Source organism: Cibotium barometz, chromosome 26 (assembly GCF_041138505.1).
Source record: "Cibotium barometz isolate CiBa-2024 chromosome 26, ASM4113850v1, whole genome shotgun sequence".
NCBI lineage: Eukaryota > Viridiplantae > Streptophyta > Polypodiopsida > Cyatheales > Cibotiaceae > Cibotium > Cibotium barometz.
Window position 1 is genome coordinate 2,340,962 of NC_141071.1, and position 144,179 is coordinate 2,485,140.

General features: G+C 44.6%; 1 protein-coding gene across 5 annotated transcripts; it reads right to left on the reverse strand.

Annotated features, from left to right (window-relative positions):
• Positions 1-27,923: 27,923 nt before the first annotated feature.
• On the reverse strand, positions 27,924-95,561 carry LOC147623571 (G-protein coupled receptor). 5 transcript variants are annotated; one of them, XM_086820141.1, is made up of 19 exons: positions 95,535-95,558; positions 95,367-95,453; positions 79,688-79,798; positions 79,343-79,381; positions 78,887-78,940; positions 78,620-78,694; positions 54,182-54,250; positions 54,017-54,062; positions 39,934-39,982; positions 32,953-33,046; positions 32,822-32,874; positions 32,601-32,685; positions 32,339-32,441; positions 32,121-32,213; positions 29,659-29,719; positions 29,498-29,564; positions 29,372-29,425; positions 28,427-28,512; positions 27,924-28,351 (listed from the first exon to the last, which is right to left on the reverse strand). In XM_086820141.1, exons 1-18 carry the CDS (start codon positions 95,541-95,543, stop codon positions 28,459-28,461), a joined length of 1,203 nt encoding a protein of 400 aa, XP_086676267.1. In that variant the 5' UTR covers positions 95,544-95,558; the 3' UTR covers positions 27,924-28,351; positions 28,427-28,458. The 5 variants fall into 5 exon arrangements, with proteins under 5 accessions (XP_086676267.1, XP_086676269.1, XP_086676266.1 ...); XM_086820143.1 differs by having other exon boundaries at positions 27,924-28,512; positions 79,688-79,782; positions 95,535-95,561; XM_086820140.1 differs by having other exon boundaries at positions 27,924-28,512.
• Between the last annotated feature and the right edge of the window lie 48,618 nt (positions 95,562-144,179).

The window sequence follows — 144,179 nt, forward strand, 5'->3', positions numbered from 1 at the left end:
TGAACTACACCACTACGGAGCGAGAAGGGTTGGCAATGATATATGCAGTAAGGAAATTTCGTTATTACCTCCTTGCTACCAAGCTTGTTTTCTATGTGGATCATCAAGCATTGTTGTATCTGGTAAACAAACCATGCTCCACAGGAAGAATCACACGATGGCTATTGATTCTTCTTGAGTTTGATTTCACGGTTGTTGTGAGACCTGGCAAGAAACATGTTATGGCTGATCATTTGTCTCGCATACCCAATGGTGAGGCTCCTACAGGGGTTGATGATGACTTACCTGACACTTCCCTGTTCATGGTGGAGACAATGCCTGAATGGAGTGAGAAGATTGTTAACTTTTTGGTTAATGGCTTTCCACCCAAGGAGCTTCGTAAAGATCTAGCTCGAAAGCTGATCAAAGAATGCGAACCCTATTGCCTGGTAGCCGGGACTCTTTATAAAAGAGGAAAGGATGACGTTCTTAGGCGTTGTGCCCGAGAGGATGAGTATCTATACATTTTGCAAGAGGCACATATGGGTGTAGCCGGTGGTCACTTCTCAGGAGACTTAACTGCGCGAAAGATCTTACAATCAGGGTATTGGTGGCCCACTATGTTCCAAGATGCATCACTCTTTGTGAAGGGTTGCGATGAATGCCAACGATATAAGAAACCCCAGAGGAAAGATCAGATGCCCCTACATCCGATCAAAGTAAACCAACCATTTGAAAAGTGGGGTTTAGACTTTGTAGGTCCGATTAGTCCAGCGGCCCGAAACACACAATCTCGCTATATTATTGTGGCCACTGACTATATGACCAAATGGGCTGAAGCGAAAGCGACACGTAAGGCAGATGCGAGGACAACAGCCAAGTTCCTCTTTGAAAATATAATCACACGATTCAGTTGTCCTTTTGAACTTGTGAGCGACAATGGTACGCATTTTATAAATGAAGTGATTAAGGAGCTCACAACAAATTTCATGATATCCCATCATAAATCTACTCCTTACTATCCGCAAGCGAATGGCCAAGCCGAGAGTACCAACAAGACTTTAATCTCTATTTTGACAAAGACAGTTGAAGCTCATCGCACGGATTGGGATCTAAAGCTTACGACAGCTTTATGGGCCTATCGTACTGCGTACAAAGTGGCTATTAATTGCACACCATGCAAAATGGTATATGGCCAAGAAGCAATCATGCCGTGGGAATTTGTCATTCCTAGTCTTCGTGTTGCTACTCAAGAGGGTTGGGATGGTAATCCCTTAGCAGAGCGTCTGTATATCCTTGAGCGGCTAAATGAAGAAAGACAATTGGCTGTGTACAATGCCCTTGTGGAGAAGGATAGAAGGAAAAAATGGTTTGATCGCCACCTAAAGGACAAGGACATCAAGGTTGGGGATAAAGTCTTGATGTATGGAGTGCGTAACGAACAGAAGAAGCTCAAATATGCTGGTAAGGGACCATATAGAGTATGTGAAATTACCCCGCAAGGTACCATCAGAGTGGAGACTCTCGACGGAGTTGAAACCATTGGATTCCTTAATGGGAGTAAATTCAAAAGATACTATGACCCCCTGAGCCAGGAGGAGTTACATGCAATCCATCAAAAGAAGGCAGCTAAAGAACAAGCTGAGCTTAAAAAGATACAAGCGAGAGTCGAAGCCAAAGAACGTCAACATGGGAATTACGCAAGTATTTTTCGAGGAAGCAGAGGAGGATGCACTGGAATCTGACCCACCTCTAAGATACCCAATTGAGTTACAGAGTCCTTACGGGAAGGTGCTGTATAATGCATTATTGGATACAGGAGCTCAACACAATTTGCTATCATATAGCGTGTGGTGTCAACTGGGAAAACCACCTTTATCCAAGAGTTCTATCCAAGTTCAAGGAATCAACAAGAAGAAAACCCCTGTCTCAGGAATTTTGCACACTCCGATTGCTTATGACAAGGGAACCATAATTCAAAGCTTTTTGGTTATGCCTGCTGGTACCATGGAAGGAACTGTAATCTTAGGGCGCAAATGGATGATGGCCACCAAGTGCAATATCGATTGGGCAACCAGATAAGTCACAACGCAAGAACCAACACTAGGTCTGACCGCTCAAAATCCCGCACCTAAGTCATCCACTCAAATATTAGATAACGAAAAATCACAAAGTCCAGTGGCACAACCATCTTCGATTGTTAGCCACCCCTCTAACGCTTCAATGCCAAGAGTGGAAACAGGCAAGGTGGTCTCTAAAGCTCCGCTTACTATGCCAAAAAACACATACAAATGGGTCCCAAAAGCTTCATTAACAGCTACTTTCCCTGCTCAATCTCGTTCAGCCACCAAGAAGCCTCGTAAAAGGAAAGCAACTACCCACCCGAAAAAGGGCAATGTAACATCGCGATGGATCCCTAAAAAATTATTAGTAGCCCAAGGGTACTATGAGGGAAATGACCAGATTTGGGTCCCTAAACATAAGTTGATGAATCCCTCTACATCACCTGTAAAAAAACCAATTGTTGCCACCCCAACGATAATTCAAGATCGTGGTAAGGGAAAGGTAACAGAGTGCTCCACACCACTTCTTCCAGAGTTAGTTTGGATTCCCAAACGATATCGATCATTACCACCTAGGAAGGGGGGAGCCACATGAAGCTTCTAGCTCCTCATGCCAGGCACACACTGATATAGAAGTTTCTACATGCTCTACACCTACTCTTGCCAACACCCAACAAAAAACCGATGAGTCTACGTCTCCCCTTGTAATAGTATCATCGGAAACCATTTCCTCCATTCGTCAATGGGAGCGTACACTACCATCTCTGCAATTGGATGTGGCCACAAGGGTCATAAAAAGCTATCTGCCCACATCACAACCTATGACCCGGCCGCTGGACAAATTGGTTCCAAGAGGCTGCAACATCATTGCAAATAATATGATCTACCCAAGGAAAGAGGGAGCATGTACTCACGCTCGACATTCTAATACTTCCTCCTTAACCTTCTTCCCTGACCATGTAATTGCCAAATTCAAGGGGATGTATATATATAGCTTCATACATTAAAAAAAAAAAACAAAGAAAAGAAAAACAAAAATTGGTAAAAAGAGCAAGAGCACAAAAACAAGAGAAATATCCGTATACAATCAAGAACTAGATTGACCTGTCATAAACCTACTGATGCTATATCTGTGTTTGCAGATATGGCAGATGCCCGATCATCATACACTTCATCCACTCCTACCTTTGGTGAGAGGTATTATCTGTACCTTTCTCAGATATTCCACATGTGCCATCCTGTAATTGAAACTGAATGGGATCATATAGATGTACTAGCCAGAGAGGAAAATGTTGAGGAATTAGAATGGCTAATTCGCCTATTGACCATGACTGACCCCTACTCCGTAGAGGACATATCCCCGATAGCCCAATGCTTTCCTTTTCCACAAGATGACTATCCTCGCATGGTTACATTTTTGATGAGTTTATGTGGATGGGAAAATGAAAAGGAATTATCTGACAATGATGAATGGACGGATGAAACTCATGGCACTACTGAGGTTGACTTTATTTGTTTGGATGATGCGGATAGAGGCTTAGCCTTAGGGCTAGAGCCAGGACTCTACAACATCCTCTTACCGTACCCTCAGTAGTGTTTTCAAGTTTTTTCTAGTTTAGATTCCTTAAACAAGTCTTGAAATTTTCACACTGATGTGCCTCTCGAGGTATAGTGCTTGTTAGTTGATTGTACAGGTTGAAAAGTTTGAGGTGGGTTCGCTTTCAAGTCCTGAGACTGCCGCAACGTTCATCAAAATATATCTACATCAAATTGCAAGCTGTCTCGTCAAATCAAGGAGATCTCCAATTACAGGTGTAATTCTTCCATACCCACTCTCTTTCGTTTTTACTGTTCAATCAATTGCATAAACTATAATGCATGACCACATGGAAATTGTCAATGTACTACTTAGTTTTTGAAGTTGCTTGCATGCTAGTGTAAATCATTAATGAGCTTAACTTTATTGGAAATATTCCTAGGCAGCATGACGTCTTTAGTTAACCTTGGAATACGATTGTCTTAGGTCTAGGGTCAAACCATCTTAATGTTTGACACCTGGCCATGTGTGTGTTGACCTCTAGGACATAGCTATTACCCCTTTGTCGAAAGGATGCAAGACAAATTATAGTTCAGGAGCGAAGATCAAAAGAAATAGATTATTAAAAAAAAAAAGCCTACAATAAATGGCAATACAAGTCTATGATGTGCTTTAATGTTGGCCTATCGCCTTATTGATACTTGGTAGGCGAGGAGTATTCTACTCCAGACCGATGCCTTGGTTGGTAGGGGGTAGCCTTGCCTAAAGTGAGCTAATAGATTCCTGGATAATGCCTTGTGTTAAACATGGTACCAGGATCGATGTTAGTTTTGCCTTAGGAAGGTCGCCATTGTGTGTAAAAATTGTCACGTGCATAAAAAAAAATAAAGGCAAAAGGCTCCTGTAACTCTGATGTTTCTTGTGTCCCTAGACGCGTGGTATTAACTTGTTCTTAGAGTAGACACAGTGTGGTCATCTGTTTATTTATTAGGCTTGGTTATTTTCCTTGACTTAGGCCAGTTATAAACCTTGATTAACCTTTGATACCTTGCTAACTCTTGAATTCCTTTCAATAATTTTAAACTCCTATTAATTTGCTACACTAGCTCACTCATGTGACCCTTAAAACTAAGTTCTCATAGCAACATCCATTGTGGTCTAACATGCTTGAATTTATACACTTTATATCTTTTGAATTCCAGCATACCTTCACTCTACTTCCCTGTTTTGCAGACGGTCTACCACAACAACCCTCTCGAGCTTACCATACCATAGCTTCCGAGGACGGAATCTACATCAGGAAGGGGGCATGTTAACCTATGACGGGGACATTGAGACGTATTATGTTTTACGTCATTAATTTAAATATTCTGAGTCATGGGCTGGGCTTGTCGGCACCATATGTTAAGGATGAAGGGATTGGGTGATCGCCGATGAGAGGCGCACCTTGAATATCAGTAGGATAAGGGTTAGGATCGACCGGCCATGTATGGGCGCCCAAGTGTGAACGGCCAAGTCACCTATAAGAGTCAAATGTAACCCTAAAATCCTCATTCTCATGTGTTGTGAATACAAGAGTGCTCTTGCCTTATCTCTTTGGTTTCCTTCTCCTGTGTGTGTGTGAGAGAGAGAGAGAGAGAGAGTGAGAGAGCGATCGAGCATTGTGTAGCGGCACGGCGGGGCGGAGAGGCGGTAGAGTGGCGACGGCGGCTCCTTCTTCATGGCTGCGACGACGAGGGAATCCTTCAAGGCGACGGTTGAGCGATGAGTGACACACCCTTTGCATTCTGTTTGAGCTCCCTTCCCTGGTTGTATGCTTGTAGCCATTCGTGGCTCGCATACGGTGTCCGGCAAGTCCCCAGCTACGACCTGTGCAGCAAAAGCGCACAATGTGCCCCTGACTTTGATAGTTCTTTCCTATCCACATGAAGGGTGCCCAAAGGAGGGGGGTGGGTTCTTGTAGAAGAGAGGACTCAAGAAGGGCGGATTATCTAAACTAAGGGGTAGTGGGGGGGAAGAGGGCGAAGGGAGAGGAAGTGGAAGAGGAGGAGCAAGGCTTGGATCATCGCCAAACGGAAGGTGTTGCTCGTTGACGTGCTCTCCACTCTCTCTTTCTCTCACGAGCTACCCTTCTCCTCTCCTCCTCTTGAACTTGGTGGATGGGGGGGAGTCTAGTCCTATCACGTTTCCGACTCCTACGACTTTGAGAACCCATTCTCAAGGAAGCTAAGAGAGAAAATATTATAAAGGCTCAATGATGGGATAGTACTAGAGATAAGTGTGGGATAGTACTAGAGATGTGATTATATAGGAAAAATAGGTTATCCACTTCAAATCTCATTGGATTTCCTATCTAAGATTGATTGGATAACTAAGGTAAACATAAAGATAATTAAAGATAAACTATTATCCACTTAAAAATTAATATTATTTATAATATTTATTAACAAGTCTAAATATTTATCATTACTAGATATATAAATATATCTTTAAAGATATCTTTTATTTTATAATTATATAACTGCTTTTTTTAATAAAATATTTTTTTCAAATTTTATTCAAAGGTTTATTCTACATAATTTTTTTAAAGAAATATTAAATTAAAAAAATTATTATTTTTAAATTAATAATATGATCTTTAATAATATTATTATTGATCTAATCTCAAAATATAATCCTTTAAAATTAGTGATTTTAAATTCTTTTATTTTATAAGTTACATATATTTTATTATTTAAATTTCTATATTCTATTTCTCTAAATTACTAAATTAACTTTTTCAAAAATATGTTTTTGAAAAAAGAGGGGAGGTGGGAAGGAGATGCCACGTGTCACAAGCGTGCACGTGGCATTCTCTTGACATGTGGCACTATTATGGTTGATGTGGCAATTCCATGATGTGGCATGCCATGTCACCAAGTGCGAGGTGGCATGCAAAGGTGGCAAGATGATGTGGCATTAATGATGACTAGGATGATAAGGTGGGGAGTCAACTAGGTTGACCATGTTAACATGGAGGGTAGAGGTTCCATACTCTACCTGAGTATAAAGGTAAGCCATTTAAGCTTTTTATTGATTCACGCGATACTCATTCATTTATTTCCCCAGGATGCTTGTGTAAGCTAGTCTTAGAACAGAAATCAGTGAAACCTATGCAAGTTGAATTGGCCAGTGGGAAGATTCTTTTCACTCACCATGAGACAGATCATATTCAGTTTAATGTAGATGGGAATGTAACTGACTGCCAGTTCAGAGTCTTACCTTTGGGAGTTTTCAATGGAATCCTTGGAATGGATTGGCTCCACAAAAATCAAGCTGACATTCACTGTCACAATGGAACCATTTTGAAGACTACAGTTGAGTGAGTGTGTGTGTGACAAATTGCTGCTTGACAATGCAAATTTGAGATTTCTCCCAAAAATTTTGGCACCAAGATTGAGCGGCTATTGCGTGTAATTTTTGATGAGATTGCTTGATTGCTTGAATGTGCTTGGTTTCCCTAAGGTCCTCTAGCTTGAGCTAGAAGAATTTTTGAAATGGTTGCATATGAAATAGGAGAGCCAAAGCTTCCAATGATAGTTACTCATTCTGTGCATATGATAAGGTTATAATAAAAAGTCTAATTACAACTAATGCAGCTCTTAATTAGTGCTACTAAATTGTTAGGATGGAATAAACTCACATAATGCTATCCTTCCAAAAGAAAACTCTACACAACAAGCCATGTCTTGTTAGAAGTTTGTAAGCATAGGAATTATCACTTGAAGAATGTTTATAAATATATAATAATTACTTATGTAAGTTTGTATCACTAGCAATAGTAGAAATTGGGGGTCAAATAGTTACATTATTTTCCAACACAATGATAATTGGAACAACGGTGGGATTTCTATGATGCAAGGGAGGGGTAGCTCCCATAAGCTGTTTGTCTACAACATTGTTCCTCTTTGTATCATTATTTCTCTCATTGTTGTTAATAGTGACCTCTGTTAGATTTTGCACGACATTGCTAACCTGTGTAAAATTTTACATTTGACCCAAGGTCAACCATTAGAGGATAATGCACATTTCAAAAGAGATATAATACATGAGTTTCAATGATGCTTGCAGCTTGTGCAAGGTCTAAAGGGGGTGGCATGATGTGTCTAGTCCTCATTGTAGCTCTCCTCCCCTGTGTTATACTTCTTTGCCCTTGCAGCTAGCTACTCTACTAATTGGACCTCCTTTCTAGCCTCAAGGGTCGTTCTCTCCACCAACTCCAATTCTCTCTCCCTCTTCTTTTTGCAAGCATCAACATAAAAATTTTGTTCATCATCTAGCCCAATGGGTAATCTAGGAAAATAGGACACCCTATGTAGACATTGTCATCCCACCTTGCTTCTTTTTGGGCTTGCAAAGGACATATACTTCAGACCTTCAAACTCTACCTACTAAAAATCACCATACCTATTGAAATATACAAGTGAATAGGGTGTGTGTGGGAACAAGCCCTTGGTGTGGCAAGAGGCTGTAAAAGAGAATATGTAAATGTGAGAGAACCTGTGAAAAGGTGAGAAGAATCTACTAGGAGAGAATAAAGGTAGCATGAGAAGATTTAGGAAGTGTGGAGATATTCTGGGAGAGGTGGAGAGAATCAAGCAAAAGAGGTGGAGTGAATCAAGGAGAAATCAGTGGGATTAGATGCTTGGATGTAAACACTATAAATTGAGGCATTGGCCTAATGAGAATTTGCTGGTTTTTGATTATCCATGCCTACATTAAGCTATTTGTTAATTACTCACTAATTACATCTTAATTATTTACTAATCACTTTGTTAATAATGTTGATTCTAGTATTTGATCCACCATAGCTCATCGCATTGCTGTAATTTTAACATGGTATCAGAGCCTAGCCTAGAATCCATCAATTTGTTAGCCCATTATCTTGCTAATTATTTTGCTAATTAGGATTAGAAGATAATTATAAATTTTTCCTCTTTTTTCAACTAGTCTCTGTACCCCCAGCCAGTGGAGGAGCTCCCTCTCCTTGCACACTTAAAATTAGCCCAAACCCTTCTAGCCCAACATAGCCAGCATCTCCATGATCCAGCCCATCAAGAAAGAAGCACAAACCGCCAACGCAACTGTAGAAATTGCGATTTTCTCAGGCGCCTATTTTTGGGAGAAAAACTGAGATCTTCACTTCCACAAATCAAATGGGTCTAATTCCTCTTAGCCCCAGGTGTTTTCAAGCATGCTCTATAAGCTGGTGAAGTCAGATTTCAATTTGATCAAGTCTACAGTGAGATCCAAGCTCTTCATCAAATCTGCACAGCAGGTGACTTTGGTAAAACAGAGATTAAGCATTCAATGTTTGGTTAAATCTTGTGTTTCTTGGCTTAATCCTCTACTAGACTAATTGCGATTGATGGCCTTGAAAGCATTTGAACTCATTTGAAGTCTAAGACCCCAGATCTGGACTCCTCGCATACTCTGTTTTTTGCACACAAAATAGAGGATTAATTTGCTAATCAGTGATTAATCATTGCTAATCACTGTATTTTGGTGCAATTGAGGGTTCAAATTAACCATTAGGTATCTGATACAGATCCTTATAACTTCAGATTGCAATTCAGAGTTGGCTTGATACTCCAACCATTCCGTACAAATTGGTTACCCTTGATTTAATGTAATTTCTAGTAAAATTATGCTGATAAATTTGTGTAATCATTTAACCCTTGGTTAATGCTTACAAATCACACTCAAATTCAAGATTATTCACAGTCAGAGTTGCATTTGGGAATGTGCATAAGAATGAATGCTATATGCATTATGTATTGGGCACATTACATCAGTGTAAAAATGGGATCAGACACTGTCCTTGTCCAGAATAAGGCAAGAGGTAAGACCTCCCGCATAAATTTGGGTTTGCATTGCATACTGATACAAGATAAACATCAAAAGCCCAAAAGAACTGTCAACAAAACATTCAAACATGTTGCTCACATGGAGCAAGAAGACCTGACGGACAAGCTCATGGCCCCAGCCACCCATGAAAGAAGAAGAACATCTCTTTCCAAGAGGAAGATCCACACCAAGAAGATCTAGAGGAAGCATTGAAGGAAGACACGGACGCCTGCCACAAGAAGACTTAGAGAAGAGGAAGACATGGATGTGTGAAGAGAAGCTGCCACCACGACAAGAAGATTGAAGACAAGAGAAGATGTGAGGCTCCAAAGAGTGAGGAGCCATGTGAAAATCTCAGAGAGAGAGAGAGAGAGAGAGAGAGAGAGAGAGAGAGAGAGAGAGAGAGAGAGAGAGACCCCACAACCCAATGTAACCTGCCCCCCAAAAAAGTAAAACCACCTCTGAGCCACCGATGATGTAGGCCACGTGGTAGATGTATGTGTGAGCACTTTAGTCAAGGTCGCGGGCACTTGTAGTAAGCCTTGGACACATAGAGAGAGAGAGTGTCAAGGACTATGAGTTTAGGGACTTGAGGCACTGGTCGCGGGCTATCAAGTAAGAGAGAAACTTGGTATAGGGTCCAGGTGTGCTAAGTTAACTTGAGGGGAGGTGTGCTAGACACTGGTCGCGGACTATCAAGTAAGAGGGAAACTTGGTATAGGGTCTAGGTGTACTAGGAGTATTCACTTGCGGGGAGCTGTTGAAATATACAAGTGAATAGGGTGTGTGCGGGAACAAGCCCTTGGCAAGGCTGTAAAAGAGAATATGTAAATGTGAGAGAGCCTGTGAAAAGGTGAGAAGAATCTACTAGGAGAGAATAAAGGGTAGCACGAGAAGATTTAGGAAGTGTGGAGATATTCTGGGATAGGTGGAGAGAATCAAGCAAAAGAGGTGGAGTGAATCAAGGAGAAATCAGTGGGATTAGATGCTTGGATGTAAACACTATAAATTGAGGCATTGGCCTAATGAGAATTCACTGGTTTTTGATTATCCATGCCTACATTAAGCTATCTGTTAATTACTCACTAATCACATCTTAATTGTTTGTTAATCACTTTGTTAATGATGTTGATTCTAGTATTTGATCCACCATAGCTCATCGCATTGCTGTAATTTTAATAATACCCATCTTCTTGATCAAGAAAATCAAGAAAACTCAACAATTTTTAGAAAAAATCCAAGAAAGTGGATCAAAATCAAAGCTCTAATACCAATGCAAGAAACTAGGGTTGGCCACTCAAGGCATTTAGTGAAAACATGGGTGTGGGTCACCATCCTAACATCTTAAGAGGGAGAAGTTCACCATGGAAGCAGAGCTCCAAAGAGTAAATGTGCTCATGAAAATGTATATGATCAAAAAGGTACAATGCCCATGAGCCCTATGTCTACTATAGCCCATGGCCCCCAAAAGTACACATGTAAATGACCCTAGGCCCCATCCCCCATGTGTATGTGCAAGCAAATCTACTTCATTACACCCATACGCACATTCTCTTTCTTTCATGCACACACACACACTCTCTATACCACTGGGTGGAATTAGTAGTATACCATTGGGTGGAATTAGTAGTATACCACTTATCATGATTATACATCTATAGCATGCTAGACAATGACTGACTACATATTACGCTACATATGACTAGGATTAGCTTTTCATTTCAAGTTTTCTTTCCATGATACTCAGGACATGGACTTGTATAGATTTGTCTCATAGGCCAATTTGGCCTTCCGTAGACATTAATATATCTTAACTTTATTTTTTTTTCTTCTCTCTCTCTTTCTCTTTCACACAAACACACTCTTTTCCCATACACACATTCTCTCTTTTTTTCACACACACATTCTGTCTCTTTCACATGCACACTCTCTCTCTTTTTTCATGCACACATTCTCTCTCTTTTACGTGCACACACTCTTTTTTCACACATACATTCTCTCTCTTTCTCGCATAAACACACACACACACTCTCTCTATGTATACCCATTCCTAGGGTTAACAAGAGCTACTACCATTATATTATATCAAGAAGTCAGGTAGATACACCAAAAGGTCATACATTCAAGGTATGAAAAGCAATGGTGTCCCAATCTACAACTTGGACAGGCCATAATGGTCCTATAAACTTATTGAAATTTCTTCTTTAAGAGCAAGTAAGCTAGGCTAAAGCCCCAAGTGATATTCTTCATGGATGTATTATGAGATGAGTCATTGTAATAGCATTAGGCCTCTTATGAGCCTAAAGTGCCTGGCCGGCCCATAGTTTAAGTGAGTGAACACTTATGGCAATGTATATAAGTGAATATCTCTCATAATACAAGGACTCTCCCATTGTGCAATAGAGTCTTTCTCTTGCTAATCCTCTTGCTAGTATCTCTATCTAATGTATGCTAGTGAGTGTGTGTGAGCGAAGTGACGTGACAGGAGGGACGAGTACACGTAGTGCAATGCGGCAGTGACAACACCTGCAGGTGAGAGGCGTGGTGAAATTGCTTCTCAAGGAGTTGTAGAGCTTGGAGACCTCAAGGGTTATGAGCTTGGCCATTGGAAAGATCCTCACGAGAGTTGCGGTTCACCAAGTAATCTCTTGTTGGATGTGTTTCAAGTGGGGTTTGGGTGAGTCATAACATTTTTGACGCTGATGTCGGGGAATCATCCCTTGGAGTTTTCCATCGTTTTCTACGCATTACCCATTGCCTATTATCTTGATTAGTGATTTTCCATGAAAAATATGTGATTTTGATGGTGATTTGTGTGTGATTTGGTGGAGAATAGCTCTCTTTTTTGTTTTATAAACACCTTTTGCTTAATTTTTAGCTTAAATAGTTGTTTTTGTTTTTGTTAATTTAGTTTTTAATGTTCCTAGGACTTGTACATAGAGTGTAATAGGATTTTTTTGAACTCCATTGCATCAAAAAATGCAATAGAATGCAAATTTTAGAGATTTTTTATCTTTCTTTAAAGCTAAACATAGAGCTAGAATCATTAATTTTTGTTTGATTTGTGTGTTTTTTATTTGATTTATATGTATTAGAGTATTAGCAAATATTAGGAGTAGCTTAATCCTTTACAAAATTTGACAGAAACTCTTAAAAACCCTTGAAATCAACTAATCTTTCTTAATTGATTGGTTTTTCTCATTAAGGGTGATTAATCTAGCTCAAAAGACAAAAAGACTTAAAAATGTGTATTTTTGGGATCAAAATTAATCTTGTAAGAGATCATGATTAGTGTTGTTGTGTGTTTTAAGAGCATCTAGATGCATGCATCAAAACACCTAATAAAATCAATTTCGTGATCAACTGGAGGAATTTTCCTCTCTTTTGCTTAATTTGCATAAAGAGAAGAGACCAAAATTAAGACTTTAATTAATCTTTAATTATAAATTAATTTACACATTAGTTGATGCACATAGCTTAGCACTTTCATGCTCTATCCAATGGTGTGCGCAATGGTGTGAGTTAATTTAGTGATTAGTGGTTAATTAGAGCCCTTAATTAGTCCAGAAGAAGAAAGGATTAGTGAAAGGAGTAATATTTGATTAATTCCTAAGAACTTTTTTCCATAACTCATTAAGGCTAATGAGCATTGAATGAAAAGATGCAAATGAGTTGTTAAATTATCCACTTTGGGGGTCATTTATGAAGGGTGTACGGGTGTGTCATTAAAGTGTTGACTTTTTCAATTCCCACTTGCCTTATTTAAAATTCAAAAAATATTCCCTCCACACAAGGAAATTTGAATTTTTCACTAGAATCCAAAAAAAATTGACGTTTCATAGGTGAAAGATCCCTGTCCCCTCAGCACAACGAATTTTAGGGTGTTAGCAGCGAAAGTAGCACTTCTTGCGCGGGACAGGGTCCCTCACTCGGGGCCTCACCCACATATATCCAGACAAGAGACTAATCCCTCAGTTCTTCCAAAACCGAACCCAAAAAAACTTCCCTTGCTCGGAAAGCACGAGCGATTCCTCTAGGATATTTTTACTCTGACGTAGTCAAGAGCCTTAACTAACTGAGCTGATTTGACCGAACCTGTAAGTCCCATAGTTAGATCAAGGAAAAGACTTGCACTTGGATCATAGAGACCAACGCTTTTTTCCTCATTGAGAGGCACAGCCGTTGATTCTTTTCCAATGAAACTATAGTATCACTGATCATAATCCTCCACAAAAAATTGTAGAGGAGTTTTGGGTTCTTGGCTTGCTCCTCATGGAAAAGATTCCATGCCCATCGGCGAGACAGATCGAAAAATATCCAGGGTTGATTTGGAGTTGGCGTGAGACGCCTTACAGTATTGGTCCCAAATGTAAGGTTTGAGTAGGAATGCTCGCCCATGAGATCGAACGTGATGGGATGAGCAGTGTAGTAGGTGGCTTGTGGTAGCCGCCTTATTAAGGAGAGTGCTCATGCTTCTAATTGTGATGCTTGGCATCGAGGTAGGGTCGCAAGACATGGATGTCCATGTGATCCGTGACTTTGGTGATGTGCACCGCGCCTAGAGTTATCGATCGACGAGCAGGATTCGTATGTCCTGTGCAATCGAGTGACTCGAGCCAATTGAGGGGGTTGAGCGAAGGGTCAATCCTTCCTACTCATGGTGGTGGCAGTGGGATTTTTCCTTCTTGCAAGGGTGGAAGGGAGGGAATTTTGGGTGGCGGTGGTGACGAGGGTGGAGGGGTGGCTAATGTTGAGGCAATGGTGGTGAGGCTTGCTGTAAATAATGGGGGAGGCTTGGCCGATGTTGAGGGTAAATCGGTGCTGGCTTTGGGCAAGCCTAAGTTGAGGGTTAAAGTGGTATGTGAGGGAGGAGTTTGTGAGGGAGGTGGAGTGTGGAAATGGGGGGTGTAGAGGATTGTGAGGGGAAGAGTTAGTGTTGTGGTGCCGGGTGGGGGTGGGGGTGGCTTTGTGTTGGTGCTGGTGCTAGGGTGAGAGGAGCCAGGAGGAGGAGGTTGATGTGGGGGAGATGAGGGTGGTGGTTGTTGAGGGGGTTGGGAACCTGGTGCACCTTCTCTGTAGTTGTCATTGTTGTCCTGATCTGAGTAGTCGGGGCCATGGGAGGGGAAGAATGCTTTCGCCTCCATGGGTTCTTTAGAGGTGAAGTCCATGGGGAATGCCACATGTGAGTCGTTGAATTGCATGATGCATGATCCATTTGTAGATGGCATCGTCGGTAGAGTATGAGGAGGCCTGCTCTGCTGAGTATAGTGCGAGCTCATCGTGCCGGAAGGATATGTAGGTAGCATTTACAATCTCCCAGCCTGTGCGGTGGAGGTGGCAGAGGGCGTCAGCTATTCGGTGGGGGGTAGGGGTAAAAGGGCATAGCCCATCCGGGATGCAAAGGTCGATGGTGTCGTTTTGGTCAGTGAGTTGCCCAAAGCAGAGGAGATGGGACCAGTTGATGAGATTAGCTTGGAGGGGATGGGAAGGGAACTCGAAGAAGATGGTGGGAAGGGTAAATGAAATCTGGACCTGAAAAAAGAAGGAAGCTAGGAGGGAGATGCTGTGAAGTGGTAGCTTGGTTAGGATATAGGAGTATGTGGTGCGGGAGATGCTATGAAGTGGTAGCTTGGTTAGGATATAGGAGTATGTGGTGCGGGAGAGGGGTTCGTCGAGGCATATATCGTGTTGGAGTAGATTAAGGCGGACGGTTTGGTAATGGAGCACGAGGAGTTGGTATGGGCTTTGGGAGGTATCGTGAGGAGAGGAAGCTCTATGGTGGTGTCCATCAGTGTGTCGACCTTTTTCTTGATCGTGCTGGAGACAGGGCCAAATGGTGTGGGTGGTGGTTGGGTAGCTCATGCTTTAGCGGCTTCCAGTTGCGCTTCTTTGTGATGGAGTGCCTCCTCTGTGACCTCGTGATAACATTGGAAGTCAAGGGTGGTTTGGTTGAGGGCCTCTTGCAGCTCTTTGTTGAAAGTCATGTGCTATGGATTGGGCAAGGGAGAGGTCATTGTGGGCCCATCGTGCTGCCTCTCCTGTGCTGCCTGTAGCTAGTTTTGGAGCTCGGAAAGGGAATTTTCCAGTATCTTCTCTTTTTCATCTAGGGCCTGCTAGAGATGGATATTTTTTAGGGTGGCCGTATGGATATCCTCTCCATTTTTTCTCTCTTGTGCCTTCGCAAGCAACATCTGTTTGCTGCGCCACTGTAGCTATCTCCTGCTACCTATAGATACAGTTCATCAACTGAGATGAGTTCATGGGCCATGTGTGAGAAGCCTTGGGCGAAGTTTGGCACTTCCCCAAGTGATGCATGGACACTCTTCGAGTAGGCTTCTCATGATCTAAAGCTTCCAGTTTGTGCCCATCAGAGGGTTTCCACGGTATTTCTATGTGACAAAAGGCACGAGATGAGGGGCCACCTTTTGAGTGATGAGGAGGGTATGGTGAAGATCTTGCAGGTGGTGGGGTTTCAAAGAGGTTCTGATGATAAAATGCTTGGCGTTGGGCCTCCTCCTCAGCAGTCTTGTGTTGGGCTTTAGCAACGTCCAACTCCTTTGTGGTTGGGGCCTTGGGTAGATTTGGGTGGAAGTTTCTCATGTTGCTTGGGTTCTAGGTGATGGCACTTTGGTGGTGGTGGAAAGGTGGGAGAGGAATGGGGGGAAGGAGAGATATAGGCACTACGTCTGGCCCTATTAGCTATACTGCCTTAGGGAGCTCCTCCCATCCAACCATGTGGTAGAGAACCTTGGTGAGGAGGGATGCTGCTGTGAGCTTTCCTTAAGGGTTGGCACATACTGAGTGCAGTTCCTTATGTAGGTATTTGGCCCAATTTATAGGCGTGCCCTAGTGGACCCTGGCCAGTGTTGAAAGGCTGCACATGCTAAAGCGATTCATCCACCTGGTTGTTAGTAAAAATGAGAGGGCCCTGGCTGGCATCACAAGCTCCTCTTGGGTTATGTTGCCCCACTCTATTGCATCCTTGGTGGTGCTGCCCTCTCGGAAGGTGCCGTGAGTCAAACGTGGGGCGTTGGTGAGGTGAGGGCTTCTTGGACCAGGTCGACACTAAGATGGATCCAGCACTTAACCTATGGCCTCATTGTCATCATATGTTTTTGTAAAGTAGAGGCAATTGTAAAGGTCGAGGCCCTAAGGTTCCAAAGTTGGCAGCCCGCTGAGCCCAAGTTGCTCGGGTTGCAATGGCTAGATCGTCCCAACAACAACAGCTCGATAGTAGGGCCTGATGTAGTATAAGAGACTATGATCCACCTTATGATTATTATTCATAAGGGAGTGGTCCGTGCGCAAGTCATATTGCACAAGTCCGTCGGCCATCTGGAAGGTTTTGTAGTGTTTAGGCACTTAGTCTCTTCTGCCCTAACACTTTCCTCTTCTATCAATTCTTTGGCTTCTTTTTCCACCAACCCTAACTTCTTATTGCATGCTTTGCACGTGAGCAGCAAAGCTTTTGGGGTTTGGGTTGGAGGTCAATGAGGAGGGAGTTATTTGTGAACTCCTTTTGCCATATTTGGTTGAAGTGTTCATGTGCTTCAACTGCCCCTACATATTTTAGCTAGTGGGTGTTGGAATCGGTAGGGAAAACATAGTGCTCTTGCCTAGGAAATCCATCGGGTTTGCGAGTTACATGTGAGCGTGCTCCCCGTGATGGTTCCGCCTTTTCGGCCTTTCAAGTTCATGAGTGGTGACATCAGGCAAGTATGCAATGCTAAGCATATAGAGAGATGTGATCTCCTGCCCATCGACTATCGCAAACCTGGTTCCCGTGCACCTTGAAAGTATGTCCAAGGTAGCAAGGATATGCATCCAATTCTCAGAGTCTTGTGGCTTTGGAACAGGTGGACATTCCTCACTATCCTTTTCCTCATCTATTGTCTTATGGCACATTTGACACAGGTGGACTGCAGTGGATCGGGTAGTTGTTATTGAGTCCTTTGCGAAGGGTTGGTCGCTCATGGGATGTATCTTCCACATGTGTAGGTTGATCTTAACTGTCTGATCTTTCCTCCGAATGTAGATATGGTCGGTATCCTAGTGAATCATTTTAGTTTCTCTCATGAAGGGTTGTCCAAGGATGCAGTCATATGAAACTGGCTGTCGGTTGAAGTTCGTCACCAGAAAGGTGTGGCAGAAGGTGGTTCCAAGGATCTTTATTTTCAAATCCTTCAATAGACCAAGGGTCTAGCAGTGGCTCCATCTGCGAGTTTTACCAGTAATGTCATGTCATCCATGGTGGGTGCGCCTCCCATTTCTCCTAGCATTGCTTGGTGACAATGCTCACTCCTACCCCCCCATCCAAGATTGCAGTGACTTCTTGGAGGCCGTTGAACGCTATTGGCAATGCAACGTTGAGTTCATCACCTTCAAAATATTGTCCGAGTTTATTGACTCGAACTGTGGGGGTGCCAGTGATCATGTGGGGTTCAATGAGTTCATCTTCCTTTGTCTCATTGGAGCTATCTAGCTCCACGGATTCTTGCAGGCCTTCCTCGAGAGATTCCTCCATCCAATCTTTAAGATCCTTCCATAAGCTTGGGCTACCTTGAAGCAAGGTGCCAATAGGAATCTGGATCTGAGAAGAGAGGGAAGGAAGAGAGACCTGTAATGTCTCTAGGAGCAGAGGCTGTTCCTTGAGGAAGGTTACCTTGGCTTGTCCTCAAGCTCTTATTTATATAGGTTATTTGGATTAGGACCTTTGTGTCTGTTCGTTTAAGATGGTCATCCCCCAAGTTTTTGAGATATTCATCTACTCGGTTTCCCTAGTGGTGGGGGGTGGCTATCACAGTGGGTGTTGTTGCTTGTGTTGGCCCCTATGAGGGGATGACTGCACTGGGAGCTCTTTATTATATACCTGAGCCTCTTTTGGTAGGTCGCATATTGGAGACTGAGGGCATGGCTCTAGGTAAGTTGTTGGAGGCTCATCTTCTATCTGAGCTTGGTAGCCCCTAACCAATTCTTGGGCTACCAAGAGCCTTTCCTTTTCCTCGATGGGATTAGGGTATGTGGCTAGCTTTTTAGGGAGCTAGTTAGTATCAATCGGTTCCCTAGCTCGGGTGGCTGAAGGAAGCAGATGTTCCTCTTTTGATGAAGAGGTTGATGCATGGGTGGTTGTGCCATCTTCCGAGCCACTTTTAATAACTACCCGGCTATCCCCTTTGCCAATTTTCGTGGTTTTCTTTCTCGAGCGTCTAGTTGATCATGCTTGTTCCGAGACAATGTTTGAAGATAATACCTTTGCATGTCCTTGGTCTCGTGAGCTCGATGCCTCTACTGCTGCATGAGTTGCAGCCCTTTGTCTATTCTACAATTTGGTCATGGCATTGAGAGGGACCGTATGGATGAAGCCGTCTCTTACACTCAGCCAGTTAATGTTGGTGCTGGGACATTAGGAAACGTTTGAGCTCATTTTGGGACCCTCTAAGGATTTCACATGAGAATATTCCTTTAAAAATAGGGGCATGAAAAATTTTCAACAAATCAGATCCAAATCTATCGGAGTTTGCATTTTCAGAAGCTACTCTCTCTGAGAGTATCCAATGATATTAGCATGATGGGGGTTGGACATGGGAAGGGAAAGATACCGAGAAGATTCCTTTCTTGTTAACGTGGGTAAATCTTTTGGGAGAAGAAAGGAATGTTCTCGGTATCTTTCCCTTCCCATGTCCAACCCCCATCATGCTATATATCATTGGAAAGCTCTCAGAGAGTAGGTTCTAAAAATGCAAACTTCGACAGATTTGGAGCTGATTTACTGAAAATTTTCCATGCCCTCATGTGAAATCCTCAGAGGGCCCCAAAATGAGCTCAAACTTTCTCTAATGTTAGCTTCACGAGCTTTTCCTATTGTCCTTGCTCTCAACAGACAATCCTTATACATGTGGTCTATCCCACACCCAACGCATAAAGGGATTAATGCGGAAGTGCCTACAGAGGTACTTGCTATTCTTTTTTTGATTGGACACTCAGCTACTTGGTGAGGTCTTGTGCAATGGTAGCATTGCATGGGTGGTCATTTAGTCCTAGTATTCATGTCCTGGACCCGTGGAATCGGGGCAGCTAAGTATATAGGGAACATTTGGTCGCCTTCCATCACGTAATGGCTTAAAATTTGGGAGGGTGGACTGTTTGGCTCTAGAGGCTCATAAGTGGGACCTTCAGCAACTTCCCCCTCATCCCCTTCTTCAAAAAATTTCGTCAAGGTTAGCTGACAGGTGTGACTTGTGGCAATGGGGGTTGAGGTGGGAGTCCTAGGGGTGGTAAGGGCATCTCTGGTATTCGAAGGATTCCTCTTTGGGCTACTTCTTGGCCTAGTTGAGGTATGTTGTGAAGCACAAAGGCCAGCAATTGCCTTGGGTTTGCTGGTAGGGCTTGAGGTAGAGCACGGGCTTCCCTCTATTGAGAGTAGTTTGTGATTTCATGATTGCCCCATCTTTGGTAGTATGTGTTAGAGAGTGGGACAAGGTCGCAGATGTGAACACTCCGGTGTTAGTATGGTTGGATCAACAAATCGGGCATCATACTAGCTCCCTCTCTTAGGGTAGAGATGGGGTTGACCTATCCGATCCTGGCCTTGGCCAGGATCAGTTCTCCAATGTTGGGTCATTTGTTGTATTAATGCATCGGCCAACTGCTTGACCTATTGTCTCGAGGTGGACTCCTTACTTTTTTCTTCAGAATTGGTGCTGGTGATCTTGAATGAGGCTTCAGATGTACGCTTATGGAGTTCTTGGGAACGTGTTCCCTTGAAGTTATCCTCGAAGTCCATAGCACTCCTACAACATTGCTCAAAGGAGGTATGGGCCAAGGCATACAAAGAATTGTGTAGGGGTACGCCATATAGGCCTTCCAGAAATCTCCCTATTAGCTTTTCATCAAAGAACTTGGCTCTAGCACTACAACGGGAGTGGAGATATCTGACCGTGTTAATGTAATCTCGGATGTTTTCTCTATTCTTTTGTTTGTTGACATTATGTAACTGCTCAATAGGACTCCATTTGGTTCCTTGACAAGAATATCCAACCTTTAAGGCCTCTTTTTCAAGGCTTTGAAGGTGGCCTTATCTTTTGTTTTCAAAGATCTAAACCATTGGCCAGTCTCGCCATCTAGGGTGAGGCCAAAGGAACTCACCTTAACTTGGTCATCCACATGGCCGAATGCTACACAGATCCGATTAAACATCTCTAAGTGCGGTATGGGGTCTCCACTCCCATCAAACTTGGTGATTAGTTTAGAGATGTTTGCGGGTTTGTTCTGCTCCTGTCTAGGTCCTTGTACTGGTTGAGCTGGTGCTAGGGACGTGACGCCAATAGCATGGCTCCTTAACATTTCCTCACGGGTTAGCCGTGCCATGGCTGGAGCGGGTGCTGGTTGGGAAACAATAGGTGGAGGAGCTGCGCTAGGTGGATAGTAGACCATCGGGGGTCCTTATCTCATGGGAGGATTGGATTGTGCCTCATGTGGCTCCATGTGGTACCCTGGATATGCTCCCCGAGGTGGGTATTGTTGGTATACTGGTGTCCCAGGTTGATATGATGGGGCTGGGTAGGCCCTTTCTCTCTGATATGATGTCTCGGGCCCTTGGAGAACTGGTTCTTGCCTTGGGTTAAGTATTGGTGTGTGGGCTCGGTATGAATCGGCCACCCTTGATGCAAGCATGGCCCTCTAGATTGGTGGATGAGTCTGGGTTTGATGACTCTGACTTTGCCTGGTTTTTCTCTCTAGGATCTAGAGGTGGCATGGGCTCTCTTTCTTGTTGGTTTTCCATACCTCTCTCCCTAGGATGTGGCTTGTCTGACTGTGTGTTTCCTAGGATAAAATTACGAAGCCTCCAAGCAAGTCTTCTCTGTGAATGGGTAGGGGAGGTAGGGTCTTGCTCTAGGATAGGTGGTATGTCCATACACTGAGCCTCTAGTTCTCCTACGTGAAGGTCAGGAGTAACTCGTCTTGTGCTGGGATGATCTTCACTCTCATTGGTGCTGTCAAAGACTAGCACCGTTTGACTCCAGATGTGTTGACCTACGATGGGTGTGACCTTATGAGTGAGGGAGCGTCAAGAGAGTTTATATCGTAAAAAAGAGAGTTGTTTTGCATCAATTTTCCCGAGCATAGGTGCATGAATGTGTGGAATTGCAGTGCTAGATCCCCCTTGTGAGAACAGTCTATTTTTCTATGTTTTTTTTAAAAGAAATGGTATGGCCGTACGCTTTCAAGATGGCACGAACGTACGCTTTGTTAGGGACACGGGAGTACGCTTCAAAAGGAACGGGCGTGGCAAAGATGACATGGGCGTATGCTTCCCGAAAGACACGAATGTGGCTTCAAAGAGAAGGAACGGACGTGCACTTGTGAAAGATGATGGTACGAGTGTACGCTTCTCTAGCAAGAAAGAAGGAACGGGCATGGCAGAGTTGCCACACGGGCGTGGCTTCAGAGACGGAACGACCGTGCGCTTTAGATGGTACGGGCATTCACTTCGAGTTTTCAGAGATTTTTAATGGTGCAGGTTCTGACAGCCACCTACAAATATTTACTGATAGTGAAGCTGTATCCATTTTTAATGCTATTTATGCTCGATCAATGTAATTTATTCCCATTTAAATGCCCTTTGCCAAATTAAAGGCTGTAAGTGTAGCACGTGAGTTCATCAGAAGAGGTATATTAATTCAAAAAAGTTACAGAATTACATTTATAGAAGGAGTTTTTTAAACCAATTTTGAGAAAAAAAACGTAAGTTTATGAAGAAAAAGGGATCATTTTATTTATAAAACTATGTAAGGATTTTTTAAAATACCCAAATGCACGTGATACATAAAATTTCTTGGAGGTGAATCCTATGAGGAGATTTTCAGCAGATATGCACAGGAGAATGGAATGGGTATGGCAAACTTGCCAATGGCCATGGCACTGAAAATGGAACGAGCGTACGCTTCTCAGAAACTCATCCAAAGTGCAAATTTTGCCTACTCTCCTCCTTTGATTTGTGCTGATTCAAATGTTTCCCAATTGTTTTTTTGAGTTTTTGTTTTTAGATATTTAATGATACCTAGAATGCATAAGGAAACCTAATTAATTGAGATTAACTAGATGATTAAGCTATTTGTGCAAACTTAACAAAAGTTAAACAAAAATCAGAAATTGTATGAATCTCAAGAGCAAAAATCAAGCACCTACTTGTGTCTCCTGCATTTGATGAAGATTTTGACACTCCAATACTCCATTGATCTCCATAGCTCCATAAACAAAATCAACAAACAAGCAACATGATCATACAACATGCAATAACTGATAGATTTGCACTCCAGCTGGGGCAGAGTGAAGACTCTAGCAAATGAAATGTGTGGAGGGCCGTAAGCTAAGTGCTTATCCTCGACAACGACACCAAAGATGTTAACCTAAACATACTACCTTACACAAGAGAGGAAAAGAAGAAGAGATACAAACTATGCAAGGGTTGATTTGGAGAATAGCACTTAGCCAACCCTAATAGGGTTAACTCCCCTATGTGAGGCCACTAGGGGCTCACTCCACCACCACTTGTGTCACCCAAGTGGAGATTCACAAGCTAGGTGAAAAGCAAAGAAGGGAGCTATGGAAAGCTCTACCTTCACTTAATGTCAAAATGCATGCAAGAGGGATCTTGATGGAAAGACAACAGAAGGGAGAGGAGAAGAGAAGCTATATTAAACCCATCCCTACCATGCATACACAACAATCAATCAAGCAAGAATATACAACACAAGCATGCAACCACAAGCTTAAGAGAGTGTGTGTGAGAGAGAGAGAGAGAGAGAGAGAGAGAGAGAGAGAGAGAGAGCAAGACTTAATTGAGACGAATGGGATTGTCCCTTTTCATATTCCATAAAATGGCTTATATGCATGAGCTCATTGGTCATCCCATATCTCTTTTATCAATAAGCGCTTTGCGCGGTTATAAAAGGATAAGTTACAAGAAGTGTGACCACTCTTGAAAAATGATGTTAACCGGAGTGGTCAAGAGAGAGAGAGAGAGAGAGAGAGAGAGAGAGAGAGAGAGAGAGAGAGAAAGAAAGAAAGATTTTATTAACGTCTTCCAAAAGACCGAACTCAGCCTATGAGACAAATCGAAGTACCTGTATGGGGTATCCTCTGTCATCCCAACAAAATGAAAAAGTACTGAACAAAAAAGCTGAATCTGGGTGTGCAGGGGATGGAGCTCTACTACTAGGAGAATGCAAAGCTATATGCATGGAGTATACAATCATGATATGCAACCTAGCTAGCTCCATCCTGTACCATACTGGGGGTATAAAATGGTATACATCAGTGAAGGAGGTGTCCACAGCTCCCTGAAGAACATGCCTGGGTGTGCTCTGAAGCGAGCCAGTCGCTCCGCACCCTCTCTGTGAAACTGAGCTCTGATCTCTGTCATCTCTCTCTGGTATAGGCGTGGTGTCCGAAAGCCAGATGTCCTCTGTCTCTTGCGGGCTCTAAGTGTCTCTGCTCTTCTTTGGAGAGTAATTCCCTGCCGTGTAGGGGCTGGGAGGGGGATGGATCTCTGAAAAAATGTAGTAATCTGTGTCTGTCGCCCCCCCTCTGGAGCTGTCTGAGCCTGTAATAATTTCTCTGTGGCGCTGTATGTCTAGAATGTATCTCCCCAGTATGCACTAGTCTGCTACCTCAAAGATCTGACGTAGGGAATGTGGCTCTCTGAATAAAATGGGATATCTCTCTCTGATGGCTGTATATGCTTTGCATCTGCATACATAATGCTCCTCACTCTCCACCTCCTCTCTGCACAATCTGCATACCGTCTCCTCTCGTCGGGGGATCTGTGCTGCTTTGCCAGTCTCAATCTCCAATCGGTGTGATGAAACTCTGAGCTGACCAATAGCTACTCGGGAGCCGTGTGGTAAAAATCCCTCCATGTATCTAGGCCTCTCTATAAATCCATCATCAGTGATACTCATGAAGTGATCTCTGTAGTATAGCATCTTCGGTGGAAGAGACTGTGTAGGCGATATCCATGTCTCTCGTGTATAGAGCTGCCATAGATCCTGTCTCAATACTCTGTTCCTCTCACTATGAGAGACGGATATGTGGTGCATCCCTGTCATACTGGAATGGTGGTAGATGATCCATGTCTAGGCCATGCTGTGAGAGCCAATGTGTGACCTGTGCATACCATGATCCTCTGTCTCCTGCCTCAGCCAGCTGTCTAGATGCCTCAAAAGCTCTCTATGACAATCTGTCCTGTGGCATCTCTCTGAATCTGTCTAGCAAGCATATAGTCTGAAATATGGCCTCTACCATCATAGGAGGCGCAACAAACTCTGCTCGGATAATGTCATGAGGTACTGACGGTTGCTGCGCATCATGCGTGCCATCATGAGGGCCTGTGGTCTCTCTATTTGTGTCCACCAATGGGTAGCAAGGCCTGGCGCCCATACTGCTGCTCCATACATCAATGCCGGTGTGACTAATGTGTCAAATAGCCACCCCTTCGTTCGGGGCTCCTGAAAATGCACCTCGTGGCACTGTCTCTCTAGCATAGCCAATGTTGCATATCCCCGTGTGAATCTAGCTCTGGCTGCTGAACCCATGGTGAAGCGTGTGGCTGCTGCAGAGAAGGTAACCCCTAGGTACACGTATGATGTCACTACCTCCACCTGGCATCCTACGAGAGTGAATGTCAGCTGACTCCTGCCCTGTCTCGATGTATGAAAGACCATAACCTTGGTTTTCCCAAGGTTCACAGTAAGACCCCTCTGTGTGCAGAAATCATCGAGTGCATGTAGATGCTGCTGTAGACCACCTGGAGACTCAGACACTAATACAATATCATCAGCATAGAGCATAATATGTACTGAGGTACCTGCTAAATCAACTCCATCTCCGCCTCCCAGTGTAATGAAGTCAGCCACCTCATCAATGTATAACCCAAATAGCGTGGGGGAAAGTGGGCATCCTTGCTTCACACCAATGGTGCTAGCAATAGTCTCGGACATACCTCCTGGACATCTAACTCGCCCAAAAACCTGCTCATATAATGCATAGATGCCCCATGTCATATCTGCTGGTATGCCAAGAGACTGCAGGCGGCGCTGAAAGAGCCTCTCTCGTGGTACTGTGTCAAATGCCTTGCGGAAATCCACAAAGCAGAAATAGAGCTTTCTCTTCCTCTAGGCCTGATCAATCATACATCTCAAAGTGAATACATGGTCAGTGGTAGAGAAAGCTCTCCTGAAGCCTGCCTGCCCTGATGAGCGCAAACCTGCTCGCTCAACATATAAGCTAAGCTCTTGCTCCAGCACTGCACCATAGAGTTTGGCCAGCACGTGGCCAACCATAACCGTCCTGTAGTTGCTCGGATCGAGCATATCCCCTGTTTTGTGAATCGGCACAATGGTGTGCCTTGTTAAATAGGTGTGCAAGAAAAGGAGCTAAAGAATCTACTGCATATATGAGATGCTCACCCTGCAGGCCCATATGGTCGGCGGCCCGTCCATGCTGTAGGCGGCGGATAGCTTCCTGTACCATCGAGTGGGTAAAGAAGCTAGCTGTGGTAGGTCGAGGCTCTTGTGGTGGCTGAGGTATAGGTGGCTGCTGTGGGGCATGGTATAGACCCTCTGCATATGTGTGCCATGTCTGTGGGTCTGCAATAGGTGTCGGGGTCCGGGGCTCTCTGAAGTGCCGCCATGAGACAGGGCTATCTCTACTCATGAAGAAATGAAAGATCTCTAGCTTCTGTATCTCTGCGAAGGCCCGCCTTTTGCGGAGCGAGTAAGTCTCCTCATCTCTCTCCTCGACTCCTGCTGAGAGAGAGAGAGAGAGAGAGAGAGAGAGAGAGAGATGAAATGATATATTAACGTCTTCAGAAGGCCAAAATGACCTATGAGACCAAAAAGGTTACAATATACACATATGTATACATATAAATATGTCTATCTATATATGTATATTGTAGATATTTCAGAGTCTAGTAAGAATGTCCATTGGTGTAAACACTATAGGTGTGAATACCCTATAAAAGCAATGTACATGGTGGAAGTATTATCATAATTCATTCATCATTGTGTTGTGCAATCTCTCTCCATTGCTCTCTCTCTCTCTCTCTCTCTCTCTCTCTCTTTTTATGAACCATTGTCATGGCTTGAGGTTCCATCTCATCTATGTTCTTGCATCCTCTCTATGCACCATTGTCATGCCTTGATGCCTATAAAAGCAATGTACATGGTGGAAGTATTATCATAATTCATTCATCATTCTGTTGTGCAATCTCTCTCTTTCTCTCTCTCTCTATGCACAATTGTCACAACTTGAGCTCGCATCTGATCTCTTTTCTATGCACAATTGTATGACTTGAGCTTCCATCTGATATCTCTTCTTGCACTCTACTCCTACACACCTATCATGGATATCTTTCATCCCTCATAGTTGCATGTGTGTGATCCTAGATGCTAATATGTTATCAAAGCTAGGCTCAACCACATTTGCATTTTTTAAGGGTTTCTATGTTTTCAAGATTTCTACATTTTCAGGGCATATGCAAATTTTGTTGGACTGCCCCACCATCAAACTTGCATTTTTTTTCTTCCATTCAACGTTTGTTTTTTTTCAAAAGTGAGCCACCATCATCACCATTAAGTGTGCCTTTGTACTATTTTTAGAACTGAGCTGCTTAAGGGTGCGTTTTCGCTATTTTGGTCACTGTTGAAGCTGATGATTTCACCAAATTGCCACCAGTTCTGATTCTCATGCTACCACGTTGGGTTAACTCTCGACCCACCCTACCAAAGAAGTTTCTTCACGTGTGCTCATACACCCATACCACTAAGTGTCTCTCACAATGACAAGATCTTGCTGGAGTAGTTAACCCTTGACCCAACCTACCAAAGAAGAAGTAAGTTCGAAAAAATTACTCCATGCGTGCACATACAAGCAACAAAACAGTGCAACATTGTCTACTCGACAAACCCATACCCTACAAGCATTATTTGTATCCTATAATCATATCTAGACAACTTTTTGTTCTATGTTTAGGGTGCATTTGTTGGACCTTTTGATCTTATTGCCTTACCGAATCCTACAATATTATATTTTGAACTCCAAAGTTAGCTTGATGATCAAGTGTTCCTGAGTGAAAAGAGGTAACAACTGTTGATATGCCCCCTCTAAAGAAGCGTTGCCTCCAAGGGCCGGTAGGGTCTATCAAACTACAGCTTCCCTACCTTTTGTACTAGCTTTAAGATGTATATTATTTCACAAAGTCTACTACTATCAAACATCCTTGAGAACATAATAGACTGACAAGATGTTACTTTGTGAGAGATTGTAACCCACCTATGACAAGCACTCCCCCCCACTCTCCCCCCAAAAAACAGCCAATTAAAGTTACAAGCTATTTAAGGGTTTAGAAGGATGTTCACAATTTAGTTTGTGGTTACAATCAAGATACTACTAAGAAAGCCAATATACCATAGATTTATATTTTGAACTCCAAAGTTAGCTTGATGATTTAAGTATTCCTGAGCCAAAAGGGGTTGATATGCCGCGCCAAGACAACATCCAAACATATGAAACCATAAACATGTTTGCTTGTTTTAAAGTGACAAAAGCCTTGGCTCCAAGGGCCTGTAGACTATCCAACCTTTTGTATCAGCTTTAAGATTATATTATTTGCCGAAGTCTACGACCTTGAGAACATACAGGATTGACAACATGTTATTTTGTGAGAGAGACTATGACCTTAACAACAACAACAACAACAACAACCCTTCCCCCCCCCCTCCCCCCCCCCAAAAAAAAAAAAAAACCCCAAAAACACACACACACACATCTTCCGAACTTATCCACCACTTCGACTACACAACGGGAGTCAAATTGACGTGTTAAATGGGATGCCAGTAAAGCAAGGCTGTGCACAACACAATGACTAATGCTCCTAAAACCTTGTCCTTCATTTGGGATCAGTTTCTCCATCCCATGTCGAAGGGAGTTTCATGTCATTGGGACCTCAATGATAGGTTGATAAGATTCCTCAACATCCTGAACCTGCATGGTAGCAATGCTGAATAATTTTCTGAATGAAATCAATCTAAAAGCTTGTCTAGAAACTACAGGTACGTGAATGCATGTGTGCACGTGTGCAAACTAGTTTACATCCATCTTTATACATGTTTGCATATCAGCTAGACGTAAGCCTCTGCATACGTGTGGCAAGCATGCCTCAGGACTAAATGCCACGGGGTCTTAAAGACCCTTGTCAGGTGGCATCAATGGATGGCATTGATCGAAATCGTGATGCCTTTTTTGGACCATTAAACTAGGCTAAGTACACATGGTTTCATTGCTTGAAGGTATAGTGTAGTGGTAAGATATTTCCAATGGTGACCCAAGGTCTCGAGTTCAAATCCTCTTTTGCACATAACATCTTGCTCCAAAATTTTCTAAATCCCAAACCCAAATTCACCCTCATTCCATGATGTAAACAATGAAGTAAACTATGATTTGTTGAGTAAACTAGGAAGTAAACTATGCCCGCTTAGTAAACTAGGAAGTAAACTATGCCCATTTAGTAAACTAAGAAGTAAACTATGATCGCTTAGTAACCTAGTTTACTCGGCCTAGTTTACTCAACCTAGTTTACTTTATCTAATGGCCCAAAAAAGGCGTCGCCATTTTGATCAATGCCATCCTGACAAGGGTCTTTAAGACCCCGTGGCACTTAGTCCTGAGGGCAAGCATGTGCACGTGTGCGCTTTTGTGAACGTGCACACAAACACTTGTTTCTGACATGAGCGCCTCTACATGTGCATGCATGTGTGCATGTTGGCTGGTGGGGGGTATGTGTCTGTGTGTTGAGAGAGAGAGAGAGAGAGAGGGGGGATGGATTTGAACTGTATCAACTTACTTTTTCAAGAGTCTCACTTAGAAGGGGCACAGCAGGTAGTGCCACCAACCCATGCTGCCAATAGAAAATCCATTCTTTAAATCTTATAATGTTACATTCTTTTAAATGCCTGGAAATTTCTAGTACCTTTTGTTGAACCTTGCCTTTGTATGCAACCCCTGCACAGCCAAAGATGGTGACTACAACTAGGACCCTGCAAAAAGGATAGAACCATATATGAGAGCAGATAAAAGCTATGCATGCATGCATACTTTTTACACATGTAAATCTACATCATTGATACTTACATACAAGTGACTGGCCCGAAATTTCCAAGGATTCCAGATTCCTTGTGAGTTTCTTGATTTTCTGCAAGCAAATATTCAATTCTAAATAAGTGTAAGTAGAATACACAAAGATATGTGGGATCTGAAGTATTTGGAAGCAACAAAACAATTGCATCAAGGGTCAAGGGTAAACATGGACAAGGCTCTTTACAGACAAACCCCTGCCCATTGGACATGCGGAGGCTGGATCACTCCTGTCCACTTCCATCCCACACACGTTCAGTCCTCTGTTACAGATGTGGCGAATGCCCCCTACCTGAAGGATCACCACATTTCTCAAGCTCTAAGGATCGCTATACCCGTAACTGCCCCACACAGAGGGCAAGCACTTCCGCTTCTCCATCCATGGACTTCACCTTTCCAACCACACACCTCATCTCGATGGGAGGAGGAGCACACCCCTTGTCCCAAAATCCAATGCCAATCACCTCCCCTCCCTCCTTAGGAGTCTCTCACTGCCCACTCGACCAGCCAATGATCAACCCCCCACATGCACAATGATCACCCGTGCCCAAAAGAAGGCTCTAGGAGCCACCTCAACTAAAGAAGATGCATCTCCCTTCCCCGCAATCTAGTGGATAATGCATTCTTACAAGCCTACAAGGATCTTGTGAACACACCACCATAGGAGGCTGCCATCCCTCCTAGCTCACCATCTACACCATCCTCATTCCCAGAGATATTGACCCATCAATCCATTGCCTTGTTCAAAGCTGCGGACTCGATGTGTCCCTTCATGATCTACTTCATTGGTACTTCGAGGTCCGCCAACAACTTGCAGCATTGCTCACTCAATGGGAAGGACAGAGTCCATCAACTTCTCTTCGTGGCGGGTGACCTTGGCTTGGGGAATGGGACATTGCCACATGCATGGCATTAGGAATTTTTTGAGGTCATTTAGAGGGCCTTGTAAGGAAGTTTGACCAGAATATTCCCTCCAAAAAGGGGCACCGGATAAATTTTTTTGCAAACGAACTCCAAATTTGTCGGACTTCACATATTTAGATTCTACTCTTCAAAAGCTATCCATTGATATATAACACGATAGGGTTCGGAGAAGGGACAAGATCGATATGGAGGCAAAAAGGAATCTTCTAGGTATCTATCTTGTCCCTTCTCTAAACCCTATCGTGTTATATATCAATGGATAGCTTTTGAAGAGTAGAAGAGTAGAATCTAAATATGTGAAGTCCGACAAATTTGGAGTTCGTTTGCAAAAAATTTATCCGGTGCTCCTTTTTGGAGGGAATATTCTGATCAAACTTCCTTACAAGGCCCTCTAAATGACCTCAAAAAATTCCTAATGGGATAGGCCCATCAACTGCCGCCCTCACAGACTACCGGAGCCCTCATAATTACCCCAGTTGGGGTCGAGCACAATCTGGACACACTTATTAATGCTCGTAAACAAAATGAAATGGCACAAAACCAAACAAGATAGCAATGCTGAAATTTAAATGACACTGCAATACGGCTGGAAAGGGTTGAACACTAAGAAAAAAATTCCGATGCTGAGGCGAAACGGGAAAATGAGGGGGAAGGCTCAAAACCAAGGTTGGGCAGTGGGCTGAGGTAGGGCAGCAAGAAAAAGAAGAGACGGGCAGGGGGAAGAAGGTGTAGCAAAGAGGGGCAATGGTGGGCAGAGGAGGGGGAAAGCGTGGAGTTGAGGGGGAAGGTAGGTGGGGTGCACAAAGGAGGGCGAGGAGAGGGTGCAGCCTCAACAGCCGGGGAGTTCACGACCTGGGGAGTACTTGGATTTACAATACCGTAATCTAGACCATAATCCCCAGCCTCTCATATCCAACCTATTGGCCCTTGGTGTAGACATTTGTCCCCTATCATGAGGTGCCAGTCTACATGACCCTTGGCATAGACGTAAGTCTCTTGCCATGAGGTGTCATGTCCACACTATGGAGCCTGTCCATAGGTTTGGAAGTGTAGAGAATGCCCAAATAGCGACAGCCCCCGCCTGTTGACAGTCCACATTAATGGCACATCACATTCTGGTACAATCATAGATGGTGGATCTGGTGTCAACTTGATGCCTCGGTTCACCCTACATGCCATTGGCACCTGGCCTGCAACCTTCTGTGTACGGATGGCTAATCAGCGGTCACTCCCTTGGGGCCTGGTGGAGGGAGTACCAGTGCAGATGGTCGGTTTATTCTTGACTTTGTTGTAATCTGCCTTCCAGAGGTTAACAGAGCATAATGCCCAAGGCAAACAAATTTGTAGTATAGCTCAGGTCCTTTAACTTCACTAGCTAGATTATGATGCTTGACTCTTGAGTGGCTTTCGCATCGCGCTATCCATAAGGGGGTTTGAGTTTGAAGCCCAACACCTAAGATTTAACATCTGATTGCTTTTTGCAACAAAAGGCCTCACAAGGGTTGTTTTCATTGAAACCAAGGGTGCTCACTTACCACACAGCTTAGAGAGGAAAAATTCGACCGGATCGTAACCCTTCACAGGCACCGTTACCTTCACTTCATATGGCTGCTCTCTGGGAATCTCACCTACAATATCAACAAAACTCACTTCTTCATCACCTTAATGATTTGCCTCAAACAAACCCCAATTGGAGTCAAAAGCTTATGGAAAGATGAAATCATTTTTTGAAAGCATTGATTGAGGCAAGTACATTGCCAGTTCACTTCTAAAAGAGTGGGTGATTTCATTGTTGACACACCACCAATAGCAGCTGTGCCTGAAAGTTTGACTGAGAGCCCATTGGCTGGTTGTACCTACGCATTCAAAAACCAAAAAGAAAAAAAACATTTTAAAATTTTAAATCATCTTCTGAGAGAATGAGTGACTGCGTGTCAATGAGCCCTTGCCAATTGCACCATGTTGCCCAGCTGGGGGAAAGAAATAGAGGCATAAGGTTAATTATTTCTACTTACTTGAATCAGCGGTTTCTCAACATTGCTTGCGAAGCCAGCAGTGACAGTCAGATAAAGAGAGACACTCCTTTGATTTGTGTCATAGCTGCATTACAACACATTTGCTAGAGATAATGCTACCCAGCAGGGCATGTGAGTTGGAACCCCGACATCTGAATATAATACATTCACAACAAACGATAAAGAAATAACATTTCAGATTTCACAACATTGAAAATAACCTGTAGTTATGATAGGGTTTACGGAATGCCCATTGTGTTATACCATTCTTTACCTGCATTGCAATAATCCAGAGTTGTATATCTTAGCACATTACTCTACACGATTTATCAAGCCTTAAGTAGACACGTACCACCTCCCATCCTCTTGGTTTGAACCCAACAGAGAAACCTGGAGATATCCGGGGGCCACGTCCACTGCAATTTACTGCGACTAACACCTCTGCCCTACATCAGGTTTAAAAAAGAAAGTAAAACACCAGAGGCGGATCACCTCACTAAGCAGATGCGTAGGTTAACACTGGGAAATGATGCATGTTATGATGTGTTGTTGTGTGTCGCTGGTGAATAAAACCAAACGCTTGGGACCTACTAGACGCAGAATTTATAGCTGACACCCTTGGAGCCGTTTTTGCCCTAATTTGACATCCTGCTAATCAATTGGAATTGCAGCCTCTCCCCGATTTCGACCCCTATTTCAGAGGGCTAGAAGCAGCGAAGAGTCGTAAGACCGCCCATACACACGATACAATCTTCACAAATTCATTCAGGGAGGAGGGAGACTGCTACTATCTGAAGGGGTTTCGTCAACGTCATTAGCAACAAACCCCTCACCCCACCTCAACTTAATTAGTAGCGAACTCCTCACCCCGCCTCGACAGCCCCCAACCTAGCCCATTACGCCACAACCGTCCTTGCCGTTCCACAAACCTTCCACATTGCTACACCTTCCCCTTGCCAACCTATTCCTCAGATGACCTACCTCCCACCACTCATTCCTAATCCTCCTACACTAACCACCATGGCAATAGTCCCCACCATGAACCGTCCTCCTCGCCCTCCCCAACCCCGCAATCGCCCCTTCCTTTGCTACAAATGTGGGGAATATGGTCATTACCAAAGCCGATGCTCCCTTCCTGAAGGTGCTCCACCCTGCAAGCATTGTCCAGAATGGAAGGATCATTATACTTGGGATTGCCCCAAGTAAAGGGCATCCACTTCCTCCGACTTCACATTCCCAGCCCCTACCACCCTCTTAGTCTCAGTAGGATCCACCGTCCACTTGCCACCCTTCCTGTCCCACCCTTGGTGTGTCCGTCACACCCACACCGAGGATCCACCATCTGCCATAGTGGTCATTTGATCACAAAGAAAGGCCATGCCTAAAGAGCAAATGGGGGATGAGCCCAATGATAACACTCCTCCACTCCCCCACATAGTCATAGATCAGTCCTTCTTGCAAGCCTTTAAGGACCTCCACAACCACCCCTCCGTGTCGGACAAACTACCTACACCCTCCCCCCCCACATTCCAAACCACTGCTCTTCCACATTTTTCTATGGAGGATCTACTTAGGGAAAATACAATGATAGTGAACCACTTTGATCTTCTCCAGATTAGCCCTTTTGTCCGACAATGTCTCAGTGCACTATTGGAGCAACTCAATGGTACGTCAAATAATTCTAGTGCTGGGTAGTATGGTGGATTTCCACTCCCTTCAGGCGTTGCCGGTTGCATGGGTATCAATTGTACCAGTCCTTCCCTTATTGACTACCGGAGCCCCCGCCTCTCTGTGGAGAGGCTGTCGATGGTGGCTCTAGGGTAAACCTCATGCCAAAATTCACACTCCATGTAGTTGGTCTCAAGGTAACACAACCAGCCCACTTTTTGGGGCAATTGTCAATGGTGGCTCTGGGGTAAACCTCATGCTAGAATTCACACTCCATGCGGTCGGTCTCAAGGTAACACGACCATCCAACTTCTGTGTTTGGATGGCCGACCAATGGGAAGTGACCTCCATCGGCTTGGTAGAAGGTGTCATTGTAGTTATCCAGGGGATCCCATTCCTACTAGATTTTGTGGTGATCCGGCTTTTTGAAGTCCGAGGTGCCTACTCATTACTCATTGGTTGACCATGGCTTAGAAGTATAGGTGTCCTGCACGATTGGGTTCTGACCTATTCTGGATTCCTCAAAAGTTAAAATTGGAGGAAGGTTTGGACCAAGGGCTCCGTGCTGCCACAGTAGCCCCCACTTCATCTTCCAACTCTCAGAAGATCACCTCTTGGAGAAGAAGGCCTTTTTCCCCATGGTGATGAGTCGGAACTACTTGACTGGCTCCAAGCAGTGGAAGACCTGACATCCTGCATGGTGGACATCATGGAGGTACCAAGCGACTCCCCCAACCCTTCCTCTGAGCACTATGAGGCTGTAGGGCTAGGAGAACCCATCACAGGTTGCCACGGAGGGCGCAAGACGGTCAAATCCATCTCCCACAAGGCCGACACCCCAAGACAGCTTTCGTCACACAATGGGGTACCTACACACACAACAAGATGCCCTTTGGTCTGTGCAACGCTTTGGTCACCTTCCAACGGATCTTCACAAATATCTTCAGGGAGTACCTCCTCATCTTTCTCCGTTTTCATCGACGATTTTTCGAACTTCGCAGGCACTCATCTTGTCTCCCGGATCGAGGCCTTCCCAGAACATCTTTCTCAATTAGCTCTAGTTTTCGCCAAGTGTCGCTCCTCTCGGCTACGCCTCAACCCCTTTAAGTGTTATTTCTTGGTGGTCTAGAGACTAGGGCACCCTCCTAGGTCACATCATCTCTTCCGAAGGTTTGGCTCCCGGCCCTGATAAAATAATTGCCATCCTTCGCCTTCCTCCTCCAATCAGCCCCAAAGGAACCCAAGTTTTTGTTGGACACAATGGCTATCATCGTCGTTTTATCGATATGTATGCTGATGTGGTCCTTCCATTGACTCACCTAGTCAAGCCATCCACAATCTTCCAGTGGTTTGACCCAGCCTCTACCGCCTTCTCCTACCTTTAAAAAGCGCCTCACCAAAGCTCCCATTCTCATCCCACCCGACTGGACGACCATCTTCCATGTCCACACAGATGCAAGCCTCACTGATGTGGGCACGGTCCTTACTCAACTTAGTGATGAGTGGGAAGGCTTGGCTATAGTCTATGCTTGCCAAAAGTTCTGACACACTCTCTTGCGTTCCCACTTAATCATCATCTCGGTGCTCTCAAGTATCTTCTCAACAAACCCCACGTGGCGGGTTGTGTCTGGCAATGGTTGTTGCTCTTCCAAGAATTCGAAGAGGCAAGGGTCTGTTGAGGTGAGCCGACTGAGAAAAAAATCTGGGAAGGAGGCGGTGAGTTGGGTCGATAAGAAGTGGGTAGGCGGGAGTTGACAAGAGGGTGCGGATAATTGTCAAAGGGGGGGGTGAATTAAGCGGATGGTTGACAGGTTGGGGTCGGTAGTCGACCCGGGAGGGGGGGCGATAGTCAACAAAGTGTGGGCGGCGGATAATCGACAAAGTGGCGGACAATCAACAAAGTGGGGGGGCGGGGGGGGGGGGGGGGGGGTTGTGGGCGGATAACCGATGAAGTGAGGGGAGGGCGGACAGTCGACAAAAGGGAGGGGGGTGGATAAACGACTAAGTGAGGGGAGGGCGGACAGTCGACAAAAGGGAGGGGGTGGATAACCGACAAGAGGGGGTGGGGCGGTTAGACGAAGGGAGGGTGGCCATGAGACAAGGGGGAGGGGGTGGCTAGGTACCCGACGAGGGGGGTGGGGTGGGTAGACGACAAGAGGGGCCGGGGTTAGGCGGATGGCATGAGGTGAGGTGGGGTTGGGTGGTTGAAACAAGGGTGGGGGGATAGTCGAGGGGGGCCACGGAGGGTCGAAGCGGAGAGCCCCTGGCAGACATCCGAAAAGTGGAGGGGATGTCGCCCCAGTCCCATCCTAAAAGTGTAGGGGGGATGTTGCCCCGGCCCCATCCGAAAAGTGGAGGGGGGGATGCCCCGGCAAACGGCATGTGTGGCGAAAGGAGCCGGCGGATGGCACAAAAAGAAGGGGGGGGGTAGCGGATGGTACGAGTGCAGAGGGGGGTTGACGGATGGTCCCAAGGGAGAAGGTTAGTGGATGATTCAGAGGAATGGAACTAGAGAGAGAAGGGAGATGAACTAGGAGGATAGAACGAGAGGGAGAAGGGGGATGAACCAGGACACAGTGGAGAGATTTTCTTTTCTTTTTTTTTAAAATATGGAAGGGGGTGGGCTATGGTAAAAGAAAGGCTGCAAAAGGGAGTCTTCGGGGAAATAATTCTTGATCCTAGAGCCGTTGACTAGTGGGAGAAGCAGATCGTCCAAGGTGCAGAGTTGCGCGGCTCTGTGAGGGAGAATTTGGTGGATGAGGAATGGTCCTTCCTATGATAGAACGAGCTTCTTTGCCCGTTTCAAATAACGAGCTTGGTACACCAAGACCAACTCGCCGTCTTGAAATTGGGGCCTCCTGAGATGGCGGTCATGCCATGCTTTCCTTCTGTTTTGTTCCACCTCCAAAGCTTGGCTGGCCACCTCCGTCGTCCAAAATGGTCAGACGGAGCAGTGAAGCATTGTGGGTGGAGTCATCTTGGCAAGAGGTCCCTACCCTATATGACCCTTGGTTGAATTCGAAGGGTAAAACGGCCTCCAAGCCGTGGACCAGCTGAAAGGGGCTGTGGCGTGTAGTGGCTTTGAAAGCAGCTCTGTAAGTCCACAAGGTGCTGAGAAGGGTCCCTGACCAGTGACTGGGATGTTGATGGCACATCTTAGAGTGTAAGTGACATAGCACCTTGTTGGTGCTTTCCGCTTGCCCATTAGCCTGGGGGTAATAAGCACATGACTTGCATGGAAGATCTTATAGCTGTTTAGTAAGGTGGTGATGATTACATTGATGAAGTGGGAACCTATGTCACTGGTGATTTCTAAGGGGCAACTAAAGCAAACAAGGATGTGCTCATATAAGAAACGAGCCACCGTGTTGGCCGTGCAATCCTTGGTGTGGACTTCTGCCCACTTGGTCGCGTGATCAGTGGCGATAAGAATGTATCTGCATCTCCTCGGGTGTGCCACTGGGTCGATGGGCCCAATGAAATCAAGACCTCATTTCTCAAATGGAGACCAAGCGAGGGAAATCTGGAGGGGCCGGTGATTTTGACAGGTGGGTTTGGGCCCACACCGTGGGCAAGTGTCACAAGATTTTGCAAATTGAATAGAATCTTTGAACATGGTGGGCCACTACACGCCCCAGATGTGGCCAGGATAGTGACTACCAGCAGGGCCAGAGTGTGCATGGCACTTCATGAGGACTAACGCACCTGCGTAAAACAACGTCATGACCAGCTTTGTAGAGTTGACCAGCTATTATTTGGAAGAGACGGCTTTTTAAGCCGGCGCTTGTCCTTGGGGCTAGCACCCATTGGAAAGTGTCTTGTGGAAAGCAAAGCAAGGTTATCCCCGTACCAGTCCGGGGCAGCATCAACTTTGAAAAGAACACTATCAAGAAGGTCATCCTCAATACCTGTTTGCAGGCTCCCCCGCGTCGATGTAGGAAAGGTGGTCCACCATGACGTGATGTTTTCCTGGTCGGAGGAGGATCTCCAAGTAGAATTCTTGGAAGAGCAGCAGCCATCACCAATGAGGTGATAGCTCAAGTGGTGAAGGTGTTTGCCTTGGACTAAGAGGTCCTAGGTTCAAAACTCCTCTTGGTGCTTACTCAGCGGCATCGCCTATGGGTAGATAATTAATCGCCTACAGGCCGGCACATATGGGCAATGAAAAATTGGTAGCTATGGAAGCCAAAGGCCAGTCGAAAAAAAAAAAGCAGCAGCCACCGCCAAACAGGACTAGCCACCTGTGGTTAATTGAGAAGATACTTTAGAGCATGGTGGTCCAAGATGACTATGAAGTGGCAGCCCAAGAGATAGTGGCGGAACTTTTGGCAAGAATACACAATAGCCAAGCCTTCCCTCTCAGTGGTGGTGTAGTTTTGTTCAGCGGGGTTGTGAGGAGGTGGCTAGCATAATAGATGGGTCTGTCCATCTTATATTTGTCACTGGGCTGAGTAAGGACCGCGCCCACAATAGTGAGGCTTGCATATGTATGGACATGGAAGATGATCGTCCAATCGGGTCGGTGCTTTTTAAGGTAGGAGAATGCAGTAGAGGCTCCTCTCAGTGGTGGTGTAGTTTTGTTCAGCAGGGGTGTGAGGAGGCGGCTAGGGGTCTGTCCATTTTATATTTCTCACTGGGCTGAGTAAGGACCACTCCCACAACAGTGAGGCTTGCATCTATATGGACATGGAAGATGATTGTCCAATCGGGTGGGATGAGAATGGGAGCTTCGGTCAGGCGCTTTTTAAGGTAGGAGAATGCAGTAGAGGCTGGGTCAGACGATTGGAAGATGGTGAATGGCTTGACTAGGTAAGTTAGGGGAAGGGCCACGTCGGCATACGTGTCGATGAAATGACGATGGTAGCCTATGTGTTCGACGAAAACCCGAGTGCCTTTGGGACTGATTGGAGGAGGAAGGCGAAGGATGGCAAATATTTTGTCAGGGTCAGGAGCCAAGCCTTCAGAAGAGATGATGTGACCTAGGAGGGTGCCCTGGACCACTAAGAAATGACACTTAAAGGGGTTAAGATGGAGCCGAGAGGAGCGACACTTGGCAAAGACCAGAGCTAACTGAGAGAGATGTTCTAACCAGAGCTCCACTTCAAACTTTGACTTTTCCCACCTTGCAGGCGGATCTTCAAAGCACAATGTTAGATACTTCTTTTGCATACCTTCTATTTTTAGAGCATTCCTTTCTCTTTCTATGCTGAAGAAAGCCTTTGATGAATCCTCTTTATTATCAAGGAGATTAATCATCTTTTTGATTGGGTTGCCGGCGAGGGTGGTCATTCCCTTGATCATCAAATCTTCATAATGGCCTTTCCTAATTTTAATCCTGAAAATATTTCTTTTATGATAGACACTACATTTCAAAGGTGTGCAAGAAGTTTGTTCCAATTAGAACATCACAATCATTTTTTATAAACAAGCAACCTCCACAACGACAAAGTGCCAACCAAGCAGGTTCAATATTAGTGTCCATGCATCCAAAGGGACACCACAGCTGACGTGGGCACTCTTCAAGTGTGTTTTAGTGACTGTGAAATTTGAGAAAGCAAAAGAAGAAGCAAATTAAGCTTAGTTGGTCCAGGAATGAACCTTTTGCCAATAAACCATGGTTATCATGCCACAAAGTGTACTAACTTCGTACATAAAAGATACTTACTTGCATATGTCGTGATCATATGTAACGTTGCAGATGCATCCGAAATCATCTGATTATGCCAACGACATTGAATATCAAACAAAAAATTCGGACGAGGAAGAAAATGTTGAAAAAAAAGGAAAAACTTGTCACACAAGGCCTAAAAATGTGTCTTTAAAGAAACTCGACTAAAACAAACCATTCATGTTATAGAGCAACCAAAAAAAAAAAAAAAACTAATACATAATAATGTTGTACTCCAGGGATTTTGGTTTGGTTTTATGTTTATCTTTTAGGTTGAATGTAAGACTCAAATTCTAGGATTTTGAGAGTTCAGCATACATGCTAGTGGTTAGAGACTAAATTAATCATGTAAAATCAGATGCCAACTACACAAACTTCCAAGCAACTACACAGACTTAAAAGGAAAAGGGACACAACCGTAAGGGTAAATTATGGGTCAAACTCATTCAATACATATGAATTTGTAATGCCAAATAAAACATGTGAACTCGATGCTGATAGAGGAAACATTTCAATGACCCAAGGAAAATGCCTAAAAGTATTATTGGTGCAAAGTATAGACGACAACTATTTTTTTTTCAACAAGAGACTTTGGACAACAACTAATTTTTTTTAACAGAGACTTCTATTAAGTATGACAAAATACACCAAATTTTGGGTTGAAACCTTGTGAGACAGTGCTAAAAGTACAATCTACCTAGTACACACTGCTGACAAAGCCAGTTAGAAAGCTAATAACACCATGATAAACCACTAGGAGAGGTAGTAAAAAACAACTCATGATCCCACTCTTTCATAAAAGCAGATCTCATGGATATAGCTATTGTTGTTGGGAGCGCATGCCACAAATGATGTGTGCCTGTTTGGATGCCTCCTTTTTGAAAGACGAGCTAAGACATGCTCTGCACGCCCTCTCGAAAGGCAAATGCCCAGGGGATAATGGCCTCTCTCCATCCTTATTCTTGCAGTTTGGGGATTACATTGGTGATGATGTTACTACTGCTCTACAGAAGATGTGGTGTACTAGTATGATGCCCCCTTTTATCACGGAGGGTCTTATCCACCTTGTCCCAAAAGGTGCGGATAAAACCAATATTAGACAATGGAGGCCCATTGCTTTGCTTGATTCTTCTTACAAAATCTTAGTGAAGGCAAGTCTGAGGCTTCAGCTTGTTCTTTAGAGAGTTATTTGTGATCCACAAAATGGTTTCCTCCAAGGAAGGAGTACTTTTGATAACATCCTTTCATTTTGGGAAGCTGTGGAGTGGGCTAAATCTAGGCAACAACCCCTTGCCATTCTTTTGCTGGACTTTGAAAAAGCTTATGAGACAGAGTGGATTGGGACTTCTTGGAAGGCATGATGGCACGGGTGGGTTTCTCCCAAGAGTGGATGAGAGGGGTCTCATGTATGTATAGGGAGGCCCACAGCACACTTTTAACCTACAGGGGGCATGGTGAGTGCTTTCAAATCTCCTACTCCATGAGGCAGGGATGCCCCTTAGCTCCACTACTCTACCTTTTAGTAGCGGAGGCTATGAGCAAGTTTCTCAAAGTTACCCCAAGGGTCTCGGGCCTCAGGCTGCCTCTTCGCACAAAGGAAGAGTTATTGGACTCTGAGTTAGCAGATGATATTGCTACGATTTTGGAGGCTTCCGAGGCTTGCCTCTGTGCTTTCCGCAGTGCTTTGGAGATGTTTTGTTTGACAGTAGGCACCTCCATTAATTGGCACAAATCAGCAAGATTTTGGATTAGTGACTCTCCACAGAGAGATTGGGGTTTACCTGGACTGAGAGAGGATGCACTACCAGATATCTTGGCTGTCAAGTTGGCATTGACATCTCACCTACACAACAGTTCGCCCCTGTGCTCATGAGCATTAAAAGCAAACTTCAGCATTGGAGTAGCAGGAAGCTTGATTTGGCCTCTAGAGCCTTGGTAGCTACCCAAGTGCTGTTGGCGACTTCTTGGTTTCTCACATCGTGCTGGGATGTTTCATAAGGGATGCATAGGTCAGCTTCGGCTTATTCGGAACTTCCTTTGGTCAGGATTAGATGGCACTGTACACACCAGGGCAAGAGTGGCTTGGGATACCATTATTATGCCTAAGCAAGAGGGAGGATTGAACATCATTGACCTAGACATGCAGTATAAGGCTTTACTTTGTAAGCTCCTAGTCATAGGATTTCTTCCCGGCACTGAGCCTTGGAAGGACTTCTTATGTAGTAGATTATGAGGTGCATTACAATTAGGGGAGGTGATTGGACTTATAGCCCACGTTTTATCTTCTCGGATGCAGAGCACCGACCATCTTCTTCGCCCTTGGTGAGATCTCTTTTGCGAGCCTAGGATTGCATGAGGAGCTTCTTGGTTCATATTCCTCCATGGTCAGTTGAGGAGGCTTACAGGCAGCCCATTGTGTGGAATGACTTGATCTTAGATGAATTTGGTAGACCTCTTGGAGCAGCCACACATATCCAATGGGCTGCCTTGGCGACTCTTCTCCCCTTAGTGTTGGATTGGAAAAGGCTCATGAGTCTCACGGAGGATGAAAAAATGCTTCGCACCTAGCACTTCAGAGACACTAGTCGTACGATTATGTAGGTGAATGCAGCCATACCTAACCACTGGATCATAGGGAACTTTGTGGAAGGGCCTCATCACTTATGGTTTGGGGTATTCTCAGGAACAAGGGTACCTATTCAGGTCATGTGCCTCCCCATTTTGGGTGAGGATGATGTACCGGTTTTCTACTCCATTCAAGATAGATGGCTCTTGGAGAGAAGTCTTGAGTAGGATATCATTGAGGGTCTGGTGGTTTGGCCGGTGAGAGTGGTGTGCAAGGCAGGAAAGCACATCTAGATTGATCCATCTCAAGGAATGATTACGGACTCTTGGAGTCTTTGGTTATATGATGGGTGTCCTATCAGATACTTGCAATGGTACCTTGGTGAGTGGGAGTGGAGGGATGCTTTCAACCCCATGAAAATCATGCCCTTCTTTAGTTACATTGTGCGGAACGCCAGACACTTGGTTCTAGGACAAATCCAGAGAGTCCCTACTTCTAGACCGCATTGGGAGGCTTATGGGATCACCCTTGACATCCACGGAGATTTTTGGTAGAGGTTGTGGCACTCATACAAGGATACGAAGATTCCCTCTTTTATTTGGCTTTCTCTACATGGTGGACTTGCCACCAGCCAGTAGAGATTGATCATTGGTGCTAGCCTAGCCTGTTCAAGATGTGCAAGAACTTCAAAGACAGTTTACCATTATCTTATGGGAGTGCAGAGAGGCACAAATGATCTAGACTGCAATAGCACACCTTCTTGTAAGAATGAGGAGAGATGCCTAGATTTTTTTGTTGCTATTGTTTGGTTGACACAGCCGTGCTTGCAAATCAGGTTTGAAGGGAATGACGGAGATATGATCATGCGGGTTTCCCAGGGAGTGGGTCGGCCGTATCTTCTTTAGGACATGCCAGAGTCAGGCTACGTACCTCCAGCACAGAGACATTGCATGGGAGATTATTGCTAGCATCACAGTGTGGCACATCTTGAAAGTCTCATGGGATAGCCAACCGCCCAACCACTGCAGCGATGGGATCCAATTAGAAATTTGGTTAGGTTTTATCCCGGGAACTGCCTGCTTGTCTCCTCAGCCTCTGGCCGCTCCTGTCTGCCCCGCCATTCTCTCGTTGCTGCATGTTCGTGGAGCTGCTGTCTATACCAGACCGGGTGTTGCTGTTCAGTCAGTTTGTGCCTCATCATCTTCTCCTCCGGCCTCCACTCCAACTTCCATGTCTCCATCTTCTACTCCAGCAACCTCTACAGCAGCAGCTCAAGGCACTCTCCATCTAAGAAGTATTTTCAGTCTACTCTCTATTTCTTGAAAAATAAAAAATCTCAGTTCTGAATTTCATTTACCTCTCTATCTTGTACAGGAGTAGACACTGCCAAATATGGTAAGACCTTCCCATCTCTCTCATAATTGTCTATGCTTTCATGCTATCTACCACCATTGATCACCAATGATGTAGATCATGGGGTAATGTCATGACTATTTGTCTACATGTACTTATCTTTGTCCCTATCCAAGAGGCACCCCTGCATTACTCACCCTAGCAAGAGGATTGCCCTTGAGGAGGGATTATCAGTCAAGGTCCATCTCTCTGTCTATCTACAATCAATCAGTCTCTCTGTCTATGTGTCTATCTTGTGTGATCTTACAGTCACATGTATCTGACACTCTGTCTATCAGTCTATATGCCTCTCTTTTGTGGATTAGCTACCCACATTCTCTTGGCATTTTCTGTCTATGTCCCCATTTATCTTCTATCTGTCAGACTCTCTCATGTCTATCTGACAGTCTCTCTCTCTGCGGGACCACTCTACTGGCTGATTGTCTCTCTCTCTGCCTGTCTATGATCCACTCTTGTACCTACCCTTGTGGACCCATATGAGGATATCACTTGAGGAGGGGTGTCTTAGGATCTTTGTCTGTCATGTCTTATGTCTTGTCTCTCAGTCTATAGGTCTTTATGTCTGTCTTCTAGTCTTGTCTTTCTGTCTTCCTCCTAGTGTCCACTTAAGGAGGGTGTTGGAAATAAGTGCACACTAGGTGTACTATTTCTCTAGTCTACATTTGTCTAGTTTCAGTTTTGTCTTGAGTCTTGAGTGTGTGCCATGTGGCACCTCTACATTTATCCCATAAGCACTCTCGCTCATGGTCTTGTACTTGGCCCTATTTATTCAGGGGTCACATCAATGGAAAGCATCTCTCAGTTTTGCTTCATTCCTTTGCAGTCTTCCTCATGTTTTAGTTTAGTATGATACCATGCTAGATTTCTAACAGGCTAGATGCACTGAGGCCATGGAGGGCACTTTGGTTTATGACACCCAGTGCATTTGCAGGATTTGGTGTGATCTTATCCACAAGCTCATGGCCACTTGGGCCATGCTTCACGGATCTTTGAGAGCCGCAGAGAGAAAACGTGGATGTTGGCAGCACAAGGCACCCGATCGGTTGAGATGTCCCCTTGCTTGGTCTGAAATCTCCCTTTTGTAAAAAAAAATTCATACTTAATAGAAGTCTCTTTTCTGAAAAAAAAAAAGTCTCACTTCCATCCTAAGTGATCATGATTTAGAAAAAAAGAAAGTTCTATTAACCTCTAGAAAAAATCCCGAAGGGTCTATGAGACCCAAAGTGTTACAATGTGTCCATGCAGTGACCGAATCACGGCAAAAAGCAACTAGATCTAGAAGAAAAAACAACCATGTAAGTGCCATGATACAATGGTATAATGATAGAATGTGCTTTTCTAACCCTCGCATGTGAGAGCCATAGCCACTAATTTTTTCAAATCCCTTCTCACGGGTGGCCCCTTATCCTCACAGGTGGTGGATGCATGAGAGTAGGTCTAGTAGCACACTAAAGACAGGGTTTCCCCTGCTCTCCGGACTTTCTTATTGACTCCCTTCGCAACTGAGGAGCTGGCGGAGGCCTTGTCAGCTCTTCCTAGGGGCAAATGCGCAGGAGCGGATGGGCGTCTAGGCTCCTTTTTCCTTCGTCACTGGGATCTCATGGAAGGCAGCCTTAGAGCAGCCTTCAATGAGATTATGACCACGGGTTCTATGCTGGAGCAGCTTTCACGGGGTCTAATACACTCGATTCCTAAAAAGGAGGGTGGTGACAGATTGGAAATTCAGTAGTGGAGACCCATCACCCTCCTCGCGACAGCCTACGAGATTTTGGCCACCAGCCAGAGACTTGAGCCCTTCCTCCCCGACTTGATTCATGGTACTTCGAGAGGTTTTGTTCAAGATCAGAGCATTCTAGACAACATCTTCACTTTCTGGGAGGCGACAGCTTCGGCCAAATGCAGCAACAAGATATCATTGTGCTCCTCTTAGATTTTGAGAAAGCCTATGATAGAGTTCATTGGGGATTTCTGGAGGGTACGATGTGTCGGATGGGTTTTCCGGAGGAGTGGTGGATCCGTGGTGTTTCCGGACTTTACTCCGCCTCTCACAATCCCCGAGTTGGTGTTTAGTTGAGGCTTTCTAGTGGATCCTGAAGGGCACTCCAATCCATTATCTTGGATGCCAAGTGGACATCAGTATCTCATGAGAGCAGCAATCAGCCCCTCTTCTTTTGAGTATTCGGAGGAAGCTTCTATACTAGAGTTCAGCAAGGATTTCCTTAGCTGGCCGAGTGGTGATGGAAAACCAGGTTCTTCTTGTTACCATGTGGTATATTACATCTTACTGGGCCTTCTCCTGGGCCTACATCGGTTAGGTTTTGAGGTTGATCCGCACCTTTCTGTGGGTTGGTAGTGACGGGAGGCCTACTCGGGACAAAGTGGCCTAGAGAGTGATCATACAACCGTGCTGCAGAGGGGGCTTGGGCATCATCGACCCCACCATTCAGAGCCACGCCCTGTTGGGCAAGCTGATTGTTAGAGGACTTCTTGCAAGAAGGAGCCATGGAAGGATTTCCTCCTCGCTAGGATATCCACTTGTACACTAAGTCCAAGCGGCCCTTGGCCACAAAGCACTAGATGGATCTTCACAGAGATGCGGGCCCGTGGTTTCAACCCAACTTTTGAGGATAGATTTGCAGCCAGCCTATTACAACTTTGGGACCGCCCTCCAACAGTCTGTTCTGGTAGTAGCCTCCAAGGAGCGTCTTCGACAATCCTTGATTTGGACCCCTTGATTTGTTTACTTAGTGGTCACATGATAGGGGCTAGGCCTCATGTTTTTTGGGGAGCTTTGAGCATGGGACCTACTAGGTCTCTTGGATTGTCTTAGATAGCTTTCCCCAGTGGCTCAGGAGAGGCCTGACTGGGATCTAGGGCAAAGACAAACTCAACCTCGACATTGGCTTTGTCGTTCCTCCGGAGTGGCTGACCCCAATCCCTAACCTTGTTGCCCCGCAGCATATGGGAGTGTTTACCAAGCATGATATTCTCCTGGCAGTTCATGGTGTGGATGAGAGCTCCGCATTGCTCACATTTTCGATTGGACCTCATGATAGTTTAGTGAGATCACAGCCTCCCTTGGAGAACTTCAAGGGATGCACGTTACCAAGGGTGAGGGTGAGGGGGGTATACCTATATACGCGTTGAGCTGCGAGCTGCTGCCCCTGCCATCGCCCCCCTCGTCTCTGCGTTTAGCCGCCGCCTATGCTCCTTCGCTGCCCTAGCTTCCTCTATGCCCTGGCCCCGTTTCCCCTTCGGCTCCATCTCTGCATTCGTCATTCCTTCAGGCAGTTTCTTTGTTCTTGGGTAACCCTCACTTGGCAAGCCTTAGTCTCTTCTGGTCTTCACCCCTCAGGAGGACTCCATGGCAGCCACTCCGCCATCCCCGAATGAGGCCGTTGTCTCTTGCCTATCCGCCGGCTCCTCGCTATACAATAGTTGCATCTCTAGAGGCCTCAACTTTGGTGTGCAAGCTTGTTGGTAGCCGCCCGGCGCACGGACAACTTACTAACTTAGAGATCTTCTACAGGCTAGCCTCCTTGGAGTGCCTGCAAAGATCACAGACATTCATCCTTTGGGACGTGGCTACTACCCCAGGTTGAATTTGACGCGCCAACGGCGTCAAATAGAGTCATGCAGCTGCCCCATTGCATTGCGTATGGCCCAGGCCTTCTTTGCGAGGTCATAGCATAGCTTCAACCCTGCATCTGACCCACTCATTGGCTTTTCAGGATTTCTTGTGGCAATCTTCTTCCCAGGCCTCAAGAAGGAATACCTTCCTCTTCTCCCGGTGATTGGTAGAGCCATTGGGAGAGTGATGGAATCCCCCCCGCACTGCTGCTTCGTCCCTCGCATGGGCAGCTGGGATTCCATCCCTTCGCATCTGTATTGCCTCGCCGGAGATAGTGCCTCACGTCATATCCCTTCCTTGCCTTCGAGGAGACCCCATCCTGCAAAGAGTGGAGTACTTAGGCCTCCCTGGCCAATGCTTCATTTGCAGGCAAATGGGACACCTTTCCAGAGCTTGCCCTCGGCGCTAGTCTTGGAGACCGCCTCCAGTGGTCCCCCCCCCTAGGTCCCAACTCAGATCATCATCAGAGGGTAGGGAGAGAGGCAGCTGAGAACCATGACTCGACCGCATACAATTCTGTTGCCGGAGATTGGCACACCGTTGGCATGTGCTAGGGCCACCAGCCGACTTTTAGAGCTAAGCACCGCCGTCCCGCACTCTAGGCTGGTAGAGTACAGGAGGATTTGGTTCTGTCAGAGAACCGTTTCAAGCATTTATCGCAATACCCACCTGTCCGCGATGGCCCCCCCAATCACTGCGAGGGTCCCACCTCCAACCCCTTCAGTCTGGCATCCATTACCCTGCCGAGATGACTTCTCAGGTTCTCAGATTCCAGTGAGGCAAAGTGGCCCCACTAAACCCCCAGCGAGCCCCTCCCCACACCCTCCCTCTCTGGTGGATCACTCCCGGCGCTCCCATCTCCCTGTTCCCCCCCTCCCCACTACCCACTCCCACCTCCTTCCGCCTCTCCCGCACCCCCCACCCCGGCCTCCTCCTCATCCTCCATCCTTGTCTTCGACTCTTCTCGCAGCAGTCTCCCCTGCCCTATCCTCTTCTTCTGAGCCTGCATTCCCCCCTCCCTCCGCCTCTCCAGAGCACTCCCCTCACCCTCCAACAATGCCTGATCCAGAGTTGAGGCAACCGGCGAGCTCCGTCCGCCGTTTGATTCATCGATTCGTGGAGCTGGTAGAGATGACTATCGGCACTTCCCTAGTGAGGGCTCTCCCCCCGGAGTCCCGAGGTGGGCCCCCAAGATCTTGGGGCTGCCTGTGGATTACAGTTTCTTCCAATCATTTCCGGTGGAAGGAATTGATATTTTTGAAGAGACAATGGCTCCCATTCGGATCTGTGTGGCGATTCATCATTCCAGGCCATCCACGCCAGAGAGTGGCGTGATGATCTTCTCCTTTCCCTTGAGTGCTGCCTTGGGGATGGAGTGGGATTCGGAGTAGGTGGCTGCCGTCTTCCAGGGGCAAGCAGTAGATGTATCACACCATCTTCATGATTTGTGCATCACCGACGTGCTCACCCATCTCTGGCCCCTAGATCGATGGAGCTGGGAGGCTGAGGCCATAGAGATCAGGACGGGGAGGTGGTGTCTTCCAGCTTGGAGGTGCTGCTCTTTGTGTCCCTTCATATCTTAGTTGCAGTACCCCTCCCCCCCCTCTTACAGATATCTTCATTGTGATCGATGGAGTTTAGAGTACGCCTACTCTCACGCTCGAACAAAGTGGCGACACATGGAGGACAAGATCCGTGGCCACTTGGCACACCTTTGCCCCACGACCAATTGTGATTACTCCCCATCGAAACCCACGCCCAAGACTCTTCGAGCAGAGGGCAGTTCTGATAGTTTCGCCTCCCATAGAGATTGATATAAGGATATCCTCATGGAACATTTAGGGTTTAGGGGGGCCTCAGTGCTTTCAGAGGCGAGGCATCCTTAGAGGAGAGCTACATAGAGCTATAGTTGTTGGGGGACCCATTGACATTCTCTTTCTCTAGGAGCACCATTTTTTTGAGGGACGTACTCCCCGCGCTGTGAGAAGATTTTACTAGGTAGGAGTCACACTTTTTGATCTCCCTCTTTCGGCCCCTTTGGGACGTAGGGAGGAGTTTGTATTTCTGTGAGCAGGAAGCTCTTGCCGACGCCGGGCAGGCTCAGGTGTCATAGTCTCTGGGCATGCGTAGTGGTTTACCATTAGGATTGGAGAGGACTATGTGGGCTTCCTCAATGTTGATGCCCCAAACACTGCAACAGGTAGAGCCATCTTTTGGAGTACAGTCCAGTCAGGCCCTTCCTCAGGTTGACTTATGGTGCATGGGTGGAGACTTTACCATGATCGAGTCAACAGAGGACAGACTCGGAGGAGGCACGGCAACAGTCTCAGGCGGAGAGTACTCTTCATGGGAGGACTTGACCCTAGCACTCAGGGGATAGGACCCTTGGCATCTACCAGAGTTTGGACGCAACCCAGGTAGCCTGTGCTTCTCGTGGTCCGATAGGAGGAGTACGGGCGCCAACCTCTCTTGACTTGATAGATTCTACGTGGATGAGTGGGCTTGCGGTCATGGAGGCATGATTGGCATCTTGGCAGGCACCACTTTCTCTGCTCATGCTCCAATTATTTTGTCCTTGGGAGATCCCTAGAGCCTGGACAGGCATGTGAGCACTAGGATTCTAGACAGCCTCATATAGGACCCTGAGATCTGCACAGCAGCAGGATAAAGCAAATATGGGCGAGACTGGATTTTATCTCAGGTTCTACCGCCTTCACGTTGGATGCGGGCCTCAACGAGATCAACATATTTTTGCAAGAGGCAACACAGAGCAGATTGGAGGGATTTCCTGAGCAGGAGAGGAGCATTTGGAGGGGACTTGCTTCTCTCCAGCGTCTTCAGGAGGAGAGTCTCCCCGATAGCCCTGTGGATTGAGAGCCAGCTTGCTGCTACTCATACAAAGATTAGATCCATCGAGGAGAGGAGGGAAGAGTAAAGATACCATGCTAGAGCTTCCTTTTGGACCCAAGCCGGAGATAGAGTCATGGGGGACTTCTCTGAGATTGCAAGCCCCTATAGGCAGAGAGATGGTATAAGCAAGTTGCATGGCCAAGCTAGAGCTATTGTTTCTAACCCCGCATGTGAGAGCCATTGCCACTAATTTTTTTTAATCCCTCCTCACTAGTACCCCATTATCCCCACAGGTGGTGGACGTGCGTGAGAGGGTCTGGTGGCACATGAGAGAGGTGGTTCTCGCCAGTCTGCGGACCTTCTTATTGACTCCCTTCATAGCAGAGGAGCTGGCAGAGGCATTGACGGCTGTCCCTAGGGGAAAATGCCCGGGGCGGACAGGCTTCCAATTTCCTTCTTCGCCACTGGGATCTCATGAAGGCGGCCTTCGAGCAGCCTTCAACGAGATTATGATTATAGATGCCATGCCACAGAGGCTTTCAGAGGGTTTGATTCACTTGATTCCTAAGAAAGGTGGTGATAGATTGGAGATCGACCCGTGGAGACCCATCACCCTCCTTGGGACCGCCTACAAGATTTTTAGCCACGGCCATCAGCCGAAGACTTCAACCTTTCCTCCCTGACTTGATCCATGCCACTCATATAGGTTCTGTACAGGATCGGAGAATTTTGGATAACATCTTCACTTTCTGGGAAGCGACAACTTCGGCTAGGATGCAGCAGCAGGACCTCATTGTGCCCCTCCTAGATTTTGAGAAAGCTTATGATAGAGTTCATTGGAGCTTTCTGGAGGACACGATGTACAAGATTGGTGGGGTTCCCAGTGGAGTGGATCCGCGGTGTTTCAGGACTTTACTCAGCCTCTCACAGTCAGGTTCTCATTCATAAAAGAAAGTTGTGCACAGCTGACACCGCATAGAGGCCATAATGGGATGACCCGCCTTGGAGTATTTTATTACCCAAGGAGAAAATATAATGTACAAGCTTTAAGGGCCTTACTCTCCCCACGGGAGATGCCAGATTATCCAAATACGAATGCCATAACACAGCCCAACATGAGGCAACCATAAAATTCAGCTAGTACATAGGCTGTAGAAATGCCGAGCCAACAATATAATCCATCTACCTCCGTGTGGGTACTGATTCTTCCCCAAAAATCACCCGTCTTCATGCAATAGAGCTGGTACAACCGGTACAACAATAACATGGATTGGTACACAGGTACAAAGTCTGAAACAGTAGATATAGCCCTCCATTCAGCCGGTACAGCAAGTACATGGACTGATACAGCAGATACAACTCTCCATTCAGCCAGTACAGCAAGTACATGGGATGGTACGGAAGATGCAACCCTCAAGCGAGATAGTAGGTACAACCCTCCATTCAGCGGGTACAGCAAGTACATGGGTTGGCACAACAAATACAACTCTCCATTCAGCTGGTACAGCCCTCCATTCAGCCAGTACAGCAAGTACATCAGTTTGTATAGCAGATCCAACCCTCAAATCAGTCGGTACAACCCTTCATTCAACTAGTACAAAAAGCACATGGGTTGGTACAGTAGATACAACCCTCAACCATAGATCACATGCTCGAAATTGCCAACCTTCCAACACCCTCCCTCGATTCGAGCAGCCAATACAGCCTTCCATTCAGGCGGTACAGCAAGGACATGGGCTCATACAACAGATACAACCCTAAAATCAGCCTATACACCCCCCCATTCAGTCGATATAGCAAGTACATGGGCTGATATTGCAGATACAACCCTCAAATCAATCTTAATGCAACTGGTATAGTACATAAATCAGCCGGTGCAGCCATCAAGAGGTGATAGAAATACAGAAACCTTTTGTTGAGGGGAGTGTAGGAACTCTCCATAAAGTGTTGTAGACAAGAATGTAACCATCATAGTAAACGGTAGTCTGCAGCAAGAGAGCCTCCCCAAATGACGAGAGAGGGCTTCAATTTATAGATTTGTGCCTCCCATGAGCTAGAAAAGAGAAGGCTATAATGACAAGTGAAAAGCCACACAATAGCTGAATTGACAAGTGTGAGCCCACTTGTCTCAACTTTTACATTTAAAAATATCCCAACTAGTAGCCCATTTGTCATAGTTGCTTTGGCAACTCTTGGTATTTGTTCAATTAGAGACATAATGACTTGAATAGAATTTTCATTGGAGTCAGGCCAAAAATAGCAACTCTCCTCAGTGTGATCCTTTGTATTCCAAGATAATCCCCCATTCCCAAAGCTTGTACTTTCCAAATATTTACACATCCTGGCCTTTTATACTGGGAAATGTCCATGTTGGTGACACACACTCTACCCACAATCGAATGACTGCTATCACCACCACCACAACTCCAGTGGCACCCTGGAACCCCAGTCCCACACTGACCAACAGTAAGACCTCATGCAAAGGTAGGGCCACACCCTTTTATGAGGACAACCACCACAAGGGTATTGGATTCCTGTGATGGCAGATATGACCTGCATAACCCCCATAGAATCTCTTCATCGGGATGAGATGGTCTCATCTTAGCTTAGTAAGAGAAGTCTCTGAGAATAAAATATCATCATACCACTCAAGCCACCTACATAGGAATATGCATGGCTCTGATGATGAAGGCATGGCTATAAGAAGAACAATACAGTGAACTTTTCTGATAAGAAATGTTGGGATTTCTTGGTCGTCCCTGAAAAATCTATGGAGTTTTTCTTTAAGTGTCCTGACCCGTGAAGGTGGAGCAACAGATTCCATTGGTTGCTCAAGCCTGAATGGGGATCTTTTGCTAATGCTGAAAATGTGAGCTTAGCACGTATATATGTTAATAGAAAGCAGCAATGCATTAAGTGCATTGCCATTTTTCCAAAGCAAGGTGATTCGCACAATGAATGTTGACAAACTCAAAAAATCAATTGGGAGATCCGTACACAAACAACTATTTTGATAAATAAATCTCAGCAAAAGGTGATGCATAATCAGCTGCCTCCTTGGAAGAAGAAACACTTTGCCCTTACGTGCCCTTAAGTGATGATACTATTTGCTGACCTAGACAGCAGCACATTTAGCAATCTCTCTGTTCTAACCCTCCCTTGTGAGATGTTTTTTTCAAAAAGAGGTGTGGCTCCAATTATGCCTTGTTAATTAGGCTGGATACAGAACAGTACCTTACCATCACCAGGGTCCATCCAGTCCACCTCGGAGTGATGGACCAGCAAAGGGATGCATGGGAAATCTTGCCCATCCAATTTCTGACCTGTACCACGTGAGGGGAGTGTTCTGTATCTGACATGACCCTCCTATTTGTGACCATTTTAGAAGGAATACCTCTGTGACTTGGTAAACTTCCGTTAAGACTGGTAGCTATACTATATGCCTTGTATGGATTGAAAATTTTGAAGATTTTAGGTTATGTTAATGTGCACAACAATCTTGCTGTTTTCCAGACCAGAAAATCATTTTCATCATTTTGCATCTCTGGTTTCCTTTTCCAAAGTCTTTTTAAAAGTTACATAAATAGTGCACCAAATGCTTGAAGCAAACATGTACTCACCATTGCACAAGACTGCAAAAGGACAAGTACCACATATTATTTTTACCTGCACAACGAAAGAAACCCTGTTGAAGTTGATGGTTGCTTCATTAACCATTATCCAAATGTTTCACAAAAAAAATTTGCATGAAAAATTTGACACCAGAGGTATGTTGGGGGTCATGCCTCAGCCTCGCGTCCTGTCAATTCATATCCATTATGTTCACAAAGCTTCAAGTCACCGTACTTGTATTGCTGAAACAACACATATGAGATTATAATCTTTAGATCTGATATGTCCTATCTCAATAGCATGATGAGCTATCATGAGACTAGACTCTAGAGCATTAGTCTGCAACAGAGAAAAACAACCCCATTTTTAATCGTGTTCATGGAAACTGTTACGACCCTATGTTTTTCTCTGGACAGTATGTAGGTGTGCACGGGGACATGGTGGACAGTGTGAATGGCACCAGTTTGGGGCCAAGTGACTAAAGTCTCTTCACATAACCCAAGGGGACACAGGGTTAGAGGGGACAAAGGTTTAAAAGCCTTAAAAATCAAAGAACAACCCTTTTTGAAAGGAATCGTGGCCCACATGCTATTATGGGGGGCATACACATTTTTTTTTGAGAGTTGGACTAGCACGCTTCTTCTCTCTCTCTCTTGCTTTTCGGAAAAGGCTGCTGGTGGGCTGTGCTGGAACACATACAGGCGCTGCTGAATACCAGGTGCTGGTTTGCTTTTTGGAGAGAGTGGATAGTTGGCTGCTGTACTGCAGAATATATGCCCAGGCGGCCAAGGGCTGGTTGCTCTGGACACACAGGCGGCCAGGGGGGCTGGTTTCTCTGGACACATAGGCAGCATGGTGCTGAATTGTGCGCCTACTCTGGCTGGCTAGGAATTGGGCAGCATAAACATGTGCGTTTTCTCTCTTAGAAAAGGGGGCTGGACAGCAGGTTGGAAGGAGGCGCAGGGCTGAAGGCGGCTGCAGGAAGTGCACAGCCATGTGGGTTTCTCTCTCTCCTACATACTTGTGGGGCATCAACTTGGTGTTTGGTGGTTCCGAACACATGAACACAGACATCATGTCGATGGCGTTCAACGGATGGAACTTTCAGCTTCTCTTTGCTTTGGTTGAGGACTGTTTTGGAAAGTGTTTATGGACTGTTTCGTGGCAGTGCATGTGGCTACGAACATGAGCAATTCCGAGGCTATTTTGAGACTGTTTATGGGCTGTTTTTGGTTGCCAGCAAATTCAGCTATGTGCTTGGGTTTCCGGCTGCAAGTAAAGGTCACTTGAAGGTGTTTCTTGGCATGGGAGTGATGCAAGCTCGCATGGCTGCATGCTCATGGAGCAGATTGTTTTCTTCCTGCTGGAAAGGAACATAGGGACCTACAGTTATGGGCATCTCTATGTTTCCAGATGTTTCATGAGGGAACAGGTAACTAGATGTATGCCGTTGTTGGCACTGTTGTTGAATGGTGCTGTGAATGGTTCTGTATGGAGATAGGACAAAGGTTTCAAAGGGAAATAGGCTTAAGGGTTTCATGTGGAAACAGGTCGTAGGTTTCTCGAGGAAACATGTTTCTAGTTCTCCAGGAGATAGGTCACATGCAGGCAATGGGTACAGGAATGGACACATGTTTGGTACAGCCTTGCTTCTGATTGGATAGGGGTTCGGGAATCCATGACTGAGATGGATAGTACCCTTGGAAGGCAGAGAGGGTTGGTACAGATGTGTCGACTGTATAGTATGCTCTGCTGTGATGCGAGTTCTCTTTTGGAAAATAGTTTGGAGTCTTTGTTGTGATGCAAAAGCACTGGATGTGTCAGGGTGTGATGCTGTTCATAGGGTGAGAGGCTATCGATGGTTGTGGCAGCCCTGATCATGGGAGAAAGCTTGCAAGGCTCAATGTGTGGGAGTCTTTTGATGTGAACAATGGCTGGACTTGTTTGTGAATGCCGAGTGGATATAAAGCCATGATGCAGCCTGGTCTTTGCAGGCTTCAGGAGTTCTACTGAGACGGCTGAGTTTCCAGCCTTATTGTAATCAAAGCTCTCTTATAATCAATTAAAGAAATACCGCAAGGGGTGCCACTGCGTTTTGGGACCAATCGGTGTCCGTGTACTGTTTGCAGGAGCACTCTAGCTCCCCTTGTTTGTTTTCCTTTTCTTGGTCCTCAAAGGTGTTGAAGTGTTTTGTGTGCAAGTTTGTTTTTGGACCGCCCTTTGGTTTTGTCTGAAGGTTGGAGGCCGGTTTACAAGGTTCCATTGCCGGGACATCATCGACTTTCTCAGGGAGACAAGCCCGTGATTACTCTTGCCGGGACAATCGCCAACTTTCCTAAGGGGGTGAGCTTGTGGTTGTCTCATGAGAGTCACATCAAAAGTTTCAACATGTGGAAAGTGAAAAGGAAGTGCAGGAGGCAGTGCTGGATTGTGTGTCTTTGCCTATATGAGGTGAAGAGCAAAAGCTAAGGATGACGCTCAGGAGAAAAGACACCAAGGACAAGAAGTAGTCGGCCAAGAACAAGAAGCAGTTGAAGTGTTATGGTGCAAAACATGGGTTGAAGGCTATGGCTTCCGACAGTTTGTCACCGGTGGTATCTTTACGGAGGCTTCATGGGTTCAGAAGGCAACTTCTTTCTATGTTTACCAGTGGTGGTCTACTATGCTTCATTAGGGACTTGGGTGGAGTGCAAGCAAGTTTTGGGTGCTTGAGGATGTATCAAATGAGGCTCAATCGGAAGCGGAGGAACTTGATGAGGTTCTTATTCCCGAGCAGATACTGGCACACAAGTAAAGAAAGGTACGAGGTAAAGTTTCCCTATCTTGTGAAGTTCAAGAACTATTCACCGATGGATGCGAAGTGGATGGAGGAGGGTGACTTTTTTTTTTTTTTTTTTTTCTGGAAAAAAGATCCTTCTATTAGTTAATGAGAAAACGCCATATGGCTACAAAGCTCACCTCGCAAGGAGGGATAAAACACAATGAACACCTGAGCTCCCCCCCGTGGCTGGCCGCTCTCTGGGGGGGGCTACCTAGTAATACATGAAGGAGGTGAGAAAAGCCAAACTGGCGGCCGATAGTGCCAAATGACATCCTCGTCCCTCGCGGTGAGGAAAGGGCCAGGCTGCCAAGTGCGGAGGAAAGCCTTGCGGCGCCCTCTCATGCGATCCGAGTCTCCCTGGAGTTTCCCCCAGTGTCCTCTCAAGGTGTGGATGATGTCCACCCAGAGGGCCTGTATGACCTCCGCCGGTGGAGTCGTCTGGTGGTCAATGGCCTCCCTGCATCGGGCTCTCCATATGTGCCAGGCCGTCATGCTGCTGATCAACTCCCATCTCTGCCCGACCCCCTCCTGAGAGGCTGCCGAGGAGAAGTCTGGCGTCGGAACCACCGCCATCGCCCTGTCAGAGACCTGGATGGTCACACTGCCAGGAGCGTCCTCATATCCAAGTGCAGGGCCGCTATCCGTGGCCCAAGCTACCGCACCCCATGTCACCAACATCTCCCCTGGAGAACCTGCAAAAACCATCCTGAGAGCGCGCTGCCAGACCTGCTGTGCCTGTGGGCAATCCCATAAGCAGTGCCGCTGTGACTCCTGTGCATGATCGCACCGAGGGCAGGACGCTGGGTGTCTACCAAAAGCAAGCCAAGCCCCCACAGCCAATCCTCTATGCGCTGTGAGCCAGAGAAAAAGTGTCACCTTCCGGGGACGGAAGCTGGCCCAAAGGCGCTGCCAGAAGTCCCTAAGAAAGGCAGGGGAGAGCCCCTGTCGCCGCCAATGCTCGGCCGCTGCCGGGGTGCTCTCTATCCTGTGTCTCTGAATCCGCCGCCCCAGCCTCGCTGTGTACTGAAAAAAGGGAATGGCAGGGCTGGTAGGGGCCGAGTAGGGATCTCGCCAAAACCACTCCCCTGGGTCCCACTGAAGGCGAACAAGAGGCTTGCTGTCCCAAGCCCAGAGTCTCCAAGAACAATCCTCCCCTATCGAGGCCGGTGAGGGGTCTACATACCACTGTCTCTGATGAAAGCCGACCACCCGAACCCTCTGAAGGATACAACCCTGGAACCCATCCAAATCTAGTCGTGACCTCTGAAGCTGGCCACCCTCTCCCACTTCGAAAGTGAGTGGGGCGACTCTCTCCGCTGTGCCGCAGACCGCAAGGAGGATCTCATGCCGAGTAAAGACACCCATCCACTGTGGAGGTGAAGGGTCCTGTACTGGGGTCCTCCACTCCCGGGGGATGGCCGCCTCAATATCCTGTCTCATCAACTCTCTGCCCCTCATCCCACTGAGTCTCCTCTCCTGAGCCTCTGGAGGCAGCTGCTGAAAACATATCCAGTCGTCTAGGGACTGGGCTGGGCCGGAGCTCAACGGGCCCCACGACACGTGAGACCGCGAGCCAACCATATGGCCACTGGGGAGACGAATCAAGGGGTTCCAGATCAATGGCTGCCTCAGGCGCTCCTCATCGGTGCCCGGGGGAGTCTGGAAGAGTGCCGGCCTCAGATGCGCCCAGGCCCTCAGAAGGCTGGCTGCAAAACGCTCCTCGAAGCCAAGGCCCACTCCTCTGGAGCGCTGCTCCGTAAAGATCCACCTGATGCTGGGGTTCCAGGGGCCGCTAAGAGACGGAGTGCGGCTGAGCATCCTGGAAACAAGAAGCTCCTTCCACGGCTCAACACCTGGCAGGAGACCACGAACTACCAGCTTGCCAAGCAAAGCTCGGCTTTGGCAAATAGGATCTACAATGCCCAGGCCGCCTCTCTCCCTCGGCTGAGTGATCACAGCCCATGCCACCTTTGCCCTAGCGGGTCGCCCATCGCCTCCGGACCAAAGAAAGTTCCTGATGAGCCTCTGCACCTGGCCAATGCACGCCCGAGAGAAGGCCCAGCAGGAAGTGATGTACCACATGGTAGCGAGCAGAACCTGGTTGGCCACCACTACGCGGCCAGCCAGAGATAAACGAGCAGTACTCCAATACAGAAGCTTCTTCCGAATGCTCAGAAGAAGGGGGGCTATCTGCTGCTCCGGAGAAATATCAATGCCCACATAGCAGCCCAAATAACGCACTGTAGTGCCGGGGGGCAGCCACTGAAAACCATCAACTGGCCTCCAAGTCGGGGGGGGCATAGAACTGACCCACAGCCCACACGACTTGTGCCAGTTGATCAAAGCGCCCGAGGCTCTGCAAAACCTGTCCATGGCTGAGGCGAAGCGGCGGAGGTTCTCCTCACCTCCCTGAAGATAGACAGCAGTGTCATCCGCAAACTCCGAGTCTAGGAGCTCCTCCGAGGTGCGGATGGGAAGCTGGAGGCCCCTCAAACCTGTATCCTGTGCCGTCAAGAAGGTGCTCATGGCCTCCGCCACAAAAAGAAAAAGAAAGGGCGCCAAGGGGCACCCCTGCCGCACCGAGCGCGAAAGCTGGAACCTCTCTCCGCACACACCCTGTATCAGCACCTGGCTATGAGCCGAAGTGTAGAGTGCAGATACCCCACGGATCCACTGAGGGGGGAAGCCCATCCTCTCCATAGTGCCTTCCAAGAAGGCCCAGTCCACCCGATCATATGCCTTCTCGAAGTCGAGAAGGAGCACCACCAAATCCTCCTGCCGAAATCTAGCCAAGGCCGTAGCCTCCCAGAAAGAGAAAATGTTATCCAGAATGCTCCGATCCTGGATGAAGCCTGTCTGCGTGGAGTGGATGATGTCCGGAAGGTGAGGCTGAAGCCGCCTGCTGATCGCCTTAGCTAGGACCTTGTAGGCCGTGCCTAGCAAGGTGATCGGTCTCCACTGTCTAATCTCCAGTCTGTCTCCGCCCTCTTTGGGGATCAAGTGAATCAACCCCTCTGCAATGCTATCCGGCATGACTCCCGTCTCCATAATCTCCTGGAATGCCAATCTGAAGCCCCTATGAAGGAGGCCCCAGTACCTCTGGAAGAAAGCCACTGAAAGACCGTCCTCTCCTGGGCATTTGCCCCGCGGTAATGCCTGAAGAGCCTCCTCCAGCTCTGTATCCGAGAAGGGGGAGAGAAGGGAGTGCTGTAGATGGGCCGGCACAACCGGTCTCGTGAAGCTCCAGACTGCCTCCCTAGCCTCTCTCACCCTGTCGTCTGCCGGCTCAGCAGAGAGAAGAACCCTGTAAAAATCTGTGGCTATCGCCCGCACCCTGGGGGGATCCACCACAACCTGGCCATCAGCCTGACGAAGCCGCCTGAGACCCTCTCGTCTGAAGCGAGGCCCAGTCGCCTCAAAGAAATCCGGAGTCACTCTATCTCGAGCCTGAGTCCAAAAAGAAGACCGAGCATGGAATCGGAACTCCACCCGCCTCTCCTCGATGGATCTGATCTCAGTGCGAGCTGTCTCCATCTGCTCAGAGATCCAAGGACTCAGAGGATCTCTCTCCTGGAGTCTCTGGAGGGACGCTAAACTCCTCCGTAGGCTCCTCTCCTGCTCCCTGAAGGCCTCCAGACGGTCCAAGGCAGCCAGTCTGAGCATCCGACTAATCTCCTGCAAGCCACTGGCAAGATCACTGGCTGCCGAGCCTCTCCTGAACTGTAGCTCCTGCCAGACCTGCTCAACTCTGAGTGCGATCTCAGGCTCCTCTATGAGACAATCAGGAATCCGGACGCTCTGGCCCCGCTCTCCTCTCGAAGGGTCCTCAATCTGGAGAAGCACTGGGAAGTGGTCTGAAAAGGAGGAGCCAGCAAGTATGCCCACAGTGCCGCCTCTATCACAGGCCCACTCATCAATGTAGAATCTGTCGATGCGGGAAAGGTTAACGCCTGTGGCTCGTCTATCCGAGCGCGAGAAAGATAGACTCCCCTGCAACCTGCCAAACTCCGGGAGAGTCCACGGATCCTGGCCTCTCACCTGTAGCACTAGCTCCTCCCAGGCAGCTAGCTCTGGCCCATGAATGGTCTCCTGGCTGCCCCCCATCCTATCCTCTGCGTCCTCCAGCATGTTGCAATCCCCTCCTAGGCACCAGTGGTCTGCCAAGGGGAGGGACTGCCTGATGGTGCTCCAGAACTCGGCTCTCCCGGACGCCCCGTTAGGGGCGTAGAAGTTGAGGAAGCCAATGCGGTCTTCCCCAACCCGAAGGATGACCCACTGCGCTCGACCCTGAACCAGAGTGCCAGAGTCCACAACCTCAGAAAGAAGCTGCTCGCTGACTGAGATGCATACTCCGCCCTGGTTCCCCTGGGGGCCATATGCCGGGGACCAAAAAGTGTGACTCCTGCCTGGCAAGATCTTCCCGCAGATGCGGGTACGCCCGGCAGAAAGGTGGTGCTCCTGGATGAAAAGAATATCTATGGGTCCTCCAACGAGAGCCCTCTGGATCTCCTGACGAAGTCTGCCCCGACCAATGTGGCAGCGATGTCCACCGAGACCCTGGATGTTCCATGAGAGGATCCTCATGGATGAGCTGAGGCAAGTGAAGAAGCCGCCACTGGCTCACCCCTCTCAGCCGGCCCGGATGATCTGCCCTCCACTCTAGGAGTCTTGGGCGCCGGCTTGGAGGGAGAATAATCACTGTCTGTCCGGGTGCGGAGTCTCTCCAGAAAGAGGGTGACCTGTGTCTGAGTCCAGCCCCACTCCGCCTTCGCCCTATCCAGAGCATAGGCGTGAGACCAATCCTCTGCATATAAGTACCTAAAGGAAGGCTGCACCCTCGGGGCGGCATGGAGGAGAATCAGTAGCACCGCCTCAACTGATGTGTGGACCGGATCCACCCGCCAATCTCCTATACCAAACAGGCTCATGCGGGCTGAGTGAAGTCGGGTCTGCAGTAGATCCGTGAGCCCCAGGTCGCTGAAGTGGTGAGAAAACTCCAGTATCTGGTCACGCAGAACTTCCTCTACAGAGCTGCAATCCCAGGCTGTGTCTGGGGCAACGCTGAGAGGAAAGGAGAAGGCCACCATGCTGCTCACCACTGAAGGAGAACGCGAGGGATGGCACACCACGCAAACTCGCAGGGGCGCGACCAGAGTCTCGAATGGGCCAGCATCCAGCTGGAGGCACCTGAAAAAACTGTAATCCACTGGTAGCCCCATCACTCGCGGGGGCCCCCCAGGGGAGGCTGGGGCGAACTCTGTGGCGGGTGAAGCGAGGATCGCCATCTCCACTGGCCCGGAGTGGCGGTGAAACAGCCGCTGGACTGAACTCTGGCCTACCCAGCTGCGCTGCCCCGGGGCAGTGGGTGGTCTGGCGAAGTATCCTGGAGAGGCTGAAGGAGGGATGGGGGCGCGCGGCGAGGAGGGGGGAGAGCGAGGGGAGGATGGAAAGGCATCTGCCAGAGGATAGGAGTCAGGGGGGGCCGCCGGGGGAGGAGGGAGGGGGGGGGCGGGGGGGGGAGGGGGGGAGGAGGGAAGAGTGCTCTCCGGGTGGGGGGGAGGGGAGCCGGGGGTCGCAGAGTGCGGCCGGGGATCCTCAGGGAACTGCTCCAAGGAGGGGGCGGGGCCCCCCGCGGGGGGAGGCGGGAGTGGGGTCTCCACGTGGGAGACTCCTCCATCGGCCTCAGCAACGGGCACTGAGACTGAATCCTCGTCCATCGGGGTGGGACCTACCGGCCGCCTATCCCTGACTGGAGCATAAATGCGGGTAGGTGCCTGTGGGCCAGCCGGAGTCGCCCGTCCACCATCCTGTCCGCCAGCCTGCGCTGCCTGCTGGCGTCTGCGACGGTCCCTGCGAGCCGGGCGTTTCCGCCGGCGAACCTCCTGCCAGCCTCCAGCCTCCTGAGTCTGTGCGGCGTCCTCCGCCGGAGCCTGCTCGTCCGATGGTGGCGCCTGCTGTGACGAGCCAGAGATGTCCGGTCTCGGAGGTGGATGGCCACCTCTCGGGTCTCCCGCAGGGGGTCCAGAGGCAGCAAAGCGTGAAGGATTAGCCCCCTTGCGGGGACAGGAGCGTGCGAGATGGCCCATCTCCCGACATATGAAGCACTGACCGGGGAGGCCCGAATACTCCACGCGCTGAATCAGATGTCCTCCAGAAAGACAAGGGAGGAGGATCGTCTTCGGGAGGGACTCCGGTGACGAAACAACAACACGAATGGCCGGGAGTCCTGCTGCCCGAGCAACCACTGAAGCCGCGGTCTGTGGCACCTCCACCACCTGCCCGAAAGCCTTGCCTATGGCCGGCAGGAGGGGCAAGTACTCCCTTCGGAGACCTGGAAAGCAGACGGTGATGGGGAATCCAGTCGCGCCTGCCAGTGGATCAGACGATGGGTCGAAACCGTGTGTCCATCGCGCCAAGAACGCCCGAGAGGAGCGTAGGGCAATGGGGCTCCGAGCCAGCACCCTCTGAGCTGCTGGTGGGGACTCGAACTCCACCTGGTAGTAGCCGCGGCCTAAAAAATCCACGCTGACGATTCTGGCAGTCTCGCCGATGAGGCTACCCTGAAGTAGGTCGCGTAACTCTCTCCGCATTGGGCGGCTACCCACCACCTTGCAAACCAAGGAGGAGGCCTCCAAAGAAGAAACGGAGGACGCGAGAAGCTGCTGCTCTGCATCTGAGAAGTCTAGTCGAAGACCTGTATCGGTCGGGGCTGACGGAGAGGCTGCCATGGAGTCCTCCTAGGGGAAAAAGACCAGGTACTGGCTGAATCGACGAGACGAACCCAAGAAAGACCACGCCACTCCGCTGAAGACGCCGAAAAAAACAAAAAAAGGGGGGGGGGGATGGGGGGGGCTGAGGCAGGGAGAAAGGGAGAGGCAGGGACGGGGGGCGGAGAAGCCGACAACGCAAGGAGGGGGGGGAAAGGAGGTGGAAAAAGGCGGGCGGGGGGGAGGGAGAGAGGCGGAGGAAGAAAGATGGCGAGGGGGGGGCTGCGCAGAGAAGGCGAGAAAAGGGGGGGGAAGTGGAGGGCGGCGCGGAAGAGGAAGGCCGGGGGCGGAAGGGTCTGGCTCAGGCGGGGGGCAGAGGGGGGCAGGCGGGATGAAGGCGGAGGGGAGGAAGGGCTGCGGGGACAGGCGGGTGAAGGAGGAGGGGGAGGAGGCGGCGGCGACTGCGAAGGGGGAGGCGCAGGGGGCAGCGGGCTACACTGGAGGAGGGTGACTTAGCAGATTCACCTCAGGTATTGCAGCTTTATCTTGATGCCTTTGAGTTGGAGCCGACGCTTGTTACGGCTCATTCAGGTTCAGCACAGCATAGGTTTGTAGCATTGCCTAATGCTCAAGAGGGGTGTAGCACCTCCGTCCCTTGTTACAAATAGGCTCAGTTGTCATCTAGGAGTCGCTAGGTTTGTATTCACCCGAAGATGCTGATGGCTAACAGTACATCTGCTTATGGGACTTCTAAGATATTGTGTACTAGTCACATGAGATGATAAAGTTGGGTATGGTTCACAGTTGGCCGCACCATGAACTATAACTGCTACTATGGATAACTCTGTCTACATCTATGGTTAACAGAGATGGTTTTTGTCTTTGGAACTAATGTATGACTGAGGAAGATTGGGACATTGATCTTTGTCATATGGTTCTCGCTGTTCTTGACCACAGGATCGGTCAATTGGATATTGAGATGATGCTATTTGTGGAGTTGGTTTGCTTTGGAATGGCATGGTTTGGTTGAGCTGAGCTCAATGTCTGCAACAACCTGAGCTAACACTTAGAGACTCTATGGAGGGCATAACTCTTGCGAGCAGTCCTAGAGTTGGTTTGGTTCATAGATATATGGATCGAACTCTATTTGTGCATGTATGCATACACTTTTTTTTTTCCCGAGAAAAGATCCTTTCATTAGTTATAAAAAACGCCCACTGGGCTACAAAACCCCTCTCTTGCTCATAAGAAGGCAGAGCAGAGATGCAATCAAGGCAGCTAGGCAGACTCTCCCTAGGTGCAAAAAAGTACAAATACAAGTACAAATAACTGAGAGGCTATATCATACAATAGGAGGGGGGGAAATCCAAACAGGTGGCCTGTAGTGCCATCGGGGGGTGCCCGCGTGGAGTATAGAAGGGGCCGCTGCGCCAAATGGTGTGGAAGGCCTAGCGCCGCAAGATCGCTCGATCCGAGTCGCCCCGGATGCGGTCATTCTGTCCTCGCAGGGTGTGAATCAACTCCTACGAGATACTCCGAACAATCTCTGCTGGTGGCTCCAGTCTCCCCTCAAAGGCCCTGAAACAACGGGCTCTCCAGGTGAACCATATGGTGAGGCTGCTAAGGAGCTCCCATCGTAAATCCCTCTCCTGTGTCCAGCCCCGGGGCGGACGAGAAATCCGGTGAAGGAACAAGGCGAGGCTGGCCCCTAATGAATCTGATGGCCTGGCTCTCCTACTCCATCTCGTATCCCGGAGCAGGCCCTGACGAAGTCGACCAAGAAGCGGCTCCCCACGTATACATGTCCTCTGGAGAGAGGGGGGCCAAAATGCGCAACATCCTCAGCCAAATCTGCTACGCCTGTGGACAGTCCCATAGGCAATGTCTCTGTGTCTCCAGTGGGTGGCCACATCGGACGCAGGCCGACGGAAGGCCACTGTAGACAAGCCAGGTGCCAACTGCAGAGCCCCTATGGGCAACCAGCCCCACTGGAAAGTCGAGATCCTACGTGCCTGTCGGCTAGCCCAGAGCCTGCTGGTCCAAAAATCCTCCAGGAACTCTTGTGAGAGTCCTTGTAGCCGCCAATGCTCCGATGCAGCTGGAGAGACCATCCTCCTCGCAGTCAAAATATGCCTCCCCAGCCGAACAATGTACTGGAAAAAGGTGATCGCTGTGGCCTCGGGGGACGCATAAGGATCATGCCACTCGTACTCGCCAGGGTCCCACTGGGAGCCGGGCCAAGGGGCACGCAGCATATGCCCATATGCGCCAATCAGAGTCCACATCTGCAGGGTCTGGATCAATATGCCACTTCCGAGAAGCGGTAGCCACTACCCGTATCCTCTGAAAGATGCACTCTGCAACCAAAGGCGACTCCGCCTCCACTCTCTGAAGTCTGCGCTGCTCATCCTGTATCTCATAGTAGAGGCATCTACCATCCTCAGTGCAAGCTCTGACAGCAATCAGGATCTCCAACTGTGTAAAGGCTCCCATCCACCGTAGGGCCGCTGGCTCGAAAGGCGTGAACCACTCCTCAGTGAGTGCCTCCTGAATGTCATCCCTCATAATCAGCCCCCCTCTGAAGTGACTCGGCCTCTCTGCCTGGATCTCCTCTAGGAGACTGCAAAAGGCCTGCCAATCTCCAAAACTGCGTGCTGGGCCTGCCGCCAATGGTCCCCAGGCTAGACAAGGCCGAGAACCCAGCATATGACCATGCTCTGTGCGTATCGCGGGGTTCCAGATGAGCCGCTGTCTGGCCCGCTCCTCATCACAAGTGGGAGGTCTCTGAGAAAGCCCCGGTCTCAGCAGCAGCTCCCAAGCTCGCAGGATGCTCAAGGCAAATCTGTCCTCCCATCCTCTACTGAGGCTTGTCCTCCTCATCTCTATGAAGATCCACCGTATCTCTGGTGCCCAAGTGCCCCCTGTTGGTGGGGGAGCTCTAGCCTGCAGCCCGCTGAAAAAGAAGCTCCTTCCAAGGCTCAGCGCCTGGAAGCAGCCCCCGAACAATAAGCTTCCCCAACAAGGCTCTACTCTGATCAGCTGGATCTATAATGCCCAAGCCCCCCTGGGCCAGTGGAAGAGTGATAACTGCCCAAGCAACCTTAGCCCGGGCCGGCTGACCATCCCGCCTAGACCAAAGAAAGTTCCTGATCAGCCTCTGTACTACCTGGCTGATGCAAGAGCTCGAGAAGATCCAGCAAGACGTGATGTACCACATAGTCGCTAAAAGCACCTGATTTGTCACCACCACCCTCCCAGCCAAGGATAGCTGAGCTGTACTCCAATATAAAAGCTTCTTCCGAATGCTCAGAAGAAGCGGGGTGATCTGCTGCTCAGGTGACAAATCGAGTCCAATCTGGCATCCCAGATACCGCACTGTTGTGCCAGGAGGAATCCATCTAAAACCCGGGTCTGGGCTCCATGACGGAGCGGGAGCGCTACTGATCCAAAAAGCCACTGTCTTGCGCCAATTGATCAATGCTCCCGAAGCCACACCAAAAACTTGTAGCGACTGCTCTGCCCTCTGCAGATTGGCCTCCTGGCCATGCAGAAACAATCCCGTGTCATGAGCAAACTCAGAATCGAGCAGGTCCTCACCCCGGACTGGAAGCTGGAGTCCTCTCAAACCAACCTCCTCTGCTGTCAGATACATGCTCATAGCCTGTGCAAAGAAGAGAAAAAGGAACGGGGCAAGAGGGCATCCCTGACGGACTGATCTGGTCAACTCAAAACTCGGCCCCCGTCCTCCTGCCATCAACACCTGGCTACGAGCTGTGGAGTATAGAGCCGCCACTCCTCGAATCCAGTCTGGCTCAAAACCCAGGCGATGCATAGTGCCCTCTAGGAAGCCCCAATCGACTCTATCGTATGCCTTCTCAAAATCGAGAAGCATCACGACCAAGTCCTCACCGAGAAATCTAGCTCGGACCGTCGCCTCCCAAAAGGTGAAAATGTTATCAAGGATACAACGCTCCTTGACGAATCCTATCTAGGTAGCATGAATCAACTCCCCAAGGAAGGGCTGGATCCTCAAACTCAAGGCCTTTGCTAGGACCTTGTAGACAGTATTGAGGATCGTAATAGGCCTCCACTGCCGAATATCATCTGACACTCCCTCCCCCTTGGGGATAAGAAAGATCAAGCCCTCTGAAAAGCTCTGTGGCATCACCCCAGTGTCCAAAACATACTGAAAGCCCCTGCGGAGGACTAGCCCCAAAAGGTCCCAATAGCGCATAAAGAAGGCAGGTGTCAATCCGTCCTCCCTAGGGCAACTATGACGCGGAAGGACTCTCAAAGCCTCAACAAGCTCATCCTCTGAAAGGGGCTCACCCAAAACTGTGCGCATACGATCAGTGACCCTCCTCTGCACATGGGCCCACACAGTCTGTTTGCAAGCATCACGTGCCTCCGTGTGGCTGGCTCCGCTGAAAGCAGGTCTCTATAGAACTCAGTGGCAATGGCTCTAATCTCCCCAGGCTCAGTGGCTAACGATCCGTCCTGCCTCCTGAGCTGGCGTACTCCTGCTCGAGCATGGTGGGGTCCGGTGATCTCAAAAAACTCCCTAGTCACTCTATCACCAAGCTGCGTCCACTGAGAGGCCTGGCGATGATAGTAGAACTCATGTCTCTGCTCCTCTGCCTCTCTAACCTTCTGGCGTGGCTGGCTCAGCTGGGAAGCCACCCACTCACATGTAAGCAGCTGCTTCTGAAGACGTTGAAGCGAAGCAAGGCTACGTCTCAAGCGATGCTCCCACTCTCGAGTCTCTCCCAGCCATGTCAAGGCTATAGCGTGCAGAAAAGAGCTGAGCTCGATGAGTCCCTGGGCACACTCGCCTGCTGCATCCAGGTCAGAGCTCTGGCTATCATGCCATATCCTCTCAATGTCCTCACAAAGACTGGGATCTGTAAGTATCCTCTCTAGGATCCTCAACTGCAAGCTGGTCTCCCGTGTCCTCTCCTCCAGTGTCAAAATAACTGGCGCATGGTCTGAAAAAGAGGTGCCAACGAGAATGCCAACGGAGCCACCACGCTCCCTGAACCTGTCGCCCACATAGAAGCGATCAATCCGTGATAGATTAGTCCCTCCCTGCCGGCGATCCGACCGAGAAAAACTAAGACTCTGCTAAGAACGAGAGAAAGCCTCATGCTGCCATGCATCAGTGATCCGCAGTGTCATACAAAATCGCTCCCAAGCTGCAAGCTCCATGCCATGCACTGTAACATGACTGCCTCCCACCCTATCGGCGGGGTCCTCAAGCATGTTGAAGTCTCCCCCAACACACCAATGTGCGGCCTCGGGCAATGCATCTGTAACAAGGGTCCAGAACTCTGCTCTATCACTAGGATGGTTGGGCGCATAGACATTGAGCACACCAAAGTGCTCATCGTGCATCCTCAGAATAACATACTGTGCTCTACCAGGCACAATGACCCTGCGATCCACAATGGCCTGCCGCCATACATCCACAATGACCATACATACTCCTCCCTGCCCACCCAAGGGGCCAAAACCTGCAGACCAAAATGTGTCCCATCTACCAGGCATCACCGACCCATATTTCGGAATCCTGCTCTCACTCAAATGGTACTCCTGCATCATCAGAATATCAATACTGCCCCCAACTAGGCATCTCTGAAGCTCCTGCCTCAAGCAACCACGATAACGTACATAGTGTGCGCCGCCAAGGCCCTGTACATTCCATGAGATGATCCTCATGGATGACCTGCTAAGGTGGAGGCTGTCTCAGCCATACGGCGGGGCTTCGCAAGCGGCTTGGATGGAGAGTAATCCCCATCCGAGCGGCTACGAATCTGCCCACCCGGTGTGCTGCAAGAGTCTCGGTTCAGGCGCCATGGCTGTGTCCCATAGCGACTACCTCCCGCTCGGAGAGAGAAACCTCATGTATGCATACATAGCCAGGGTCTCGTGCTAGGTCTGTCACTATGCGAACCACCAAATGTCGAGTCCCGGAGGCATCCACACTCCCGGTATCAAAGAAATGTGCCAACTCCCAGAGTCGGCCTATCACATCTGTCATCTCCAAATCGCTCACATGGTGAGAAAACTCAACTGCCTGAGTCTTCAAAATACTAAGAGCGAGATCTAGAGTCCACTCCCGATCGCTAGTGCCGCAAAGAGGGAAGGAGAAGGCCACCGTTGAATCAAGTGCCTCCTCCCCTCGAGCCGGAGGTATCACCACATGAACTCTAAGGGGGGCCCTCCGCTCCAAAAAGGCGTGTGCAGTAGTCGTCGAAAGCCTCCGAGCGCTGTCTAGTGTCGAGACTACTCAGCCGACTGCAGATAGAGGATATCCATGAAGCACGAATCGGCATGGTAGGTCTCCTCTGCGGTGCTCGAGCAAGGTCGGTGCTCAGTGCTGGACTGCAGGTGATTGAGCGCCAAGGTACTGCCAGTGCCTCCCGGGGAGCTGAGGCGAGCAGAGGGAGAGGAGGGGGGGGAGAAGGGGGTGGGGAAGGAGCCGCTGAAAAAGCGGGAGCGGGAACGGGAGGAGGCGAAGGCGGAAGCGAGGCGGGAGGGGGGGACCGGGGAGGGGGGGTGAGGGCGAAGGGGGGGGTGCTAGCATCTCCTGATCCTCAGTCTGCGCTAGGGTCTCCTCCTGGAGGGGAGCAAAGTTGTTCCTCACTGGAACCCAGTGATGCTGAGGCTGTGACTGCTACTGCGTCGGTCTCTGGGCATGCTGCTATGGCTGTCTCCCTCTACAGCGCCCCTGTCCAGGCTGCCAATCCGAGGTCTCTGTGGGCTGAGCAGGTGTCCACGAGGCTGCCTGTCGAGCCGTGTGGGCGGGCCATCGGGGGTCTGCTGCTGCGGTGAAGGTCGGGGTCTCCTGCGAGGGCAGGCCTTGGCTAGGTGGCCGACCTACCTGCATATAAAACATTGGTTCGGGAGCCCTGAAAACTCCACTCTCTGATCGATCCATCCCCCCCTATCCTAGGTAACTGAATGACCTTCGGAAGGGAGGAGATGTCAGGAACCAAAACTCTGACCGAAGGCAGGCCAGCTGCTCTAGCCACCACTGAAGCTGCTTTTGGGCCAGTCTCAAGCACCGAGCCCACCAATGATCCTATCCTAGAAAGGAGCGGAAGGTACTCGCGCCGAAGTCTAGGAAAGCAAACTGTAACATGGAATAGGCGCTCTCCCTGCTCCGCTGCCGCTGTTGGGTCGAAACCATGCTGCCAAGGTCTGAAGAAGGCCCGAGTGCCCCTGATGTCAAGGGGACTCATGGCTAGGACCTGGGCCACGCTTTGGGCTTACTCGAACTCAAACTGGTAGTGTCCGCTGCCCAGTAATAACTGAACGTCCAGGATCTTGCCCACATCTGCAAGAAGGCGGGCTTGGAGAAGACCCCGGATCTCCCCTCTGCTAGGGCGGGTGCCAACTATACGGCAGATGGTGGAATGTGCCTGGAGACGTTCCACCTCTGCGGCAAGGCTTGCTTCCTCTTCTGGCAAAAGAGAAAGCCTGATGGGGGTATCCTCAATGGCAGGCGAGGGGGCTGCGGAAGAGTCCCTCTGAGGTGGGGCGGGAGGAGCCTCCATCAGAGTCTGAAGCTGAGTCGAGGGTGAAGCGATAAACGGGGGGTCCTGCAAGAGCCAAGCTGCACGAAAAAACGGAGCGGGGAGGGGAAGAGAGAGAAAAGCGAAAAAAACAAAAGGGGGGGGGGTGGAAGATAGAGGGGAAGGGACGGAAGACAGAGGGGGGCGAAAAAAAAACCAAAGGGGGATGGGCGGAAGGCAGAGGCCGAAAAAAAGAAAAAAAGAAAAAAAAGGGGGCAGCGGGGAACGAAAGGGGGGGCGGGGAAAGCGTGCAAGGGGGGGGGAGGGCGGGGGCACGCAGGGGGGGCGGGACGCGGAGGAAGGGGGGGAGCGGGGGGCACGAATGAGACTGGGGCAGGCGGGCAGGGGGCGACGGGCGAAAAAAGGGAGGGCGGGAGGCGCGAGAAACACAGGGGCGCGGAGGGGGGGGTGCGAGTAGGCAGGGAGGGGCTAAGTCATGAGGGCGGGGAGGGGGGGTGCAAGCAGGCGGCAGCTCGAGCAGGGGGAGGGGCGAAGACTATGTATGCATACACTTTTCGAGGTATTATTGTATTTTGGTGCCATTGGATCTTGGTACCCTTGAGAATACATTGGGAATACTTTGGATTGTGTCATGTGAGGCATGTATGCTGGTATGATACATCAAGTACTTTATTATGTTCATGGATGCACCCCTGGGGGTGGCTTTTGTGGGATGGCCATAAACAGAGTGGGTAAAGCATCAAGAGGGACATATGTGGAAAGTACTTAGTGGATGTATTTTTTGGATGCATTGAGTGCTTTCATATGCTCATGTTGTACCACCAGTCGTGGGTCCTACGGGATGTCCATGGGCGTAAGGCTTGCGAGCAGCCCTTAGACTGTTATGCCCAACACATGTTTTTTGTTCACAGAGGCTGATATTAGGGCACCAGCTTCCCCTCTTATTGCAGCCATTGTCAGAGCATGGAGAAGCATAAGATATTTTTTGCGACAAAGGCTTCCTAGGTCTTTGGACGAGGCTGACCGACAACCTATTATGTGGATGAGTTCATTAGGGATGAGGCTGGTCGGCCACTTGGTGCATCTCGTTATATGCAATGGTCAGGATGGGAGAGATGCGCATACACAGTTCTTGCTTGGAAGACTTTTAAGAGTCTTCCGGAGGATCGGAGAGTTGCATCCACTCAGCATCTTAGGGGCTCTCGCATTCGTATTGATCAGATTGAAGCAGCTATTCCGCATGAGTGGCTTTCAGGGACCTTTCACGGAGACTATCATCCGAGTTGGCTGGGAGTTTTTTCGAGGTCAGGCATACCTCTGCAGGTCATTGCTCTGCCAGGCCAGGAGGATACAGATTTCCTCATGTATTCTATCATGCCTGGTGGGAGATTGAGGAGATGTAGTATGGAGGAGATCATACCAAACACTAGGCTTAGTCCAGTGAGGATTGTTGGTCGCTCGGGGAAGCACTGGTTCATTGACCCTTCTCCTCAGATAGTGACTCATGGCTCTTGGTGTTTGTGGCTATATGGTGGTAGTCCTATCAGATATCTTTAGTGGGATCCAGGAGAGTGGGAGTGGATTGATGCCTTCGATCCTTTGAAAAGCCTTCCTTTTTTCAGTTTCACTGTTCGGAATGCCAGGCTTCTCCTCACTCGACAGATGCATAGGATCCCTACTCTCAGGCCTCATTGGGAGAGCTATGATATTTCTCCAGTGATACAGCGCAGATATTGGCATAGACTCTGGCACTCATACAGAAGGAGCCAGATCTCTCATTTCTTTTGGTTATTCTTACATGGTGGTCTCCCCACTAATCAGTGGAGATCAGTTTTCGGTGTAGCACCTTCCTGTCCTAGATGTGCGGCAGATTCTGAGTCCGTACAACATTGTCTATGGGGGTGCAGCATTGCACAGCAGATTTGGGGTCCTGTAGCCCAACTTATGGGCAAATTGAGTGGCCGAGCCATGCATGTGACTTGGGGGACAGTTGCTTGGCTCTCCCAGTCCGGTCCGCAACTTTTTTATGAGGGCAGTGGTACAGATTCTATTTTTTTCATTCGTAGAGGTATTACCCAGCATGGTTTATTGCAGGATGTTCCTCACTTTGATTATACACCCCCTAGACAGAGGATTGACACCAGTTGGGAGATTATTGCCAGTATTAGAGCATGGCAGATGTGGAGAGCTAGATGCATGGAGGCTATTGAGGGTGTCCAGATTTTTGGGTCTCAGTGCATTAGTACTATATGCGGTGATATCATCCACACTCTTATGGCTACTGGGGCTCGCATTCAGGGGCCCTCTCGTTCTGCGCAGGCAAAGCGTGTGATATTTATGCGGGAATGGGACCATGGCATCTTCTTTTACACTAGTACCATCGATCTTGCATGGCATCATGATGCTCCTCAGTGGTTGAAATCACCTTACATATTGGGGTGATTCTATTCTCTTCCGGCTTATACCTGTGATTGTTGTATGTTTTTCTCATACTTAATAGAAGTCTCTTTTTGAAAAAAAAAAAAAGAATAGGCCGAAACTTGCCGAAATGAGTGTAAAACCCCGAAGAAACTAATAACTCAACCTACACGGGAAGGGAAAAAGGAAGAAAGGCTGAAAACTGACAAAGAGGATGGAAGGGCCGGGAAGGGGGGGGGGTGGGGGGCAGGCAAGGGGGTGAAGGAGAGGGAAGACGGGGCAGGAGGAACAAGAGACGCGAAAGGGAGAGGGGAGGTGGGCAGGGCAGGGTGGCAGGTGTAAAGGGCGAAAGAGGAGGGGCAGCCCCAAAAAAAAACGCAGAGGGGGGGGGGAGCTCAGACGCCTAGGTGGTTTCTTCTTATCAAGTACATGCATTTCCCCCTTCTACAGCATTATCAGAGGATTAGATCCGGAATCAAAACCTCCTCTTTGCCATGAGGATTATCTCATGGAATGTGCAGGGTCTAGGGAATTTGCCATGCGCAGTAGGAAGCACCTTGTTAAGGATCAACTCCACCTTGCCATTGCAAGTGGACTTCTGGATGTGCTGGAGGAGACTCCAACATCACAAAACTGCTACCCCTACCTGATCATTGGATTGTTGGAGGAGACTTCAACATGGTTGAGCAGCCATTGGACAAAAAGGGTGGTTGTGAGGGTAGAACATACCCCTTGGAGAGAGTCTCCTAGGAGAGATTTATACTTTCCTTCTATGGTGGCAGGGATTGTTGGATAGAGGATGATTTCTAGAGGAGGCCTAACTCTTTATCCTACTCATGGCATAACCGTAGGGGCAGGGATAGATGCATGGTTGGACAGATTTTATGGGGATGATTGGGGCCTAGATAGAGATAGAGGAGGCCCTATCGCCATCTTGCCAAGTACTGCCAAATCAGATCACTGCCCAGTTGTCTTGTGCATCAGGGAACTTGGGAGGCGGAAGGGTGTACCCCGTGCTTGCATCCCAAACTCTCTCCATCAGGATGCAGAGCCATGGCCCAAAACGCAGACGCCCATAAGAAAAGCACCCAAAAAGGCACTTTTCAGGCCAGGACCAGCTATAGGCCCAGTCGGCCTCTTTCCAGCCCCATATAGCCTATATAAGGGGTTCCCAGCCCCTAGTATCTCATCTCATCATTCTCTTGCACATAAGGTTGATACCTATGGCTAGAAGGCAGTTCTCAGCCATGAATGCAAGCATGAGAGGTTAACAAACAGTCCCAAACCAGCACTGAAGAGCAAACGCCGGTCTAACAGCCTGTAGAAACGCAAATCATAGAAGCCAGCAGAGGCTACTTCAAGGGTCCATGACTCGAGCCATCTATAAGTCTATTGGTCAGTATATACAGGGTTGAACAGCCCACAAGGTCAGTCCATTATTTCATACAGCAATATGAGCAAATATAGCTATGGGTGGGGGCCCTTCTGAGGGTTAGTGGGACCCAGGGACCCAATATTGTGTACCTCTCTTCTTGAGCGGCAACTTTGAGGAGGGCTGGCATAGGTTGAGGGAACGACACCCACCCACACCCATCACAGATCTTCACATCTACCACACTTATGCACACTGACTTTACCATATTCCCAATCAGCCTCCACTCCCACACCCACCCAAACCTCGCCCCACTACATCCACATTCTTCACATCAACCATGGTGGAAAAGGCCATCTGGAAATTCTGAAACAGCCGCTCCCAGGATCATGAGGGGATCTAATCAGAGCACCTATCACATGCACCCCTCTTGGCTTACATGTTTAACAGGGCACTAGCAGAAGGCTTTCCCCACACTTGTTGGTCATCACACATCATCTCACCCATACACGGAGCTCCGGACACTATGGAGCCCAATAACTATAGGACCATCATGATCGGCAAAACCTTGGCCAAGCTATGTGGATCCGTGCTGGAGACAGATCTCAGCTCATTGGCAGAAATGAAATGTTATATTAACGTCTTCAAAAGGCCAAAGTGACTTATGAGACCAAAGTTACAACCATGTGACATCTGATACACTATCTGGAAAAGAAAAGAAAGACACTGAAGGTAAGTATCTACTAGCCCTACAATACATCAGTAGTAGGAAGCATCCGGAAGCAGCAACTAGGGAGAGTGGGGAGCTAATGCTACTAGTCAAAATGGGGTACATGAGTACATGGATACATGAATACATGAATATGGGGGAGTACAAAAGTGACAGTGAGTACAACAGTATATGGCTGGAGTGGTAATCATCCTAGGAGCTCTAGCATGGGTCTCTGCCGGATGGCCTGGATATCTGCCATAGTGAGATGCCTGGTCGGATGAGCCTGATGCCTCGCAATGATGCTCTGAATCCTCCAGTGTAGGCACCGTCTCCGATGTGAGGATCCGCGAACCCTCGGGCGTCTGGATCTGCCCAACTGGATAGCTCTCTCAACTAGAGTCCCACGGGGTGCCTACTGCTGGGCTGTCAGCTTGTGTCCTCCCGGGTAGTCCCTCTAAAGAAGTCAGTAATCTGTCTCTGTGTGGACTCCTTGCCAGCCGGGCGTCTGCTCCTGATAATGGACTCTCTGAGCCTGCGGATCTCCACGAGATAAAAACCCAAGCATCTCTGATCACAATAGTCCATGACTCTAGCCAGTGGTCCAAATCCCTCTCTGAAAAGGCAATGGTAGCGCACATGAATCTCATAATATGTTGTGCAGCGCAGATGTAGTGCTTGTCCATCTCTGGCTCTATCCAACAAATCTGACAAATCCTGTCCCCTGGAGGTATGCCTCTAAATCTGCCTGTCTCTATCTCTAACTGATGTGAAGAGGTGAGGATCTGCCCAATGGCACACCTCAATCCATGAGATAGATGGGTATCCATGTAGCTCAGTCTAAGTATAAAGCCATCCTCAGTGGTGCGGAGAAGATGGTCTCTATAGAAAGCCATCTTCGTCCCCAACTCCTGTGAGGGCTCTACCCATGTCCTCCTAGTGTCCAACTGAATGAGGTCCTATCTGATGACTCTACTAATCTCAGAATGTGTCAAGGTGAGAGAGGGTGCCTCCAGAGAGTACTGGAAGGGTGGAAGTCTGTCTAAACTGAACCCATGGAGCTCAAACCAGGATGCTATCTGCGCATACCAACATGAAGTGTCTCCCTCCATGGCTAGCTGATGAGAGGACTCTAAAGCAAGTCGTGCATACCGGTGTCGGGTAAGCTCCCAGGTGCTATGAATGAAGGACACTGATCTGGCAAGAGCCTTGACTACGATCGGTGGTGCTCCCATCTCGGCTCTGATAATCTCATGGGGTACCGAGGCCTTAGCCCGAATCATCCTGGAGATCATGGACACAAGTGGTCTCTCCATCAATCTCCATCCATCGTATGTGCGTCCTGATCGACTGTGATGATCTAGGCTAGGCCCCCAGATTTGTACTCCATATAGCATCGCCGATGTGACCAGCATGTCAAAAAGCCACAGCTTAGTGCATGGCTCCTGAAATTGTACCCCTCTCTAGACCTCCTAGTGCTGCATATCCTCTAGTCAGTCTAGCCTCTGCTGCCCCCCTCATGGAAAATGTGGGCCCAGTGAACACCACTCCAAGATATGGCAGAGAGAAAGAAAGAAAGAAAGAAAGATATATTAACGTCTCCTAAAGGCCGAAATGGCCCATGAGACCAAAACAAGGTACAACTGAGAGAGGGGCATAGAGCACAAGGCCAGGCAGGGTTCAGGCGGACCTTCTCCACCCTGGATCACATTTTCACACTCAGGAGCCTCACTAAGCAGGCCAAGGCTGATGGCCGATGGCTCCACTGTTGCTTTGTGGGTTTCTGTAAAGCCTTTGACATGTTGCCACGTGATCGCCTACTACAGTGCCTATAGATCCTTGGGTTACCATCAGAAATGATTTGGGGCATTATTGCTTTATATGAGTCAGTGGTTGGGAGGGTGAGATGCCCTGAAGGACTCTCAGAGGAGATATCTAGTACTAACAGGGCTGCCCACTATCCCTCTTTGGGCTATACATTGACGAGATCTTAGACTTTTGTTGACAAAGCGGGAGGTGGAGGAGCATCCCTAGCAGGCATACGTGTGTCTATTCTCTTATATGCTGATGTTATGGTGCTTATTGCAGATTCACAAGAGGGACTACAGAAGCACATGGATGCCCTACAGGACTTGTGTTTGCAGAGGGGCTTGTTAGTTAACCTTGGGAAGACCAAAGTCACAGTCTTCGATACTTCCCCTATTGTGATGAAACATACAGAGATCACCTACATGGGCAGCTGGGTGGAGGTAGCAAACTCATATGTCTACATAGGCAGCCGGGACTCGTATGTCTACTTGGGCAGCTGGGTGGAGATAGCAAACTCATATGTATACCTGGGGGTCACTTTCACAACAGCAGATGCTTCTCCATTAGACGGGCATCACAAGACAGATTGACTAGGGGATATGCTGCACTTGCCCTCCTAGAGAGATAGTGCCACTTCTAGAAGCCCAGGATGAAGGGCTGGCTTTTTGACACACTAGTGACTCCGGCGATGATGTATGCATCCCCATTCTAGGGACCAGCTGTTATAGTGTTATGGTGTGGCACTATTATGGTGTTACAATGGTACAGTGTTACGATACACACCACCTCCGACCCGTTGAGTATTGACAGCACCTGGGAGATTATTGTAGTATCATGGCATGCCATATCGGGAAGACCAGATGCTCCTTCAAGGGTATTCATATTTATGACACCCAGTGTATTTGCAATATATGAAGTGACATCGTCATACTCTTTTGGCTACCTGGGCCCATATACAGGGATCTTCTAGAGCTGCACAAACAAAATGCAACATATTTATGAGAGAGTGGAACCATGGTAGTTTCTTCCTCTCCAGGGTTTTTATGTCAGCATAGTGCCCCCCATTGGTTGAGATCTCCCTACCTTTTGGTTTGAGATCTGCATTTGTATGATTTTATATTACTTAATAGAAGTCTCTTTTCTGGAAAAAACGAAAAAAAACAACTGCCGATACATAAACACTCCTATCAAAATTTCAGAGTTTATGACCAGAATTTCTGTGCCAAATAAATTTACTCACCTGAAAGAAATCCACATCACCAGATCCATGCATAAAAGTGTTTTGAGGAGAGAACCTTCCATAATTTATATAGCCCTGAATCAATTAAGCAACCTTCAAAATCATCTCACCTTGGACAGCTCTAGCCTCATTTCACAATATTGTATTATTGAAAAGGGTGTGATCAAAGAAACAAACCTCCTTGCAAAAAATAATATATATGTGTATAAATTATGTGTGTGTGTGTAGTTTTTATATATATAGTTTCTCATCATGGAAGAGTCTTACACTTTGTGAACGATTTTGTGCATCTACACAGAACCGAAGAACAAAATCGGACCTCTGCATCAAAAATTGTGTTGCAATTAGACAAAATTAGCTCAAGTCTCCTTGTAGAAATACGTCTCCTTGTGTAATTACATGTAAATCCGCTTATTTAAATAGCTTTCTGAACACCACAATGGGTGCATGCGTTTATGCGTGCATGTGTGTGTGTGTATCCTTGTAAGTTTCAAGAACATAAACCACCAAACCATGTAGATCAGCCGATTTATATATCTTTGTAAGCACCACAATTTGTGTTTTGTGCATGTGCATGCGTGCATCTATGTGCGCACACATGTATGTGTGCACACGTGTCTGTGGATTGTGAATGCATAGCATTCTAATGATTACTGTTGTATTCCTCTCAGAAACTTATGTATATACACATTGCTAACAAGTTTTATGCTGAGAAAATAATACCTTTCCCTGTAGTTCCAACTCCTTTCCGATTTTATCTGTCTGTTGATAGTTTTCAGAAAAACATGCATCTTGATTTCATCCCAAATTCCTTGAAATATTTCCTTGGACTCGCTATCTATCTTAACTATGAAGTTTTTTTTTTTTTCTCAGAAAGAGACTTCTATCAAGTATGAGAAAAACATACAACAATCACAGCTATAAGCCGGAAAAGAATAGAATCACCCCAACATGTAAGGTGATTTCAACCACTGAGGAGCATCATAAGACCTGTGATACTGAAGGAAAAGAAGATGCCATGTAAGACCTGTGGTACAAACTCTACTCCATGTAACAATTAAAGGATACAAAATCATAAAGATAATTTTCTCTGTCTAGGGCATAGCATTCAGATGAAGGTAGTGAAGTTGTCGTTTTGTGAAGTATCGAAAAAATTGCCAAGACTGCATGCACATTAAACTATTATTCGTGTAAGTATGCACCAACTGGGATGCAGTTGCTTCCCTAAAAAGAGATAAAGATAACACTAGGCTGCAAGAAAAAACAGTTTTATTATTTTTCTTTTATTTTTTTTTTTCAAGAAAGGGACTTCTATTAAGTATGAAAAAAGGCATGCAACAATCACAGCTATAAGCCGGAATAGAATAGAATCACCCCAATATGTAGGGTGATTTCAACCACTGAGGAGCATCATGATGCCACGAGAGACCTGTGGGACTAGAGGAAAAGAAAATGTCATGGTCCCACTCCCACATAAATACAACACGCTTTGCCTGCGCGGAATGAGAGGACCCCTGAATATGAGCCCAAGTAGCCATGAGAGTATGGATGATAGCACCCCATATAGTACTAATGCACTGAGACCCAAAAATCTGGACACCCTCAATAGCCTCCATGCATCTAGCTCTCCAGATCTGCCATGCTGTAATACTGGCAACAATCTCCCAACTGGTGTCAATCCTCTGTCTCTCGGGGGTATATAATTAGAGCGAGGGACATCCTACAATAAACCATGCTGGGCAATACCTCTACGAATGAATAGCAGAGTTTGTACCACTACCCTCGTAGAAAAGTTGCGGACCAGACTGGGAATGCCAAGCACCTACCCCCCCCCAAGTCACGTGCATGCTGCGGCCACTCAATTTTCCCATAAGTTGGGCTATAGAACCCCAAATATGTTGTGCAGTGCTGCATCCCTATAAACAATGTTGTACAGTCTCTGCCGCACATCTCGGGCAAGCAGGTTCTACATCGAAAACCAGTCTCCACTCTGATTGGTGGGGAGACCACCATGTAAAAATAACCAAAAGAAATGAGAGATCTGGCTCCTTCTGTATGAATGCCAAAGCCTATGCCAATATATGCGCTGTATCACTGGAGAGATATCATAACTCTCCCAATGAGGCCTGAGAGTAGGGATCCTATGCATCTGTTGAGTGGGGAGAAGTCTGGCGTTCCGGACCGTTAAACTGAAAAAGGGGAGGCTTTTCAATGGATCGAAGGCATCAATCCACTCCCCACTCTCCTGGATCCCACTGAAGATATTTGATAGGACTGCCACCATATAGCCACAAACACAAAGAGTCTTGAGTCACTATTTGAGGAGAAGGATCAATGAACCAATGCTTCCTCGAACGACTAACAATCGTCACTGGACTAAGCCTAGTATCTGGGATGATCCCCTCCATGCTACGTCTCCTCAATCTCCCTCCAGGCGCATGATAGACTAGATGATGCAATCTGTAGTATCCTAGCTTGGGAGCGCAATGACCTGCAGAGGTATGCCTATCCTCGAAAAGACTCCCAGCCAACTCGGATGATATTCTCCATGAAAGGTCCGAGAGAGCCACTCATGCGGAATAGCTGCATCAATATGATCAATACGTATGCAAGAGGCCCTAAGATGCTGAATGGATGAAGCTCTTTGATCCACCAGAAGAACTCTTAAAGGTCTTCCAAGCAAGACATGTGTATGCACATTTCTCTCATCCTGACCACTGCATGTAACGAGATGCACCAAGTGGCCGACCGGACTCATCCTTGATGAACTCATTCCACATAATAGGTTGTCGGTCAGCCTCATCCAAAGACCTAGGAAGCCTTTGTTGCAAAAATGGTCTCATGCTTCTCCATGCTTTGACAATGGCTGCAATAAGAGGGGAAGATGGTGCCCTGATATTAGCCTTTGCGAACAAAAACCGTGTGCTGGGCAGCCAATCTCTCTCAACGAGACGACCGCTTAGCTCCCCGAACCTTGGCCTATGCCCCTCCGCCTCTGTGCCTGTTTCGCCCCATCCTTCCTCCGCCTCCCATCTTTCCTCCACCGTTGTTCGCCCCTGCCTCTGCCCGCCCTTCTTCCTCCCGCTGTTGTCTCCTATTCGCGTTGATTTGCCTCCCCTCCTTCCTCCGCCTCATCCCTCTGCGCAGCCCTTGTTGTGCTGCCCTTCCCCCGCCCAACTTCGCCTATGTGTCCAGCCATCTTCCCCTCCCCCTTGCTTCCCTTTCCTTTTTGCTTTTCCCTTTTTCACCCTCCCTTCCTTTCCTCCGCCTCCTTACTTGCCTCTTCCCCTTGGTTCGGATTGCTCCTCATCCGGGTTCAAGTCGGCCTTTTTCTTCGATTAGCATCATGGCTAATCATTCTCCCTCGGCCGGCGGGGCGAAACATTGTTTTTTCCAAAGCCAAGCTCGCGGTCCTCTTCGCCGTGTAAAAATAACCAAAAGAAATGAGAGATCTGGCTCCTTCTGTATGAATGCCAAAGCCTATGCCAATATATGCGCTGTATCACTGGAGAGATATCATAACTCTCCCAATGAGGCCTGAGAGTAGGGATCCTATGCATCTGTTGAGTGGGGAGAAGTCTGGCGTTCCGGACCGTTAAACTGAAAAAGGGGAGGCTTTTCAATGGATCGAAGGCATCAATCCACTCCCCACTCTCCTAGATCCCATTGAAGATATTTGATAGGACTGCCACCATATAGCCACAAACACAAAGAGTCTTGAGGCACTATTTGAGGAGAAGGATCAATGAACCAATGCTTCCCCGAACGACTAACAATCGTCACTGGACTAAGCCTAGTATCTGGGATGATCCCCTCCATGCTACGTCTCCTCAATCTCCCTCCAGGCGCATGATAGACTAGATGATGCAATCTGTAGTATCCTAGCCTGGGAGAGCAATGACCTGCAAAGGTATGCCTATCCTCGAAAAGACTCCCAGCCAACTTGGATGATATTCTCCATGAAAGGTCCGAGAGAGCCACTCATGCGGAATAGCTGCATCAATATGATCAATACGTATGCAAGAGGCCCTAAGATGCTGAATGGATGAAGCTCTCTGATCCACCAGAAGAACTCTTAAAGGTCTTCCAAGCAAGACGTGTATGCACATTTCTCTCATCCTGACCACTGCATGTAACGAGATGCACCAAGTGACCGACCGGACTCATCCTTGATGAACTCATTCCACATCATAGGTTGTCGGTTAGCCTCATCCAAAGACCTAGGAAGCCTTTGTTGCAAAAATGGTCTCATGCTTCTCCATTCTTTGACAATGGCTGCAATAAGAGGGGAAGATGGTGCCCTGATATTAGCCTTTGCGCCTTGGAGGGCTTCCCACCCGTGGTAGGAAGCGCCTTCTGAAGGACAAGCTTCACCCTACTGTTACAGGAGGGTCTATGGATATACTTTTGTTGCAGGAACACAAATTGGATAGATCTCAGTGTGGCAAAACTGGTAAGATGCTTTCTGGCCACACCTTCTGTTCCTCGGCTATTGGGACTAGAGGGGGTGCTTGCATTTCAGTGGTAGCATCTGTTATGTCTCATGTTATTGGGCACGGTGTTATCATCCCTGCTAGAGCGCAGTGGATCTTGATCATGCATGAGGGTCAGAAATTGGGAATCTTGAACATCTATGCACCTAACGTGAGAGGTGAAAGGGTGGCCTTTTGGGACACCATTACAAATACCTTCTGACAAGAAGGGTGGACGCGAAGGGGGTTTACACCCTTTGGAGCGAACCGCATGGGAGAGGTTCACGCTTTCTTTTTTTGGCAGGGATTGCTGGACTGAGAATGACTTCCAGAGAAGGCTAAACTCCTTATCTTTCTCTTGGCATAACCGCAAGAACGGGGATGAGAGCATCTTTGCATGTCTGGACAGATTTTATGTGGATGATTGGTCCCTGGACAGAGAAGGCACCATTGCTATTATGCCTGGCACCACCAAATCCGATTATTGCCCCGTCATTTTGTGCTTAGGGAGCCTGGGACTCGCTCGGCCTCTCCCCGTGTCCGTATCCCTGACTCTCTTTATCTAGATTTTGACATCTCCCTTGAGATCAGAGAGATATGGAGATCTTGTGACGGTCTTGATCCTCGTCATAATATTGCGCTGGCTCTTGAGAGGACCAACCATCATTATCATAGTGCTGCCTTGTCCAAGAAGAAGACTCTGGACAAGGAGAGCTATTAGGCGTAGGATTGCTGCTCTTCAGAGGGAACATGAAAAGCATCCACATGCGTCTTGGATTACAGACCTCTTGACCACAGTTAGAGCAGAGCTGCAGTTGGCCATGGACAGGAGGGCTGAGTTCGCGTTTCATGATGCGAACGAGGCTTTTTGGACTCAGATGGGTGGCAGATGCAACAAAGAGTTTTTTCAGCACACACGCCTTCCCATAGCAGGGATTTTGCGAGGTACTTGCAGGATTCACAGGGTGAGGTTTAGATTGAGCCTCATAAGGTAAGGGGTATTGCTTCAGATTTTTATCGGTCTTTGTTGACTGCAGAGGTGCCCTCTCCTCCAAGAGATGTATGCCCAGGCTCATTACAGATGCTATGTGTTTTTCCCTGGATGCCCCTTTCTCGAAGGATGAATTCCTTCACGCACTGCATGCTCTTTCCAGTGGTTCATTCCCAGGGGATGATGGTCTTTCTCCCGCCTTCTTTATTCTTTTTTGGGATCATATTGGAGATGCTATTGTTGGGTATGGGGGGAGAAGCCTACACACAAACACACACATACACACAGCTAAAAGAGAGAGAAAACGAGTGAAGCTCAAGAGTGCTGGAAAAGATGTACTCAATAATGATCTGAAAATGAAAGTACAAGTGAGTACTAAAAGGCCTAGGGCAAAGTGCCCAACATACAACTGTGTTCACACGGGGAACAAACCTGTGTCCAGTCTCACAGGGAAAAAGTGCCCGTGAGTAAGCTGTGTTCACACCTAAACTAGCCGGGAGTGGTCATGACCAACAAACCCCCCAAGTGAATGGTGTGAACGGGGACAAGGTGTAGCAGCCTACCTTGGAAGAGGCTGTCAGCTTAAAGCTGCACGGAAAGCTTCAAACTTTTCCCTCGAAAGAGGCTTTGTAAACCCATCTGCTATATTGGCATGTGTAGATACATAAGCCAAGTCAATCTCTCCTGCATGGAGCCTTTCCCTGACATAGTGATAGTGAACCTCAATATGCTTTGTGCGGGCATGAAATACTGGGTTTCGTGCAACTGCCAAAGCACTCTGACTGTCAGTGTAAATGGTGGTAGGGAACTGCTGTCCAACACCAAGATCGGCAAGAAGGCGTCGTAGCCAAACACATTCCACAGCAGCTATAAAGGCTGCCCTGTACTCAACTTCACAACTAGAAGTGGCCACTGTAGGCTGCTTCTTACTGAGCCATGAGATGCATGAGTCACCAAAAAGAAAACAGTTTGACACTCGTGTGTTATAGCAACCTGCCCAATCACTGTCTGTAAATGCAAGCAAGCATAGTGTAGAAGAACTGCCATAAAACAAGGCAAAGTTTGCAATAGCGAAAGACACGCTTACATGCTTGCCAATGCATAGTGCTCGGACAATGCGCATGAATCTGCTCAACTGGGAAACAACATACTGTATGTCCAAATGAGTAGAGCATAAGTAGATAAGGCATCCCACAGATAGGTGGCAACATCAAAAGGCTCACCAGCATGCTCAAGTGACAGTTTTAGACCTGATTCCATAGGAGTAGAAACAGGTTTACAATCTGTCATGTGAATACGTTCAAGGAGCTGCTCAACATATCTGCACTGAGATAACATGATACCACCCGCAAAAGGTATAAACTGTATGCCCAAATAGTAATGTAAATGCCCCATGTCTGTGACATCAAATGCATGCTGCAAATCAGCTTTAAAAGCTGAAATATCACCCTCTTCAAGGCCAGTGACGAGCATGTCATCCACATAAAGAATAAGGATAAGAACATTGTTCCCAATGTGGCATACATAGAGTGTACTCTCAGCTGACTATTCTGAAACCCTTTGGCAGTCAAGTATGTATGAATTTTGTGGTACCAAGCACGAGGGGCCTGTTTAAGACCATACAATGATTTATGTAAACGGCATACTTTATTTTCTACACCTTTTTGAACAAAGCTAGGAGGCTAAGACACATAAACTTCCTCTTGCAAATCGCCATTCAAAAAAACAGTTTTAACATCCAACTAATGTACATGCCACTGCTTGTGGGCAGCCAATGCAATAACAGTATGTATGGTAGTCATACGTGAAGTGGCAGCAAAGGTCTCCTCATAGTCAATGCCCTCACGTTGGGCATACCCTTTGGCGACCAAGCGAGCCTTATGGCGATCAACTCAACCATCAGGTTTACGCTTAAGTTTGAAAACCCATTTTGTGCCAATAGCACGCTTGCCCGGGGGCGAGTCACATAACTCCCAAGTATCGTTTTTGTCAATGGAGTCTAACTCCAAATGCATGGCTGCCACCCAATGGTCATCCTCCAATGCATCAACATGAGAAATGGGTTCCTCATTATTACAAGCGGTGGCAACAAGAGCTGTATCCACATAATGTGAAGATGCGTGGCGAGAAGCAGCACGTGTACGCCCTGGCATAAATGTAAACCAGCCATCTAGGAACAATTTTTGACTTCCTAGTATCTGCATTTTCCTCTGCCAATGCATCACCCAAGGTATCCTGATCAATCAGAGGCATTTCAGGATCAATTTGGGGCAAGTTCAGCTGCTGAATTTGCTGGTTTTCAGCAGGCATAGGTGGCTGTAAATGAGCTGAAACTGGCTCTACATTGTCCACATTTGAATTGAATAAAGGCAACAAAGTATCAAAGACATCTTCTGGCCCAATAGACGGCTGTTTGGTACATGAGACAAGTGGTTGAGAGGCATATTCGTCAAAGATAACATCTCTTGACACAATGATCTTGCCTGTATTAGGCACATAGAGTCTGTATCCCTTACTCTCAGTACTATAACCAATGAAAATGCATTTGATTGCATTTGCATCAAGCTTGTGTCTTTGTTGTATTGGCACATAAATATATGCCAAACACCCAAAGACTCTCATATGAGTCACCACTGGAATCCTGCCATTCTATGCCTCATAGGCAGTCTTAGATTTCAAGGCTTTAATGGGGCAACGGTTAAGCACATAATTGGCACACATAACCGCCTCAAGCCAAAACTTACTGGGCAGATCCTTGCTTTTGAGCATGCAACGTGCCATCTCCATGAGTGTACGATTACGTCTCTCTGCAACTCCATTTTGCTGAGGAGTATAGGGGGTAGTACACTGATGAGAAATACCATGTAATTGCATGTAAGCTGTGTGTGAACTCATTTGACAAATATTCCCCCCCTCGATCTGTACGCAATGTGACAAGCTTGTGTCCACAAGCATTTTCAGCCATGGGAGGGAAGTCTCCGAAAGCTGCAAAGGCACCTGACTTCATTTTTAAACCATACACCCAACAAAACCGAGTGTAGTCATCAATGAACGTGATGAAGTACAAGTGTCCTCCAAAAGATGGAGCCCTCATGGGGCCACAAAGATCACTATGAACAAGCTGTAATGGTCGGACAGCCCTCATAGCCCCATCTTTAGGAAAGGAATTCCTGTGCATCTTTCCAAGGATGCATCCCTCACATACATGCTTGAAGGGAACCTGCATAGGAGGAAGCTCATGCACTATACCTTGCTTCTACAAGCGTACAAGAGATGGGAAGTTCAAGTGACCAAACTGAGCATGCCATAACTCGGTGTCACTCATCACACGAGATGTGGAGGCAATCATAGCATCATGAGAATAAGTACTCCTGTCATACATATCAAGCTTATACAAGCCACTGCATAATGTTCCAGAAAGCATAAGAGAAGCTGAACCTTTGTTCTCATACACTGAGCAACAATGATCAGAAAACTGAACCTTAAACCCAGATAATGCAAGGGCTGAAACAGAAATGAGATTCTTCTTAATGCCTGGTACATATAAAGTGTCACAAAGAGTAAAGCTATCCCCATCACATGATGTTAGCTCCACATTGCCAATGCCTTTAATGGAGTAAGAGGCATCATTGGCACACATAACTATGCCACCTGGAGGTGAATCCTGCAAATTGGCAAAGAGATCTCTGCAAGAAGTGATGTGCTTAGAAGCACCACTGTCAAAGTACCAATCTCCAGCTCAGATAGACATACAAGAAGCAGGCAAACTGCATGTAACCACTAATGCATATCCCTCATGAGCAGTAGTACAGTCGGCGACAGAGTGTATGGAGCAACAGCAATCGACGGCGCAATACAGGCAAGTACACAAGGCGGGCACAGTATGGGCAAGTACACAAGGCGGCGCAACTGGTACAGTCGGGCGGCGGTGGCGCTTGTACGGCACAGCCGGTACAGTCAACGGCACTGGTACAGGCGTGTAGCGCAAGGCAAGGCGGTAGCTGCAAGTCGTGGATGGCGCAAAGCACTGGTCGACTAGCAGCAGGTACAGTCAACGGGCAGCATTACGGGCGCTTCAGTGTATGGACAATAAGTTGAAGCTTTGACGGGTAGCAAGGGGGGCAAACCCTAATGCTAACCCTAGCCAAGCTCTGATACCAATGTTGGGTATGGGGAGAGAAGCCTACACACAGACACACACACACACACAGCTGCAAGAGAGAGAAAACGAGTGAAGCTCAAGAGTGCTGGAAAAGATGTACTCAATAATGATCTGAAAATGAAAGTACAAGTGAGTACTAAAAGGCCTAGGGCAAAGTGCCCAACACACATAAGTGTGTTCACACGAGGAAAAAAACCTGTGTCCAATCACAGGGAAAAAGTGCCCGTGAGTAAGCTGTGTTCTTGGGGATAAGATAGATAAGCCCCTCAGTGAGAGAAGAAGGCATAGAACTTGTGTCCCACATCTCCTGGAGAGCCGCCCCAATCTCATCCCAAAAAGTAATGAAAAAAAAAAGGGGAGAGGCCATCCTCCCCTGAACATTTACCATGAGGTAAGGCATGAAAAGCATGACTAAACTCCTGCATAGGAAAAGGGGCATCTAGAACGGCACATATCTCCTCAGTAATCAAATGTGGCAACGCATTCCAAACCTTCCTCTGTGCCATGTGTCTCAAGTCAGAGCGAGCTCAGCACTAAGAAACTGGCAGTGTCGTCTAGATGTGAATGAAGAGTGCCATGTGAATCTTGCAACTGCCTGACAGTATCTCTGGCATGAGATGGGCCTTGAGTAGCAAAGAAATGTTTGTTGCATCTTCCACCCATCTGGGTCCAAAAGGATTCCTGGGCATGGTCACGGTACTCCACACACTGCTCAAGAGAGTGATGCAGCTCTGCCTTAACATTACATAAAGAATCTGCAACCCATTGAGCATTAGGATGTTTCTCATGCTCTTTGTGTAAGGCGGATAGGCTATGTCTAATAGCCCTTTCTAAATCCAAGGCCTCTTACCTCTTAGAAAGCGCACGTGTGATAAAAGTCACTAATATCACAAAGAGCAAAGGCCACGCTTTGCATGGGGTGCTGATCCATGGCCACTCGGATCTCTAATGCATAAAACCGCTGGGCAATGATCCGATTTAGAGGTGCCTGCAATAAAAAAAGTATGCCCCCATCTGTCAAGCACCCAATCATCCACATAAAATCGGTCTAACCATGCATAAATACATCCTGCATCCCTTCTCCTATTATACCATGAATAAAGAAGAGTGGATGGTCTCCTCGAAATGTCATGCCATGAATGGAGAGTATAAACCTCTCCCAAGATGCTCCCTCAAGAGGATGCACCAAGCCCTCATGTCCACCTCTTTTATCCATTGGCATCCCCACCAATGGTTTTGAAAAGCAAAAAGACTACAAAAGCTACTTTTTTTCTTTTTAAGAAAAGAGACTTCTATTAAGTATGAAAAAAGCAAGTCGTCTCAACTTGGAAGCTGCGCTCCCTCATCCTATTCATCGGTGCCCCCCCCCCATCTCCTACCCGCCAGCTTCGCCTCCCTCCTCTCTGTCGCGCATGCGCCTCCCCCCCATTTTTTTCTCTCTTCCGTTCTCCCTTCTCTGCTCCCGTTAGCAAACACCCCCCCCCCCCTTCTTTCTTTTGCCTCCTTTCTTCCGTTGCCGTCGGCAGCACCCTTAGCTTGTGGGCTTTTCCTCTAATTTCGGCAAGTTTTGGCTTCGCCCCTAGGAGGACTCCATGGCAGCCGCTCCGTCTCCCCCGACTGCGGCCACCGTTACATGCCTTCGGTTTTCTAAAGCAGACCCGCAGCTTCTCACGACTGTCGCATCCCTAGACGCCTCCACTCTAGTTTGCAAGATTGTCGGTAGCGCCCCACACGTGGCCAACTCAGGGATCTTCTTCAGGCTAGCCTCCTAGGTGTGCCTGCAAAAATTACAGACATTCATCCTTTAGGGTGTGGCTACTACCAGGTTGAGTTCGACTCGCCAGCGGCATCTGATCTTGTCATGCAGCTGAGCCCCATTGCATTCGGTACAGCCCAAGCCTTCTTTGCACGGTGGCAACACGGCTTCAACCCGGCATCCGACCCTCTCGCTGGAGTTTCAGGCTTTCCCGTGACCGTCTGCTTTCCACGCCTCGGGAAGGAATACCTTCCTCTTCTCCGGGTGATATGTGGTGTCATCGGGAGAGTGATGGAACCCCCCCTAACCGCTGCCTTGGCCCTCACACAAGCAGTCAGGATTCCATCTCTCCGCATCTGTGTTGCCTCGCCGGATTCTGTGCCTCACATGATATTGATTCCAAGCCTTCGGGGTGACCCCATTTTACAGAGAGTGGATTATTCCGACCTTCCAAGCCAATGTTTCATTTGTAGGCAGATGGATCATCTGGAAAGAGTCTGCCCTCGGCATCAGACTTGGAGACCACCCCCGGTGGTTCCCCCTGCTCCTTTTCTCCCAGATCCTCAGCAGGGGGCTGAGGGAGGAGCAAGTTCCCAGTCCACGGAGCACCAAGTTCCAACCATGGATGACCAATCAGCGAGAGAGTGGCGGACGGCTGGCCCCCACTGTGGTTTCCGGCCGAGCACCAAAGCTGAGCGTCGCCGCCATGCGCGCCAAGTTGGCAGCAATGCAAGAGGATTCGGTTCTAGCAGAGAACCATTTCGAGCACTTATCACAGCACCCGCCCACAGACGGCGGGCCCCCTCCAGTGTCACGGAGAGAAGTGTCACGGAGAGGGCCCCTCCGCTGCTGCCCCCCCCCCCCCCCCCCCCCCCGGGCCCGGCGCGATGTGGCGGCTGATTCCTCGTCGTGACTTCTCCTCTAGCCCTCAGTGCTCAGTGGGGCAGGTTGACCCCACCCTCTCTTCATCGAGCCTTCCCGAGAAACCTTCCTCTCCGATGGATACCTCTCAACAGCGTCCCTCTCTAGCCTCTCCACCTTCCCGCTCCCCCTCGCCTCCTTCCCCCCTCCCCCACCCTCGCCTCAGACTCTACCCGTAGTCGCTCCATTTGCCCCTTCCTCTTCCTCCGTGCCTACCATCCCACCCACCCCCCCCCTTCCGCCTCTCTAGAGCATTCCCGTTGGCCCCTGTAGCCCCTGATCCATAGAGGAGACAACCGCCCGACGGGTTCCGTTTGTCGCCTGATTCATCGTTTCTCCAAGCCGGTGGAGATGATCATTGCGGCCTCAACAGTGAGGGCCCTCCAACCTAAGTCTCCAAGCAGGCCCCCCGGATCTTGCGGCAGCCTGTGGATTATAGTTTCTTCCAGTGTCTTCCGATGGAAGGGACAAACAAGTTCGAGGAGACTATAGCCCCTATTCGGGTATGTGTGGTCTTCCACCGCTCCAGACCCTCTACGCCAGAGAATGGCGCGATAATATTCTCTTTCCCCATGAGCGCAACCCCCGGGACAGAGTGGGATCCAAAGTCGATGGCCGCTACCATTCAGGATCAGGCAATTGAGCTATTGCATCATCTGCAAGATCTCGGCATCGTTCTTACTCATCTATGGCCTCTGGCCAAGATGGAGCTTGGTGGATCATCCACCCACAAAGACCAGGGAGGGGAGATGGTGACCTCCAGCCTGGAGGTGCTGCTTTTTGTGTTCATGCATACCTCTATCGCAGTACCTCTTCCCCCTTTCTACAGATATCTCCATTGTGATCGATGGAGCACGGAGTATGCATACTCTCGTGCTTGGGTAGAGTGGCAGTACATGGAGGGCAAGATCCACACCCACTTGGCACGACTTCGCACCAGGAAAGATTGTGACTATTCCCTGTCTAAGCCCGTGCCCAAGACTCTTCGAGTGGAGGGCAGTTCGGATAGTTCCGCCTCACACAGAGATTGATATGAAAATTGTCTCATGGAACATTCACGGCTTAGGGGGGCCTCAGTGCTTTCAGGGACAAGGCGTCCTTAGAGGAGAGTTGCAACAAGCTATGGTGGGGGTTCCTCCAGGAGCACCATCTTACTGAGGGGCGTACTACCAGGCAAGAGTCATACTTTTTGGTCTCCATCCTTCGGCCCTTCAACGACACAGGCAGGAGTGTGTCTCTCTGTCAGTGAACAGCTTCCGCCGTCGGTGATAGGATCGGGAGTCTTAGTTCTACGACATGCTCAGTGGGTTACCATTCTGATTGGGGAGGATAGCGTTAGCTTCCTCAACATTTATGCCCCAAACGCTACTGCAGGTAGAGCTATCTTTTGGAGCACTGTCCGACAGGCCCTACCCCAGGCTGATTTTTGGTTCATGAGCAGTGACTTCAACACGATAGAGGCAGTAGAGGACAGACTTGGAGGTGGCTCCGCCACAGTCTCAGGAGTGGAGTACTCTGCATGGGAGGAGATGATACCGATTCTTAGGGGACAAGACCCTTGGCATCTTCTAGAATTTGGGCGTAGCCCTAGGAGTTTTAGCTTCTCTCGATCAGATAGGCGGAGCACTAGCCCCAACCTGTCTTGGCTGGACAAGTTTTATGTCGACAAGTGGGCTTGTAGTCGTGGAGGCATGGTTCATATTCTGGCAAGCACTACATTTTCAGATCATGCCCCAGTTATTATGTCCCTAGAGGACCCATGGAGGCATGACAAGCATGCGAGCTCCAAGATTCCAGACAGCCTCATTCAGGACCCCGAGATCTAAAGCCAGATCGAGCAGATATGGGCGGGACTGGACTTTTCCTCGAGCTTTGCAACGTGCACTTTGGATGATGGCCTTGGGGAGATCAGTATTTTCTTACAGGAGGCGACCCAGAGTAGATTGGAGGGATTTCGGGAGCAGGAGAGGAGTCTGCCTAGCCTCTTTATAGCGTCTTCAGGAGAGTTCCTCAGACAGCCCCTGGATTGAGAGTCAGATCGCTGCCGCCCGCACGGAGATTCGGTCCATTGAGGAGAGGAGGGTGGTGTATAGATACCATGCCAGGGCTTCATTGCATATACAGTGCGGCTAGGCCGCACGATCCAGATGCCTGAGATGATGGCACACTAGCACCAGTAGCACATTTCTTTGGTTGATGGCACATAGAAGTTTGGTGGTCGGTACTTGGTTGACAGTTGGAGGTCGGTCAGCGGCTTGTCCGCAATGCAGCCACCATCAGGAGTCTTAGCGACATTGCCTTTGGGATTGCCTGAAGGCTCAGCAGATTTGGCAACATATTCTCTACATCTTCGCTATGGATAGGGCATCGGCCCAGATCATCACTTGGGGCACTGTCACTTGGGCCACAGAGGCTAGAGCGATCAAGGCTTATGAGGGGGATGGGGAAGGACTAGCCCTTCAGGTCTCTCACCATCATATTGCAGTCGTACCAATCACAACTCCTCCTACAGGTGCCTGGCGGCCAGGCTCATGCCAGAGATGGGAGATTTGCACTAGCATCACAGCTTGGCACATTTGGCATGCTAGATGCAGTGAAGCCATTGAGAGTACCCACACTCCATCGGCTGAGACCATCCAGGAGCATATGGCTTGATATTATTCACACCCTCCGCGGTCAGTGGGGGAAGTTACAGGGAGGTAGGGAGGTTTTGACTACATGCGAAAGTGGCAAGAAGCCTTCTTGAGACTTTGGAGGCATGGCCCTTTCCTCACAGATAGAGGCGATGACCCCATTTGGTATTACAGATCACCTGTGTGGTTGTTCCCCCCCCTCCCCCAGTATGAGGTAGCCTTCTCCTCACAGAGCGGCCAGCCGGAGAAAAAGCATCCCTTCCCCTTATGATCACTTGTTTCCCGCCCTTATATGAGGTGGGTTTGTGTTTAGCCCTTCGTGGTTGTACTTAGCCCTTTGTGGCTGTTTTTCTTTAACTAATTGAAGGATCTTTTTCCCAAAAAAACCTTCCATTACTAAGACCTCAAACAAAGCCCATTTACCACAAATAACGATTGTAGGGCCATGACATCGCATTGATGGAGAAAGGAATTGGACAGCAGTGAGTGGACAGCTCAGCTTCTGACAAATCAGCTGGGCAGGGACATATTCCAGCTTTGCTGAGGTGTTGAGGTATCCCACAGATTTTGGTGTAGAAGGCCATCCGGTTGTAGAATCAGGGTCTACAGATGTGTCATTTCCCCAAGAAACGAGGGCTATGCCAATGAGGTGATAGCTCAAGTGGTAGAGGTGTTTGTCTAGGACCAAGAGGTCCTGGGTTCAAAACCCGACATGGTGCTTCTTCGGCTCACATATGGGTGGGTAAAAAGTGCCTGTGGGCGGGCACCTATGGGTGGTGAAAAATGGTACTTACAAGAGGATCTTGGGTTCAAAACCCCACATGGTACTTCCTCTGTAGCATCACCTATGGGCGGATAAAAAGCGCCTATAGGCGGTGCCTCCGGGCAGTGAAACAATGTGACTATAGGAGAATCTTAGGCCTAAGGCCAGTCGGGGGGAGGGAGGGGGAAGGTTATCCCCACCACACATGGTGATGGACAGCGGATCTTCATTTATGTCCTGCCCATCAGTGATTCTCGGAAAAAAGTGTGTAAAGCCAAACAATGACCATGATGGAGTAGGGAACGACCGCCAGTCGGCCTCTTTCCAAGCCGTCAGTAACCCTTTCGTGGAAAGGGCAGCAGTCATTTCCCTGTCATCATGACTGGAAGGATGGCCATGTCATCCCCTGTTAAGCTCATAAAGGTAGTGGCTGAAGAGTCTATGTAGGGTTGGGTGTGTGCAATAGACCTTGAGAATATACTAAAAACAGCTATGCTTCCAGCTTAGAGCTTTGTAGATGGAAAAAGGCGATGCCTAAGCATTGTTAGAAATCTGGAGGTCACAAATTTGAATAACTGTTAATTCATAGTTTCATTAGCATAACTTCCTTCTCTATCCTTAGTATTGGTAAGTCTACCTTACATGTTTGTGAAGAATTTCTTCACAACTGCATGGATTTACTTGATTTATATGTGGAATTATATGAAGAAATTCTTCACACTCACTTGTCTTTTTATGTGGAATTAAAACTCGAGCAGAGCTGAGAACTACGTACAAGAGTGCAGACATTCTTCACAAATGCATCAATTTACTTAATTTATACGGGGAATTACATGACGAAATCCTTAACAATTGCATGAATTTACTTGATTTTTGGGTGGGATTTAAACTTGAGCGTTGAGAGAACTAGAAGAGTGAAAAAGCTACCAAATAGAAGGGGAAAAACAATCTCTGTGTGTGCAAAATTTGTGCAGCATTTCTGCAGATTGTGTATTAGTTTAACAATGTTATTTATTTTGTTTTTTTTTAAATGAGCGTAGGTTAGTTACCTGTGATGAGGAGTTTCTGCGTGGAGAAGAAATCCATGCCTCAACCAGAGAAGAGAAGAAAGTTTTCCAACGAAACCCCCACCACGTCTGCTTAATAATAGAGCAACTGCATTTTCAAGTTTACTAATTTATATTTTATAATAAATCGCTTAAATGATTGTAAAAAACCTGCAGCATTCCGACAAGCTGGTTATGGGAGCTGCCGTTTTGCCAGTGCATGACCACCCTTGTCGCTTCCTTTGTCTCAATCAAGCGTCCTTTCACACTTGGTCCCCTCCTTTCACACTTGGTCCCCTCCGACCCTCTCACATTTGAAGCCTCCACCACAGCCCCTTCATTTATATGCATGCATCTGCATAGTGAACACAAATAAAAAGAGAGAAAGGAAACACACACACACACACACACACACATTTTTTTAGTGAAACCACTACTTCATTTATAAAATAAATGTACAATCATAGCTGTCCCAGAGCATGATAGCTAGGACAACAGTGGGAAAACACCTCAAGCTACAGAAAAGCAAGCTCTTTGAGATCATAAGAATCTCTGAGAGATTGGTAAAGAGATCTACGGAAGATAGGAAATGGGTCGACATGAACAGCAAAAAAAGCAGCTAATTCCAGACATGATAGATAGTCCAGAAAGCTCAAAATCTCACCCACTCAAAAAAGACTACAATGTAGGAGAGAGTCGACCAAAAAGCCAAAACTGTCTCCCAAAAAGTCTGCTTGAAAATCGTGCTTGCACGTAGGGCCCCTAACAATCTATCTAGGAAGGCTCGAGAGTGGGAGCAGTACCATAGAAGATGGGGCACCGTCTCATATGTATGAGAGCATCACTTACATATTCGACGTCATTCGTATTTATTAGCAATGTGTATATATTATTTGGGACATGTGAAAGCTCCCTTGTGCATATTTGATTTTTCAAGACATATGCACTTTTATGAGGTTCAAGGCTCACACGTATTTTTAAAGCATCCTAGCTTGCACGCTCAAGAAAACTATTTTTGAAGCAAGCTACTTTTGAAGAATACTATTCTTGAAGAAGTCGACATGTGAACTTTTATAAGGTTCAAGGCTCATATCTATTTATAAATAAGCCTAGCTTGCACGCTCAAGAAAACTATTTTCGAAAGCAAGCTACTTTTGAAGAATACTATTCTTGAAGAAGTCAACATATTTGTAAAGCATACTATTTTTGAGCACCAAAATCTATCCCATGAAATATATTTAAGTGCACCAAGAGGAAGCATGGGCTCACTCTTGTGTGGAGGCAAATTAGACCTAACATTGTGTATTGCGTATTTATTTGTTCTATTTTCTCTATTTGTTCTAAATATTTTATTTATTGCAATCACTACTATGGGTTCATGTCAACCTCCCACAACAGTGGTACTAGACCAAGAGTGATTGCAATTGATTGAAAGCGATGAAGAGCTAGTGGATAAAGAAGTGGAAAAGCTTGGCCAAAGGTAAAATTTTCAATACAAAGCATAGAAAGTCTGAGGTTTACAAGAAAGGCATGTTTTTGTCCAATGGGTTAAAAAAACCCATAAATCTTTTACCCAAAGGTCTTTCCAAGCTGGAATACCACTTTTCCAATTTGAAAACTACCTACGAAGACCACCTAAAATCCAAAAGTCATTTTTTTTGTTTTCAAATCCTCTTCCTAATCAGCCACCACTGATGGATTTCTCCCACCTTGGAGGCCCTGGAACCACTCTCAGTTGAGTCTCTTGCTACAATTCATCTTCTCCTTCATGATGCACTTTTTCCCACCTTGGAGGCCCTGGAACCACTCTCAGTTGAGTCTCTTGCTACAATTCATCTTCTCCTTCACGATGCACTTTTTCCTCCTAAATTACTTTATAATTATCTCTTGTGTGCTCTGCGTTACCTACCATGAAGACTCTTTCATGAGCGTTACGTAAAGCTTTAAGCTTTAATACTTAAAGCCATTAAAAGCTTTAAAATTCAAATCTTATACAAGCTTTTCCTTATTCTCCCATAACCCATCCAAATTTTTATTTTTATTTCCTTTGATTATTATTCCAATTTAGCCTCTACAGAATTTTTTCACTGCTCAAAAAATTTTCCAAAATTCCAAAGATCATTTTTTATTCTTCCATAATCCATTTACTTACCCCAAAATACCGTTTTCGAGCTCAAAAATTCTCAAAAAATTACCAAAAAATCTATTTTTTTAAAGATTTTTCTAAAGCACCCAAGAAAAAATTTAGCCACCTAACCCGATCAATTCAAGCTTCTTCATTTACAAACCCATGGATTTGGGAGTCAATTTCAACCAACCTATCAAATGACACCCCTACTAATGAAGATGACAACGCCTGAGATGGTGGATTTACAAACTCACCACTTCCACCACCAACTTTTGAAGATTGCATTCAACTTCTCGAGCAACTACTTCAAGATAAGCAACAAAAGCGCCTCGCCCTTGAACAACAATTTGATGGTAATAAAGTTACTACTCCACAATCTGAAGATGCCCGCATTGCCAAAATCATTACTACTCCACAATCTGAAGATGCCCGCATTGCCAAAATCATTAAGGCTACCTTTGGCGCTCAACAAACAAAAAAGGATAGTAAGATTAGCCGTCATACTTTTTGTTTTATCAAATTTAATGGCAAAAAGGATGCTCATCTTGTACTTTCATGGTTAAATCAATTGGATGATTGTTTTCTAAAGAGACCTTTTCAGAAAGAGATAAGATCAAATGTGTTGCCAACCAAATGGTTGACCATGCATCATTATGGTGGAAAATTCTTAGTAAAAGCAGTTGACAAAGAAACTACTTGGGTGGAATTCCAACGTAAAATGAAGTCCAGCTTTTTGCCACCCTAGTTTACTCTCAAAGCATGTCATGCATGGGATACTTTGCCTATGTTTGATCGTGAGACAATATCACAATACACGGAGAAATTTTAGCAAACTCTACTTCAACTCCATATGCTTGAAGAAGTACCTGAAAATAAATCCAATGTCGTTATGAATCAAGTCTCGAAGAGACTATTTAAGCCGAGGCAAACATGTTCAAACCTTCACTCGATGAAGCTATTTCTTTAGCCCATGATGCAGAACGCAAAAGAGATTTGCATAAAACTCCTCGATAATCCAACACCTTTTCATCCAACAATTGAAAAACCTCAAGTTTCAATAACAATCAACAACCAATGTCTCTCCAATGCCTCATCATTATGGTACTCCTACTGGGTGCCCCATTCTTTTAACAATTTTAATGCAAATAGAAAGCCTTGGGTAGCACCTAGCAATACACACACAAATCCCACTCAAAATGTAAAGACTATTAATGATCAAGGCAATGTATCTCAATCCAAATCTATTAGTCACAACACTAATACTGCAACGAAGCCTTGCCGCTGTATGTGCTACAAGTGCAACTAACTAGGCCACTTTGCTACTCGATGTTGGCAGAATGTTAGACCATCAACTTATCAACTTCACAACATCTAAGAGGTGCCCAATGATGATGGTGGTTATGCTTCAGATTGGTCCGAAGACATGGTACATGATGATGGTGGTTATGCTCTAGATTGGTCTAAAGACACGTCACATGATGATGGTAATCTTGAATAAAGCAATATGTCAGGTAACCCTATTTCAAGATGAAGGGTAAAATCAATGGTCATGATATTAATATATTGCATGATGATGGTAGTACTTATGATTTTATTTTAGAACCTGTTGTTAAGAGCTTGCAATTAGAAACAAACCCATCACTTTATAAGGTTACATCTACATTCCAAGGTACATGTTACAATGGTACTAAAGGAGATTAGGCAACTAGAGATTGTCATTGGTCCTTAAAAAGAGAAAATAGATTTCTTAATTGCACCACTACACAACTGTGATATTATTCTAGGTATGCCCTTTTGTTAATTCAATCCTTAAATTGATTCTAACAAACACATGATGTGGATCACATACAAAATGAAACTTTAACTCTTCATAGTGATGCCACCAATGAACTTTTTCCACTACTATCACACACACAAGCTAAATGTGCTTTAAGCAAACGAGACAAAGCTTACATGATATATGTAAACAAAATTGAAGCAACTGACCATAGTTTATCACCTACTCAACAACTTTTTCTAGATCAATTCCAAGACTTCTTTGCCAATGATCTACCCCTAGGAGTACTTACATCTTGTCTAGAGAAGACCACACAATTGAGATTATTCCTGGTAGTCAACCATCTCGTAAGACTCCTTATAGGTAAAATCATATTCAACAAAAAAAGATTTAGCAACAAATAGAATAACTTTTAGATCATGGACTCATACAGCCTAGTGGCTCTCCTTCCGGTGCCCCGTACTTCGAGTTCAAAAAAAGAACAAGACCTACCATATGTGCATTGGCTGTAGAGCTTTGAATAAAATAAGTATTAAAAACATATATCATATTCCTCATGTTGACGACTTACTAGATAGACTTGGTGGACATAATGGGAGTGTCAAATCAAAGCATGCAAAAATATCAGACAAATGTTCACCAATTTAGATGACGGACTGGTAGCTCCATAGCATAATTCTCAGAAAACACTCTTTTATAGTGAATTGTTGGATTTAGTGCTCGAGATCAATGCAACGTGTGTGATCACATGCAATTGTGTGCGATCAAGTGCTGCATATCTATTTAGTAAGATAGATTAAAATACGAATATCACCAAGTTTGTATGCATACATCTGACATATATAAGATTGCTTTTCATACTCTATCTAGACATTATGAATTTCTATTTATGCCTTTTAGTCTTACTAATGCACCTGCCACATTTAGTTGAATGCTGACCAACACTTTGTCATTGTTTTCTTTGATGACATTCTTGTTTTTAGTCAAATTGAAAAAGAGCATAAACAACATCTTGCCTTTATCTTTAAACTTTTGGAAGAAAATTAGTTATTTCTTTTAAAAGAAAATTTAAAATTTAGGTCATATTGTCTCAGCTAAAGGCATTCGAGTAGATCCCAAAAAGTCAATTGACAGCCAAGCAAACCAATTCCAATAGCTATATTACGATACTCAATTCCAAACATAAAATAAGTACAACATGCTAATTCATACCTCGCCAAGGGCGTCCATCTCTTGACCTCACCTAGTTAGCTTGGACACGATTATCGACACTTAAATAAATCATGGGTGCAAATGAGAGTATAGAACTTTAAAGTAGGTCACTAAGTGTTGATAAATAGGAAACCAATGAAATGCAAATGCTCAAATCACATCAAGGATTTGCAAGAGTTAAGCTCACCAAAGTTCCATAAACTCGATCTACTTCAGTTCTGCAACAAACATTCAAGAGACTGACCATTATGCAGCCATGTACTTGTGCTTTTGCCACTAGATTTGCAACTTATGCCATTGTTCCAATGACAACCAAGGTACCATTATCATTAAAAATAGTACTAGCTAGGTCAAAGATATGAGGCTTGTCCCTATCTACATTGCAAACATGGCAATAAGAAATGCACAAAAAAGACCTAAAGAAATGATGAGGGAGAGGGAACACTAACTTAACATCAAGGCTCACCTACTATGTTGTTCCATACTAGGAATTCATTTTCACTTAACCCAAAAATAGGTCCAAATCTCGGTATAATAGCATGGAACCCAATGCTAGAAGGAATGTCTTGAATTGTGAACATGTCATTTATGGTACACACACATTGTAGTGCATCACGAAGGCGTCCAAATTCGTCAAGGACTATATTATTTCTAAATTCCCTTCCCATCTCAATAGGATTTATTCTTCCAAAGTCAAATAACACTACAAAATTCAAAACCATGAGAGTGACATAAGTCTATGTAGTGGATTCAATACTAATAATGTATAGAATTTAACAACAATAGTACTTGTGCAATCTCTAGGTGGCCCCTTATCAGTTAATGTGGATATGATTGTACTTGTCTGGCCATGTGCACCTTGCTTGTTTTTTTACAAAGGATTCACGAGTCATTGCACAAATCAATTGAGTCTACTACACTTAAACAATCTAAAGATTACTTTTTAAGTTGTACATAGTACCTTCAACTATATCTTCAATGGGTCTTTCCTCCACATCGCCTATCTATCCTGGTTTGTTTATAAAAATGCCTGATAAAGAATTAACACCCTTCCACACTCAATTGGTTAATATTCAAACAAAGGCGTCAATTGAAGTTAAACGTTTAACTTGGAGGCTTTTCTTAATTGACGATAGAGGACCATGCGTAGGACCTAATGTTGTTCACAGAGGAACCAAGGGAGGTTTTCCTCTTTTCATTTCTTCCTTCTTGCTTCTCTGTTCACAAAGAACCCATATGTTAGTGATATGGAGTATTGTATAGAAAAATTCAGAAAATAATTTCTTGACCTACGTGTGTAGGTACCTTAGTAGTTGTTAGAGACTCCAATGAGGTCTGTTCATCATCTCCTCATTGCCACTATTTTTGCCCTCCTCTCACCATCATCATCCTATTCTTCGTCCTCATTGGAGTCACCCTCGAGATCCTTATCTTTGTCTTCATCATCACTGCTTGATTCTTCGCCTTGCTCCTCTTCGGCTTGAACAGTTATTTCCTTACCTTTTCTCTTGTCGCTTCGAAGAATTGCTCCCTAAACATCAATGTCATGCTGTATTAATGGTTAATAAGAGCCTTGTGTATGAAGAAAACTTTTGTAAGAAGGCTACATTAAATTTTTTACTTGTTTCATCCTTCTTGAGCATACAACTTCTCCTCTTTCAAAAACTGATCTTTACCGAATTCAAGGAAGAGTGGACAACTTCTATATATTCTAGACGACTACATATCGCACCTTTGTGCTTGTGAGTATATGGTGTTCGCATGCTCAATGTCACACCATTGCTTTAAAATTGGTGGTGAGTGTGGAATAGTCTTACTTGCAATGCAGCTCTGTATCCATTTGCAAAAGAACAGTTTAAAAACATTATTTGTCTAACCATAATGTAATCAATTTAATAATACCTGAGTTAAGGTACTAGGCATTACACCTATAAACACATCTTGTCTCGCTGCAAGCTTGACATCCGGATGTGATTCAACGCTCTAGTTTGGTCTAACCTTCAATGCGCACTCCTCAAACAAATTCTCTCTGTGTTGGCATTTCAACTCAGAGGTCTCCATAACAAAGGTGGTTGGCATGTCTACTCTGTATGTGTCTTCTATATATGTTTGACCAATATACATCTGTACTCCACTATTTGTTGATGCCACATCACCTCCCTCCGTAAGCCAATCACAAAATTGCATTGTTCTAGCTGTCATGCAAATGCAATTCAATCACAATTACAAATTATTTATATTGATGTCACATTCAATAGCAATAACTTACACTTAGTTACTCTGAAAGACGCAAGCCTATGTGCATCTATGTAAACAAACGGGACATATCACTTCTAAATGTCCTAACAAAGAGTCAGAGGCTAACTTTGTATCAGCCTCTAACTCCGTGTGACTGAGAAATTGTTTTAAATCTCAATGTAACCACACCTATATTCCTAACCTTGTACGCCTAATGTTATAAAGGCATCCTATGTCCAATACCACCTATTCCAATTTCTTTCATAGTTGGTATTGAGGGGGGTATTAAGAGACTAAGGTTATGTAAAAGGGGAGGAGAAGGGTGTGTGTGTGAAGGGACTTAAGGTCCACTAGCTCACCTATTTAAAGGTGAAGCTAGGAGGCATTTAGTATTGAGCAAGAAGCCTAGTTGTATTTTGAGCAACTTAATAAGCAAGATATTTTCTTGTATTTTGTGAGTCTCTCTCCTCCACATAATGATCTAGCATGAGCACCACGAAATTATAACACTATTACCCATGGTTATTTTCTAGGAACCTTGATGGGATACCAATCTTAGATCAGGTATGGGCTAAAGTCTAGAACTCCACCAATGAAACCCCAAATCTCACCCTCCCAATAATTTAAGGATGAGGTGGATCTTATGTTTCAGCACCTACCTCAAATTAAAATAGAAATTCTTCTTGAGTTAAGAGAGAATTTAAAAAGATTTATTGGGAAGGGCTAGTGTCGGCCTATGTCCTGGACGAAATCCCAGATCTCATCCCCAGTAGTTTAAGGACGAAGTGGACCTTATGTTTTAGCACCTATCTCATAGTAAGAAAGAAATTCCTCCATAGGGTTAGAGAGCATTAACATTGGGATAAAGAGAGAGAGATTTACCTCCTAGATAGAAGAGATGATTCATTTTGTTATGATAAGTTGCTTTGTATATAGTTTTTCTTAAAAGTAAGTGATAAGGTTAGATTTCTTTCTGAATGGTTGAATCTAATGAAATGAATTGTTTTCTTAAGTAAGGTGGCATCATGGTTAACCCTAATTAAAACATTCATGATCCTTTACTACTTGGGATATAATCTATTTTGAGGTTGGTAGTGAGTTAGTAGCAAAGCAAATAAGACAGGAGGCTATGGAGAAGTATGAGCAATATTACTTTAAAGGATGGAGAGATACCATGTGGTAGAGATCGTGGTTTCATGATGCTTCAACATGTTTTGTTTTTGTTCCTTTTGTACCTCCACCTCTTTGGACCACCAATCTAGCTTTATGCCATAAATTTGAATCCATTGACATTATAGTCACTTATCATGTCATTTAATGATGATAGCATGATCGATGATGAGTTTCATCAGAAACTCGAGAGTCTTTTATCAAATGTTGATAGAACGTTGTTGGAAAAGAACGCGTTCGTTCTAGGAAAGTGCGAGGCTCCTGGCTGTGAGAGTTTGGAGTAGAAGATATTGAATCAAGTGATTTGCTTGATTTTGTTAAGCTCAAGACTCAAATCTGGGAGAAATCGGCGCCAAAAACTGCATAGTTTTATGATTTTTTTTTAGTCCCAAAAATCCAAGGCCGTATTTTTCTCTCTGAGTTTTTTTCATGGTTTTCAGCCCCTTTTATCATATTTTCACGAGATATTCAGCTGATGTGTCATTTTTTTTCATTTTTGCCAAAAATGACCATTTTTTTGACCATTTTTCAACCGTTTTTGGCCTAAAAAAGCCATTTTTGGGCAAAAAAATCCCAAACGACATGGGAAAAATCCCTAAATTTGTGGGATTGATCCTTTTAGCATAAAATACATGATTGAATTCATTTTTGGCATTTTCATGATGATTTGACACACTTTTGACGGCGACGCCCGAAACTTGCTATTTTCGAAAGTTTTTGCCCGCATAGTACTTTGTAGGCGAGGTATGTACATTGCGATGATGCAAACACCACACCCACATTCCAAAACCATATTATGCATATTCTAGAAGAATTTTTAATAAACGGTGCTGCACCCAAGGCTCCAACTCCCTGGTAAGGTATGTTCATGTGTCGGCTACCGCTAAAGGCATATAAACAACATGTACACTGTGGCACTTAATCCCATGCATCTAGATCCATGTTAAATGGATTCATTAATATGATTTCACATCATAGAAATGCCACGGCATGACATCCACCCCCTCTAAGACTGCACATCCTTCGGTATGTGCCAAGTCATCATTAAGATCCACAAATATCTGAATGTCATCTTCATCTTCTACATTACCACCTGGAAGATCATCCTCTTCCTCCTCATCCATTTCCATGTTATCACTTCCAAGCTGCTCATCCTGACTCTCCTGTGAATCAAAAGGATCACTTTCATGTCTTTTTTTAAACATCTTAATCCTTTTGCCTGCTCAGGATTCTTTATCTCTGTTCTATCAAGCTCACATAGAGTATACGTGGCATTCCCATGCACATCCTTGACAATATAAGGGCCAAACCACCTTTTTGCAAACTTCCTTTGCACGGTGAACTAGTTGTCAAGACTGCTATCGTACATTAAGACCCAGTCACCTTGTTCAATATGTTTTGGTCGGAGTCTGTGTCTTTTATCAAATCTCTCTTTGTTTTTCAACCTCGCATCCTTGAGACGAGCTTTAGCAAGCTCTACATCTTCAGGCCTCCTCTCGAGCTGCCTTATACGCAATGCAAGGAGGTCCTCCCTGTTCAATTCTTCCAGCTAGGGTAATGCAAGGAGGTCCTCCCTGTTCAATTCTTCCATCCAGGGTAATACATTCCAAGTAGCAAGCTCTACATCTTCAGGCCTCCTCTCGAGCTGCCTTATACGCAATGCAAGGAGGTCCTCCCTGTTCAATTCTTCCATCCAGGGTAATACATTCCAAGTAGGGACTACTTCTTCAATTGGCATTATTGGCTTCTGACCATACATTAGTTCTGTAGGCATGTATCCTGTCACTGAGCTGTGAGTTGTACGATCAGCCCCATAAAGCATATGGTAGCAGCCTTGGCCACTCTTGCATTCTTCCTCTACATGCCTTAGCAAATGCTTTAATGATTGGAGGATGCCCTTGCTCGCTTTTACCATTGCCCTCAGGGTTGTAAGCACATGTTAGGGCCAGTTTGATGCCAATTCTAGAGAAGAATTCCCTTGCTTCTTCAGCATCCAACTCTCCCTTGTCAGCTGTTATTCTCCCAACACATCCATACCGGCAAATCACATCTTCCAAGAGAAATTTACATACTGTTTCTGTGCTCTTTGTTCTAAGAGCACGCCCTTTCACCTGGTTTGTTAGGTCTTCTCTTGCAAGTGCTACATACCGCATCTGCCAAATTCCCAAAGGCATTGTGACCAGATCCACTACCCATTTGTAATGGATGGTAGGTGGGTGGGTAGGATGCAGCCCATCACGGTGTCGTACATTTGAGTACATTTGACATATCACGCATGTCTCCACATACTGGGCTACATCTTTGTACATTCCTTTCCACCAGTATCTTTCCTTTATTTTAGCAAATGTGGCCCATACACTTCGATGCCCAGCCCATAGGCTCTCGTGGAACTCTTTCATGAGCTTCTCTTGAGTCTCTTTATCACATATGACTCTTTGTGGCATAGCATTCCTCTGCTTAGGATGCTTCCACAGGTACCCATCCTTTAGAAAATATCCACATGCCTTTTTACGAATCCTCTTGAATTCTGAGTCAGGCCAATTCTCCTGTCTTGTCAAGGTACTCAAATATTGGCCAATAAGCAGCCAATCTCCATCATACATTTCCTTAGTAAAAGACTCAAGAACATTTGACAGGCAAGCATGGCCCCCTTTTGCATGTGCAGTGGTATAAAACTTCGTGCCTATATCATCAGTGTCACTGATCATATCTCCATCATCTTCATACCTTGCTCTTGAAAGCATATCTACTTCTACTGGATTATCTTTCCCTGCAATATGCTCAAATTTGGGATTCAGAGACGTAATGTAGGCAATCCACCTAAGCATGGCAATGTCAGGTGTGGTGCAGAGTAATCATCCCAAGAAGTGGTAATAAGCAGTCGGTCTCTACAAGCATAGATGCCCCAATTAAGTATTCTTTTTCACATTTTAGGACAGTGACTACTCCCCACAACTCTCTTTTTATCTACGGATAATTTCGCTGGCGAATGCTTAGTACCTTTGCTCCAAATCTGATTACATACCTGTGATCATCTTCATCATCTTGCCCTACTGTCCATCCTATCCCAGTAGGACTAGCAACTGTTACAATCACAAGCCTACCATAATCTACCTTCCTTAGAGTAGGTGATGATTGGAGCAACCGTTTGAGCTTTTGCATGGCTTTTACATGTGCAACACTCCATAAAAATCTCTGATTTTTCCTCAAAAGTTGGTAGAGAGGATCTGCTACATGCGGATAATGTGGGATCCATATGATATAAAAGACACATGCACCAAGAAATCTCCTCACCTCTGAAACATTAATGCATCTCTCTTTCATTCTCTGTATCGCATCTATCTTGGCTGGACAAGGTCGTCGCCCATTAGTACTACAAAGATGCCCCACGATTAGTACTTTATCAACTCCAAACACTGATTTTAATCCAGACAAAGTAAGATTCACCTCTTCAAGCCTGGAGAGAATTTTATCACAATCTTTTATAACACCATATTAGTGAATTTGGGAATCTCCCAATTCCCATTTTTTAACACTAAAAAAGGAGGACATGGATAACATATTTGTAAGTTTCTCAAAACCCTATCATGTGACCTATCATTGGAAAGCGCTTGAAAAATGGGATCTAATAAGCCATAAAGCGCTCATTTTGGATTCATGGTGTTCAAGTTATGGGAAATCCAAAGTTTTGACCATATGTCCCAAAGTCTTGGGAAATTCCCATATTCCCCAATATAGTGTTTTATATGGTTTGCCACAAACTCGCGGCACCCCCTCGAATCTAATTCCCCATCTTTTTGTTTTTCATCACATCCCTTTATTGGCACATCGTCTAGAAGAAAAGGCATAGTTATTTGTGGTATGTAGTCTCGTAAGACTTTATTCATACCGTTCATCATATGCGCCATCGAGTTGGTGGCTCCCTGAGGTAAGGCGCACATCCTTACCAAACCCAAAGGAGTTTTCATTGTGGTCAAGTCCCTGCTTTGTATATCCAGCTGGAACTGATCATATCCTGAATATAGGTTACCCATAGAGTATACAGCTTTGTATATCCATGATCATATCCCGAATATAGGTTACCCATAGAGTATACAGCTTTCCCTGCAAATGCTTCTGCAAACTCGTCCACAATCGGTCCTGTTCCCACATTCCTAATTGTGACCTTGTTTACAGGTTGCATATCTTGAATGAAGCGCAATGCTCCATTTTTCTTAAGCACGGTAAACCATTTGTTGGAGTATGAAATACATGAAGGCTCCAAAATTCCCATCCTGATCTTTTCTTTAAGTGATTCCATTAGCTTTGGCAAGAGAGCTTTTGGTACTGGAATTGGCCGCAGGCTCCAGGGCACATGCGGGACAGTGAAGATCACCATTGGCATTATTATGCTTGGATCAACACAGCCTATCTCATGCGGCTGAAAAGCAAAGGCCTTCCCATGTGTACAAGCATCTCCTCAAAGCATTCCTTTTCAACTGGTAATAGGAAATCCTTGTTGCCAATCTTCAGCTCTTTTAAGGTTTTCTATGTAAACTTATGCCCAATTTTCTTTGGATCTCTGAGATTTGGTTGCATAGAAGCTTCATCCATCTTCTCCTTGCTTTCTAGTGGTAGGGTTAAGGCAACAGGTTTCACCTTCTTTGCAACCGTTATCAACTCGAGCATCTGTCTCACAATACATGTTTTTACATTCCATTTCCTCAAATTTCGGGACTACATTATACATTCCCACAGATGGTACTTTTACCATCTCATTCCCACCTTGCAAGCATGAACTTTCCATGGCAGAAAGCTCACCCATTGTATCCACAAATGACACCTCATCAAGCACACCTGAAATAAACTCATCCTTCTCCAAAAGACCACACTATTCAAGACTTTTTTGTACATTCTGTACATATCGACGCATACCACGCTTCAAATCCTTGCTTTTTACAAAGACTATTGACCCACAGCTAGAGAATCCCTGAAAGTTTACTGAGAAATTATTTACAGTGGTTGAGTCCTGCGAGAACTCACTACCATTCGTACCATTGCAATCCCGCTTTACAATGGCACCTGGCCAAAATCCCTCATCTCCCTGTAGTTCATGAACTCCCTGTTTATCCTTCGGAGTGGCTATTCTCGAAGAGTCTCACGATTCCTTTCATGATTGATGCAAACTGTCAGGAACTGAACAGCTTTCTTGCCATCTTTGCTCCTTATTCTTGCATATGCCGAGCCATCATCCAAGACTTTTGTCTCCATCCTCACAGCCATAATATAGGGTTGCCCAAGGATAAGGGGATACGATGACACCTCTTGAACGAAGAAATTTTGGTCGTCTTTCACATCCCCTATAGTCACCCTCACATTTGGACAGGCTACGTAGAGATCCCCAGATGAGTTATTAGCCGCCCTAATCATCCACCCATGATCTACATCCATTGGCCACTTACTTTTATTGTAGAGGTTTTTGGCCATTAGGTTTATCTCTGACCCATGGTTGATTAAAGCAACATACGACTCTTCCAAATCCCCTATCTTGACAAGGGTTTCAGTTGTGGCCCTTGCCCAATGGCTCCTGGAGTAATGGCTTTTTGCAAGGACTTCCTTCTCATCATCTTCATTCATGAACCTCACTTGTCGTGCCCCTCCAGTTGAGTGATTACATTCCACCACATTTTCTCTCTCTTCCTTTTGTTGTACATAAACTCCTTGAGTTTGGGAAGTGCTTGTCTCCCGTTGTGATGAAGTGGACTCAATCAGAGACTGTCTTTTCCTTCGTATAATATCAATTATCTCATCATGGAATTCTTTCTTTACAATCCCCAAGACTTCTCCTAGTGTAAATTCCACCTTACTGTTCAGAATCCTCTCCTCCAGCACTTTTTTGAGGTCCGTTTTGCGGCTTCAATATGGACTGAAGCTTGTAGAGTGGACTTTTCCCTTTACTCTTCTCCTTTTCCTGTTTTGACTTTGTTGGAGCTTCATCCATCGATACTTCTTGTGGAGGCTGGTTATGTGGCAGAGGCACCTGTGATGGCCCTGGGTCCTTCTTTCCACTGCCCACGAGTGAGCCTTTTTGATGGCCCTCCTTCCTCATTTTCCCTCTTACGCTTTTCCTCCACCTGTGCCTCATTATTCTGGCATTTTGCAATGTAGGCATGAACAGATAGAGAATCCACAGGATCTTCCCAACCAGTCTCGAGACGTATGCAGTCTCCTACCTCATGCAAAGCCTGCTTAGACACTTTCTTTGATGCAATCAACTCCATTGTTGAGGGCCAAAAATCTTCATTCTCATGGTCTTCACCCTTCTCAGATTCCTGCTTTGATTGACTAGCCTTTAACCCATATGTTGCTGCCTCATCCATAGAGATGGCATGGCTGGAAGCCATATCTTCAACTAGCTTTTTCATCCCTCCTTTCCCAAAGTTTGTGCTTAATGGAAGACCAATTTCTGTAAGGTGGATTTTTTCGTCTTTGAAAAATACAAGTTGATTTCTAAGGGCTTCCTTATAACTGACGCAGTCTTTTTTTGCATGTTCTGGGTCGTCGCATTATATTATACATCTGTACGTAAACTCCTCCTTGCTTTGGGGCTTTTGTAGTGGAACCTGCCCTGATGATTGTCCTCTTTCTTCAAGCCTGGACATCTTCAATTTTAGGTCCCGTATATCCTTAATAATCTCGTCCATCGTCCCTTCTCCTTTTGGAATTGTAGCAGGTTTTGGTGGGCTCTCAGGGGTAACAGTTATAGGAGTTGTCGAACTCATCACCATTTTATCCCTCCGTCTTGCTGCCGCTTTGCTAGCATGGTTACCGCATCCTCGACATCGTTCCATTCGTTCTTTAGCCCCTGCTCCGTATCCTTATCCTCAAGGAGAATTTCCAGTTTTTCCTGGAGATCTTTCCCAGCTGCTTGTAAGAAGAGCTCCGTTTTCTCCCTATCTAAAGTTGTGCGCTCTATCCTTGACAGTTGGGCGTAGCGTTTCTCCAATTCTCTTAGCAACTCCGTGGGGGCAGAAATTCCAATTTTGTGTTTCGAAACCCACTCCAAGAAAGTTCGCTTGGTCACCCGCTCGGAATCTTCCATGAAATAATCGTCCTTCAAAGCAAGCTTGAACTCCTCCCAGTTTCTGCCACCATGCGCTACTTGTATTGCTCTTATGCGTTCTCTTATTTCGGGGACGCATACTAGCTCAAAGCTTTGAACCATATCCTCCTCGGTCACCCTGTTTAACTCCATCTCCTTTGTGTAATTGCGCAAATACTTTGTTATATCCTTGCCATCAAATTGGTCAACCTTCTTCACTATAGATTAAAGCGCTTTGGTTGTTGAAATTTGGCCTCTTTCGGCTGCGTTTTGTTGTTGCATATACATGAAAAACATCTGAAACATTTGCATGACTGCAGGATCAAAGTGCATCCCTTGCATCTCTGGATGCTCTGCCATAGCTTTAAAAGTATGTAGACAAACTACAAACTCTCACCCTAGCTATTTCACGTCGGGTTCACCAAATTTGTGTCGGAAAAGAACGCGTTCGTTCTAGGAAAGTGCGAGGCTTCTCGTTGTAAGAGTTTGGATTAGGAGATATTGAATCAAGTGATTTGCTTGATTTTGTTAAGCTCAAGACTCAAATTTGGGAGAAATCAATGCCAAAAACTGCATAGTTTTATGATTTTTTTTGAGTCCCAAAAACCCAAGGCTGTATTTTTCTCTCTAAGTTTTTTCATGGTTTTCAGCCCCTTTTATCATATTTTCACGAGATATTCAGCTGATGTGTCATTTTTTTCATTTTTGCCAAAAATGACCATTTTTTTGACCATTTTTGGCCTAAAAAAGCCATTTTTGGGCAGAAAAATCCCAAACGACCTGGGAAAAATCCCTAAATTTGTGGGATTGATCCTTTTAGCATAAAATCCATGATTGACTTCATTTTTGGCATTTTCATGATGATTTGACATACTTTTGACGGCGACGCTTGAAACCTGTTATTTTCGACAGTTTTTGCCTGCATAGTACTTTGTAGGCGAGGTATGTACATTGCGATGATGCAAACCACACACCCACATTCCAAAACCATATTATGAATATTCTAGAAGCATTTTTCATAAACGGCACCGCACCCAAGGCTCCAACTCCCTGGTAAGGTATGTTCATGTGTCGGCTACCGCATAAAGGCATATAAACAACATGTACATTGTGGCACTTAATCCCATGCATCTAGATCCATGTTAAATGGATTCATTAATATGATTTCACATCATAGACGTGCCACGGCACGACAATGCCATGTTATTATTCCTATGGATACCTAGATCAAACAAGGCAGTCGTGTGGGGGTCATATAAAGATATGTAAGGATGACCTATTTTGTATTAAAAAAGGGGATGTTTATACCTCTTAGAAATAACACGGTTGTATTTAATTTTAATTTTATAAAAACCTTCTTTTAACTAAATAAGAGCATAGCTCAAAAATGATGTGAACTAAGGAAATCTAAAAATGCTTTTATCTTGTAAAATTATGACACCTCCGACAAAGGTTTCCTGCCCCAATAACCAAGTGCGATGCAGCCATGGATGATGATCTAAGAGATCTCCTCCATAGATCCTAACTAGGATCCTTTTTATGTGATTGGTGTAAGCTGGAGAAAATTAGGAAGAATGGATAGCCTCCATAGAAGAATACTTTGAATTTTCCAACTACAGTAAAATAAATAATAGTCATGGTAGAACTCAAACTTGACTATCCCTCCAAGAGTTTAATGGATAACCTCCATGAAAGAATACTTTGAATTTGCGAGCTGCACTAAAATAAATAATAGTCATGGTCGGACTTGACTATCCCTCCAAGAGTTGGTGGAAATTGACATGTCAAGCTCAGTATGCCTAAATGAAGGTGGTATCTCTTGGACTCACATCAAAGATATGCTAAAGAATTGCTACTTCCTCCCCAATCATAGCATATAAAGATGAATTCTAAAAGGTCTCTTTTTTCCAAGATGAGTAATTGAGGACAATTGCTCCTCGACGATAAGGACTATTATGAGCACAGATTTGGTGGTATATTTTATAGTATGAAGCAATGTTGTGTCAACCCTCTCTGAAGCAATGTTGTGTCAATCGTATTGAATGGATGAAGATTTAATTTAGGCATTAAGCTAAGACTAAAAAATTAGCACATTTTGTAAAATAGACACTGAAAGATTTTATGCTAGAAGAACTCCTATGCTTTGGAAATAGAAAGCGAGAAGTGTAGAAATGGGTGGAACTTCTTCTAGATACCAAATGTAATATTTTTCCTCTTATTGTAAACACTTTTGGCCAAGTGGCACTCAATTATATTATCCTTTAAATAATCCATACATGGAGTCAATCTCATGGAAGGAGGGGGGAGATTGCACCTAACGTGTTGTCATCTTCTCTTTCGTTTTTACAAACTTGATGATATTGTGTGTGATGTGTAATGTGTGTGTGTGTGTGTGTAACAAGTTGGTCTTCTACTAAATCTATTCTTAAGTAGCTCTTAAGTTCTTACCTATTTGGTTAAGAAAGTGATTTATTCTCTTAGTATTATGTCAGTGTATTTGATTCATATATCCCCATATTTTTCTTGGTAGCTATATTTGTAAAAATTTCTTACAATGGGAGATATACCAAAACTTTCCTTATGTTTTTCCTTGACCTCTTGCCTAGCGTATCTTTTTGATGTTCATATCTACCATACAAAGCCTTCTAAATCTAAATTTGTATACTTTGTAAGCTATGCTTAAGCTTTCCTCAAAGCACACACATTCTCAATACCTATTGTAGTACTCCAAAGCACAATTCACCAACTGCTAATGTGTGCATACTCCGTAGATTTGACTAGAAAAGTCCTCTAACATTTGGTCATTACTTACCCATTCCAGACCTATTGGCCTCGTTTGTTCTTATGCTATTAATCTAGAGAGGTTGTCTTTACTGTGATGTTTGATAGTAAGCACACCAAACTACTCTCAAGGCTTAGATTTTGCAATGGTGGTTTGGTATGTTTCTACCTTGAAAAACCATTTACTACTACAAAATGAAAAGGGAAATCTATAAATGTAGTTCTTGGGCCAAAACCTCTGGGACATGAATAATGATGTGCCATAGTAGATTCGTTTTTGTAGAGGTGGGATTGATTCATCCCAAGGCTTTGGCCACGGCCATATACACACACACCCAAGTACAACAAGGGGTTACCACCCTTCCAAATATTGACCAATTTTTATTAGGTAGTGGTGGCCAAGCCTTGGGATGAATCAATCCCATAGGGAATCACTCAGTGAAGTGCTCAAATATCCTACAAGGCTAGTAAGGAACCATGCGCCTATAGTCGAATATAGGGTATAATCCTCCAAATCCATCGCCCCCATTCTAGAGTGTCAAGACAATTGGATGACCACTACCATTGTTGAAATCACCGAGTCAAAGCAATGGTGGAGTAGCTCCTTGGACGATCATAATCGATGGCAAGGGAGTGTGTAGATTGGCAAACCTTCGTGTCCACTTACATGAGAACACACACCTGTGTGAACCCCTCCTAAGAGAGGGTGTCCTAAACCAAGGTACTGAGAGGGGAGATTGAACTCACAACCTCACGGTTAAGATTTCAACTCCTTTTTGAAAAGATGCAGGGGGAAGAGAGCTTGAGCTCTTGCAAGCACACACACACACTCACAAAACCCTAATAGAGAACACACAAGGTGAGAGGCTGAAATCTTCTTCTTCTCTACTCAACACACCATATACAAGAATAAGAGTACTCAACACACCATATACAAGAATAAGAGTACTCATAATATGAAAGGTACTCAACCAATACATACACGGGTTCTCTATAGTGTGAACCCGACTAAATGAGCTGGCGCTATAACTATGACAGTCTCTAGAATGGCTATCATACAGCCTGTCATCCCATTGGCTGCATATCACCCAAGATCTCACCAACCATGCTAGTGGTGTAAGTGTGGGGTCTATCCCCCAAGCGGGTCATCAGTGTCCACCGCCTCACTAGATGAGCTCGATATCTCAACACTCCCCCTCAAGCTCAACTCCATCTCATGTACACCAAGCGAAGCCTCGAATCTGCGGAGCTTCTCTGTACCTAATGCTTTGGTGAAGATGTCAGCTACCTGATCCTCTGTGCTGACATAAACAAGGTCAAGATCTCCTGCCAAGACCTTCTCTCTGACGAAGTGGTAGTGGACCTCTATGTGCTTCGTACGAGCATGAAAGACTGGGTTCCTGGCCAACTGTATACTGCTAATGTTGTCACAGAAAATGACAACTTGTCTATCCACTGATAGACCCAAATCTGCAAGTAGCTTTCTCAACCAAGCTACCTCACATGCTGCCATAGCAGCTCCTCTGTACTCGGCCTCTGTACTCGATAGAGCAACCGTAGGCTGCTTCTTGCTGCTCCAAGTCACAACAGCACTCCCCAAAGAAAACATGAATCCACTGGTAGATCTTCTATCTGAGATACTACCAGCCCAATCAGCATATGTGTACCCATGTACACATATCTCTGTCCCAGTCTCATAGAATAGTCCACAATGCAAAGTAGACTTCATATATCTGAGTATGTGTCTCACTGCATCCAAATGTGGTTTCCGTGGAACCTGCATAAACTGACTCACCAACCCAACAGCATAGCTCAAATCTGGTCTGGTGATCATCATGTAGATCAAACTTCCTACTATGCGTTTGTACATAGTAGGATCCTCTAAGATCTCTCCTAAATCTGTACTCAACTTGCCATTCTGATCCAATGGCATGGAAATAGGCTTATAGCTTGTCATACCATACTTGGACAACATGTCCAAGCCATACTGTCTCTGCAGTAATCCAATACCATGTAGTGACCTAATCACCTCAATGCCCAAGAAATATCTGAGCTCCCCCAGATCCTTCATCTCAAACTTCTGTCTAAGCAAGATCTTTACATCAAAGATCTCTGCATCATGGTCCCCCGTAATTAATGATCAAGTCATCTACATAGATGACAACAAGCACAACTCCTCTATCACCATGTCTCACATACAGCGAGAAATCTGCAGTGGCTACATGAAAGCCAATAGTGACAAGATATTTAGAAATCTTGTCAGACCATGCTCTTGGTGCTTGTTTTAAGCCATACAAGGCTTTCTTCAACCTGCAAACATGCTCGGGGTGACCCGCATCCTCATATCCAGGTGGCTGCAACATATACACCTCTTCTTGCAAATCCCCATGCAAGAATGCATTCTTTACATCCATCTGTAAAGACCATTGCTTTGACGTAGCCACTGCTATCACAACTCTCACCGTTGCCATCTTGGCAACTGGGCTGCGCATATCCTTTGGCTACCAATCTAGCCTTGTACCTGTTTATGCTTCCATCACTGTTATGTTTAACTTTGTACACCCACTTGCATCCAATGGCTTTCTTGCCTTCAGGCAATTGCACTAAATCCCAAGTCTCATTTCCATATAGTGCATCCATCTCCTCATCCATAGCTTTCTCCCAATACACATTTCCAACAGCCTCATCAATGCATGTGGGCTCAACAACCTGCACAACCTTTGCCATATATGCATAGTGATGTGCCACATAACCATCATAGGTAAATCTCTGCATAGGATTTTTCACTCTCCCAGATCTTCGTAGCTTTTCATTCATGGCTTCCATAGCCTTCTTTACACCAGGTGTTCTCATAGCTGGGATCCCAAGCTCCTCATCAAGGCTCATATTTGAGCCACTAGACTCTCCATCAACATGAGAATGCCCTGCAGAAATGTCAGGCATACCAAGGGGCTCAACCACTTTCTCTTTTCCTTTACGTGATGTACTAATCACATTTGCAGGGCTGGTATTATGACGCAGCCTGCCACTCCACGGTCTATCAACAGACCCACTCGATGAGGACTCTCCTGGTCCACTCAAAGACTGTGATTGTGCTGACCTGCATTCTGTGCAACCACACTTCCACTCACATCAGTCCCAACAGCTTCTTTTTCAGTAGCATACCAGCTGCTCATCTCATCAAAGACAACATCCCTGCTTACTCTCAACTCACGTGTAGCAGGGTTATAACACTTGTATCCCTTTTGCTCAAGGGAATATCCAATAAACACACATTTTTCAGCTTTCGGATCTAGCTTAGTTCTCAGCTCATCTAGCACATGCACATATGCAATGCATCCAAAGACTTTCAGATGAGACAAATCTGGTTTTCTGCTAGTAAACCTCTCCTCTGGAGTTACATCATGTATGGCTGCAGTTGGAGTCCTGTTCATGATGTATACTGTTGTAGAAACAGCCTCAGCCCAATAGCTATGCGGCATATTCTTCTCTTCCATCAATGCTCGCGTAATCTCAGCAATGTGCCTGTTTTTTCGCTCAGCAACTCCATTTTGCTGCGGAGTGTATCTGCATGTAAACTGTCTTCGAATACCATTCTTCTTCAAAAATTCAGAGAACTCATTGGAGAAGTACTCTCCCCCTCCATCTGACCTTAGGCACTTTACATATTTCCCTGTTTGCTTTTCAACCAAAACTCTGAAATTCTGAAAGTGAGTGAACACCTCACTCTTCTCCTTCATGAAATATACCCACACTTTCCTTGTGTGGTCATCAATGAAAGTCACATAATACCTGCAGTCTCCCATAGATATGGTCTTCGTAGGACCCCATACATCTGAATGTACAACATCTAGTGCATTTCTGCTGACATATCTGTTACGTGGAAACACATGCTTTGTTTGCTTCCCAAATTGGCATGCTTCACATATTTTCTGCATACCTTCCACTTTAAATTTTGGCAGCCCTGTCACAATTCCTTTTGTCTGCATAGACTTCAATCTCTGCACATTTACATGTCCAATCCTTTTATGCCAAATGTCTGTGTCTGCAACAATTCCTGAACCATTTGCAAACATCGCAGCACTCATTTCAGGCATGTCTACATTTAATGTAAACATTCTGTCCACTCTGTTGTCTTTTGCAACCAACCTGCACTTGTCTTTGAAATCTTCAACATAACACCCATCAGGGTTAAACCTAACCTGCAAACCCTGCTCAATCATCTGGTCAACTGAAACCAGATTCTTTATTATATTCGGTACATGAAGTACATCTGCAAGGTACTTCACTTTGCCATCCTGCATAGACAATGGCTCAATCATCTGGCCAACTGAAACCAGATTCTTTATTATATTCGGTACATGAAGTACATCTGCAAGGTACTTCACTTTGCCATCCTGCATAGACAATGGCACATCTCCAACATGGGCAATTGGATGAGCAGTGTCATCCCCTGTTTCCATAAAACCTGGTCTTTCTGGATTTTTCATCTCCTTGAACGACTCCCCATGACTCGTCATGTGGTTCGAAGCGCCTGAATCCACATATCATACATTATCTTTTTGTGCTGCATCAACATTTTCAGACATGGCATCATTATTTCTGCTTGAGGATGCATAGTTATTTTGCTGCACTTTCCCATTTTGCATGTCAGCCTGCTACTTATAACATTCTGCCTACACATGTCCAGGCTTACCATAATAATAGCATTCACGTGCATCATTATATTGCCTTTGCCAATTTCCACGGCCTCTTTGAGTCCCCCTACCTCTGAATTTGCCTCTTCCACCTGCGTGTGGTTGTTGTTGATTCTGGGACTGTTGTTGTTGTTGCTGCTGCTGGCCATAATTCTGATTACCTGTTCGGCCACCTCCTTGACCACGTCCACGGCCTCCTCTACCTCATCCTCTTCCTGAACTCGTGTAGAAGGCCTGTTGCTCTGAACTGTTTTTGCTTTGTGAAGGCTGTTGGTCTTCACCCAAGCTCTTCTCTTCGATAATCAGCATAGACACAAAATTTATAAAGTTGGGAATGTTTTCCCGAGTCTGAATGGACGTCTTGAATGCCTTGTATTGTGGCCCGAGACCACGTAGAAAGACTTCCACCTTGTCATCATCATCTACTGACACACCAATAGATGCAAGGGATTCCACAATACCCTTTATCTTCAGTGCATAGTCATTCACTGACATGCTCTTTTTCTCCACAGTATGAAGTTCATTCTTCAACTGTATCTTACGTGCCTTGGTATTTGTTTCATGGAGATTTACCAAGGTGTCCCACGCCTCCTTGGGGGACTTGGCATCCTGAATATGCCCAATCATGGTGTCCTGTATACTAATGGAGAGCCAATACATAACCTTCCTGGCTCCTTGGTTCCAGTCTTTAAACTCTCACATTTGCAGCAATCGGATTTATATCCGGTATCTCCGGTGCCTCTTCATGCTCACCTTCTATGTAGTCCCAATAGCCTTTTCCCATCAGGAAGTTCGTCAACCCATGGAAGTTATTCTTATCAAGCTTCTCAGCCACAATCTGGGTTATCCCATCATTTGACATCTTGCCAAACACACAAATTTACCAGAAATTGCACTCTGGTTTTTATGTACAAACGGCTGTATTTTCTGCAGCGGTACTGTAGTACTCTCAAATGTCACAACCAGTGACTTCAATGTGCATACATACACCCAATGGCAACTGTAGATCTCTTTGCAGCACCCATAGTGTCTGCACAGTCAATCTGTCTTCCTGTAGTTCTTAAAACAGGGTTCTGTAGAGAATCGATGACTTACCCGCAGTGCTCGAAATCGCCTGCTTTCTGAAAAACGGAGGTCCAGACGCGCTCGATAGGACAGTATAGTTGCCCTATAGCTTTACTCCCGCGAAGAAAGCTCCTCAATCAAAGATCGTTGCCGGTGCCTCCCGTAGAGCTCCCGACAAGGGTGTAGTCACCAACACAAATAGGGAAGAGTAGTTGAAGCTCTTGCCCTCGTACCGCTTCCTGTGGTTCTCTTGCTTGCAGCTTAGCCCTTAGCACGAACCAGGCTCTGATACCATGAAAAGATGCAGGGGGGAAGAGAGCTTGAGCTCTTGCAAGCACACACACACACACTCACAAAACCCTAATATAGAACACACAAGGTGAGAGGTTGAATAATATGAAAGGTACTCAACCAATACATACACGGGTTCTCTATAGTGTGAACCCGACTAAATAAGCTGGCGCTATAACTATGCCAGTCTCTAGAATGGCTGTCACACAGCCTGTCATCCCACTGGCCGCATATCACCCAAGATCTCACCAACCATGCCAGTGGTATAAGTGTGGGGCCTATCCCCCAGGCGGGTCATCAGTGTCCCCCGCCTCACTAGATGAGTTCGATATCTCAACACTTCTGCCACTATACTATCGTTAGGGCCAAAAAACATTAAAAAATGACCACATTTTAATCACTTGTACCATATTTGGATTAAGATTTGGACCAATCGAAATGCAACATTCAACCATAAATATGACATTGGGTGTCATATCTACTTTTCAATAACTTCACTAGTTTTAGCTATTTTAGGGAGGTTATCACCACTTAATGTGATTTGGCACGGCTATTTCTGAGGGTTTCAACTTCAAAACCTACTCCCGCATACCAAATATCACTACTTAAGAGAAAATAAAATTTTAATATTAGGTTCCCCCCAAAATGAGCTGTACATTTTAATAAATGCATTTCAAATTCCCTAGTCTATTGTGGTTGCACCTCTTTCTCATTGTTTTTCTGCATCATCCTCTCCTCTATTCATCATCAAACAAAGTCGAGGCAACAGTCCAACCTTATGGGGTTTACCTAAATATATGTAAGTATAGCACCTAAATTTAAATGAAGAGATTTCTTAATTCAAAAATTTAAGTAAATTTATAGACATACATTTACAAAAGGGGTTTTTTTTAATCAATTTTGAAAAAAACCCGTAAGTCTATAAAGAAAAAGGGGTTATTTTAAACAATTCACAAGTAAGGGGTTTTTAAAATACCCCTTGAATACATGTGATACACAGGGTTTCTTAGTAGTGGACTCACCCCCAAGACTCTAACCCAAGGTGCACTCCTAATGCCATTTCATCATGCATCCTTCACAATGTTAAAGATAATCCAGGAAAGGCATAAACTTCAAGCTAAATAATTGGGTGACTATGCAACCATCATCTAAACTTGGTTCTCATAAGATAAAAAGGCAAAGAAGAGGCTTACTATAGTACCATTGGAAGGGACGTATCTTGGAATTCAAGATAGAAAAAGATGGGTGGAAAGAAAAGGTGCAACATGTGTACATGAAAGGAGACATGCACATGCATCCTTCTACTCCAGCATCTGCATTACAAGCTCACTGTAAGATATTTTTTGTAATTTAATTTATATTATTTATGATTATATGATTTATTCACATGCTACATAATGTCCATCCTTTAACTAAATAGGGACGCCCGGACGCTAATGTGCCATCCTAGTGAATTGGTATCATGGGTGACCCCATATTAAATACTAGTTACCTAGTGTTTTTAGTATAGCTGAGACCATGCTTGATGGGTGTATGTTGTTAAGGTGTAACAAGTTCTAATAATAACCAGATACAGGCACAAGAGTCAACTGTGTTCCAAATCCATAAGTAGCTTAGAGAAGATACTATAATTAATATATTGTAAGACAGTGATTGTCTTTTCTTTGCAAAGGTCAGTTGCTTATCCAAGTAGGAGGGATGTTATATAATGTATACCCTTTAGCTGAATGAGGATGCTATATAATGTATACCCTCGAGTGTCTACCCTTTAGCTGAATGAGGATGCTCATATGCTAGTGTGCCATCTTAGTAAATAGGTATCCTGGGTGACCCTGCATTAAATACTAGTTACCTAGTGTTATTGGTATAGCTTGAGACCATGCTTAACGGGTGTATGTTGTTGACGTGTAACAATTAGTACCATGCTTGAAAATTGTGTGTGGTCAAAGTGAAACAAGTGGACTACGCTAGATAACTGCACAAGATCAAAGCATAACAAGTGGTTTATGTAATTGATGTGCCATGCTAATTGAAGTGTAATCAAGTGGTTTATGCAACTGATGTGGCATGCTAATTGAAGTGTAACAAGTGGTAATACATGCCATGCTAGATGATGTGTATAATGATACTCTCATTGTAGTGTAACAAGTGGTGATTGTATGTTGTGTTTGTGCCTGTCAAAGTTTCATATGTTGGGATTAATTATTATGGAGATAACAATTAATTGGAATAACTAATGTGTTTACGTTTATGAGATAGGTGATGAGCAATGCATGTATCGCACATGGAGGATCTTGTCTATATCATCTTGGATTATTATTATTTTGTTGGCCATGTGCCAAATGATTGTACATCTTATTTTTTGCATGCTTGTGGCTTAGCATTGCTATATTACTAGCACATTTGTTAGAAGAGTTTTGGTTATTTACACTTAGTGTGTGGACAAGCTCTAGTACTTGAGCTATTTTTGTAAAAGTAGGAAAGTAAGCCCAATTTTGTACGCACAAGTATTATTAGCTCCTTGGGCTATATATTGACTACAATTCTCAAAATACTCATGTCATGGAAGTGGGAGCTACACGCATGAGGAGGGAGATTATACCCAATAATGTATTAATATGGTGATATTTATTCTATCTCATGTTTTATATTATGCTCAATCTTGTCAACTTGATTTAAGTCTATGGTTTATTTCTTGATGTATGTGTGAGTTTGATCAATTTCTTCAAGAAGTGCATGAGATCTTATGACATCGCATATGTTGTATATGTGACAGATGTTTATCCATCAACAAGCATTGAGTGGAAACCTATGAAGTCATTCACTGAGACTTTCGAAGCTATGTATATTACTGATCTTAGGAAAGTGTTATTTTTCGGTCAACCATCTTCTTTTTTCATTAACAAGTAGGTATTTTTGTATAACGCTAAGTATATTATCCCTACAAGACCAGAAGCTTATGGAAGACTAGAGAGTTTGCCTATACCAAGCTTGAATTCTTTAGATTGGGATTTTCTAGAAAAAGGTAACCTTTTAGAATTCAAATCCAAGATTGTCTTAGATATTCAAAAGTCTATGAAATCAGGAAGGATTTCTAAGAGGATTAAGCGATCATGGTTTATACGTCTTCATGTATTTATGGCATTTTTTGGAGAAGCAAACATGAAGAGGACAAAAGCCACGTAGCTATCTAGACATATATTTGAGTCTGACTTGCATAATGAACTTGGAGTGAAATGGAAAATGACTAAAGTCATCCATAGGGGTGAATTTATAAAGTGTAATACTTGCATTGACTGGTGATGGCATACAATATATCTCGAGACAAACCTTATACATCACCTTAAAGTACAAATGATGGAAAAAGAGTAGAGGGACTTGGATGCCATTGGATTCAGAGAAAAAATTTGTGCAGTATCACTAAAGATCAACTTGAGTGGCCCTGTGAATGCAAAATATACATTACGGGATGTGCGCGAGTCCTTGAATTTTGACTAGATAGCATACCATCAAACTTCAAATTTAAGGTAGATGGAATTATAGTGGGAAGAAGATGTGACAATACTTTCAATTTTATTAAATGTTTGTCCCTTGTAATCTTGAAGTTTAGTTCTTAATATGTTAGATATCTGTAACGCCACTACGGGCGTTACCACAGGAGGGGACGGCCTCTGGTTCACCACCCAGCCATAGAGGAAGAATGAGGATTACCCCTCATCCCCTAGGCTATATAGTGTGTGGCCTGCCGTCCACACTAGCCTGGCTGCCCATGACTCCGCATGGGGGTCCTCTCCCACTGAACCCCAGACATGGCCATCCAGTCCGCCGTCGGTCACAGGCATTACAGCCTACGTGACATTACCCCCCCTTAAGAAGAGTTTTCGTCCTCAAAAACAAACTAGGGAAACCTTTTGGAAATTGCACTACGGTGTTCCTAGGTAGCTACCTCCTCATCCCTATCTGTCCATTTAACAAGTACCTCCTAGTACACTTTATGTCGGGTTTGTCTACCATGATACTGTAGAATCTTTTCAGGTTTATGTGGTATCTTTGGTGGCTCTATCAAGTTCACCAAAATCTCTGGAGAAACTGCGTTCTCTAACCCGTGAACTGATTTCTTCAGTTTACTGACATGGAAGACAGGATGGACTTGAGAACTCTCCGGTAACTCAAGTTTATATGCTACGTCCCCAATCTTCTTAAGGATTTTAAAAGGACCACAATATCTCGGAGAAAGTTTATCACACTTTCCCGTTTTCATGGTTTCTGACTCCGCAAGAATTTTGAGGAATACAAAGTTACCTTCTGCAAAGGTCACCTTTCTACGTCCTTTATCCGCATAAGTTTTAGCGCAATCCTGAGTGCTACGAATGCTCTCACGTGTGGCTCTGAGCATATCATTCATATCTTCAAGGAAATCCTTGACACATTGAATCTTCTCCTTTTCTAGGCCTACAGCCATCGGAGATCTCGGCTGGAATCCATACATTAACATGAATGGTGTAAATCCAGTCATCATCGCCGATTGTTTGGAGCTGTTATAGGCAAACTCCAATAAGGGCAAGTACTCTTCCCAACAATTAGATTGCTTCTTACTAACATAAGAATGCAACATATCCTCTAGAATTCGGTTAACTCTTTCAGTTTGACCATCAGACTCTGGATGATCTGCCGTACTCATACTCAGAGTAGTATCCAACTTTTTGAAGACTTCCCTCCAAAAATGACTATTGAACTTTCTATCTCTATCCGACACTATATCTGCGGGTAGGCCATACAGCTTGTAGAGATGTTCAATAAAGAGTTTTGCCAACTCTGGCGTTTTAACAGTTTTCTTCGTGGCGATAAACTTTGCCATTTTAGTTAACCTGTCCACTACCACCCACACCGAGTCATTCCCTCGACTCGTCTTGGGTAAACCAGTAATGAAATCCATGGAAATGCTTTCCCATTTCCCTTGAGGAATCTCTAGCGGATGGAGTAGTCCTCCAACCTTAAGACGTTCATGTTTATTGACCTGGCACTTACTATATTTCAGCACATAAGTTTGGACGTCCTTAAACAAACTAGGCCAATAAAACTGTCTTTTTACTAGTGCATAGGTCTTCTGAATCCCAGGATGACCTGCACTTGGACTACCATGACTTTCTTTAAGAATTTGGGCCCGAAAGTCACCAATAGTTGGTACACATATTCTACCCTTGTAGAGTAAGTACCCGTCGTCAATGGAGTAATTAGCATATCTCTCCCCCCGACGAAGTTTATCACTCCCCTTTGAAGCCGTGGCAGTCAAAGGTGATGAAGGGCCTATGTCAGAACTCTCCGGCTCCAAACTATACCCAGAAGACACGGCTAGTCGCTCCGGACTAACTCTCGCTTCCCTTCTCGTTGCACCTTCAGCCAGTCTCTCCGGACTAGCAATGCGTACGCGTACAGCATGCTAGACCTCTGTAAAAGATGGAGCATGCTCACATAAACCACGTAGTGACTCCAAGAAATCATTCTTGAAGACTGTGAAACTAAGTTCATTAATCTGTGGCATGCGACTAAGTGCATTTGCCACCACGTTATACTTATCTTTCTGGTAACATATCTGAAGGTCAAACTCCTGTAGAATCTCCGTCCACTGAGCTTTTCTACCCTTCAGTTTATTTTGACTTGAAAGCCATTTCAGACTTTCATGGTCCGTCCGGACCTCAAAAGTAGCACCATATAAATAGTGTCTCCACTTTTTCAATGCATGAACTATCGCTAGTAACTTTTGCTCATAAGCCGACGAGTAGTTACGCTGCGCACGATCCAACTTTTTACTCTCAAATGCAATTGGGCATCCCCTTTGCATAAGTACGGCCCCAATGGCCTCATTACTAGCGTCTGTTTCCAAAACAAACGGCTCATTTGGATCGACAATAGTAAAAACAGGTGTAGCTGCCTACGGTCACCTTGAGCTTATCAAAGCTCTTCTGTTGGGCTTCCTCCCAACTAATGTTTTTTGTTTTTGACCGTAATTGGTCAGTCAACGGGACTTCGATCTTCGCGTAGTCCTTCACATACTGTCGGTAGAACCCCAACATGCTAAGAAAAATCTATAGTTCCTCGAGATTCTTTGGCGCTGGCCATTTAAGAATAGCCTGTAAGATTCCTCCCCCACCCCCTTTTTGATGTCTAGTATCTTTCCCTGTAATCAATCCCTCTTCAGAAATATAAAGACCTTGTTTCTATCTGTTTTAGCCTAGAGAGAGAAAAATATTCTAGAGAGAGAATATTCAGATTTTGAATATTTTTGGATAGAAAAATATCTCTTCTAATTCAGATGAGTTTCCCTGAAACAGAAATTCAAAAAAGAAATTTCCAATGTGCAATTGGAATTAATTGAAAATAGGTATAAAGAACCTTAGCCTAAGGGTCTAGATTTTCAGAAATCTTTAGACTATGGTCCAATTAAGGTTCCTATGGACCAATAGCATCAATCCATGTGTAGGGAGGAGATAAATCCAACTTGTAAAAAGAAAATACCCAAAATTGAGTAAATGCTCACATGAGGTGAAGAGTTGAAAATGTACAAGGTTTATTAGTAAAAAACTATGTGCAATATTAAAAATATGAGATATTTTGGGTATAATTATTTTATTATGACACATATGTAAGGATGGGGAGTCCCTTAAATGCTCACATAAGATGAAGAGTTAAAAATGTACAAGGTTTATTAGTAAAAAACTATGAGCAATATTAAAATGATTCCATTATGACACATATGTAAGGAAGGGGAGTTCTTTAAAGGAGGTGCATATTTCACATAAGATGAAGAGTTGAAAATGTACAAGGTTTATTAGTAAAAAAACTATGAGCAATATTAAAATGATTCCATTATGACACATATGTAAGGAAGGGGAGTTCTTTAAAGGAGGTGCATATTTCACATAAGATGAAGAGTTGAAAATGTACAAGGTTTATTAGTAAAAAAAAAACTATGAGCAATATTAAAATGATTCCATTATGACACATATGTAAGGAAGGGGAGTTCTTTAAAGGAGGTGCATATTTCACATGCTTGAATGAGTTTTAAACTCATAAAAATTGAGATATTTCATCTCTCCTCTCTCCTCATTCAAGTCTAGTTCCAAAAAGTTAGCTTAACTAACCTAAAAATAGTCAATTATTGACCAAACTGATTTAGAAAATTCTAGAATCAGTTTGTTTGGTTAGGAGCTCAATTTTTCCTATAAATAGAAGCCTCCCCCTTGTTGAAAAATATATAGTGTTTATGCATCGTTACTCTACTCCACCTAAGCCAAGAACTGTGAATTCATTTAATAATTCACTAGTTTTTGGAGCTTCCCTCTTTCTTCAATCCCCATTAGTGGCTCCATCAACATACTTAACCAATTGATTGGTTGGGGGCCTCTACCGTGAACAAAGAATCAAGCAAGTTGTAAGGTAATTAGTGAATATTGATCTTTCTATAATTTCTCAATGTTTCTCTCTTCTCAACCCCTCTCAAGCTTGAGAAGTTTAATTGGTATGGTTTTTTTTAAATGCTATTGAAGTTTGAATAGTAGTGAAGAGTTACATAATGCTATTGAAGTTAATTTTCATTTATGTTTAAATTCTAATGATTTTTATGTAAATTCTCTCTCTCACTCAAGAAATGGTCATACTCATGACCCGTTCTCAATCCAAATCAAGCTTTTCATAAAGCTTTTCCTTAACCCAAGATTAAGCTATGCTTGAGGCCAAATTAATGGTTTTTTTTTCTATGCTTTTAGTTTATGCATATTGATGATTCAATCCATTATGGATTAATGATCCAATTAGAGATCATTTTAATTATTTCCTTAATGATAAGCTTTATCCCGTAGAAAAATTGAGATTTATCAGTCATAGCAGCGGAGCTATGGCAAAATTTTTATAAAAATTATGCATAAAATAATTTCATTCAAAGCATAAAAAGAGGACTTCCTACCATATTCTAGGAATTATCATCCTAGACTAATTGAAAGAATTTCATTATAATCATGGAGAAATTGAATTTCTATATTATGCATAAAGAATAAGTTTTTATATCAAAAGTGTTACTTTTATAATTTTATTTACTTGCATAGAAGTATGCATAATGGATAAATTTTTATATAAAAAGTGTTACTTTTATCATTTTTATTTACATGCATAGAAGTATACATAATGGATAAATTTTTATATCAAAAGTGTTACTTTTATCATTTTTATTTACATGCATAGAAGTATGCATAATGGATAAATTTTTATATCAAAAGTGTTACTTTTATCATTTTTATTTACATGCATAGAAGTATGCATAATGGATAAATTTTTATATCAAAAGTGTTACTTTTATCATTTTTATTTTCATGCATAGAAGTATGCATAATGGATAAATTTTTATATCAAAAGTGTTACTTTTAGTATAATTGAATTTCATGCATAGAGGTATGCATAAGAGATGAATATTTTATTATAAAAGTGTTACTTTTACAATAATTGAAATTCATGCATAGAGGTATGCATAAGAGATGAATATTTTATTATAAAAGTGTTACTTTTACAATAATTAAAATTCATGCATAGAGGTATGCATAAGAGATGAATATTTTATTATAAAAGTGTTACTTTTAGCATAATTAAATTTCATGCATAGAAGTATGCATAAAAGATATGGGAAGTGATAAGATATGATAAGATGCATATAAGATGAGTTAAGATGTGATAAGATGTGTATGGGATGAGATAAGAAGTGTATGAGATGAGATAAGATGTATATGGGTTGTGATAGGGTGAGAATGGATGTGATATAAAAGATTAGATATGAAGGCATATGGGGTTATATGAATGGGAATGTGAAAATGGATGTATATATGTGGATGTGTGGATGTGGAGATGGGAGTGTGGATGTATGCATGTGAAAATGGATGTATGCATGAAGATGTATATGCATAGATGTGAATGTGGATGTAGATGTGGTTGTATAGAAGTGAATGTGGAATGTGGATATGGATGTATGTATGTATGTGGATGTAGATGTGGATGTATAGATGTGAATGGGAATATAGATGTGGATATAGATGTGAATGTGAATGTAGATGTGGATGTATGTGAATGTGGATGTAGATGTGGTTGTATAGATGTGAATGTGGAACGTGGATGTGGATGTATGTATGTATGTGGATGTAGATGTGTATGTATAGATGTGAATGGAAATGTGGATGTGGATATATGTGAATGTGGATGTAGATGTGGATGTATAGATGTGAATGTGAATGTGGATGTGGATGTATGTATGTATATGGATGTAGATGTGGATGTATAGATGTGAATGTGGAATGTGGATGTGGATGTATGTATGTATGTGGATGAAGATGTGGATGTATAGATGTGAATGGGAATGTGGATGTGGATGTATGTATGTATGTGGATATGGATGTATGAATGAGGACGTGATAGTGGATGTATGCATGAGGATGTGGATGTATGAATGAGGACGTGATAGTGGATGTATGCATGTGGATGTAGATGTGGATGTATAGATGTGAATGGGAATGTGGATGTGGATGTATGTATGTATGTGGATATGGATGTATGAATGAGGACCTGATAGTGGATGTATGCATGTGGATGTGGATGTATGAATGAGGACGTGATAGTGGATGTATGCATGTGGATGTGGATGTATGGATGTGGATATGGATGTGTATGTATGAATGTGGATATGGGATGTGGATGTATAAATGAGGATGTGAAAATGGAGGTAAGCATGTAGATGTGGATGTATGGATGTGAATGTGGATGTATGGATGTGAATATATGATATGTGATGTGAAGGAATCTGAAGTGAAGAGATGGAAAATGATGTGATTGGATGAGTACACATATAAATGGAATGAGGAATAAGTAATGTGGATTATATGAGGGATAATGTGGAAAAATTAGAGTTAATATAGAAATTGTATTTGTAAACTGTTTGTAAATGCTGTTTGTAAATGGCTGTTTTATGTCAAGAATGCTGGGAAAGCATTTTGACCGTCTTGTGATTAAGGTCGTGGAGACCTAACTGATAAAGTTGCAACTGCTGACGGAGAGTCAATGGAGGACGTCTTGCGTAGCAAGGTCGGCCGAGGTCTTGACCAGCCTCGGTTCGATTAAAATGGTGAGCTTCCGGTACGGTGGATGAGGGACCAAGGAAGCGGCCTATGAGTGAAGCGCTAGGTCACCTGCGAAGGATCCTAGAGGGTGCTGACCATACGGTGCTCGGGCTCTGGGTCGCCTAGGATACCCACGCGTGCGTCGAGGAAGATATTGGAACAAGGAGTAAGAGTTGTTTTGTGAAACCGGGCATGGATCTGGTTGATTGACCTTGCTGGTCTTCAATGGATGAGTCCATGGCTCTTTATATGGATCTGTTGGTTGATCTTGCTGATCTTCAACGAGAGTCCATCTTGATTTTTATAAGTGATTATATTGCCGAGTATTATGGGCTAGGAACTATTGAAAAGGCCCCTGTGTGGACAGGTGGTGAGCGTTCTAGTTGCCAATGATGCCATAGATACTCTGATGAAGGAATGATGGGAAATTATGAATCAACTGGATAAATTGGAAAATTGTGATCAGTGGTACTATGGTTTCATTAAAGGATTGTTTTAAAGTTAGCTGATGCTAAGAAAAAGGCGATTTTCATATTGGGTGTGTAAGTGGTGTGGCTAGTTTTATGTTTGCATGAACTTCCGGCTAGGGGGCCTTGGAACTCTTTTCCTTGGTACCCGGGACAAAACCTAACCAAATTCCAAATTGGATCCCATCACTACAGTGGTTGGGCGGTTGGCTAACCCATGGGATCGGATGGGGTTAGGCTGGATTGATGGATCCGTAAATCGAGACTCAATTTCCGTTATGACGATAGATGAAGTAAGTCCCGGATAGTAATTGTTCTATGGATAGGAATCAACGGCTGTGCCTCTTGATGGGGAAAAAAGCGTTGATCCCAATGATCCAAGTGCAAGTTTCTTCCTTGATCTGACCGAGTATCTTTATAGGTGCAGTCGGATCAGTTTGATCATTATTAATGGTCTTGACTACGTTAGAGTAAAAAGTTATCCTGGAGGAATCGCCCATGCTTTCCGGATAAGGGAAGTTTTTCCGGGTTCGGTTTTGGAAAAACCGACGGATTAGTCTTTTGTCCGGATATCCGTGGACGAGGCCCCGAGTGTGGGACCCTGCCTCGCGCTAGAAGTGCTACTTCCGCTGCTAGTACCCCGAATCCGTTGCGCGGTGGGAACAGGGATCTCACAGTTGGTATCAGAGCATTTGGTTAATAAAGATCAACTGAGAAGACAAATAGGTCAGAAATTTATCAAGAAACACAAAAAAGTTGTAATTGTGTGATATAATTCATACAATTTGATATTCAAACTGAAATTCGTAATTTGGTAATTGGGTCTTCAGATGGAAGTACCGCAATTATATAGAATCCCTGACTTGCTTGAGGCCTAGACATGATGGTATTTACCTTATAATTCCAAGGGCCGTGACTATCCGTATATACCGAGAGTATAACTGCAGCTCTTTACTGACAGTATATACGAGTAAATCTAAGACTTGAAATTATAAGCGTTAATGCTATCCAGATGATGAATTTGAATGTGGTTGATATGATTTTTAATTCTGTTTGGGAACTGATGAATTGATTGGGATTCTGATTGAAAAATGATGATTTTTGAAATTTAGTTGAAATATAATAACCTGAGCAAAACCGCAATGAGGATGAATGGGACGAGTCCCTGTAATGATAAATGATGATAATGATTTCAGCAAATCACTATGAGATTAGTGGATTGTGCTGTCAAAATGCTACTGTTAACACTTGACTCGGTATATCAAGTTAAGGGATGACAAATTGAAAACTTGCTTGACTGAAATTCCCGTGGAGGAATGTTCAGAAAGAAAAATTTTTGATCTGATGGACCATTATCGTGTTAAAGATATGTATGATATGATCTGAAATGAAATTATTTAATGATGAGTTCTATATAAGGGATATTTATCCTCGTATTCTGTTGGGTTGACCGGAATATAAGGAACCCCAGAATAAATTGGATCTTAAGCAAAAGAGTTGTCCTCTACTTGCGAGATGAGGACATCTTGCACCTTTTAAGTGGGGTAGAATGTAAGATTCCTCCCCAACCTTCGAGGTATACAGGAGTAAGAATCTCCCTTTCTGATCTTATAATTATTCCCTCTCTAAAATAAAAGAAAGTTTTGTTTAACAAAGGAAGACCCTTTTTCTAGAATACTTCTCAAGAGTCCCACCTGTTTTAAGGATTCAGAACAATGAGTTCAGAAGTGAGAATCGATGTTTTGGATATCAAGGTTTTGGTCTTCATTCGAGTACGGCCCAAAAGAAGTTCTTTATCTCTTGGGGAGTATATGAAGTTATCCCCCAGATATTGTGAGCCTTATATCTGAATTCAATGAAAGTAGGTGACTTAGCCTACAAGCTTCTTTTATCTCTTCATCTCAAAATTCTTAATGCCTTCTATAGAAAAATGTGTCAAACCCAAATCATGGAAAGACAGTAAAACTTCAGTGGCAAGTTATCGTTGGCTTCTAAGTTACGCTAGCTCCTTCCTTTATATAAGTCGTAACTTTTACTTGTCACTCACAGTAATCTTACTTCCATCGATCTCCTTTCTTTCTTAATCTCCTTCATGGCTTGGCAACAAGAACTAGTTTTATCCATAATGATTCCTCACCTTCAAGACGCAAGTGAATCTGTGAAGAAGGATTTTATAGAGCAGTATGAGCGCTCACTTTTCCCTCACTTGGGAACTTCTGTAGCGCAAACCAAATGGCGGACCTATCAAAACATAACTAGGGTAACACCCTGGGGTCAGCAGCACTTTCGTAACAATGTCCGCTTGGCCATGGTTATTGAAGCTTTGGGTTTGGGTCCCCGATATTACTGTGTCATGAGATCAAGGCATCTTGGGTTTTCTGAGCGGGTCTTCTTACTGGCATGTTTTCTTCCTCATGAGAAGATATGCCTTTATCCCGTTTTTGGCTTGCCTCTCAGAGGTCCTTTTGTTAGATCACCTCATACCACTGAGATAGGTGCAGCAATAACCAACAGAATTATTCCCATAGATGAGTTACCTTATACTTGTGCAGCTTGTGAGGACTGCTTTTGTGATCATATGATGGACGGGCTTATGGAAGTGTAAAGAGTACTTCTATCTTTACTGTATAAGTTCCGAGAATGAATAAAGTTTAAATCTTGTTCTTATTTTGAATCTTGCTCTCTTTAAGACGTTTCTTGGTGGTTAATCTTGATTAAAATTTTTCTTTAAGTCTCATATTCGTGCATCTTGCGAAATTATCCCAGTTTGCGAGATGAGGACATCTCGCATTTTTTTAAGTGGGGTAGAATGTAAGATTCCTCCCCCACCCCCTTTTTGATGTCTAGTATCTTTCCCTGTAATCAATCCCTCTTCAGAAATATAAAGACCTTGTTTCTATCTGTTTTAGCCTATAGAGAGAAAAATATTCTAGAGAGAGAATATTCAGATTTTGAATATTTTTGGATAGAAAAATATCTCTTCTAATTCAGATGAGTTTCCCTGAAACAGAAATTCAAAAAAGAAATTTCCAATGTGCAATTGGAATCAATTGAAAATAGGTATAAAGAACCTTAGCCTAAGGGTCTAGATTTTCAGAAATCTTTAGACTATGGTCCAATTAAGGTTCCTATGGACCAATAGCATCAATCCATGTGTAGGGAGGAGATAAATCCAACTTGTAAAAAGAAAATACCCAAAATTGAGTAAATGCTCACATGAGGTGAAGAGTTGAAAATGTACAAGGTTTATTAGTAAAAAACTATGTGCAATATTAAAAATATGAGATATTTTGGGTATAATTATTTTATTATGACACATATGTAAGGATGGGGAGTCCCTTAAATGCTCACATAAGATGAAGAGTTAAAAATGTACAAGGTTTATTAGTAAAAAACTATGAGCAATATTAAAATGATTCCATTATGACACATATGTAAGGAAGGGGAGTTCTTTAAAGGAGGTGCATATTTCACATAAGATGAAGAGTTGAAAATGTACAAGGTTTATTAGTAAAAAAACTATGAGCAATATTAAAATGATTCCATTATGACACATATGTAAGGAAGGGGAGTTCTTTAAAGGAGGTGCATATTTCACATAAGATGAAGAGTTGAAAATGTACAAGGTTTATTAGTAAAAAAAAAACTATGAGCAATATTAAAATGATTCCATTATGACACATATGTAAGGAAGGGGAGTTCTTTAAAGGAGGTGCATATTTCACATGCTTGAATGAGTTTTAAACTCATAAAAATTGAGATATTTCATCTCTCCTCTCTCCTCATTCAAGTCTAGTTCCAAAAAGTTAGCTTAACTAACCTAAAAATAGTCAATTATTGACCAAACTGATTTAGAAAATTCTAGAATCAGTTTGTTTGGTTAGGAGCTCAATTTTTCCTATAAATAGAAGCCTCCCCCTTGTTGAAAAATATATAGTGTTTATGCATCGTTACTCTACTCCACCTAAGCCAAGAACTGTGAATTCATTTAATAATTCACTAGTTTTTGGAGCTTCCCTCTTTCTTCAATCCCCATTAGTGGCTCCATCAACATACTTAACCAATTGATTGGTTGGGGGCCTCTACCGTGAACAAAGAATCAAGCAAGTTGTAAGGTAATTAGTGAATATTGATCTTTCTATAATTTCTCAATGTTTCTCTCTTCTCAACCCCTCTCAAGCTTGAGAAGTTTAATTGGTATGGTTTTTTTTAAATGCTATTGAAGTTTGAATAGTAGTGAAGAGTTACATAATGCTATTGAAGTTAATTTTCATTTATGTTTAAATTCTAATGATTTTTATGTAAATTCTCTCTCTCACTCAAGAAATGGTCATACTCATGACCCGTTCTCAATCCAAATCAAGCTTTTCATAAAGCTTTTCCTTAACCCAAGATTAAGCTATGCTTGAGGCCAAATTAATGGTTTTTTTTTCTATGCTTTTAGTTTATGCATATTGATGATTCAATCCATTATGGATTAATGATCCAATTAGAGATCATTTTAATTATTTCCTTAATGATAAGCTTTATCCCGTAGAAAAATTGAGATTTATCAGTCATAGCAGCGGAGCTATGGCAAAATTTTTATAAAAATTATGCATAAAATAATTTCATTCAAAGCATAAAAAGAGGACTTCCTACCATATTCTAGGAATTATCATCCTAGACTAATTGAAAGAATTTCATTATAATCATGGAGAAATTGAATTTCTATATTATGCATAAAGAATAAGTTTTTATATCAAAAGTGTTACTTTTATAATTTTATTTACTTGCATAGAAGTATGCATAATGGATAAATTTTTATATCAAAAGTGTTACTTTTATCATTTTTATTTACATGCATAGAAGTATGCATAATGGATAAATTTTTATATCAAAAGTGTTACTTTTATCATTTTTATTTACATGCATAGAAGTATGCATAATGGATAAATTTTTATATCAAAAGTGTTACTTTTATCATTTTTATTTACATGCATAGAAGTATGCATAATGGATAAATTTTTATATCAAAAGTGTTACTTTTATCATTTTTATTTTCATGCATAGAAGTATGCATAATGGATAAATTTTTATATCAAAAGTGTTACTTTTAGTATAATTGAATTTCATGCATAGAGGTATGCATAAGAGATGAATATTTTATTATAAAAGTGTTACTTTTACAATAATTGAAATTCATGCATAGAGGTATGCATAAGAGATGAATATTTTATTATAAAAGTGTTACTTTTACAATAATTAAAATTCATGCATAGAGGTATGCATAAGAGATGAATATTTTATTATAAAAGTGTTACTTTTAGCATAATTAAATTTCATGCATAGAAGTATGCATAAAAGATATGGGAAGTGATAAGATATGATAAGATGCATATAAGATGAGTTAAGATGTGATAAGATGTGTATGGGATGAGATAAGAAGTGTATGAGATGAGATAAGATGTATATGGGTTGTGATAGGGTGAGAATGGATGTGATATAAAAGATTAGATATGAAGGCATATGGGGTTATATGAATGGGAATGTGAAAATGGATGTATATATGTGGATGTGTGGATGTGGAGATGGGAGTGTGGATGTATGCATGTGAAAATGGATGTATGCATGAAGATGTATATGCATAGATGTGAATGTGGATGTAGACGTGGTTGTATAGAAGTGAATGTGGAATGTGGATATGGATGTATGTATGTATGTGGATGTAGATGTGGATGTATAGATGTGAATGGGAATATAGATGTGGATATAGATGTGAATGTGAATGTAGATGTGGATGTATGTGAATGTGGATGTAGATGTGGTTGTATAGATGTGAATGTGGAACGTGGATGTGGATGTATGTATGTATGTGGATGTAGATGTGTATGTATAGATGTGAATGGGAATGTGGATGTGGATATATGTGAATGTGGATGTAGATGTGGATGTATAGATGTGAATGTGAATGTGGATGTGGATGTATGTATGTATATGGATGTAGATGTGGATGTATAGATGTGAATGTGGAATGTGGATGTGGATGTATGTATGTATGTGGATGAAGATGTGGATGTATAGATGTGAATGGGAATGTGGATGTGGATGTATGTATGTATGTGGATATGGATGTATGAATGAGGACGTGATAGTGGATGTATGCATGAGGATGTGGATGTATGAATGAGGACGTGATAGTGGATGTATGCATGTGGATGTAGATGTGGATGTATAGATGTGAATGGGAATGTGGATGTGGATGTATGTATGTATGTGGATATGGATGTATGAATGAGGACCTGATAGTGGATGTATGCATGTGGATGTGGATGTATGAATGAGGACGTGATAGTGGATGTATGCATGTGGATGTGGATGTATGGATGTGGATATGGATGTGTATGTATGAATGTGGATATGGGATGTGGATGTATAAATGAGGATGTGAAAATGGAGGTAAGCATGTAGATGTGGATGTATGGATGTGAATGTGGATGTATGGATGTGAATATATGATATGTGATGTGAAGGAATCTGAAGTGAAGAGATGGAAAATGATGTGATTGGATGAGTACACATATAAATGGAATGAGGAATAAGTAATGTGGATTATATGAGGGATAATGTGGAAAAATTAGAGTTAATATAGAAATTGTATTTGTAAACTGTTTGTAAATGCTGTTTGTAAATGGCTGTTTTATGTCAAGAATGCTGGGAAAGCATTTTGACCGTCTTGTGATTAAGGTCGTGGAGACCTAACTGATAAAGTTGCAACTGCTGACGGAGAGTCAATGGAGGACGTCTTGCGTAGCAAGGTCGGCCGAGGTCTTGACCAGCCTCGGTTCGATTAAAATGGTGAGCTTCCGGTACGGTGGATGAGGGACCAAGGAAGCGGCCTATGAGTGAAGCGCTAGGTCACCTGCGAAGGATCCTAGAGGGTGCTGACCATACGGTGCTCGGGCTCTGGGTCGCCTAGGATACCCACGCGTGCGTCGAGGAAGATATTGGAACAAGGAGTAAGAGTTGTTTTGTGAAACCGGGCATGGATCTGGTTGATTGACCTTGCTGGTCTTCAATGGATGAGTCCATGGCTCTTTATATGGATCTGTTGGTTGATCTTGCTGATCTTCAACGAGAGTCCATCTTGATTTTTATAAGTGATTATATTGCCGAGTATTATGGGCTAGGAACTATTGAAAAGGCCCCTGTGTGGACAGGTGGTGAGCGTTCTAGTTGCCAATGATGCCATAGATACTCTGATGAAGGAATGATGGGAAATTATGAATCAACTGGATAAATTGGAAAATTGTGATCAGTGGTACTATGGTTTCATTAAAGGATTGTTTTAAAGTTAGCTGATGCTAAGAAAAAGGCGATTTTCATATTGGGTGTGTAAGTGGTGTGGCTAGTTTTATGTTTGCATGAACTTCCGGCTAGGGGGCCTTGGAACTCTTTTCCTTGGTACCCGGGACAAAACCTAACCAAATTCCAAATTGGATCCCATCACTACAGTGGTTGGGCGGTTGGCTAACCCATGGGATCGGATGGGGTTAGGCTGGATTGATGGATCCGTAAATCGAGACTCAATTTCCGTTATGACGATAGATGAAGTAAGTCCCGGATAGTAATTGTTCTATGGATAGGAATCAACGGCTGTGCCTCTTGATGGGGAAAAAAGCGTTGATCCCAATGATCCAAGTGCAAGTTTCTTCCTTGATCTGACCGAGTATCTTTATAGGTGCAGTCGGATCAGTTTGATCATTATTAATGGTCTTGACTACGTTAGAGTAAAAAGTTATCCTGGAGGAATCGCCCATGCTTTCCGGATAAGGGAAGTTTTTCCGGGTTCGGTTTTGGAAAAACCGACGGATTAGTCTTTTGTCCGGATATCCGTGGACGAGGCCCCGAGTGTGGGACCCTGCCTCGCGCTAGAAGTGCTACTTCCGCTGCTAGTACCCCGAATCCGTTGCGCGGTGGGAACAGGGATCTCACAGTTGGTATCAGAGCATTTGGTTAATAAAGATCAACTGAGAAGACAAATAGGTCAGAAATTTATCAAGAAACACAAAAAAGTTGTAATTGTGTGATATAATTCATACAATTTGATATTCAAACTGAAATTCGTAATTTGGTAATTGGGTCTTCAGATGGAAGTACCGCAATTATATAGAATCCCTGACTTGCTTGAGGCCTAGACATGATGGTATTTACCTTATAATTCCAAGGGCCGTGACTATCCGTATATACCGAGAGTATAACTGCAGCTCTTTACTGACAGTATATACGAGTAAATCTAAGACTTGAAATTATAAGCGTTAATGCTATCCAGATGATGAATTTGAATGTGGTTGATATGATTTTTAATTCTGTTTGGGAACTGATGAATTGATTGGGATTCTGATTGAAAAATGATGATTTTTGAAATTTAGTTGAAATATAATAACCTGAGCAAAACCGCAATGAGGATGAATGGGACGAGTCCCTGTAATGATAAATGATGATAATGATTTCAGCAAATCACTATGAGATTAGTGGATTGTGCTGTCAAAATGCTACTGTTAACACTTGACTCGGTATATCAAGTTAAGGGATGACAAATTGAAAACTTGCTTGACTGAAATTCCCGTGGAGGAATGTTCAGAAAGAAAAATTTTTGATCTGATGGACCATTATCGTGTTAAAGATATGTATGATATGATCTGAAATGAAATTATTTAATGATGAGTTCTATATAAGGGATATTTATCCTCGTATTCTGTTGGGTTGACCGGAATATAAGGAACCCCAGAATAAATTGGATCTTAAGCAAAAGAGTTGTCCTCTACTTGCGAGATGAGGACATCTTGCACCTTTTAAGTGGGGTAGAATGTAAGATTCCTCCCCAACCTTCGAGGTATACAGGAGTAAGAATCTCCCTTTCTGATCTTATAATTATTCCCTCTCTAAAATAAAAGAAAGTTTTGTTTAACAAAGGAAGACCCTTTTTCTAGAATACTTCTCAAGAGTCCCACCTGTTTTAAGGATTCAGAACAATGAGTTCAGAAGTGAGAATCGATGTTTTGGATATCAAGGTTTTGGTCTTCATTCGAGTACGGCCCAAAAGAAGTTCTTTATCTCTTGGGGAGTATATGAAGTTATCCCCCAGATATTGTGAGCCTTATATCTGAATTCAATGAAAGTAGGTGACTTAGCCTACAAGCTTCTTTTATCTCTTCATCTCAAAATTCTTAATGCCTTCTATAGAAAAATGTGTCAAACCCAAATCATGGAAAGACAGTAAAACTTCAGTGGCAAGTTATCGTTGGCTTCTAAGTTACGCTAGCTCCTTCCTTTATATAAGTCGTAACTTTTACTTGTCACTCACAGTAATCTTACTTCCATCGATCTCCTTTCTTTCTTAATCTCCTTCATGGCTTGGCAACAAGAACTAGTTTTATCCATAATGATTCCTCACCTTCAAGACGCAAGTGAATCTGTGAAGAAGGATTTTATAGAGCAGTATGAGCGCTCACTTTTCCCTCACTTGGGAACTTCTGTAGCGCAAACCAAATGGCGGACCTATCAAAACATAACTAGGGTAACACCCTGGGGTCAGCAGCACTTTCGTAACAATGTCCGCTTGGCCATGGTTATTGAAGCTTTGGGTTTGGGTCCCCGATATTACTGTGTCATGAGATCAAGGCATCTTGGGTTTTCTGAGCGGGTCTTCTTACTGGCATGTTTTCTTCCTCATGAGAAGATATGCCTTTATCCCGTTTTTGGCTTGCCTCTCAGAGGTCCTTTTGTTAGATCACCTCATACCACTGAGATAGGTGCAGCAATAACCAACAGAATTATTCCCATAGATGAGTTACCTTATACTTGTGCAGCTTGTGAGGACTGCTTTTGTGATCATATGATGGACGGGCTTATGGAAGTGTAAAGAGTACTTCTATCTTTACTGTATAAGTTCCGAGAATGAATAAAGTTTAAATCTTGTTCTTATTTTGAATCTTGCTCTCTTTAAGACGTTTCTTGGTGGTTAATCTTGATTAAAATTTTTCTTTAAGTCTCATATTCGTGCATCTTGCGAAATTATCCCAGTTTGCGAGATGAGGACATCTCGCATTTTTTTAAGTGGGGTAGAATGTAAGATTCCTCCCCCACCCCCTTTTTGATGTCTAGTATCTTTCCCTGTAATCAATCCCTCTTCAGAAATATAAAGACCTTGTTTCTATCTGTTTTAGCCTAGAGAGAGAAAAATATTCTAGAGAGAGAATATTCAGATTTTGAATATTTTTGGATAGAAAAATATCTCTTCTAATTCAGATGAGTTTCCCTGAAACAGAAATTCAAAAAAGAAATTTCCAATGTGCAATTGGAATCAATTGAAAATAGGTATAAAGAACCTTAGCCTAAGGGTCTAGATTTTCAGAAATCTTTAGACTATGGTCCAATTAAGGTTCCTATGGACCAATAGCATCAATCCATGTGTAGGGAGGAGATAAATCCAACTTGTAAAAAGAAAATACCCAAAATTGAGTAAATGCTCACATGAGGTGAAGAGTTGAAAATGTACAAGGTTTATTAGTAAAAAACTATGTGCAATATTAAAAATATGAGATATTTTGGGTATAATTATTTTATTATGACACATATGTAAGGATGGGGAGTCCCTTAAATGCTCACATAAGATGAAGAGTTAAAAATGTACAAGGTTTATTAGTAAAAAACTATGAGCAATATTAAAATGATTCCATTATGACACATATGTAAGGAAGGGGAGTTCTTTAAAGGAGGTGCATATTTCACATAAGATGAAGAGTTGAAAATGTACAAGGTTTATTAGTAAAAAAACTATGAGCAATATTAAAATGATTCCATTATGACACATATGTAAGGAAGGGGAGTTCTTTAAAGGAGGTGCATATTTCACATAAGATGAAGAGTTGAAAATGTACAAGGTTTATTAGTAAAAAAAAAACTATGAGCAATATTAAAATGATTCCATTATGACACATATGTAAGGAAGGGGAGTTCTTTAAAGGAGGTGCATATTTCACATGCTTGAATGAGTTTTAAACTCATAAAAATTGAGATATTTCATCTCTCCTCTCTCCTCATTCAAGTCTAGTTCCAAAAAGTTAGCTTAACTAACCTAAAAATAGTCAATTATTGACCAAACTGATTTAGAAAATTCTAGAATCAGTTTGTTTGGTTAGGAGCTCAATTTTTCCTATAAATAGAAGCCTCCCCCTTGTTGAAAAATATATAGTGTTTATGCATCGTTACTCTACTCCACCTAAGCCAAGAACTGTGAATTCATTTAATAATTCACTAGTTTTTGGAGCTTCCCTCTTTCTTCAATCCCCATTAGTGGCTCCATCAACATACTTAACCAATTGATTGGTTGGGGGCCTCTACCGTGAACAAAGAATCAAGCAAGTTGTAAGGTAATTAGTGAATATTGATCTTTCTATAATTTCTCAATGTTTCTCTCTTCTCAACCCCTCTCAAGCTTGAGAAGTTTAATTGGTATGGTTTTTTTTAAATGCTATTGAAGTTTGAATAGTAGTGAAGAGTTACATAATGCTATTGAAGTTAATTTTCATTTATGTTTAAATTCTAATGATTTTTATGTAAATTCTCTCTCTCACTCAAGAAATGGTCATACTCATGACCCGTTCTCAATCCAAATCAAGCTTTTCATAAAGCTTTTCCTTAACCCAAGATTAAGCTATGCTTGAGGCCAAATTAATGGTTTTTTTTTCTATGCTTTTAGTTTATGCATATTGATGATTCAATCCATTATGGATTAATGATCCAATTAGAGATCATTTTAATTATTTCCTTAATGATAAGCTTTATCCCGTAGAAAAATTGAGATTTATCAGTCATAGCAGCGGAGCTATGGCAAAATTTTTATAAAAATTATGCATAAAATAATTTCATTCAAAGCATAAAAAGAGGACTTCCTACCATATTCTAGGAATTATCATCCTAGACTAATTGAAAGAATTTCATTATAATCATGGAGAAATTGAATTTCTATATTATGCATAAAGAATAAGTTTTTATATCAAAAGTGTTACTTTTATAATTTTATTTACTTGCATAGAAGTATGCATAATGGATAAATTTTTATATCAAAAGTGTTACTTTTATCATTTTTATTTACATGCATAGAAGTATGCATAATGGATAAATTTTTATATCAAAAGTGTTACTTTTATCATTTTTATTTACATGCATAGAAGTATGCATAATGGATAAATTTTTATATCAAAAGTGTTACTTTTATCATTTTTATTTACATGCATAGAAGTATGCATAATGGATAAATTTTTATATCAAAAGTGTTACTTTTATCATTTTTATTTTCATGCATAGAAGTATGCATAATGGATAAATTTTTATATCAAAAGTGTTACTTTTAGTATAATTGAATTTCATGCATAGAGGTATGCATAAGAGATGAATATTTTATTATAAAAGTGTTACTTTTACAATAATTGAAATTCATGCATAGAGGTATGCATAAGAGATGAATATTTTATTATAAAAGTGTTACTTTTACAATAATTAAAATTCATGCATAGAGGTATGCATAAGAGATGAATATTTTATTATAAAAGTGTTACTTTTAGCATAATTAAATTTCATGCATAGAAGTATGCATAAAAGATATGGGAAGTGATAAGATATGATAAGATGCATATAAGATGAGTTAAGATGTGATAAGATGTGTATGGGATGAGATAAGAAGTGTATGAGATGAGATAAGATGTATATGGGTTGTGATAGGGTGAGAATGGATGTGATATAAAAGATTAGATATGAAGGCATATGGGGTTATATGAATGGGAATGTGAAAATGGATGTATATATGTGGATGTGTGGATGTGGAGATGGGAGTGTGGATGTATGCATGTGAAAATGGATGTATGCATGAAGATGTATATGCATAGATGTGAATGTGGATGTAGACGTGGTTGTATAGAAGTGAATGTGGAATGTGGATATGGATGTATGTATGTATGTGGATGTAGATGTGGATGTATAGATGTGAATGGGAATATAGATGTGGATATAGATGTGAATGTGAATGTAGATGTGGATGTATGTGAATGTGGATGTAGATGTGGTTGTATAGATGTGAATGTGGAACGTGGATGTGGATGTATGTATGTATGTGGATGTAGATGTGTATGTATAGATGTGAATGGGAATGTGGATGTGGATATATGTGAATGTGGATGTAGATGTGGATGTATAGATGTGAATGTGAATGTGGATGTGGATGTATGTATGTATATGGATGTAGATGTGGATGTATAGATGTGAATGTGGAATGTGGATGTGGATGTATGTATGTATGTGGATGAAGATGTGGATGTATAGATGTGAATGGGAATGTGGATGTGGATGTATGTATGTATGTGGATATGGATGTATGAATGAGGACGTGATAGTGGATGTATGCATGAGGATGTGGATGTATGAATGAGGACGTGATAGTGGATGTATGCATGTGGATGTAGATGTGGATGTATAGATGTGAATGGGAATGTGGATGTGGATGTATGTATGTATGTGGATATGGATGTATGAATGAGGACCTGATAGTGGATGTATGCATGTGGATGTGGATGTATGAATGAGGACGTGATAGTGGATGTATGCATGTGGATGTGGATGTATGGATGTGGATATGGATGTGTATGTATGAATGTGGATATGGGATGTGGATGTATAAATGAGGATGTGAAAATGGAGGTAAGCATGTAGATGTGG

Coding starts and splice junctions, on each gene's coding strand:
- LOC147623571 (XM_086820141.1), bottom strand. Junction 32,214..32,338: donor TTTAGAAGTGAACTGGCAAT/GTACTTGCCTCA, acceptor TTGATATTGTAG/GTGAGATTCCCAGAGAGCAG. Junction 29,720..32,120: donor TTTCCTCTCTAAGCTGTGTG/GTAAGTGAGCAC, acceptor ATTTGCTTGCAG/AAAATCAAGAAACTCACAAG.